Source organism: Nelumbo lutea, chromosome 3 (genome assembly GCF_056320005.1).
Source record: "Nelumbo lutea isolate HS-2025 chromosome 3, American lotus-T2T, whole genome shotgun sequence".
NCBI lineage: Eukaryota > Viridiplantae > Streptophyta > Magnoliopsida > Proteales > Nelumbonaceae > Nelumbo > Nelumbo lutea.
In genome coordinates, this window is record NC_142686.1 from 25,922,939 (window position 1) to 26,067,117 (window position 144,179).

Sequence of the window (144,179 nt, forward strand, 5' to 3'; positions counted from 1 at the left end):
ACTTTAGTAAAAACCTCCCTCCTATTTTTAAAAAAATTGTCAAAAACCTCCCTTCCGTCAATGAACAAGAGGAAAAGTTTTAAACCGATGATTTTTTTTTTCAAAATATCTATTTTACCCCTCTGACTACGACGCATGGCACAACCAAACCATGAGTTCTCTCTTTGCAGCGGCATCCCTTCGTTTCTAATTCCGGTTGGCTCAATCATTTCTCCAGCAAGATCCTGGCATCACTTGCGAGATTGCCCGTGCCAGTGAGTTTTGATCTGAGGCATAATAACTTCAACGGAGAAATCCCTCAAACTGGAACGCGGACAACTGGGATGAGCCACCTAAATAAACAAATCGATCAAAGAAACAGTGGACCTAGAAATTAAAAACGTAAGAATCAAGCTAACCGGATTTGGGCGGCCTAGCAATTGGAGCGGCCGAAGAGTGAAACCCCACCGTCACGGCATCGTATACGCATTGGAAAAATGGTACCTCTGCCTTTTGCATCCGAACACACCTCGCAGACGACTAATACTACACTATCCATCGGGATATGCTCTGTAACGCTTTCGTGCTCTATATACGGACGTGGGTTCATGTACGTGTTCGCCGTAGACATCATGAGCTTCTCTCTCATCCCCTGTAGCTTCCATGTTCTCATAATCCACGCGCCCCAACCCCAGCATCCCTTGTCCCGTGGATAAACACTCCGGCGTTGCAGTTTGACTATAAGAATTGCAATAACATGCCAGAATCCCATCAAATCTGGTAGAGGTATTTTCTCATGCAGGAAATCGATTGGTCGAGGCAATATGTAATTATCCCCTATCCCTCTTCTCTCTCTCCTCGACCGCTTCATCATTGTGACAAGGAAGAAGCAATCTTTGTCTTCAAGAATTGTAGAAAAATCTACCTTGTCGGTAATCGAAATTCCGTGGCAATTTCCCGGTGATGATCTTGATGGTTTCCGACGGATGAGAGAAATGGCGATCTGCTGAGGAGGGATTCCGATTTTCTGACTCAGAAAGGATCGAAAATTCTTGAACTCCAGAGACAAATGCACGTTGACGTTGTCGAGGTCGATTTCGCGCTCCCCATCAAAGAAGATCACCGGGAAAGAAGCGATTGTGAAATTTTCCGTCATATTTACTGGATTCTCAACGAAATTTCATCAATCTGTCGACGGAACTCCAGGGGCGAGGAGGAGTTTGGACGAATAGGAAGATACGAGAGTAGCTTTTAAATTGGAGAAAGGCACAAGGTTTCCTCTTTCGAAACTAAAAACTACATGAAGAAAGTGATGTTGGGGAGAGGCTCATCCCAGCTGTCTACCTTCCAGTCTGAGGGATTTCTTCGGTGAGGTTGTTATGCCTCAGATCGAAGCTCACCATCACTGGCAATCTCCCAAGTGATGTCGGGATCTTGCCGGAGAAATGGTTGAGCCGACTGGAACTAGAAACGAAGAGATCGCCGTCGCATAGAGAGAACTCAGGGTTGTGCCATGCATTGTAGCCGAAGGGGTAAAATAGGTATTTTGAAAAAAAATCATCGGTTTAACATTTTTCGTCTTGGTCGTTGACGGAAGGAAGGTTTTTGTAAATTTTTTTAAAAATAGAAAGGAGGTTTTTGCTAAAGTTAAACTATAGGGGGTTTTTATGAATGTTAGAAACTTGAGGGGAGGTTTTTGTATTTTACTTTATATATATTTTAATATATGCCACATATTTTTTATATATTATATATAAATATATTATAATATAATATTATACATATATTTAAATAATATATATTATAAATATAAAAAACCAAAAATTCGAAACCGACTGACTGGTTAACCGATGGTACTAATTTAATTTCGGTTTGAAGAAATGGAAAAACTAGTACCATCGGTTTGATTTGCAAAATATACACATGGTTTACTTAACCAAACCGTGGATACACCTAATTGTTTTCATCTAATGACTAAAGAGGTTCTATATCAACCTTTAGTACATTCATGGGTCTCTTGTGATATACAAACAGATACAATAAACCACTATTTAATTTTCATATTAAAGATAAGAAGGGTTATCCATGCATTACTTAAAGTTATTTATCAAAAAAATACTTAAAACTATTTGTGGTCCTGAAGAGGAATCCATTGAATTGAACATCTTTGTATTCATTGCAAATTCACCTGGACTATCTGGTCTCATCTCATTGATGCTGGTGGTGTTTGTTGGGTACTGTCGGGTACCGTGAAGGATCTGCTTAAGAGCTGGTACCTTCCAGGCCTCTCAATAAAGGTAAATACATTTGGAGAGCCATACCAACAGCAGTAATCTGCACTATATTGTCTGAGAGGAACGATAGTGTTTTCAGAAAAGAGAAGAAAGAACCTGAGGTGTTAATCCCTGAGTTTTGTAATCAGACCTTGTTTATGATGCTTAGATCATATACTATCATCATATCTTTTCCTTCATAAATAAAACTAGCGGAAGGGGGCCCGTGGTAAGCATAGGCCAAAAGACTTATCAATGGGTAGGTTATTTATATATAACTAATCAAAATGTGATTTTTATCTCTTAGACTATCCTTACCTTTCGCGTAATGACGCGCGATACTCCTACTGTTTAATTATTTGTACCTTTTAAATTTTGTGACAATTGTTGACAATTGTCTAATTCTTTCCCCGCCGTTAATGTTCCGTCGAAATTCATATACAGGTGTGATGTATAAATTTTCTTCAAAATCCAATTTTACCCTCCGTCCTTCTCCCTTACCGGTACCCGTAAGTTGCAGCGGCGGCGGTGATTTTGGTATCGTCGTTGGCGACTACACAGTTGCCGGTGCTAGAGTCGACCCTCTTTCCTTCTCGCCAACCCAGAACTCACCTCTCTCTACAACGGACATTCTCAGAAGACGATGATGCCGGCGGTAGTTCTCTATTCACCAAAGATGGAGGAAGAAGGAGAAAGAGAAGAAAACTTGGCCGCCTGTATCCGAGTGCATGGAGGGGTCCGCCGCTGCTGCAACTTGCAGCGGCCCAGCTCCTTAATCTTCGAGGAGAACCAACAAGACGGTGATACCAACAGAAAGGTCGAAAAACCAACGGGCGAAGCAGATACCGCCGCACAGAGAGCGGCGGAGTGGGGGCTAGTACTGAAGACCAATTCGGAGACAGGGAAGCCGCAAGGGGTCACAGTGAGGACATCCGGAGGCGACGACGCTAATAACAGGGGAAGTGGGACGTACTGGAGGGACTCAGGCACCTCGGTGCGAACCTCGGACGAGCTATCCGACGACGGGCCGAGCAAAGAGAGAGCGTTCCCGAGAGTATCCGAGGACCTGAAAGATGCTCTGTCCACCTTTCAGCAAACGTCTATCGTGTCCGACGCGACCAAGCCCAATCATCCCATCATGTATGCAAGTGCTGGTTTCTTTAAGATGACCGGTTACACCTCCAAAGAAGTCATAGGCCGGAACTGGTACCACATCATCTACTTTCTCACCTTGTTTTCATTAACTCGTTTTTTTACTGTTTTCAACTGCGTTTATTAATTTATTGTGAAATGTTAAACTGGTCCATAGTTCACTGTCGATCGTTTTCTCTAAACTTCAACTAATCAAAAGCTTGGTTTTGTCTGGGTTGGATGGGAGTGCAGCCGGTTTCTTCAAGGAGTGGATACTGATCCTGAAGAGATATCGAAGATCAGAGAAGCATTGGAGGGGACGAATTACTGTGGACGGTTACTGAATTACAAGAAGGATGGAACCCCCTTCTGGAACTTCCTCACCATTGCTCCCATCATGGGTTTCACCCTTACCTATTCCCCATCCCCATCTCCTTCACCTGCAGATGCGGAGGAACGAAGACCTCCAGCTTTTGCGATGGCAGAGAAGGCGGCGACTTTCTTTGATTTTTGCAAGTGAATAAGAATGGATTCCGAGCAACAGAGAAAAGAGGTAAAGTCCGACCTCGATTTATTCCTTAAATCAAAGCTACACAGATCGAAGCAGAAGCTTGCTTAACTTCTCCTATTGTCTTATTTCATGAAAGATAAGAGCATTAAGATTCATAGACCCAAGGTAACTCTTCTTGTTACCGGGACCGTTGCAACTTCCAATAAAAAACCGGGACCTCATTAGATAGCCCCGATGACAGTTGGTATCAAGTAAAGCTTTGAAAAAACTTGGAAACCAGAAGTATCCCTCTCGTTAGACTGCATTTGTTGCCTGGCAGCGCTGGCCTTCATTCTTTTTTCAATTTCCAGATTATACCACCTTAGCTTGCTCATGTTCAACTCTGCCCATGTTTGCATGGCATATATAAAATTGGAAGACTGCTGAGTTTTCTTCCTGTTCTTCAAAGATGAGTCACTCTTTCTGGTTTGACCAACACTGGATGGTGAAGTATCATGGTATGACTGGGAAGCATTGGCAGTGGATTCAGTTGGTGAGTTATGTGAAGAACAAGCATCCGATGGAACTTGTGGCTCTGAAGCATGTTCTGGCTCCTTATTGTTCCCAAATTTCCATCTCTCCAGCCGGACTCATCTCTGAGAAAATAAAGTCTAACTCCTCTAAATGTGGCATCCCTTTTTCCTCATTAGTTCAACCCACTTGTACTGCATTAAAAAAAAAATCAAGTTAGCATTTCAATTGATGTAGAATGAAGCATATCACATCTAAGAAACTTTTAGAATCCACACCGAATAGAGGTGATCCCAGACACTCTCGTTTGCTGTTAAAGAGGATCTACTGTGACTCCTGTACGATTAGTAAGGGTGTAGTAGTTGTTGTGCATATTCTTTAACTGATGATACTTATTTTCAAACTGCTCCTTTTTGTAGGCTTTGTTGTTGATCTTGTTAAAGTTCTCCATGATAAGATTCGACTCTTTAGTGTCAAAAGTAGAAGTGGGCTTGTTATTTGCCTTTACTTGTTGGACCATCAAATCTAAACACTTATCTTGAGAATCTGTCCATGTGGTCATTTCATATTGCCTACTGTCATCATCAATTTGTATAGGTTGGGATTCCATCCTGTGTATAAGAGAGAGCTTCATGTATGATATTTTTAGACGTGCACCTACGCCCCCAAGACAACCACACAAACAAAACATAACCTAAGAGAAGATAAAACACATCAGACCAAAAATACAAAAATGACCAAAGAACAATTGCTGACATTCCAGTAATCTAATTCATAACTGCCACACCATCTGGCTTTACTGCCCAATCACTCAATAAATGACATTCGTCCAAGTAATAAAAAGAGGAGATAGTAAACAAGCATCCACAATCCAATAATATGGTCTACCATGCATATCACATTATAGCTCATGGTTATCTATCAAACTCAAAACCAAGGGGCACCAATTTATATGCAATAAAGACAATTAAGGGTCTGTTTGGTTTATAGTCAAAATCGGAATTGAAATAGTCTATTTCCATAGTTTGTTTGGTTCAGACAGGAATAAAAATGGAAATTGAAATTAGTAGGAATGAGATTTTATTCCCAGAGGAGGGGCAAGGAATGGCCATCCCTCAAATGGGGGAATGCCATTCCGGCAGAAATAGGAATGGAATTCTGATTCTATCCAACCAAACAGTTGAAATTTCCGATTCCAGACCCTTATACCCATTGACGAAACGGGCCCAAGTATCTATATCTAACAGTACCCATTCTAACACTGTATCTAGCGTGGATATTATGCCAGATGAGTTAAAGCAAATAGAATATTATTATTAAAAAACAGCCTATGCCAAGAAAAGACAAAGGCTGAAAGTTACCATAGAAAGGTTTTCCAAAACCGTTAAGAAGATGAATTGAAAATAAGGTTTTTTTCTTTTTTCTTTTTACTTGAACTGTACTTGGGGTTTCTCATAACTCTTACGATTTAGAAATTTCCAACTCAAATTAAAATTCGTTATTCTCGCCTCCCTTGGTTAAAAGAATTTATAAATTGCATTTCAGGTTGACGTTTATACATATAAGCCGACCCTACACAGTTTGGTGTGGATCTTATATCTGTTGAGTTGAGTTGAGTTACTTGAGTAGATGTCTGTAGTCTATACGCATAAAAACAACAAGGGATGTCATGTCAAGGCTTTATCAGTGGTCTTTGCAATTTAAATCCCTATGATCAAACAGCAAAGGATTCAACACCCACAGTTCCATCGGGCAGAGTAATGGTGGACATTATCTAGCAAGTAATCGAATAAAAGAAAATGATATTTGAAACTTGCAGGAAAGGTAATGCAAACAGAACAATGAAGAACGTAGAAAAAAATTGTGAGACAAACAGAAGAGTCGATCGCGACAGAACAATAATAAAGAACATAGGAAGAAAGAAACCAAGTCCAGCGGTATACGATTATTGCTGTAAAAACAGGCAAAACCAACAATAAGATTGATCAATACAGGCAAAACAGTCAATAAATGTTTTTACATTAGATCCAACAAGGGTGATCGATGCATACTGCGAGAGGAGGTGCCAGGTGGGACTTCTGGTTCCGGCGGCCGGAGCAAGGGGCAAGTACAAAGTTTGTCACTGCAAGGCAGCACGAATTTTGTCACAACAAGGGGCTATCTCGAGGGTTTTGTGAAGTCCCAAGTCTGAATTCTGAAATAACGGTCTGGTTCCAGAACCATGAACAGATGTTTCCGAACACAAAGATCGTTTTGCGTTTCAGAAATCAGAACCAGACGCAGACGAAACACGTTCCGACTTCCAAGTTTTCTCTTACCATACTCCCCAGACTCAAATTACTTAAATATCCCTACTTGAGTAAATTTGGGACTTAATCTAAGTACCTAACCATTGGAGCCACGTGGGAAGGTCTTATGGTCGACTCACTACGAGGCTCTCGATAAGATCCATTATCCATCGCTCTCTTCGGGGCTTGCAATTCCATTAATGTAACAAGTCTGTTAAGGGTTGTCAATCCGATTTGGTAAAAATAAAAAATAAAAGGGAAGAAAGGATTAATAGCATATAAGGGAATTTTTGGGGTTTAATATGAATAAAAATAAAATATGTTAACTTTTTTAAAATAATATCAATAAAGAGTAAAAATACTGTTTTTCTTCTTCTTGTCATTTGTTCATCAAAGTTGCTGCCCGACACCGTCGTCCGCTGCTGCCTCCGCCTCTGGTAATATTGCAGGAGGTGGCCGGAGGCAGAAGTGGCAGCGGCGGCACTAGTGGTTTCTCTATCCAACGCCGCCACTTTCGCCCACCTCCGCCTCTGCCTCCAATAACGTTGCCGGAGGTGGAGGCAGCGACGGGCAGCAACGGATGGCGGTAGCGGGCATCAGCAATAAAGGGCAAGAAGAAAAAGATGAACAATATTTTTACCCTTTATTGATATTATTTAAAAAAATAATAATCTGTTTTTAAAATTTTTTAATTATATTACTTTTATTGATATTAAACCCTAAAAATTGCCGTTATATGATAGAAACCCACCTCAAAACAAATCCCAAGCCCCGTGGAGTCAATCGGCAACAAGAATCAATCGGCGGTAATCATCCATTCTCCTCATTTCTCTTTCATTATTCCTCTCATATATGATATTCTTCGTTTCTACAGACCACCGACGACGATTTCTCTGTTGCATCGAACTTCGACAGCATGGAATCACCAGCGACAAGTGTAAACCGGCAGTTGAGTTGGGGGAATTAATTGTTCTAAGTTCTAACATTGAAAATCTCACAATTTTTGTCTAACTATATTTACTTAACACCAATATAAAAGGTTTGATAAAAAAAACCGAAAATAACAAGCTGTTATTGGATGGGAATACTTGTTTTGCTAGACAGACCGAACATTTCAAGCTTTTGATCAATCTACAACAATGTGAAGATCCATGAACCAGACCTTATTCTTCCCAAGATGTGGGTCATTTGATTCTGGCATCTCCACAACTCACAAGACTTCCACTCCTCCCCCAGTGCAATCTGTATGCTTGAACTTTGAACTAGAATTGCAAGAACATCTTAACAAATAGTTGGAAACGTTGACATGGTCATAGACTTCAAAATTTTAACTTACACATGAAAGGCACCAGAACTATATTGTTGTTTCCTGATTCAGAGAGAGAACCCATCTAAATTACTTACTCCATGGGCAATGAAAGTAAACATTTTATTTAATCATAATAGAAAATCTCACACAAGGCCAGGGGATCCAATGAATACAAAAATAAGAACTCCATTAATTAATGTATCAGGGTCGCATTATACCCGACCGATTACTGCATCAAATCCCGCCATGGAGTGCGTCTTTGCCAAGCAATACCGACGTGCAAGCCAGAAAACTCCTGTGCCTCTGACGATTGGCCTCTCTCTTACTTCATTCATGAACGGGTTCCGATTCACCACGCTCAAGGAACTATCGTTGTATGGTCAGCTAGCAAACGCATAGCAGGGAGTCATTAGAAGGTTGAACTCATTATGCTGCGAAGACATGGCATAGATCCCTTGACCACACCCCATGAGGGTTGAATTTATATTGGTTATGGCTGTGAGTGGGTTGTCCATCACGTAAGAGCTCGTGGTGTTGGATAGCCGGCGGTAAACCGACGTGGAGGCCCCAACCCAACTGTCGGTTTAGACTTGTCGCCTGTTGATTTCACGTTGTCGGAGCTCGGTGAAACAGAGAAATTGCTGCCGGTGTTCTGTAGAAAGGAAGAATATCAGATTGGAAAGGAATAACAGGTTTGGAAGGGAAATGAGGAGAATGGATGCTTACAGTCGGTTGACTCCATGTCGTCGAACTCGCTAAAATTTCCACCAGTGAGGGTGGTCTCTTGCTCTTGAGCTAAGATTCGGGTGAAAATGAAACTGGGAAAGAGAATTCAGATGAATGAAGGGGAAAGATAAGACTCAGGTTTTGTTTCTACTTAACCGGTTGAACCAGGTTGACAACCTTAACAGACTTCTTACATTAATGGAATACAAGCCCCAATAAGGACGACATGCACGCCTTCTATTGGGGGGTTTACGCACCCCATGAACCGAAGGGCCCACTGAATCTGGACTCCTTTTCGCTATCATCTCAGATTCTCAGCCCTCAGAAAATTATCATTTACCAACACACAATCAGGCCTAAGAAAATGAGAAGAATGGTACCGTTCAGGGGCGAGCATGGGTTGGTTCGGCTCAACTCACGACAGAACCTATTATGTGAAGGTTGGTTTCAGGGCCAATTCTGGCCTTGGCAGTTACCGAGGTCAGTTCCAAGGTCTAGTTGCAAAATCAGTTCCTTTTTTACCCTTTCCCTTGAAAAAAATAGTGTTTTTTAAAAATTTATTTTTAATAAATATAATATATATTTTAAAACTTATATTATCTTTATTGATTAAATTAAATAACTTAATATGTATATTATCATAATATAAATATATGCTTCAAAACTTATCATTATAATTTAGATTTTATAAATAATACCTTTTACATTACTTATCATAATGCATGTATTAAAATATAAAATAAATGATCAAATCATTTAAATAACTAACAGCCAAATGAGACCATGACCTTTGTAATCATGAGCATTCAAGTTCAAATCTTCACATCCTCAAAGTATTTCAAGATTTATTTTATGACAAGTTCAATTCCACCAAAGTCAACCAAGACAGATTCATCACGACATTCGGGTAAGATAAAATCCTAAACCCTAAAACCAGCCTAAATGGGAATCAATTCCGAGAATTTGGAAGTATTCAATTCCAGGGTCGGTCCAAGGTCAGTTCCATTCACTTCCGGGTATAACCTACCCGCATTTGCTCACCCTTAGTGCCATTATCATCTCTCATGATCCCTATGGCCAATTCTCTTCGATTTCCAATATTACACCCATCAAATTTCAGTTTAAATTACCAACCAGGGCTATCCAAAATTGGATTTTTTTTTTTATTATACCCTAGATTTTTTATCATCGGATCAGATAGGGTCAAGTCCATATACGATCCGATTATTAAACGGATACAGATTTTAACACCCAAATCCCATTAATTGATCGGGATTCGGGTATTGGATTTTCGGAATCCATTTACAGCCCTACTAATCTTACTAATCTGTATCAACTCTATAACATCATCGACTTTTAATTTTAGCATAAAAAAATTCGCATTATGTCTCCTCCAAATCCCCATAATACTGCAGCCTTGTGCAATGAAAAAGGGTTTTTCATTTAGTATAAGCTTGAATCAAAACAGGGGAAATAGATCTTCCACAGAGTGGAATACTTCCAATATTATCAAAGAGGTTGAAGAAATTCCATACCTCTTATCAAAGAGGTGGAATAGATCTTCCCAGGTTTTTAATGCTTTTGAACATCTAACTGGGCTAACTGCATGGTAGCCACCAAACCCACCACCCAGCCAGATTTCAATGTCAATGCCTGGTTTAATGTTAAAATACTGTTTTTAATGTAAAAGTGGTGAAAAAACAAAGCTTTCACTGTAAAAAGAGCAAATCTATAATTGTTTTCAGTATACCAAAAAAAAAAAAAAAAAACTGCCCCTTCTAAGGTGAAAGAAACAGAACCTTAGCTGCTAAAAACTGCTTAAATAACAGATACAACCCTCATATTGTGGGGTGACTGGGTGAGTGTTTAAAATCAAGTTAATTAAACACTGGCCACACAAAATATTCCTTGCACGTGGTGTTTGAGTCATTCATAACATGTTTTCCTATCTGTTTTTCTGAAACAGGTACTTATCTCCCTAGATGTTTAACCATGTTAAATGATGATGAAGATGGCAGAGGATATGACAGAAAAAGCCCTGATAGCTGATTAACTAGTAAAGGCAATGTAGAAAAAGAATATCAAGCCAACTGTCCAGACTGTATCTTGAAATGCAAATCAGTACTCAAATATAGACTCTGCCCAGAATTGTCTGTTTGACTGAGGACACTAAAGCACACCTTAAATGAAAGGTGAGACGTCACTTTTTGGGGCATTTCTTTTCTATTAAAAAAATGCACAGCATTTTAACAAGAAATCTTGTTTTTAAAGTGTTTGGAGAATATGGCCTTAAATAAAATCAGTTTAGAAAAGAGAAAGGCCATTTAGGAAAGAAAGAATCTCTCGTAAAAATTTTACTGGTGGGTATTGTGCAAGCTGTTAAGTTCCAGACCTCTGCTGTTGTCTCCAGAGTCTTAATTGTTGACATCAGCCGGAACACACTGGATGAATAGAAGACTATTTTCTTCAAGCTTTTATAATGAAATTTGAAATTGTTTTTGGTTTTGCATCCAGAATTGTATATATGCCTGAGTAATGTTGACAACAAGGCACTAGGCTGCCGTGCTACATGCATATCACCTGAAAGCTTGAACTGTGCAAATCACTTAAGATTCCTGTTTTACATTTTCCCTCATTAAATGGGTATCCAGGTCTCATACTCTTATTCAGTAACAATCATTTTGTTTAGCATTTGTTTTAGTCTTGGACCACATCACCTATTGCACTGATAGCCCTTGCTTAATTCTAACTAACTGTAATTTGTTCCAGCTAATTATCGAACTTTATCTTTGCTGCAGACTAGCTTATTTCCTTCCTCTGTAAATCTACACCCAATCTGCAATATTTTAGTCAGTTGGCATTCTGCCTGAGTGCTTTATAACCATTTTGGTACACATGAAGTTCCCAATTTTCAGCAGGTTAAGGAAAAAACCAATGTATAATCTTGGTAGATTTGTAAAACAAGAAATATAGCAAACAATTATCAAATTTTATATTCCATAAGAAAATCTGAAGCTGGTAAGCTATTCTTTTAAAGAATATTGAGGATTGTATCTGAATATACATAACCAAATGCAGCAATGTCCATCTTCTTGCACTTTCAGTTCTCTGGGGAAAAACACGCTTCCCGCATATTGGTATGAATAGGGAGGGAGATTTTGGAAGTATTCATTGTGATCTGTGACCATTAAGTCAGGTTGGAGTAGTGTCGGCTGTTGATTTCAGCAACTAATTCTATTACACAGAGCAAATGTTTCAGTGTAGGCTACAACAAACTCATAAGGTGGCAAGGGAGATGAGATTTTAAATGTGCTATAGACTGCAACTATTATGTCAAGTTTGAATTTATACCTTCAGGGATAGATGTATCACTCTAGGGTACAACAAGCTCTTGCTGATGATTTTTTTTGCTAGGTTAAATTTTATTTCCAGCTTAATGGACTAAGGTATCTCTATGGGATTTTGGATGATTTCTTCAGTGATGTTTGCTATATTTTTCCTTCAGTTACTAGGTCAATATGTTGCCTCTAGTTGCTCAAGAGGTTTAGTAAATCCAGGTCCTCAGTAGGTCAAACGAGCACAGTATATCAAGCCTTTTGACTAAGGTCTAAGTCTTTCCTTCGTGCATATCTAAAGCCCTTTGTATATAGTACTTCGTTCTTTCCTTTTCTGTGCAGGCGAATGCATTTAGTTCTGACAAACAGATAGGACATGGCACTAGGACAGTTATAGTGGGATCATGAGCCTAATTACTGCAATTTACTTCATGTTTCATGCTATTCCATATATAAGCTGGAAGATCACAGGATGCAGCTACATCCTAAAGGTGAGGTGTCTTTAATAAGAAATTAAGGATGCGGAGTCCATTGCTTGCTAGAGGGAGATTGTGATATCAGAATCTAGTCAGACTCTGTAATTCATCCTGCTTAGTTTCCTACAGCCTTTCTTTTCACCCTTTGACTTGAAGTGCAGGGTAATCATGAAAAGAAGGGAGTTTTAAAAAAAATGCATAGCTAGTAATATGTAATGTTGTTGATTTGGGAAGTAAATATATAAAGGGCCAATACCCTATGTTGGTCCCAGCTATCTAAAGTATTGAGATGGATGGACTGGTTAGGAAGGTAATGTAACACTCTTTTCTGGTAATTATTTCTCTTTTTAGGTATAAAGAAAGCTAAGATACATTGACCCTAACATGTTGCAGAAACTTGGGGATGGCTCTGAAGGGGAGAAAAGAAAGCAATTAATGCAGAACCCAACTAATAAAAGGCAAAAAGCTAAGGACCGAGCGATGATGTATCTCATTACCTTAACTGTGCTTGGAAATGTAATAGAAAGAGGGAGAATTAGCCAACTAATGAAAGGCATAAAGATAAAAACTGAATGATCTGAGAATACAGTTTTTCTTCCTCTTTTTGCAATTAGGGGTTACACACTGCCTACGTTACCAAGAAGCATTATAAGCCTTCTCGCACCCACACTTTGCCCAAAAAAAAGAGCTTTCTGGTGCCTGAGTCCAAGATTTTGATTCTTCAAATGCCAGACAGAGAGAGAGAAAGAAATGGATTTTCTACACCCTAATTCTAAATATGTAGAAGAATTGATATGAATACATGTTTTGAATACAAGGTATAACAATTTCCTGATTTTACCTTTAAATGAAAGCAACAATGAATTATGTGACACGTCGACAGCGGCACCAGAATGCAGTTCCACCACCTCTTCCTTGGGCAACAGCTATCTCCTCATCAACATAGAACCAGATGAAGAAGGGGTCCTTAGTGTTAGGTTCCCTATCCTCTTTCTGGCCCAGACTAATCTGTAGAGGACCAAATGACCCGACCTTTATCCGGATGCACTCAAAAATGAAAGCCAATATCCTCTTCTTCCATGAAAACCTGCCTTCGAAAGTTAAGCACCCGATTGGCCCAAGATATGCTCCATTCTCGATCCTCTTTGCCTGATAATACAAGGAACTGTTAGTGTCTAAGGTATACACAGGAAGCGCGAAATGCTACTTCTAGCATCTAGTCTTGTTTAATGAACAGATTAAGGTTTCTCTAACATTAGTACTGAAATCTTTTTCCCATGAAAATATGTTTTAGTTTATGTCATCTCTGATCCAGCAGGGGGAACAGAACACTTTTCATCTCCAAGACAAGATATCAAGAGAAATCCTATTTCAAACTAGTCTGGTTTTGACCCACCAGAAATTTAAAGAATTAGTTTAAAAAAAAGGCAAGATGCTTACAGCAGCATCAAATCGTTGAACAGCAGTAATGGGGAAATAGCTACCACGCTCCAAGCGACCCTACAGAAACCAGTCCACAAGATCGATCAGTGCCCAAATAATAGAAACACCAGATGATATCAGCAAATAATCAATTAACATAGTTTAGTTGCTCAAATAAAGAGATTCCCAGAGAAAGAAATTAAGGAAAGTGAGGATAGGTAACCTGAGCAGTGAAGATAAGCATCCAAGTTCTTCCTGGCGATTCTGTCCCCCCAAGTGTATTGAGAAACGCGGAGGTATCGAGTTTAGCCTTCTTAATCACAGCTAGTGCAGCAAGGACCTCGTTCAGGGGAACCCGTCTCGTCTTTGCTGCATTCTTAAGCACCTTCACACTCTCCTCAACTTCCTGAAGAAAAAAGGCTTAAATGATCAAAACTAGGGTTGCCGAATCCACTACACCACCCAGAATTCAGAACTATTCAAAACAAACATGGTATGTTTGATCCAACTGACTGTGAACCAGTGAATCAGGCAACTCTAACCCTCTAAGGAGGACATAAAATTATAAAAAGAGGAAGACTAGGATGAACCAAGAAATCTTACCTTATTGCGTTGTTCTTTTGGCTGCTCTTCTTGGAGAACAACAGACGCAGTTTGTTGGTCCTGTTCCTCTAGAGCTGCTCTGGGCTGCAGTCGAGAGAACCTGGGAAAGTGAGTTGTAATTCTGAGATGAGAGATGTTTTTGGTGTTGGGATAAAGTGGGGCTTGAAGAGGGAGTCGGGAGGGAATGAAGGAGGTTTGAGATTTGTGGGAAACGATCCAACTGAAGGAGTTTATCGTTAGTGTAGCCATTTCTGCTCTTCCTCTACAACCAGGTAAAGGTCGTTGCATCGTGGACTGAATTTCTATTTTTGAATTCTTCGTTTGTTTATCTTTATATTATGAGGCCACTTTTGGTGTTCAGATCATCAAATAAATATGTCTGCGATACTACTTGGACAATTGTTACACGTGGCAACTGATGTGGCAACTCAAAGTGGGTCCAATCTCCACATAATCCTGTCTATGTGGCAAGTTTTAATCAAGTAGTCCAAATTGACAAAGTTGAACTGTCATTGGAACACATAACACGGAAGTGACGTGCCACGCATCTCTATAGAAGACCATAAACATGGAGTCAGGAACATGGACCAGTCAATTTGTAAAACATTTGGGAATTTATGGAAAACCGAAAACATACAGAAATAGTAGCAAAAATACAGAAAAAAATATACAAATTTGCCAAAAACATGAATGCATATAATCAAAAAGAGTTCAGACGTTCAACGTTTTAATTTCTCCCGGAATTTTGTGATAAATACTTATACCTCCCTCTCTTTTTTTATATGATTTGCTTATACCTCATGATGAAGGAAGATTTGGCCCAACCTCGTAATCATTCAATACGTGGAAAATGTAACAGCTCGATACAACAGTACGCCCGAGGCGCAAGCTCTGAAAGGAGGAACTAGCGGTCCGAACTCCCTACAAGGAGTCCGAACTCCCTCGCAAGGAGCCCGAGCTCTCCCTTAGGCCCCGAGCCTTACAAACACAAAGGGCAATAACACGAACTGGCCTATACCATGGCAGTTTGGGACACACCTCTATCTGAACTCAAGACTTCACCTTGCTCACCACTCCAGCACTTCACCTCCAGGACGCCGAACTGAACAACCGTACCATGCCTGACACCAAGGAAGTCCGTATCCAGGGGCGGCGCACCTGATTGACTTGGGATCTGACGCTTGACAGCCGCACTTCAACGACCACCTGCCACTGCCATCTCTAGTTACAGAGACGGCTCCGACAAAGAGAGCAGTGGCAGTTCAGCCCCAGCAGAGGCGATGACACCCGAACTAGCAGGAGCGCAAAGATAATCATGCCCGACCTGACAGAAGCTTAGGAGTGAGTGCGCGAAGTGGTTATAAAAGGCTCCCTACCCCCCAAGAACAAGGTATGTGAACTTTGCGCCATCTGGTTTTATCTTGCCTTTGAGAGAATACTAACTTGAGCTTCAAAGTAATCTCGTCGGGTTCCTCCCCGATGATTCTTCATCTTCTCCGTTTCAGGCTCCCTGTTGCCCCAGTCAGAGGCAAGGTCGTTGACAGCTACGACCGGTCGGATTGCACACCATCAATTGGCACCGTCTGTGGGAATCGCTTCTAAAAGCCTCCCTCTAAAACTCCCATAACCACCTTTTTCCAGAAAACCCCAACACCCATGGCTTCTTCCAGCAATGTCGGACGTAGCACGGAGATGAACGCCCCCGGGGAGCAACTTCAAGTCCCCGTGGTGTGCATCAGACAGTTCACCATCCCCCTTCCGGTGGATGGGATCCCCAGCATAAATGCGCCACGAGAAGTGACGCCAGGGAACATTCTCGCCAAGAACGTCCCCCTTCCTCTCCATGTCAAGACAACTTTTACCAAACCAACTGATATCCCCCTGGCGACTAGCCAGAGCCAGTTTGACGACATGATGTAGTGCATGTGGGCAATGCAAGCCCAAATGCAACAGTTCCAGCAGCACCAAGTACTGCACCACCTCTCTCAATATCACTATCAGCAACAGTTCCCCCAACTGCCTATGAACCAACTGCAGCTTCCACCTCGGCACCCTGCTCCAAAGCCGGTTAAGGCTTCCCCCCAGGGTGGACGCCATCAACGAGGAGAAGCCTCCCAACTTCAGAACCCCCCTAACAGCCAGGCCTCATCCCCAGGCCGAAGGGAAAGAAAAATCACCCCCGCCTCGCGGCTCGCAGGCGGGTTGGGAACCTCGCCCACAAAGTCAGCACCACGGCGCTCCAAGCCTGAGCTCCCGCTCACAGAGAACCGATTCAGTGCCCTAGCAGCGGACTACCAACATTCCGGGCCCATCGAGCTCGGCAACACAGAGGCTAGCAACGCCAGTACCAGGCCCACTTAGCAACGAAGGCGCCGACGAAGGCGAAGTCGCCGAACTGCCACCCGTGTCCTGCCCGAGCTCAGAGGTAAAGAAGAGTCAAGCTCGGACGAGGTAAAAGCTGCCCTTATTCTCTCAGTTCCTTCCCCCCTCTCATCAGAACTCCTTGCACTCCCCATGCCCAGAGACTTCAAACTCCCCCCTTTAGACAAGTATGATGGGTCCTTCGACCCCAGCGACCACGTCGATGCCATCCAATCCCAAATGCACCTGGCAAGGGTCAGTGAGTCGTGCATGTGCGTGGCCTTCCCCACCACTTTCAGGGGGGTGGCCCGCACCTGGTACTGGAATCTGGCCCTCGGGTCAATAAGAAGCTGGACCCAGTTCATGCAGGTCTTCATCGCACACTTCGTTACCAACAAGCGGTGCCCCAAAACCGAGGAAAGCATTTTTGGAGTGGTTCAGAGGGAAGGAGAGTCCATCCGGGGCTACATCAAGCGGTTCAATGACGCGTGTTTGCAGATACCGCGACTGGACCCTGCGATACAGCTCGCGGCGGCCAAAAGAGGAGTAACACACAAGGAGTTCAAATGGCACAAGGTAGCCAGCCAGCCCGCGACCGTGGCCGAATTCCTCAAGCTCGCAGATAAGTTCATGAGAACAGAGGAAAGATCAACCAAAGGACCGAAGGCGGGGTCGAGAAAAGGAAAAGAGAAGGCGAGCCCTCCAACCCAGATGACAGAAGAAAAAACCCGGCCTGGGAGGCGAAGCCAAGCCAAGCCAACCGTCCTGAGCTCCCTTAGCAGCTCAGACGGACTACATGCCCTTAAACACGAGGCGGACTGAGATATTGATGACAATCAAAGACGCCCCATACATAAAATGGCCACCTCGCCTAAAGGGAAACCCAAACGAGAGAAATAAAAATTTGTACTGTAATTTCCATAGAGATCATAGTCATAGTACCAAACAGTGTAATAATATCCGGGACGAGATAGAGGGACTCATCCGTCGTGGGTACTTGAGAAATTTTGTACAGCATAATAATAATAAGACAGGCCGACTAGAGGAGCACAGTAAGGATGCTCCCGAATCCAGCAGTAGGCCAACCGAACCATCGCAAAGACAGCCTCCGGAAGAGAGGCCAGTTCAGGGAACCATACACGTAATAGTGGGAGGTTCGGTGGTAGCAGGTTGTACTTCGGCGATGACCCGGACGTCAGTTCGCAAAGCAGCCCGAGAAGAACAGAACCCTCCAAAGAGGCCAAAGATAGAAGAACCAATCTTCTTCGCCGAAGACGATGCGCGAGGTGCCCACTACACCCATGATGACGCGCTCGTCATAAAACTAAGGATCAGCGGCTTCGAAGTCAGGCGCGTACTTGTGGATTCAGGTAGCTCGACAGACATCCTCTTCAAGTCGGCATTTGACAAGCTTCAGTTGCAGAGAAGCGAGTTGAAGCCTGCAAACACTCCTCTGGTGGGCTTCAGCGGAAAGAAAGTCAGGCCCCTTGGGAAAGTAACAGTACCTGTGGAAGTCGGCACATGGCCTTGTGCGGTGAGACTCAACCATGATTTCCTGGTGGTCGCGACCCCCTCCCCATACAATGCCATAATAGGGCGGCCAATTACGCATGTCCTACGGGCAGTGTTCTCCACCTACGAATGCCATAATGGGGGTCGCGACCCCCTCCTCATATAATGCCATAATGGGGGTAGCGTGGGGCGACCAGCTTGAGTCCCACAAATGTTATGTTGCCGCTCTGAAGGGAAAAACCAAGGCGGCTGACGACCTCGAGCTGGAGCGGCCTACGAAGTAGGGCGAGGAACGAGTTTCGCCCATAGAGGAAACAGTCGCAATCCCGACTTCGGCTACGGACCCGGCTCGAATGCTACAGATTGGTGCTTCCGTCAAGGAGCCTCTACGAACCGAACTGGTGAGTTTCTTACTTCAAAATTTAAATATTTTACATGGTCCATGACCGATATGCTCGGTATTGACCCCAGCCTTATAACTCACAAACTTAATACTAACCCTGTAGTCAGACCCATTAGACAGAAGAAACACAACTTAAGCCCAGAGTGCTGGAAGGCGGTCAACGAGGAGGTCAAAAAGCTCCTCGCAGCAGACTTCATAAGGGAAGTTCATTACCCGAGCTGGGTAGCCAACCCAATGTTGGTGAAAAAGGCAAATGGCAAGTGGCGCACATGCGTCGACTACACCAACCTGAACCGAGCTTGCCCAAAAGACTGCTTCCCCCTCCCCAGAATTGATCGCCTAGTGGACGCAACCGCAAGACATGAGTTGCTAAGCTTCTTGGACGCCTACTCGAGCTACAACCAAATCAGCATGGACCAGTCCGATGGGAAAAAAACCAGCTTTATAACCGAGTTCGGCCTGTAGTGCTACAAGGTCATGCCCTTCGGGCTGAAAAATGCTGGGGCAACCTTCCAAAGACTTGTGAATAAGATTTTTCGGCCCTTTATTGGCACGAAAATAGAATGTTATGTAGACGACATGGTCATCAAGACGCAGTTTTCATAGGAGTTAATACAAGACTTAGATTTTGTCTTCCAAATTCTGCGTCAATTTAACATGAAACTGAACCCAAACAAATGTGTCTTCGGTGTCACCTCGGGTAAATTCCTAGGGTACATTGTCAACTGGCGCAGTATTGAGGCCAATCCAGACAAGATAAAGGCCATCCTATATATGAGACCACCCCGAAAAGTAAAAGAGGTTCAGAGGTTAAACGGCCGCATAGCCGCTCTGAACAGATTCATGTCCAAATCGACAGATTGTTGTCTGTCTTTATTTAAGGCAATCAAAGGCAAAGGGTTCGAGTGGACCCGAGACTGCCAGCTCGCGTTCGATTAGCTAAAAAGCTACCTCGCTAGTGTGCCAGTCTTAGCCAGGCCCGAGGATGGCGAGGTCTTAGAACTATACCTCCCGGCAAGCGACAAGGTGGTCAGTTCGGTACTAATAAAAGAAGTAGATCGGGTCCAACGACCCATCTATTATGTTAGTAAAATTCTGTAGGGAGCAGAGACGAGATACCCGCAGATAGAAAAGCTAGCATATGCACTGGTAATTGCGGCTCGGAAACTCCACCCATATTTCCAGGCCCACACTGTCATCGTCTCGACTGATAAACCTTTGAGGCAAGTCTTACTTAAGCCCAAGGTTTCCGGTCGACTGACGAAGTGGGCCATCGAGCTTAACGAGTACGACCTCCAATATAAGCCACGAACTGCTATTAAGGCCCAAGCCTTAGCAGATTTTATCGCCGAGTGCACGTTCAGCCACGAAGTCCCCAGGTTGGTTGAGCCCGAGATCCCCATTGCGGATGAGACCAAAGCTCCCAAGCCAATAGAGTCTGAACCCCGTGAAGTATCAGCTAGTGTGGCATCTCTTCTGGTTAGGCCAAACGTGAACTGGGATGAGGAGCCCTGGATCCTTCACGTACATGGCTCCTCGAACCAGCAGGGCAGCGGGGCTGGAATAGTGTTGTGCGGCCCGGGTGGCACGAAATTGGAATACGCACTATGCTTTGAGTTCGTGGCATCCAACAACAAGGTGGAGTATGAGACACTGATAGTCGAGTTGAACCTAGCGCAAATGGTAAAAGCAAAACACATAGTCATCTGCAGCGATTCCCAGCTCGAGGTCAACCAGGTTATGGGCAAATACGAAGCACGCGAACTCACTATGATCGCATACTTGGCAAAAGTAAAGGAGGCTCTGTTCAACTTCCAGTCACACTTCATCAGGCAAATCCCGAGGTCAGAGAACACTGAGGCCGACGCCCTGTCCCGGTTAGCCAGCACGAGTCACAACACCATGAGAACCATGTACATAGAGGACTTACCTCGGCCTAGCATTCTCGGTGGGGCCGAGCTGGATCGACCCACTCGCGAGCTTCTTTGCTAGATGGAACCCTCCCTACGGACCGCAATGCAGCCAGGAGGGTGCAGCGTTAGGCAACCAAATACGTCATAATAGACGATCGGCTGTACCGACGGTCCTACACTCTCCCCTACCTGCGTTGTTTGCGACCTGCCGAAACCGAGCTTGTACTCCGCGACACTCATGAAGGTCTGTGTGGCGGACACTTGGGGGGCAGAACCCTCACCCAAAAGGCACTTCGACAAGGATACTACTGGCCAACGGTGAAGGCAGAGGCCGTCGAGCTCATCAGAAAATGCGACAAGTGTCAGAAGCATGCCAATATCCACCATCATCCTCCCGTCGACCTCAATCACCTCACCAGTCCATGGCCCTTTGCGCAATGGGGCATCGACCTCCTGGGACCATTCCCGCCAACAACAGGTGGGAGGAAGTTCCTAGTGGTGGCGGTAGATTATTTCACAAAGTGGATAGAAGTTGAACCGCTGGCAACAATTACAGCCCGAAACGTACAGAACTTCTTTTGGAAGAACATAGTATGTCGCTTTGGGTTACCTCGGGTATTGATCTCCGACAATGGCAAGCAGTTCGAGGATATCAAGTTTCAGGAATGGTGCCAAGATATGGGAATTCAACAGAACTTCACATCGGTCGCACACCCGCAGGCAAACGGTCAGATAGAAGTAATGAACAGATCTATCCTCCGCGGACTGAAAGCACGACTAGATCGAGCTAAAGGGTTGTGGGCGGACGAGCTACCAAGTGTTCTATGGGCTCACCGAACCACGGAAAAAACCACCACAGGAGAAACCCCCTTTAACCTCACCGACGGCACTGAAGCGGTAATCCCGGCCGAGATCGAAATACCTACACTACGACTAGAAGCATATGACGATCAAACAAATGAAGATGAGTTGCATACCAACCTTGACCTACTGGACGAGGTAAGAGACCTCGCATACATCCGGACCACAGCTTACCAGCAAAAGGTATCTTGGTACTACAACGCCAGAATAAAAAAGTGGAACTTCCGCGTTGGCGGCCAGGTTCTCCGTAAGATCATGGCACCTGAGCCTGGCGTGGGCAAACTTGGACCGAATTGGGAAGGGCCCTACCGAGTAAAGAGAGCACTCGGGGGGGCATACAAGCTCAAAACTTTAGAGGGCAAACAAGTACCCCGAGCTTGGAACGTTGTTAACTTGATACGATACTACCTATAGCTCACCAAGAGAAGTGGACTAAGTCACTACCAGAGCCAAAGGGCTAGGATGTCGAACTAACAACGACCTCGGTGTGGACAAGCAAAGGCAAAAGATGCAAACTAAAAGCTCAGGCAAAGTGCCAACAATGAACTAATAGGGGCATCGGCATATGGTCAGTTCGGCAGTACGGCCAGTTCGGAGGAAAGAGCGACCAACACTTTGTGTACTAGGGGCATCGGCAATACGGTCAGTTCGGTAGTAGTTTGTGTACATTTCAATATATATATATATATATTTCACAAGCCCGGAGGTACTTCTTCATCATCAGAAGGCACTTCAACGATACCCAAAGGTCCTGCCTCGCCCTCAGAATTTGGCTCACCGTCAGCGGTGTCGGCTATCTCCTAAGTAATGCGCGAAGTGGATATGGCATTAATATCGAGCTTGGAGTACATATTCCGGATCATCCACCCGCTTAGTTTAAAGCCCCTTCTGTACGAGTCCACCATCAGGTCATCAAGGAGCGATGAGGTGATGTATTCATCGACGGCCTTCTTCTTGGCATCCTCAATGCCTTGAGAAAATATATGTGTCATCTCCCTAATATCCTCTTGAAGGTATTCAACCTGATGCTGCAAATCCAGCCTCAGGTCCGCCATGTGCTTCACTACAACTCCCATGGCCTCGGCATCTCTCCGAGACCTCGCCTGCCTAGCCTGTGCAGCGCGAGAAACCGCCTCAGCAGCTCGGGAAGTCGCCTCAGCAACACGGAAAGCCCCTTTGGCAGCTCGTGCCTACCTCGAGCTCCTTTCCACTTGGGTTGCCAAGGCATGGATAGAAGAATTCACCTACCAAAAGGAAAGAACAAATGATCAAATGAACGACAGCAAGAAAGATAAAAGCAAAGGGGCCGACAAGAAATCTGACTTACCACCATGGCATGAGTGGCAGCACGACAAGCTACCTGGTTCAAAGGAAGCTCGGTCCATGCCGCGACCTCCTCAGGATAGATGGCCTCCCTACTCTTCTGAAGAGTGTGGTTCGGCGACAACACGCTCCTAAACTTGCCTTGGGCTCTCGAGCATGAAGGCCCAGCTCGCGTATAAGCAGACTCAAAGTAAGCGGGAGCCCCCGTGTAAGTAGCCTCGACATAAGGGGCCCCTGCTGCTTCATGTACTAGAGGGGCCATCTCGGGCTCCCTGGGCGGATCCACTGACGGGTAGTCCAGTACCTTGGGCTCTGCATCTCGGGGCAGCTCGGCACAAGTTCGTTTGGCGACTCGCTTCCTCCTTTTCGTGCCGTGAAAGAGGTGCCCACCACGAGTCTTCTCTGAGTCTATCACACTTGCAAAAAGAGCTCGGCATAAAAAAAACGAAAAAACAGAGCAAAACAGAAGACAAACCTCTAAGTAAGGAACCTACCCGAACTCAGACCAGCCTCAATGAGTTTGGCCTCCATCAGATAATGGTGGCATTTTATCCCAAGCCGTGCCCATTGTCGGAGGCCCTTCGCTGTCTCCTTATCAAGCATAACACCGGCGTCAGGGGCAGCCATCCCCCATCCAATTTGGAACCGCCACCCTAATGCACTTTGCACCCCGAAGTAGTCTCGTTTCCACGTCGGGACCTTGTTGGGAAGTTCGTGTAGAAGCTTAAAACCTAGGCGAGGAGACAGGTAATACGCCCGCCTACGCCCAGGAAGGGACCTGCTTGCTTCTTAAGCATTAAAATGAAGGAGAAGATCTCTAGGTCTAAAGGCAAGACCTGTTCACAAAATAGGGAGATTTTCCCCACCAAGTTACAAATAGGGTTCGGGTGAAACTGGCCAACTGTAACACCGAAGTGGTTCATTACCTCGACAATAAGGGGGTGGAAAGGAAGGCACAACCCAGCAATGAGCTGTTCCCGGAATATCACGATCACATCAGGACCGTGTTCCCAAGGGAAACTGCCCGAAGGTATGAAGTAGGTGTACTCCCTAGGCAAGTTGAACTGGGTAATAAGGGAGTGAAGCCCCTCAAGCGTCATGGTCGAAGGCCCAAACTTGTCCAACGTCCGACCTCGACGAGAGGAGGACGCCAAAGTACCCGAGGCGACTCGGCCTACGGGTTCGAACTCTTCCTCAAGTTCTACCTCATGTTCACTAGGACTGTCGGGGGATGCAACTGGGTTCGTAGAACCTGCATCTGACTCCCTTGAAGAACTGCTTGAGCTATCCAAGCTAGACATTGGAAGGAGAATAAGGATTATAGCAAAGTACTCACTCGGAAAAAAACAAACGGACTACGGGAAAGTGAACGCGAGCTAGAAGCTTGGACGCGAGCTGAAACTGGGACGCAAGCTCAAGAAAAAAAGCGCAGGATAGTGATAGCGACTGGGGTCCCCCACTATTTATACCCATAGTAATCGAGAATCAACGGCTCATATCAAAGACAATCCAACGACCCGCAGTCGCGCTGCCCGCACGTCTCCTGAGACCAATACGTAACTGGTCGCACGTCTCCTGAGACCGAGACGTGACTGGCCGCATGTCTCCTGAGATCGAGACGTGATTGGCCGCACGTCTTTCTGAAAATGAAAGAGCGCCAGCACACATCTCCTCGCATTAAAAGCGGCAACGGCACGTTTTTTCAAATTTGAAAAGACACCCGCTGTCACATTTCCCAGCGATGCGCTTTTTGAATTTTGAAATAAACACACGTCGTCACGTCTATCAGCATTCAAAGACAGATTGGTGCGTTTTTCGTCTTTTTGGTGCTCGAGAAACCCAAAAAAATCCTGACGAACGTGCATTTCGCACCATCAGTCAATCAGTTCGAAGTACGAGACAAATCCACCCGCCACCTCACAAACTCCCCGCGCCAGGGAAAGTCCCTTAGCGCGAGGAGTGGGGGGCAATTGATGAAGGAAGATTTGGCCCGACCTCGTAATCACTCAACACGTTGCAAAGGCAACAGCTCGGCACAACAACACGCCCAAGGCACGAGCTCCGAAAGGAGGAACCAGCGGTCCAAACTCCCTACAAGGAGCTCGAACTCCCCGCAAGGAGCCCGAACTCTCCCTTAGGCCTCGAGCCTTACAAACACAAAGGGCAATAACCTGAACTGGCCTGCCCCATGGCAATTCAGGACACACCTCTATCCGAACTCAAGACTTCACCTCGCTCACCACTCCAACACTTCGCCTCCAGGGCGCCGAACTGAACAACTGTACAACGCCTGACACGGAGGAAGTTCGTATCCAGGAGCGGCGCACCTGACTGACTTGGGATCTGACGCTTGACAGCCGCACTTCAACGGCCACCTGCCACCGCTATCTCCAATTACAAAGACGGCTCCGACAAAGAGAGCAGTGGCGGTTCTGCCCCAGCAGAGGCGATTACACCCGAACTGGCAGGAGCGCAGAGATAATCATGCCCAACCTGACAGAAGCTTAGGAGTGAGTGCGCAAAGTTGTTATAAAAGACTCCCTACCCCCCAAAAAACAAGGTATGTGAAATTTGCGCCATCTGGTTTTGTCTTGCCTTTGAGAGAATACTAACTTGAGCTTCGGAGCAATCTCGTCGGGTTTCTCTCCAGAGATTCCTCATCTTCTCCGTTTCTTACTCCCTGTTGCCCCAGTCAGACACATGGTCGTTGACAGGTAAGACCGGCCGGATTGCGCACCATCACCTCCCTTGCCAAAATATTAGGTCCTTATGTTTAACAGAATTGGTGAAAAGAGTTTTTTTTTGCCCTTTACTATTCTTTAATTTTTTAAATAAAACCTGTAATATTAGATTGATATCATCAATTATTTCTGGTTACTATCGATTCAAGTCTTTTTCAAAAGTTTGGCATTAATCCAATCTCAAGAGAAAAAAAAAATCCCAAAAAATATATCTGTGAGAAAGGATAGAAAGGTTGCGATGTTTCCGATCATTGGCATTAAAAATAAAGGGGTAAATTATAAATCTATATTACCCTTATAATGATGAATGATACATTTTCAATTTGCCACCACTAAGGACATCACATTCTCCGGCGATTCCTCACTCCATTGATAACCTTCAAGACTCGTAGAATCAACCTTTGTCGGAACTGGCCCTTCTGTATCCATGTCGATAACCAAGTTTCCAAGATGGCTGACATTCTGCAGAACACGACAAGAGCACTGGTCTCTAGATTCTTTAGTAGGCTCTGCTTTCATTTTTTTTTTTATACCCAAGCCGAAGAACCAAGAATAGGGATTCTTTCTCTCAATCTGCAACTCCTCAGCTGTGTAACTATGGACGAAGCAAGGAGATTGTTGGGTTCCCGCAGCAACTGGATCGGCGGTTTTGTTGGGGGGCAGCATCTGGACAAACCACCGGCCTCTCTCCCTCTCTCTCCATGTTTTATTATTCGCTTTCTTTTTCTATTTCTGCTCCTTCCCACAATTGCCACGCCCCCTCTCTCCACCGAACCAGTTGCTGCCCCCCCCCCCCCCCTCCCGCCCAGTTCGTCTCCATCATCTTCGCCCATTCTTCCCATCAGTCCAACGGACAATAGAACAGGACTCTGTAGAATCTGCTGGGTTTTGGAGCATTCCTTATGGAGGAAAAGAAGAGATTGAGAGAGAGAGAAATGTGGGTCTGTTGTTCTGTATGGTGAATTGGAGAAGATGTGTCTACAAGAATAATATGGGAATTGCAACGGTAGGTTTTAATAAAAAGCTAACAGAAGGCGTTTTTATCTCACGGTCAAGGGGTCTTTATTACAGACCCCATATAAAAGGGTGTCTTTGTATTTTACCCAAAAAACACCGACAAAACAGAAACAATAGAGCATAAAAACAGGCATATAACACCACAAAAACAACGAAGAAAACCCCACATTAACCGACACTACAGAACATAAAAACCGAAAAAAACAACAAATAATAACATTTTCTTCCCACTGGATCAAATTTTCAGCCCGGGAGGCAAAAGTATGAAGGAAGAATCTTAGTTGTATTGCTTTGTTACAGGTCCTATGGAAGGAAAATCAAGGCCCTCACTGACTTGCCTAAAAAAATGAAACACTCCAAGTGCCCAACAGTGCAAATGGAACAGAGTAAAAACGAGAGGTAAAGCTCCAAGTCACGTGTTTGTCCTTCAAAGTCTCCTATGTGATTCAACTTAAGTAATGTCATTCATTTGAAACATAGAGGCAGAAGAAATTTTGAGAAAAAACTACTATATTAGGACAAAACTGGGATTTTAGAAAAATTTCAACTATCGTTACCGGTGAGGAGGCTTTTGTCCGATGATATCACCCCAGGGAAGGTATTAGAATTTAGGAGAAATTTGAAGTGGGGTTTAAGCCTTTTACCCTTTAATTTATAACTGCTTATGCCCTAAATTTTTTGAACTTTTCATTTATTTGTTTATTTTTATGTGAAGAATATTTTGGGCTTTAAATTGAGTATATGTTTGGTAGCACAGGTGTTTTTTGACCATCTGTTAACAGGGGAGATTAAGGGAAGGATTAGATCTGCAAAAAAAAAACAAACAAACAAACAACAAAAGGTTTATATGAGATACCTTAAAGAAATAAAATGGAAAGAATAACAGATGGTCTCAGGGTCGATGGTGGTTATCAGCGTCAACAACAGGAGAACAGGTACGTCGACAGCGGGAAGAAATTTCTGCAAATGGTTTCGAACATGGGAGATTTGCGGGAAGAAGGCAATGAATCTGCCAAATAAATAAATAAATAATAAAAAATGTCAACACCATAAGTAAAAAAAGGAAATAGTAGAGATTATTGGCCGGCCGACGGCGGTCTTACCGGCGTCAAAGGGTAGTTCTATTCGTACAAGATGGTGGTACTTCTCAGACCAAATGGTGCCCGGTTCCCTTCATCCACATTAGGGTAAAAAGGCACACAGTTCATTGAGGATTTACAGCTCCGCAAAGCACCGGATCAAACACTGTGAGCTGACACATTGGCATGCATATCGATGCCACATCGAACACACGTTTTGTGAAACACCAACCCGCTAAGGGAAGCGTGAATTTGCTACTTCCCCCAATTGGTGTTTTTTCAATAAACAGGTAAACCAAACAGTGGTTTCATGCTCAATAAATGCCCACGTCTAGCTGGCGCAGATATGGCAGCATTTTCTCTATAAATGCCTACATTTCCAAGCTCCAAACACCGCCTGAGAAATTATCAATTTGAAAATTTTACATTAAAATAAAAGGCAAAATAATATACATAGATATGTAACCTTACAAAATTCAGCTAATTAATGGCAAATCCGTCACTTCAATATTTAAGGTAGCCTTTAAAAGGGAGAAAGGACAGTCATACAGCCAATATGTAAAAACATAGGGTAATCATTCAATACTCGAGAAGATAATGGGGATTGGGGAATATATAAAATCGCTCGAAGATGGAAGACATACGAGAAAAGCCCTGAAATATTTTCAAAGAAATGAGGCCTGTGCATTTCATCTTTCTTTAAGCTTAGAAAGTGATACCCTGATTTTTTTTAAATTATGAACTCATCTCTCTTTATTTTCTATAAAACCAAACAGACTTGATTCCTGCATCCAATACCACCTCCACCTGTTCATGTTGCCAACTTTAGGCTATAGCACCTCCTATAAAGCGATTGCATCATAATATTTACAAATACAACTAAATGCTAAAATTCCTAGTTCTAAAATTGGAACTAGTACCTGTAGGCACTAGGAAGTAGAAAGATCCATTTTAGTAAAATCCTACTAGCTGAATAAATAATAAACAATTTCACCACTGAATTGCCTTCAAAAGAATAAAGCAAACACAAAGGTTTCACAAGATTATCATTGCCATGGACTGTTATAGCTAAATAAGAACCCCGGAACCAGACTCTGATGAAAAGAAATGGCTTCAACTAGGTACATCAGTGTTCAGGACCTGGTAGAACCGAAGAAAACAAGTACTTTACATCTCCATCCAAGTAACACAATATTGATTGACATTGTTGTCTACAGAACAATTCTGAGTATGCTTCTGAAACCCAGCAAGTTGGTAACTGCTACCTTCCAAGAAAAAAAATGAAGGCCAGAATTTAATTTGTTGTAATTTTGTTTGGGAGATTGATTCCAGCTTTGTCAGACGTGCTTTGGTGAAAGAGGTGGCTGTTCAACATTCTCATTTGTTTCTGTAGGATGATCAGGTGAAGGAGGTGCCTGCCCTCCATTCTCATTAGTCTCTGGGTGGAAATTGATGGGAAACTTGGTGACTCTGGGCTTGTCAGCCAAAATATTTCTTTGTACCCTATCTATCAAAACCTTTTGAGGAGGCTCCTCTCTTAGCTGCTCATCATCATAATCATTGTTCACATAGTAACCCACTCTGATGAACTCCTGCCCCAGATAAGAGCAGGTCAACAACAGCACTGTGACACCAATAATATCCTCCTCACGGATCTTTGATGGATCTGGAGGGTCTGCCTGGAAAAGAATACAGATTAGTCTCAATAAATATGCAAATGGAAAATACAAAGACAACTGATGCACTTCTTCCAAGGAGTTACTAGGGATTGCCTGGAAAACAAAACGATAGTTGCCAACATTGACTGGCCCAACAAGTACACTCTCTAAAAGTTGGTCGTAAGTCTCATCCTCTGCAGATCCTACATAGATAAGTTTCCATTCCAAATCTGCGTAGATAAAAAGACAATTTCCCAAATCAGACTGGCAGAGAATGTTACGCAGAAAATTGAAAAGATAAAACGCAATGCGAATCAGACAGGCACTTATGATTGAACAAAAGGATCCACAATACAAATTTCCCAAAACATAGAATTCTTTTTTCTACTTTTTCCAGTAGACCAAAACATACAATTCATTACAATTTACAATTTAGAGAGGCTGATAAAAAAATTACAACGTAGGAAAGAACTAGTCATTAGCATTTTGAATTTTGCCTAAACAAGCACATGTTCATAAATACTCTCCTTTTCAATCTCTGTAGTATTGCATGGATTACACGGGATTCAATATCCAAAGCCATTTCAGGAGTCTGGTTCGGCAAGAAGAAAAAATAAGGATTCACTGACACATCTATAAAATAATCCATTTTCAAATTCTAACATTACATACCTATAAAAATGGTCAAAACTTTATTTTTGTGTTAATTATGGTTTCTAGAAAAAATAGAATTCATTTTGTATGTTAACAATTCATTTATCTATATTTTATAATGCTGATACTTGCCTTGGTTTTGGTGCAGGTCATAAAAAGTTAAATCAGAGAATCATATCATATAAGGTTAATACGCTGAAGTGTCTATCAAGAATCCATGGAGCGTCAAAGTCCAACACAGATGGTCTATTATGAATCCCATGCCTCAAGTTGCCAGCTTTGCAGCATCAAATTATGCATTAAAAACTTTTCTAAATATAAATGAACTAAAAACAAAATATATTCAACTAAACTACATTAAACACATCAATTGACAGATAGAATGGAGGATCATGAGCTGAACCCGACCAACTTACAATTAGGTTAAGCAGTATTTGTTTATACTTTATAAAACAGCAAATCTGTTCATAATATTATTATCTATCTATACACACACACCCACATTCATGCACATGTAATTTCAACATATACTTGTCACTAAATTTGAAGGTGCCAACTAGCTTATCTGATAAAGTTGGTGCTTGTAGTTCTCACTGACTCAGGGTATCAAATCCCACCCTTGCATGACTACATGAGAAGTATTAACCACTATAGTCCCCAATACAAATCATACATGTGTGTGTGAAAGCCTATTGCATATATACAGCATTTGGGTATAGGTGCACCGCAATACAAATCTGCGCTAACAACTCCTATAGCTTGACTATCTGCAAGAGAACTTACCAACCCCTGCACCCATTAAAGTAAAGAGTTCACTCTAGATGCCAGGGATTTATCATCTACAACATTCTGTCTAAATAACCATGGATCCTCACTTCTATCCTGAACCATCTATTAACTACTTGTGAGCCCACACTATCTCAACCTGTTGGTAAGTCATGCAAATCATAATCCATATGCCTTGCAAAAGGGCTTTGGATTCTTTCTACTCTAAGAGGATCTCACCTCCAGATACTGTAGCACACAAGGAAAAAAGAATTATCTCTTGATACGAGCCTCTAAACACTCCACCTACCCCAGAGGGTCCTGCGTTCTCTAAGGAACAGCCAAAGTTGAACTGCTAGACAAGCTGGCAATTTGCCTTAGTGTGATGAGCCCAACCTCTAACAATGGCATAACCAAAAACTCAGTACATTCATCTTTGCTTTCAACCAATGAACAACTCTAATAGTGATGGGATCTACTAACATCTTCAGTCGTTTTGCCACATTATAAAGGATCCTTTTGTTTATTTCCTCCCATATGAACAATTGAATTGCTGCTTGTCAACACCTCTGTATAATTTCCCCCTTTTTCTTGTGAAAAAAGGTTAAATAAGTAACAATGGAATTTCCATGGGAGGTCTTGTGAAAGTAGTTAGATAGAATGTAAGGCTTTTCAGTTGATTTTTACTAACGATATACAATATACAGTTGTGTAGCCATGAAAAGGCAGTTCTAAATTATTTCATTTATATGGCATACAATATTTTTATTCAATTCAAGTTCTATTCAAATCCACACTTTAATGTGGTATATCTATTCTGAATCCAACTTTTCTGACAGCCCTAGCTAGAATTGGAATTGATCTACCAAAAAGTAAAACATAAATCTTTCTTTTGTCAATAATTAAACAGAAAAGTAAATGCATATAAAATCTCAAGGGGCCATTTTTAGGTGCAATGGTAAAATCTGTCTCAAGCATGAGATTCCAGGTTCTAGTCCAAAAATGGTCAGTTTGTGCAGGAAGATCTGTAAGACTAGGTTTGCATCCAATCTAACCCTCCCAAGACATTGGAGGGCTGAGGGCCATGAGGCCCATGACCAACATTAGGTGATGGCCATTTGTATATAGAAGATCATGCAAATATGTTAGGGCTGTAAATTTTACATTGCAGAAGCGATTTTTCTCACAATAAAAGGGCCATGAATTTCACACTGCAGGAGCCATTTCTGCCCCTTGCCCCCTTCTATGGCAGAAACTTTGTTCTCCACCCTTCTTACAATGGAAACAAATGCCAACTCAAGCAATTGTTAATTAAGCCAAAAAATTCCTTTACCAAACAAGAGTTGTTTTGTTTAAAATCCAAAAAGAGTTCTTGAACCAATAGAAAGAGGCAAGTTGTCTTAAAGCAAATGATTATCAGTTAATCACAAACCACAGAACTATCTTAGGATCAAGGTTCAAAGTATCGACACGTATCGGCCAATATGTATCGTTCCGGGACCCCTCCGATACGCCCCTATAGTGGGTGTATCGGGGTCTGACCGGTTCAGGGGGGTGGAGCCTTAACCAACCCCCCTGAACCGGTTTCAGAAAAACAAAAGTAAAAAAAACAGTACTGATTCGCCCGATACACCGGTAGGGGCGTATCGATATTTTGAACCTTGCTTAGGATCACTTTATAGGATTGCCTATTAAAATGCAAGTAACCGGAAGCTTTTTATATGCATTCAGATTGAATAAAAGCATATTAGCAACAGAGAACAGAGATGAAAAATGTCATGAACCCAAGCCCAATTTTTTTTTCTAGTTCTTTAACTTCAAAATAAGAGTTCAAAGAAAGAAATCCCCCTCCAAAAATCACACAAGTGAAAAAGAAGAATAAAGAACCGTAAGTAACTTAACTTATAAATTCAACTTCTAACTCCAAGTTTCAGCATTTTTAAAATCAATGAAATCATAAGTGATATTGCAGCATCACATATCATGCTCATTAAATTGTGAAAGCAAAAGCTGCCAACAGATGACTGAATCGTGTCCAATTATTCATACTTGGTGTCTTCAAGTTTCTGCCTTTCAAACCAAATAAAGTATGCAGCGTGGTGATTGATGAGATTAAAGTATGCTCTACATATCAAAAGGATGGCAAACCCTTTTTTTGTAAATAAGGATGGCGAACCCTTAAAAGAGCATCCCAGTGCACGAGGCTCCCGCCTGTACATCCCTGGATGATCGCATACATATATCCAATTTTTGTTCGGAAATCTCCCGTTGATCAATATGATTAAAATGGAATTAAGTAACTCAAAAATTTAGCTAAAGCGGGATTACATCATGCCCTGCTGCATACTTGATATTTCGTTTCCCAGTTCCTCCTAGTTTCAACTAGCATTGGTCATTAATTCATTAAAAAAATAAAAAAACTAACACTGGTCACTGCTTAAAAAAGCTACTTTTTTCAAAAGAGAAAAAAGATTCACGTTAAAAGAACGCCCAAGTCCAACCTTTCATCGGTTTATCTATTGAACCAACTCATGGCTTTAAACATATCCAACTGTAAACAAATAAAATTTCCAACTCCAAAACCCTGGTGGCGATATCAGATCTCCTATCTAGACGTTTCTATCATTTCCATGTCCAGCTCAAGAATCTAACTAGTGTCCTCTATAAGATAGGCATGTGTCACTAAACCCAAGCAGACAATTCTAAACATTTCAAGAACCCTAGATAAAGCCCGCCAAGGCGCCAATACATAAAAAAGAACCCACATCAAATGGCCGAAAAAAAAAATCGGTTTAAGCTCAAAACAACAAGAAATGAGTAGAAAATATACAAAAAATACCATCCTTGAGAGGAATCAAGCACTCGTAAGAGATCTCGAACTGAAAGGGGTTGAGAAAGGCCGCTGGATTGTCCAAAACCGCAACGTTGGTGATATTCACAGCACTCATTGTCCTGAATTGAAAGTGAACTCTGAAATTCGTTCCGTCAATAGATCAGTCCAAACCCTAGATCCTAGAACATTCATTTAACCGATGAACCCTAGCGGATTTCTTGCAACGAATAAAAAAAAAGAGGGAAAATAGATGAAAAAAAAAAAAAAAAAAGCAGAACTGGTGGGAAGAAGATGGAGGATAAATACGAGTTGCAACCATAAATGTATATACTTCTCGCGCGTCACGCCGTTGGAGTTTCTCTACAAGGTTTTATATTGACCACGGGTTTACCGGTAGTAGCCGGTTTGCACGAGGGAGGGAATGGCCTTCCCGTTTGGCGGGAGATTTTGAACATTTGTTTGCTGTAGGGATTGGAGCAGTGTTAACACCTTGTTTAGGCCGACCTTCAGCTCGGTGCAGCTGAGTTAGCAGACTTGTAAGATAACGGCGACTTATCGTAAGAATCGTCCGAGCTAAGAGGACCTAAGGCGATCTGCGAAAAAGAACTCGCTAACCACCCCAGCAGTTCGCTATTGAATGACTCATCGTGTCGTTCGCCTCAACCTCACTTAGATGAACCATAACACCTATGAGGATCTCTCAATTAACACATTAACACGTTAGGAAAATAGGAAACGGCTCAAGACGGTCACACTTGAACCCCCCCGAGTCCAAGGACCTATACAAGGTGCCCAAATTCACTTAGAAAGGAACGCACATTAAACTTCTAGAGCTCTCCCACTCCTTTAAAGAATTTCTCAAACATCTATTAACTTAACCATTAGAGTGTCTTCTTGAGTAAAAGACACCTGGGCACTTTCATCTCCCATTCCTTGCAGCATTCATCAGGTTGGGCACTCTCATCTCCCATTCCTTGCAGCACACATCAGCTTGGACACTTAGACATCGCCTTTGATTCCAATCCAATGGTTTATAGGAGAATGGTTGCATAGTGGATCCCTTTAAAATTGATTTGTTCATAGTTTTTTCTTTTTTTCTTTTTTGCCTATGTTGAAAAAATAAATAATATTATTTTATATTTTTCATCCTTAAGATTGTTTTGCTAAAAAAGTACAAATTCAAATTTCGAAGGTTTCATGGTGAATAAAATAAAATACCTAAGGCTACGTATAATGATGATTGGCTCATGAGAGTGCTAACGGCATACATAGCATCCACGAACTATCGGGTGGCAAGGCGGAACAGTAAGGTTTGTTGGAGCGTTACCAGGCGGCAAGGTCTATTTATTGCCTCGAAGTCTGAGTTAAAATCCATCTCTTATCTGTCACAATGGAGGCATCAATCTTCCTTTCAAAGTCCCCGAAAACAAAATTTACCGTTAGAGTGATGGGAAGGAGATTAGAATACATTACGAGCAGGAGAGTGATGGGAGGAGTTTTACATAAAAAATGACGGAATAAGTTAAATTATCAAAATATCCCACTAAATTTTTTTATTTTCATTTTTTATCCTTTTTTCTCTAAAAACTTATTTTAACCTATTACTGATTCGATTCAAGCGATGAACATTAGATACAGATTTTATATATATTGTTAATTTTTATTCTGATCATTTATCTCTATCCTATTTTGAGGAGTGTCTTTGATCTCATTTGGTACGCCTCTTTTAGTTGCAGTCCTAAAATGGTTAATTTCAAAAATAGAAGAGATGAATAGAACTTAAAAAAATTGAATTTCTTTTATATTATTTTTCTCTCTTTCTTTTATTCATCGTCATTATATCTGTGGGATCTCGCCCACACTCTATTCTAATCATTTATTTTTTGTGTTGGTATCAGAGTGGAGTAATGGAAATTTTCCACAAAGCCAAGGCTGTTCGTCTCGAAAGCGACCACGAGAAGTACCTCTTCGTCGGACTTCGAGTTCACCATCTCTCTATCCCCTATAATGGCCTCCTCCAATCTCTGTCCAGCCGACGAGCTCTTCTACAAGGGCCAGCTTCTCCCTCTCCATGGTTCGAACTCTCCTGCTAGCCTCGTCCAGCTCTTCTTGCTCCAACTCCACTACCACCGCTTATCGAGACTCGACCTACGGCTCCAATGGCTCCAGCTCCTCTTTTTCCGGTGATCTCGTCTTGTTCACTGAGTGTGACTCGTCGCGGCCGAGCTCAGTGACCGAGGAAGACGAGTTTAAGCGTCTCAACCACAATCATCACCATCAGAGCCCATAGATCAAGAAATCCAGGTACTTCTCTTCTGTGTTTCGCAAAGACAACAACAAGCATAGAGACCAAGAGAATGTATAGGGTCCTTCTTCTGTGAAGCGGATGAGCGCGTCGGCCAAGGACGTGATAAGGAAGTATTTGAAAAAGGTGAAACCTTTATACGAGAAGTTATCACAAAAGCAGCAGCAACAGAAGACGGCGACGATGGTAACAGTGGCTTCGTTGGCGATGAGGACAGAGAAGTCCGGAAAAAACAAAGAAACCTCTGCTTCAAATACGAGGAAAGAGAACAACAGTATATTCTCTCATTCATTCTCTGGAAACCTGAAATACCCACGAAGGAAAAATGTGTTTCCAGTTGCCCATCTTCGACGCGGTCGTCGCCCAGTCATTCCGGTGTGCTTTGTCGAAGCGGTGTTTTTGGTGGTAACATCGTTGGAAGCATGCAGTATGCAGATTCATCGTCAATGGAGGAGTTGCAGAGTGCGATTCAAGGAGCCATTATTCACTGCAAGAACTTCTTGCTTCAGAAATCAGAACAAAACGCTGGTAAGTAATAATTAGATCTGAAAGTTGGTGTTAATTTTGCTCAAAAAGAATGTATCTAAATCTCTGTTTAATTTTCGTTCCTTTCTAATCTCAATAACTTAAAACCAGATGTCTCTTAGAAAAGAATGTATCTAAATCTCTTCTCTTATTAGATGGATGATGATTACTACGGGAAACCCATCTCGATTTTCTCTTGGTTTGGCTTGACAATTTACGTTTATGGATCTGGGCTCTTGGGCTCTGAATTTATTTGGCTTAATGGGTGTTCGACTTTTCTGACAGTTTACGTTTACGGATGTACTTCCATGTTATGGATGAGAATGAAAATGTTGACGACGCCATTGAAGGTTCTTGTTCATTTTCAAGAGGACTGGAGTGCATGAAATGAAGTAAAAATTGGAGGAAGAAACAGGGATTGAGGATCATGAAGTCGGGGAAGATGAACAGTATTTTCTCCCTTGTCTTGTCTGAATAGTTATTACAAGTGTAATATATTATAACGGCCTTTTTGAATGAAAGGGGCTCTTTTGTCTCATAGTCATAGTACAGGGGTCTTTGTCACATATCCCATAATACAGAAGGGGTCTTTGTAATTTACCCTAAAAAATGTATTTTATATATCGATTATGGATGTAAAAAATCTTTCAAAATAGTATTTTGCACGGGTCTTCAATATTTTTTTACACCCCGTCCAAACAGGCGCAAAATAAGACCAGAGTATAATATTACAGTGGTCCAGCATTTACACGGCAAACAAACGTGGCCTAAAAGATTTTGATTTTTCATTCTTTCCTGATAAAAAATACAAGATTTTGTACTCTAAGTATTTTTATTTGTACTCCTTGAAAATAGATTGCAAGGTGCCCTCCATGTATTTTGCAAATTGAGAATTCAATTAACAGGCTTAAAATGCAGACTATAGTAACTAAATCCATGAATTATAAGACAGAAAAATAAACTAAGGTTCAAACTAAATATCGGCATGAAAAGAGTATTAAAAAAATGCATTTTAAGGTATGTTGTATTAGATACACTTTGGAAAAATCAAAGATATGGTTGAATAATAAACATATACATATATATTATGTAAAAAAAAAAGGAGTATAACGAACCCGTTAAGATGAATGAGTTTGAAAAATAGAAAAATATGGGCGAAAAAATAGTCAAGAAGATGGTTTTGTTATGTGTAAACCAGTAATAAATTATTCAAACACTCATAATTTGATAATAAATATGACACTAATAAAATGGAATGACAAAACATGATTCATGGAGACAATCTATGGCTAAGATAAGACTTAGAATGAATAATGATGACTCTAGGAAAACTCATATGCCAATTTGTACAGATGTTGCTAAGGCTAGTTTAGAAAGAGGGCAAATACAAATATATAGAGTGAAAAGCTTTGTACTTTGTATTTCTAAACATGTTCTTGCAATGTACAAATTTAAATAGAGCTTTGCTTTATCTTTTTTTATGTGCCAATAGAGATTCTTTCTGGACTATAAAGCCTAATAACAGTTCGCCTTCAATCATTATAAAGTGCCACATGTATATCTCGACGTGCATTGGGAACAATTTCCTATACCGGTTATGAGAGATGTTTCCAATACATGGTTGGGATGTACAGTGGGCGCGCTTTGTGGGTACCATGTGAATTCCTGTTGGATAGTGGGCTCTGGGTGGTATATAGATATTAGTTCAGTCGTTCACTGATGGTTGGATCCCAGGCCACACTAGTCTAAGAGATTGGACCGGTGTTGGGGGAAGTCGGCATATCAAACAGTGGCAGAGCTTATAGAACAACTCTTCTTCAGTCTTCAATTCCAGGGCCTCCTCTCTCTACCCTGGATCTGGAAGCTGGTTCAGTCCTCTCCATTACTGCTGCAAAGTGAACGTGATGGAGTGACGAGCCCTTTGGCTTAAATGGTAGATTGCATCATTAGAGATCATCATATGGAATTTGTGTATACCACTATACCAGAGCCATTAGGGGTCTTCATCAATCAGCAATGGTTATTGAAGCATGTGTCACCTCTGAAGCTTTAAAGTTCATGGCCGAGGTTTACCTTGATTGATAGTGATAGAAGGGAATACACTAGGGGCCTTGGTTTTTTGAATTTTGAGAGGGGTTCTCATTAACCAAAATACCCATATTCATTTTTTTAGATTTATGTGGGGTCTGAAAATTTTATTTTCCCGGGTGGATAACTTTCTCACTTAGTGGGAAGTTTGTCAACACTTGGATGAGACAAAATTACCCCTTTTAGCAATATATTTTTTATGACTAAAATGGTCTTGTTTTATTTACTAGGAAATAAAAGAACATGGATACCTGGGTAAGTAATACCCCAAAAAGCGAAGGGAGCCTAGAAATAATCAATGTTGGTGGCTAGAGAATGCTTCTCCTCCATGGTGAACTAAGCATTTACTCATTGATTGGAGAAAGGAGAATGTACATTTCAAGGATCCCTAACTGCTCATTGTCTTTTGCACATAGGACAACCAAAGCACCTCATTCTATTGCTAAGGTGGCATTTGATAACTATTTCCAGAGGTTTGGCCCATGAAATATCTGCTTTTTATACGCCAGGCTCATTTGGTATTACATCTGAAATATGATTTGTAATGCTTTTTCACATGTGAAATTGTAAGATTCATGTTTGTCACTTAATGCGCTCAGACGCATTTCAGACATGGCCTAAAGTTGAAAATACCCCTGTTTTAACCCGATAAAAGTCTCTCTCTCTCTCTCTCTCTCTCGCTCGCTCTCTTCCAACCACCGCCGCTACAACTCTCAACAGTAGCGGCAGTTCTTTCCAATTTTATTATTATTTTTATAAATTATTTGTTTATGAAATAATGCAAATTAAACTCAAAATTACCAAATAATCTGTTTTAGGAATAAAATAGTAAAACCAATGAATTTTAGATGCTCAAAGTTTGATCCAACCATTGTACAAAAATTAGTTTAGCTCTTCCCTTTTGCTCCCTCCCTAACCATTGTACAAAAATTCTCGGGCCCAAACCAATTGCTCATATTTTTATTATACCGGTATTTTAATTTATCGTAAATTATTAAAGAAAAATCAGAACTATATTATTTTTTTAATTGGTGGATCCCACTGTCATGTGTGAAGATGTGAATTGAGATGATTCTCAGATGTGGCACTTTGAGAAATGAAGTGTTGATGCTATTCTAAGTTTCTAACTACATTTAGTAAGAGATAATCAAATATGTTTTTGATTTAAAAGGGATATTATGAGAAATTTTTAAGTTTAAATTGTTTTGTTTTATTTATAGTCCAACGAAAATAAAATTTTCTTGAATTCTGAAAATTATTATACCTAATTTATAGAACATTTCCTTTTATTTTTCAATTTCAATGCTTTTTTGATAAGATATATGCCTCACCAATTTGGGGAATTGGTGACCAATTATGGTTACAACTGGTATCATTACAAATTATGTGTTATCCACCAATTTGATTGGTCAATTACCTTCCTATTTCTTACCTTTTTCCCGCCTGGTAGATTTATGCAATCTCTCTCTCTCACACACACACAATAGTGGGGATCTGTGTGTTGTACTTGTTAAAAGAATTTGAAGCAAAATGAGTTAGGGTTTTACTTGGGTGGGCCCAGCCCAGTTCAACCAAAGCCTTTGCACAGGTTGGACTTGATTTTTAGAACTCCAAGCTAGGCTTAAGCCAAAAAACTCAGACTTAACCTAAACCCAAATTAGACTTGGACTGAGGCCTCAAATAGCCGAAGCCCGACCCGACCCAACCTAATCTTTGTCTGCCCTAACATTTTATAATATATAGATATATATATTATAAAATATTGGGTGGGCTAGGTCGGGTCTCGGATTACACAGATATCAACCCACACTCAATCCGCATTTGAGTTACGCCTTAGTTTTTTTATTCAAACTTAACTATAAGTTATAAAACTCAAACCCAACTTATGCAAAAGTATTAATTGAGCCGAGTAGACTCAGGTTGAGCCAACCCTAATTGCATCCCTAACACCTTTTTTGCTTTTGCCTCAAATTCTTTTAATAAAACCCGCGGTGTCATGGGTGTACGAGGTTTTGTGGAGGTCGAGGCCGAAGGCAACTGGCAAGTGGCAACCCCCTTGTTAGGCTGTTGGGATAATTTTGAGGTGTTTTTATAGCTCAGTGCCAACTGCCAAGTGCGGAGGGACTATTTCTATTTCAGACACAGCCAGAGCTGAAACCGGAGATGATTTGTGTCACTGTCATCACAATTCACACACTAGGTAACAGGGAGAAATTTGGGATTTTGTTTGTTTGTTGATTCCTGATACGTAAGAGGTGGGCGGTTTATCAAATTCACGAGGATTGGGTAGCATAACAGGGGGCATGGCTATACTTAGTAAGCTGTATATTGCAGCAGATGTACTCATGTACCATAACATTTGCCTCGTTTCTCTCTGGACTATAAATGCATCAAAGGATTAAATATCACGCCTATTGTACTGTATGGTGCACCCAAATAAGCATTGATACAATGATACAAAAGTTTTTTTTTCTTTTTTTTAGTTTAAAATTCTAAATTAGCGTGTTGGACCCTCTGATACCTGCGTGTATAATTAAAAAACAAAAAACATAGGGGTCTCAGTCACTTGACCCGGCAAGTACCTACCCCAACAAGGCAGGTTGTTGATTGATTGGACGAATGACGATAACGGGTTTTGGCCAAAATCGGTCCTCCCCTAAACATATATTGAATTTACCAAAATGACAATAATTGAAATTTATTTTAATCTTTGAAAATTTTGATATCAGTTCATGAAATTTTTATTAAACTTAATAACTTTAGCAATTTTTACTAACTTGAGTGATTTTTAATTATTTCACTAAATTTTTATTAATTCAACTTAATTTTAATTACTTTACTAAGATGGCAGGTTCAAAACCCAACTTGTCCCACGCTCAGATGTGTGGACTGGAGAATAAGGTCGGAGGGTTTCAATTTTAAAAATCCAACCCTCCCTGAACGGAGATCGGCTTCAATCAGAGCAAGGTTACAACCTTTCATCGGGAATATATCCGTACTTCTTTGATGGGAAGATATTCCCAATGCAAGGCAGTGATGGCTGTTTGAATGGACTTTGCTCTGACCGAATCCGGTCTCCCTTGAACGGCTGAACCTTAAACAATGAAAAAAAGAACCAGCCTGGCAGGAGGGCAGGAGGCCCTTTGCTCGTTTCTCCGCCTACCACAATCCTCAAGAGTAAATTCAAAGAACTAAAACAACTAGACAATTGATCTCAAAAATGTAACTCCTGGTGCAGGCATTGTCAACACCAACTAAATTATTGACAATTGTAATGTCTACCGTCCACGCAAGCGGGAAAAAAAACAAGGACAAGGAGAAATTAAGTGTTATCAAGCAGCAGACTCCTTGGCAATCTTCTCAGCCTTGGCATTTACCTCCTCAATTCCTCCAACCATGTAAAATGATTGCTCAGGAAGATCATCATATTTACCATCCAAGACTCCCTGCAATATTGCAGCAGCCAAGATGCATCAGATATCACAAATTACAGAAAAATTAAAAAAAATTGTAGTTATTTTGACAGCACATTCAAACAATCCAAGCAAGCAAAAATCTGGGTAACACAAGGAACCCCCACTTCATAGCAAGCAAAATGGACCAAACATTTCTCTAGGAGCATGCATTTGAATAATAGAAAAGGGGGAAACGAAGAAAGCCCAAGAGGAGACGACTGAAACACCAATAAACCACCAGAACAAGAAATAACTATTTGCTAGTCAGTGTAAGCAAACTATTATTACCTGGAAGCTGGTAATGCTTTCTTTCAATTCCACATACTTTCCAGGAGCACCCGTGAAAACTTCAGCCACATGGAATGGCTGGCTCAAGAACCTCTGAATTTTACGGGCCCGGGCAACTGTCAACTTATCATCTTCACTAAGCTCATCCATTCCCAAAATGGCAATGATATCCTGAAGATTCTTGTAGTTCTGAAGAACCTTCTGAACACCACGAGCAGTATTATAGTGTTCTTCTCCTAAAATATGAGGAGAGAGCATACGAGATGTAGAATCAAGGGGATCCACAGCAGGATAGATACCGAGCTCAGAGATCTGGCCACGATTAGATTTCAACAGCATTATCAAATGACTACTTCCCATATTATTAGCAATTATTTAATTATTACATAAGAACAGATTCATCAAAAAAATATTTCATATGAATAGCATGGCCAATTTACCTGTCGGGACAACACAGTGGTGGCATCCAGATGGGCAAAGGTGGTTGCAGGAGCAGGATCCGTCAAGTCATCAGCTGGCACATAAATAGCTTGTACAGATGTAATTGAACCTTTCTTAGTTGTAGTAATTCGTTCTTGCAGACCTCCAAGATCAGTTGCCAGGGTTGGTTGGTAACCGACAGCAGATGGGATACGGCCAAGCAAAGCAGACACCTCGGAGTTTGCCTGGAGTGACAGGATATGAAATTTAAAAGATAAACAAAAACTGACCCATATAAAGCAAAAGAAATTCAAAGTGATTATTCAAGCAGATTCTTCAGAAAGAACCTTACTTGTGTGAAACGGAATATGTTATCGATGAAAAGAAGCACATCTTGCCCTTCAGCATCTCGAAAGTGCTCAGCCACAGTAAGGCCAGTAAGGCCAACACGGGCACGGGCACCAGGGGGCTCATTCATTTGACCATACACAAGTGCACACTTGCTTTCACTCTGAAATATAAAGAACAACATTGTTTTAAGTAAATGCAAGTCCAAGAGAATAGAAAACAAAAATACAAGAATGGAAGTAACATAACAAATCAACCACAAGATGTACCTGCTTATCCCCTAGCTTAATGACACCACTCTCAATCATTTCCCTGTAGAGATCATTACCCTCCCTAGTACGTTCTCCAACACCAGCAAAGACGGAGAAACCACCTAAAGAAGAAAATCAAATATAATAAGCAGAATGTTGATAAAAAAGCATCTTGCACAAAGTATTATAAACTAACCATGAGCTTTGGCAACATTGTTAATCAGCTCCATAATAAGCACTGTTTTTCCTACACCAGCGCCACCAAACAGCCCAATCTTCCCACCTCTCTGGTATGGTGCAAGGAGATCCACAACCTGTTGAAAGATGCAAAATACATCACATCAGGATCATACATATAAAGGTAACTAGAAACAATGCCTGGAAATTTGAAAAGAAGAAAGAAAAAAACAGAGAAAACATATAAATCATGCCACATTACCTTGATTCCAGTGACAAGGATTTGTTGCTCAGTGGCCTGCTCAACGAAGGCTGGGGCTTCCCGGTGGATAGGTAAGTAGTGGTCGGTTCCTGTTGGAAGAGAAGACAAAAACTGTGAAAATTTTATAATAAAAATAATAATAGTAAGTTCAAGATAATTAAACCATAAATCAATGAAGTGAATACATTCTTACTTATTTCACCCCTCTCATCTATGGGCTCTCCAATAACATTCATAATTCGACCAAGAGTGGCCCTACCAACAGGCACCTAACCAGTCATCCAAAAACCAAAATAAGAACGTTGACAAAAACACTGCCAGCAAAGGAGTTATTTATGCAAATATAAACAGAACATGGAGGTGGAAAACCTTGTAGGTAATCGCATAGATGTAAAACCATGGAGGCAGATAAAACATTAGATATTATGTTTCAATCTCTAATTACCTAAAGAATATCTTCCACCAAAACTGATAGTTTCCCATAAGTGCAAAAGCGAGATAAATATAACACACCTTTGCAGAATTATAACCAAGTAAAGTTACTGGAGGAAACAATTAACCACACAGTTCAATTTTTTGGCAGATGTTTTAGCTAAAAGTGGGTTGGGAAGGAATATGCTGTATAGTGCAAATACTTTTCCAATTTCTTGAGTGGGCTCTGGGTGTTTTTTGTTAGGAAGCCATATTTTCTACATCCTCCCCTTTTCATTTTGAATGAAAGTTATCCTTTTCAAAAAATAAAAATAAAAAATAAATAACTTTCAGGATTTTTCCGATGTGAAGAAAAGATGAAATGAATCACACTACGTTCAGTGCTCACCCACATATAGGGGAAAACATAGTTACAAATCTTAAACCAAAACCCAGACCATTCTGTGTAGTCAGACAAAGCACAGACATGATGCAATAACCAAGAAAACGAATCTTATAAAAAATGAGCACAATCAGTGAAGGAATTCTATGAATTGTCATAAATTCAATGCTACGCATTATCTATTAAAAATAGCGTTTGCATTGTGTCATTTAAAAGTTAAAACCGGTGGAATCAAGATTGAAGGTGCACCAAAAAACCCTAAACTCAAATCTACATAATAATTAATTAAAAGCCTTAGCAACGAAAATAATGACTAACAATATGCAATGTTTCTCATCTATTCACGGGAAAAAAAAACGATAACTTGAGAAGAAAGACAAATTCTTACAGTGATCGGGGAACCAGTGTTAAGGACCCTCTGTCCTCGTACAAGCCCTTCAGTACCGTCCATGGCAATGGTCCTGACCATATTCTCTCCCAAATGCTGAGCGACTTCAAGCACCAAACGGATCGAATTGTCCAAAACCTCGAGTGCGGTCAAAATTGGGGGCAATCCCTCGTCGAATCTAACGTCGACGACGGCACCGATCACCTGACAAACACGGCCGATCGCGCCAGCCCCAGTAAACTCATCGGTGATCTTGCCACTAGGGCCAGCTCCCTTGGTCGGCGGCGGCGATGGAGCCGACGGTGCCGGAGCAGCAGCGGAAGTCGCATAGTCTACAACGCGGTTGAGGAGGAAACCCTTGGGGGAAGGACGATATACGGGGGATGGGGATGGAGTTCTAGGGTTGACGATCGAGGATCTCGACCCGGAGCGGCGTAAGGATGATCGGAGAAGGGACGACAAGACCTTGCGAGAAGCCATGGCTAGAATTCGAAAACCAAGTCTCTAAGACAACTAGGGTTAGGGTTTTTATTCTATCAGTGGCTGCCGGTGCTGCGACAGAGACGAAACCTCATTGGGGTTTGTTTGGTGTAAGGAGCAGAAAAGAAGCCACTTCTGCCTCTCTTGTTAAAGAGCGAGAGATAACAAGAGATCAGTGGAATTGCGGACGTCAATGCCCTTTATAAGTTGGATTTTGCCGAAAGTTTGGCGTCCAGGTTACACTAGATCCGCACTCTCAGAGTCTCAGGCTCTCAGCTCACTTATGACTATACTGTTCATGAGACTGGCCGGGCCGGGCTCGAACCGGGCTTTCACTCTGTATTAACAGATTTTTCTTAAGGCCTGAGCTCGAGCCCGGCCCTCATAAAAAGCCCGAAACCCGGGCCTGGGCCCAAGCCCGAAATTTAGCCCATACTGTTACTATTACTACTGCTGAAGCGGTTGAATAGAAAGAAAGAAAGAGAAATTACAAAGAAAATAATAAAATATATATATATATTAAATTATAATTATTATTTCATTTTATATATTATATATTTTATAAAATACATAATGATGAGTCGGGCTGGACCAGGCTCGGGCTAGCTTTTCTTGACAAATCCCGAGCCAGGCTCGAAACACAATCGGGCTTACTATGTTAGGCCCGAGGTCAGGCCCGCGAGCCTAATTACATGACCAAGCCCGACCGAGGTGCAGGCGTGGCCATCGGGCTACCTGGCCCATGAACAGGTCTAATGACTACAAAACTTTGGTCTCATGGTCCATGGGCCTTATGAAAGACAAATAAGTCACACGGTGCTACTGATGTGCAATCCGGATGAGCTGGAGACAAGACCTTACACACCCGGCTGAATTACCTATCATGGTTGAACACGCCAATGCTTACTATGGCCCCATCTAGGACTCAGTTATACTGAACATTGGCGTGTTCAACCATGATAGATAGTTCAGCTGGGTGTGTATGTTTTTGTCTCCAACTAATCCTCTCTTACTAATGTGTGGGTTGGAACGGTATCTTTTTTTATTTGGAAATGTTGCTGCCAAGTAAGACATTTCCTGGAGCATTGGTACCAAGCAAAAAGCATTGCTATTGCTCCAGGAAAATGTTTCCTGGAGCATTGGTACCAAATAGAAAACATTGTTGTTGCTACAGGAAACATCATACCTGGCAGCAACATTTCCAAACAAAAAAAGACACGGTTTTTTCTCATAAAACAGTACTTCCAACCCACGAATTAGCAACACCGTTGTATCTGTAGCATTGATGCCAAACATATACCAAATTCGGTGTTGCTCCAAACCACGCCTTCTCGATTTCCAATGTGTGGCTTGAGGCACCGTTTTTTATGGAAAAATGATTTCAAACAAACATGTATTTTCTGAAGCACTTTTTTTTTCCCAACATGTTGCTGATATGTCACCATTTTTTGGAGCAACGACAACGAAGCCAAATAGACGATTTGTTTATCAAAACAAAACCACATCAGGAAAAAAAAACAATGTGCTTTTGATGAATTGGCAACATAACCATAGATGTTGTTGAATATGCCCTTTATATTATCCTACCTTTTTCTTTCCAACCAAACACATCCTAATTAAATTTTCGATAGATGACATTCTTAGATTATAGTCTCATGTTACTTAGGCTATGTTTGGGAGTGTTTAAGTTAAAAATAAGTGCTTATTGAAAAAATGATTAAAACACGTGCTTATTTGAATAAACACATATTTAAAATAAGCACTTATTTTATATTAAGTGTTTGATAGTATTTTTCTCTAATAAGCACTTAAATGAGCATTTGTGATATTTTGTCCTTCATTTTCTTTCAAATTTTCAGGATATACCATTTGAAAGCACTTTTATTAAATTAATTTTATAAAAAGCATTTTTATGAAAGCACATTTATAAAAGTACTTTTATTAAATCACTTTTATAAAAGTACTTTTATGAAAGTATTTTTAAGAAAGTACCCTTATGAAAGCACTTTTATAAAAGTTCTTTCATAAAAGTGCTTTCGTATAAGTACTTTTGCATAAGTGCTTTTGTAAAAGTACTTTCATAAAGGTGCTTCCATAAAAGTATTTTTTATAAATGTGATTTAATAAAAGTACTTTTATAAAAATGCTTTTGTAAAAGTGCTATCATAAAAGTACTTTTATAAAATTCAACTATGGATGATTTTATAAGTGGTATTTTAAAATTCAACTAGAGATAATTTTGGAAGAAAAAAATTGAATAAGTGCTTATTGTATAAGCACTTAAAAAAATATAGAAATTTGAACTTAAAATATAAGCCCTTATTTTTAAAATATGCACTTACTTCGGGCTTATTTCCCAAATACCAATAAATGCTTAATGGCCAAAATAAACACTTATTTTTAAGCATTCCCAAACATGGCCTTATTTACATTAAGGCAAATTAAAAATTAGAATCGATCTTTCCAACCTCCCTCTCAAATTCTCACAGAACTCCAAAACCCTCTTGTATAGGATGGAGTGTTTGTCGTTCACACTAGCGTGATGTTTGGAATGGATGATGATATATTGAAAAACACTGCCATGTCGTGGCCATATCAATATTATAGGAATCGGCATTGAAATTTCTATTTGGTTAGCCGATTTTGATTATTTTCAGGAAATCAACCCTTTGCAAGGATCACCCTTTTTGGTGATTTCCTGGTTTATAACTGATTTCGATTCTTTGAAGATGGCATGACATCTAGCATGGCAACGGATAATAACTCTAATACAAAATTTACCATTTTGTATGAAAAAATTGTACCATAAACAAAATTTACCATTTTTTTTTAACACCGAATTTAAAAAAAGAAAATCGATAGGGAAGAATCATCACTGATGTCAAACATCACCTATATTATTCTAGCTTTCTCACTACTTGGGTGATGTACAAACTTTGTTAAGTAAAACTAAAATATATAGAGCCCTCTAATGTTTCTTAGCTTTTCATATTCAAGAATATTAACTTATTTTGAAAATAGCCCATAATTGATGGTTTATGTCCTCAACAACAATTAAAATTAAAAACATGAAGATGTTAGACATGAATAACCATACCCCACAGTCAGCCCTATTGAATTTTCTATGAATATCTACATAAAGAATGATTAAATAAACTAATTTACAATAATTATTAATAATTAATTTTACTTCAATTGAATTTAAAGTCAAGTTGGTGTAAATACTAAAGCTTAATTTAAATTTAATGTAATTGTTTTTTCTATTTTAATTTTAACTTCATATATTTGGATTAAGTAATTGTACTTTTAATTTTCCTAAAATACAAGTTAATTAAGTACTAATATTTTTTAATAATAGAAATTGTCATATATTAATTATAACTTGGTTAATATTAATATTGTTTATTCAGGCGATGGTGATCTTCCAATGACCGGAACTACGCATATTATACTTCTTTCGTCATTTTTAACAACTATAAGAACCACAAGACCTTCAACAACCCTAAGATCATAATTATCTACTATTGTATTGGCTGATATGTATCGTGCCGGCGGCTTTCCGATATGCTCCTACACTGATTCAGGGAGTAGAAGAGCCTTAAACCGATCCCCTGAACCGGTTTCAAAAAACAAAAAACTACAGAACACTATCAATGTCACCCGATACGCCCCTATAGGCATATCGATATTTTGAACCTTGGGTTTGACATTGAAGTTGAGAACCAAAACCTCAATGAAGAAACTATTTGCATCCTCGTTGAAAATTGATTTGCTTGCGACCTTGATGATTCTATTCAGATTGAGACATCTTAATTATTTAGTTGGTGTATCAGTCATTAATATTTTTATTTATACAATCAAATTTTAATGGTTTAGTCATTTTCCATTCCTGTTGTGACGATAAGTTATAGCTAATTATGTTAATTATATAGTTATTCTAGTAACATGTTTTAATTGTTTAACCAATTTATATTCCTACCATTCATCTGTATATCATTTAACCATTTTACTATTTATTCAATTACTTATTATTTATTTAATCATTTTTATTGTATAACTGTTTTTATTTGAGTTAATTAAGTAGTGTGCATGAATGGGAGATGTTTGTGAAGGGATTTTATGTGTTATTTGTTAGATAAAAAAGGAAAAAAAAACAATAAAGGATAAATTTAAAATAGTGTTGAGAGAAAAGAAGGCCAGTTACATGGAGTTGAAGAGAGAGAGAGGAGGGAGGTAATAGAAAAATCTATAAAATAGAAAAATACATTAGGAGAAAGGATAGAGCCTCTGTAGCAAATATTGTTTTAGTAATATAGTATAGATGCCATGTGCGATCTAGATATCAGATACCGTCTTAGAGAAAAAAATCAGATCCCCTTCACAATTCACATGCCCCACGGATTGGCTCACTAAGAAAATTGGGATAGAGGGGGCAGTTTTGTTCAGGTCACAAGGCCATTGAAGGTTTGGTGAATAAGTGGTTTGAGAAATATAGTTTTGCATGTGACAATTATAAATGATGATAATGATAATAATAATATTTTAAAATTTTATATATTTTTGTTTATTTGTTTGTTTGTTTTTATTAATTGGATGCATATAGTAAATTCAAATCTTATTATATAAATACTTCATCCAAATATGTGATAATTGGATCGAGTTGTGAAGTTTCAAGCAATTGTTTGAAAACCGACCCATAAACAGAACCGATCAAGACACCATTTTCTGATTCGATGATTCAACCGTTTGGGTCAAACATTTGACATGTGATGTCATAAACAAAATAAAAACTACTTATAGATAATAAACAATACCATCAAAATTAAATAACATACAAAAAAAAAACGCCACCGATAATGGAGGTTTGACGGTGTTGGGTTCATAGAGATAGGGGAAAAATTGCCACTAGTGGATTATAGTATGGTTGTCAGTGATTAAAATTGGTGTTGCAACTATAGACTCGCCAGTGGAAGAGAAGAAATTGCCACGGCAAAACTGTCATAGATCGTTGATGAAACTGATGGTCGCTATTGGTTGTCGGTAGTTTGTAAATGGTGGTTTCGATTGATTAAATTGCGGTTGCCACTGCAAAACCATGCACTTGATGACAACGCAAACTCAAAGTGAGGATTGAGAAATGCAAACCTTGCATTTGTCATAGGTCACCGTATATGGAGCCTTAACAGTCGATCGGTGGTCATTGTGGTTCACCATAGGTTGTTATCACTATAAGTCGTTAGAGATTAAGCTAAGTGAGCGATTGAGAAGGGAAGAATGAAAATGATTTACGTTCGAACCCTAACCCCAATTATCAATTTGATGAGGACACTAGTGGAATTTATTTATTTATTTTTTTAATATAAAAAAAATAAAACATATAACCGTGAACCGTTGTTTGGGCTGCTCAGGTCAACAAATTTCTGAACCTTCCAACATTTTTCTAAGATAAAGCGGTTTATAGTATAACCAGAACTGGAGACCTGAATGGTTTTTGATTTTTTAGTTCGACTGTCCAGTTCGGTCAGATTTTGAAAATATTGGTTTCAAGTATCATTGACAGGCTTATGCATGGCTAGACTCTTATTTTTGTAGTGTTTTATATTTTTGTTGTATCTTTTTTCTTTTGTTCATTTATAAAAAAAATGTAAGATTTAAATAGAGGGAATTGAATGAGATGAAAAGCAACTGTTCAATTTACAATTTAAATCTTACAATTAAACAAGGACTAAATTCAAAACTAAGTATTATAGTTAAAAGAAAGTTTCTCAATCTTATTCACATTTTTAATAGTAGTTTAAATATAGAACAATAGATGTGTTAAATTTGTTCTACAATTTTTGTATTTTTTGTGTGTAAAAATAATTATAATATATCATACTTACCTTTTATTTAATATGATAAATATATGGTATTATACATGTGCCTACATGCTTTTTTTTCTTTGCAAAGTTTATGTATTTTTATATTTTATATTTTATTTATGGCATTAAAGGTTAACACATTTAACCCAAAATTGAACTATTTATTATTAGTTTTATATTTCATTTTTTGTTAATTCTAACTTATGTATTTTATTTTCATTATCAATAAAAATAAGTATTGTTTATTACACTTATTTTTTTAGTTTGATTAATAAAAATCTCTTAAACGTGTCTATTTTTCTTTTTTCTAAATTTGTGCTATAATCTTCTATATTTCATTTTTATTTTAAAAACTTTATTACTTACCTATGACTTAGTAGGTTAATCAATTTGACTCGGAAGGTTGAATTGCTTAGCCACCATTTGGACAAAAATGGTTTTGTTTTTGAGTCAAATTTAAAATATAAATTTATATTACTAAAAATATTGACATAGATCTAATTAGCAACATTTATTAATGAAAAACAACTTAAAAACATAGTATTTAATAAGAGAATCGGACCAGACGGTTTTAAAATATGGGATTTAATACCATAAGTATAAGACAGGGGCTGTTTGGCAAGTCTTTTTTGTAAGATCTTCTTGAAGCTCTGATGAGTTTTGACATGGTTTTCAAAATCGAATCGGACCAGACGGTCGGACTAGAAAAATCGGGTTCCGTTTTCCCCCAAAATCGTTGATTTTGGCCAGAAAACCATTGAACCGACTGGTTAACCGTTTGAACGATTTTGACCATTTTCCAAATTTTTAATTATTTTTAATTTTTTCGTCATAACGGTCAGACCGTTCGAATCGGTAATTGGACCCCTGATCGGTTCACTTTTAAAAACTACGAGCTTTGAAGCTCTAACAACCAAAAGATGATGTGAGCTTTTGCATCAAGATCTTAACAATTTGAAGACCGTTTGGTTAAGGAGTGTTTGTTCGCACGAAGATGAATTGAAAAGAAAAAAAGTGAAAAGCTCCACTTGGAGCTTCTCAAAAATAGCCCGAAAATGGGCTTCCCTTGTTTTTGGGGAGTTGCGGCTAGATCTTTTCCCAACCAAACGGGAAAAGACCAAAATGCGAGCTGATGGGTTTCTAAAAAGCCGACAACCTGACGAAAAGACACATCAAATGTGACCTAATGAGAGGGGATTAGATGAGATGGAAAGTAATAATTAAAGTGACATTTTTAACCTTTAACTAAATACATAAATATAGTAATTTTAGTAGCCATTAAAATCATAATAAAATAACTTTTATACCCTTTGTCAAATAATAAAATGAAGAATAATTTTAATAAAAAAATTTTACATTACATTTACACTTTTATATAAATATAGATTTTATTAAATAAATATTTATTGGTGTTTGGGAGATTCCTTCACAAACCACCTGCACTTAGTTGAAATACTTATTTGGTTACGGTGCTTGCTCAGCTACTTAACCAATAATTATGAAATGACTACAGCCCTAACTTGACAAATGCATACACACTACCATTAACCACAAAAAATTATGATATGAAAACAAAAATATTTCAAGCACCAAAGCGAATTTGGATTAATAATTCGGTAACAATAAATGATGTCTTTATTTCTAATTAATAACAAAAAAAAATCAATATGATAAGCAAATGTTATTAACTACATTTTTCCATATAAAAGGTTTGAATAATAGCATTTCCAATCGCGATGAAAATAGGAAACATCACAAAAACGATCAATACATGTGTAAATAGCTAGAAAACTTAAAAAATGGATTAAGACTTAAGAGCTCACCAAAACCAAAGAGTATCGTCAGATAAGTGGCGGATCTACAAACCTATCGTAGTTACCATGGAGAGATGCCCAAAACGGAGTAGAAAATGGAGAAAATAAATGGGGGGGGGGGGTGTCATGTACCTGGAACAGTTTCAGCTTGAAGATCACCATCGCTGCTTCTTTGGACGCTTCTCGCCATTTCATTGGATATTCATTCGGCATTTAGCAACAGCTAATTGGCTGAATTAATATTCGGTTGGATTTATTTTTAATTTTTTTTTCTCTCGGGGCCGTTTCTTCACAGCTGAATTGGCTGAACTAAAGTGCTTAGTGCTTACACGGGCTTATCTTTTAGTGGATAAAAAAAAAGGTTATACCGTTATATGGTAAAATATTTATGGGTAAAATAGTCACTCCGGCCCTATAATTGCTTACTCAACCGATAACAAACGGTCGCTCTCAGTTGGGATGGAGACTTTTGAGTACTGAACATTTGCTTAGGTTTCAACCGGCCGGTAGAACAGAAGAAGAAGAAACCACGAAGTTCCCTTGTTTCCGTATTAACGAAGAAATAAATAAAGTAAACAATTACAAAGGAGAATTTTCGTTTCCATCGATCTATCGAATTCCCATTCTTTGCGTTCTTCCTCAAAGAAGTTTTCAGCCCTCACCACTCGTCTGTTCGAGGCTTGTCTCGTCAATTTAATACTGGTGGACATCTCCTTCAAAGCCAACCATGGCTGCTCCGGCGACGTCGGCGGCGGCCGCTAATGTTATGCTGGCGATCCACGAGAAGAAAACGGTGGCCGTCGAGATCTACCGCCCTCTTAGACAGTACATCGCTTACACCTACTCCGAGCGCGAAGCGCAGAACTTGGAAGATGACTTTGAATCGGTGAAACAAATGAGGGCCAATCTCGAACGCCCCTCAGACACCCCCGATGTCCGCCGGGACCTTCTCCAGAGTTACTACAAAGCCCTCTGTGTCATGGAGTCTAGGTTCCCAATCTCTCCTGACAAGGACCATATCAACACCATCACCTTCATTTGGTACGATGCGTTCAAGCCGAAACATAAGGCGTCGCAGCAGAACATTCACTTAGAGAAGGCTGCAGTGCTTTTCAATCTCGGCGCTGTCCATAGTCAGGTTGCCCTCTCAGCTGATCGATCCTCCGGTTCCGGTCGTGTGCAGGCTTCTCACTCCTTTATGGCTTCGGCTGGGGCGTTTGCCTTTCTCAGGGATAACGCATCGATGAAGGCTTCAATTGGCCAATCGACTACGCTGGATATCTCTGTTGAGTGTGCTGGGATGCTCGAGAGGTTGATGCTTGCACAAGCGCAGGAGTGCGTCTTCGAGAAAGTCATCGCCGAAGGCAAATCAGCTGGGCTTTGCGCCAAGATTGCAAGGCAGGTCAGGCGATAATAGCCCTTATATTCTTCAATATGATGATAACATATCCCTGTTTCTGTTGATAATTCTTGTAGTCTTGATGAAATTTATATCTAATTGATCATAAATAGGTTGTTTTTTTTTTTTTTTTCTGAATTTTGATTTTTGATCACCTAATTTGCATCCAAAGCCCGTCATTTGTGGTGATTAATTATGAAATGCAATGCATTGGTTTATGTGCCGAATACAGGTTGCCTTGTACTACGAGGAAGCTTTTGCAGCATTAAATGCTGCTCCTCTCAACCAGCATTTCGACCGGACCTGGATATCTCATGTGCAAGTGAAGGCAGCCCAGTTATATGCTGAAGCTTGCTATAGATATGGTCTGGAAATGCATGAGAAAGAAGAAATTGCAGAGGAAATTGCACGGTTGAAGAATGGGATTAGCACTTTGGCTGATGCAAAGAAATCAATGAAAGGTGTTGCACCACAACTTGTAGATGCAGTTACTAGACTAGAAACTAATTTAAACCGCAATTTGGAGATAGCTGCAAAGGAGAATGATAGAGTTTATCTTATGAGAGTTCCTGCAGCAAATGCCTTACCACCTCTTCAAGCAGCTTCACTAGTCAAGTCCACACCAATGAATGATATTCTGGATGCAAGCAAAGAGAAGATGTTTTCAAGTATTGTTCCTGATAACAGTGCAAAGGCTCTTTCTAGATATACCGAAATGGTTGATGACGTCATCAGGACACAAGCTGAGAAATTGCAGCAAGGAAGTGAGATAACCCGTGTGAAGCTGAAGGAAATGGACTTACCTGATTCGATTCTTGCACTGGAAGGGAATTTTACACTACCAAGGGATCTTAAAGAAGATGTAGAAGCAGTGCAGATCAGTGGAGGCCCATCTGGTTTGGAAGTTGAGTTGCAGCAGCTTAGGGATTTGAGAAGGGTGAACCAAGAATTACTGGTCCAAACAGAAGAACTTTTGCAGCAAGAAGCAAGAGAGGATGCTCAGTTTCGAAGTCAATTTGGGACTCGATGGACTAGGCCTCAGTCCAGTACTCTAACCAAGAACCTTCAAGATAGGTTGAGCAGGTTTGCTGGAAACCTGAAGCAAGCTGCTGACAGTGATGCACGAATAGAGCGTTCTGTGAAAGATCATTCAGCTCTTATGTCCATCCTTGACAGACGACCGGTAGTTTCTCTCTCTCTCTCTCTCTCTCTCTCTTTCAACCTTACATGCATATGCATAACAGTAGATCTCATTTTTTCTCCCAACTAGGAGCAAAATAAAATTCCTGGACATGGATTTGGGTATGAGTGTCCCATATAATATACTTATACCATCACCTAGGTGCCATTTTTCACTACTTATATGCCTTGTAAAATTTAATTTAGTTTCTAACATATATATATATATTTACACGATGATTTCTTAAGACACACCATTATGGAGATTATAGAACACACCCATTTTACATAATTAAAAGTGTTAATGCTATAAAGCATACTTAGAAATGCCTGTGCAGTTCATAATGTTGTCTTGGGTTCATATCATGTCTGGCATCAGTAAACCATGCATGTAGAGGTATTTGTATTTGTAGCATCTAATGGGTGCTATTAGACACCTATTAGAATTTTTTAATCAATAACTGACAATGTGATTTTATTAATTAAAAGAGCAGAAGTACTATGGTTACACCCACTGGGAGAGCTAGCCTCATCTAGTCTTTTTGTAAATGCAAGTATAATCCCTTAATATTGGTTTGCAACTCCCCAAAACAATTCAATACATTTTTAGCAGTCTTTGCTGAGTTTTTCTTTCTTTATTAACTAGGAGAAATGAAACTCTGTCCTGACTATGTCAAGTTACATGCAAAACTTATGGAACATCTACTCTTATCACTGATGTAGCCTATTCTATTTCATACCGCCCACTTTTCATCTATAATTATTTGTTTCTCTCCCCTCCTATATAGAATATCTCTTCAGGGACGTGATTACTTACCATTTTTGTAATAACATTCATTATCCATTGGAACAAAAAGGTAAACTGTATACTACTCATTTCCGTTGCTAAAATTTTGGAACTTCTCTTTTTCTCTTCTATCCTTTATCTCTTCCCTTCTAATTTTCTCATCTTGATCTGAATTTTTATCTTATTTTCAGTAAATTTGTTAATTTTCTTGGCTTTATATTTTGTTTAGAAACCCCTCTTGTCTGTCTTTCATTCCTTTTTTGTTTTCTTATCTGTTTTTTGCCTGGACGGCTGGACCTAGCCAAGTTAACTGCTTTGTAATACTAGAAGATTGTTTTGAACAATAAAAAGTACACTATACTTAAATCTATTGGAAGTGGCCATGAGTTAAAACTACCTGAGAAAGTATGAACTATGCAGTTATTTCTTGTATGATTCATTGGGAGCTTTTGGCATTTTAACAATCTTTTTTTATGTGATCTACTGTATCAGATAGAATCTGCACTTCCAACTCTTGCCAGGCCAATTATGTCTTTGGATGCAAATGAAGATGCAATTGTGGGAGCATTGAAGCAGAGCTTGGTAATAAATACTTGCATTGTGGTGTTACTGTAAATAATTCATTTATAGTCAATTGCATTTACTTTTTAAAGCCCTTCATAATTATCTATTATTAAATGTAATAAGCATCTTTCTTACCCACAACAAATTTTCAGGTTGTGTGATGGTCAGTGTGTCTAATCACTACATGTCTTTCTTTTCTTTTCTGTTACATTTAATATTCTACAATAAAGGTTATATCATGGTTCTCTTGACTATATGAAGACTTCAGGTTTAGAGTTTTTCCCCCATTTTTTTTTAATGTGGCTCCCTCTATGAATATCTTGTTCTCTTGGGGTCTTCAAATGACATACTCTAACTGTTCATGTTTGTCTCCCCTGTGGGGGCAAGACTTTTCTTGTTTATCTTTCTCATTCTTCTCATAAGATTTTCCCTTATCTCATATCTATTAGAAAAAGAACAAAAGCTTGCTGGCAGTGGAGTAACCAAAGTCTTCTAGTGAAGGACTTGTAGTGAAGGATTTCTAGTAGCCCATGTTTCGCCTAGCCTTATAGCCTATTACATGGCACTTTTAGTGATGATGGTTGGGGTAGCAAAAATACATACTTTTTGTTTGACTCTACGAGTAGAAAGCACCTATTTAGTCCTTGGCCCCAGCCGAGTGAAAAATGTTTTTTTTTTATCAATAACATCAATTTTATTAATCTGAGAAGAAAGTGGTAAGTACAGACTATTTAAAAACAGTTAAAGTTCATGAGAGATAAAAATTCTTATCTCTCCCCAAGAAACTCCAAATCCCTTACAATTGTGCCCAAAACAATGAATCTCTCTCCACCCATTGCTTAGCTAATGAATCAGCTATGGCATATGCACTTCGCTTGACCCACCCTGTCCTTACTTCCATTATCTCTAGTTAACCATCTGAATTTCTTCCTTTCATTATTGTACATCTACATTTTCATTCCCTCATCCTGTAGCCAGTTGATCACCAGTTTTGGATCTCCCTCAACACTTAGTTTGTTGATGTGCAAAGTTTTCGCCCGTCCTTGATTCCCTATGCTACTACCATCAAAATTTAATTTAATAAATCTCCTGTCCAGTGGGCTCCAATGATGAATTGTGACAGCCTTAACAGTAGAAGAATCTGCCACTGCCCTCCAGTTCCTCAATATATCAGTTGCTGAAACACTAGAGAAGTCTTTCAAGCCAATGCACCACTTTAATTTCAATTGCTTCAAAAACTTATTCTTTACTTCTTGCTTTATCCAAGAAGATTCTTGAATTCCGCTCCTCCCAAATCACCCACAAGGTAGCAGCTCTTATACACCTCCTCATAGTTCTCCCTTTCTTTTTTGGCCATGAAAACGCAGTTGCATCAAACATGCTTCGTACATTCACAGGAGGGATCCATCTGCACCCAAACAAAGAGAAGCACCATTCCCAAACTGAAGTAGTAAAAGAACAAGAGACAAATAAGTGATATAAACTCTCACTATCAGCCTTACATAAGACACACCAGTGAGAGGATAAACACCAACTGGGCCACTTTCTTTGAAGAAGATCATGTGTGTTAATATTTTCATGTACAACTTCTCAACAAAAAGCCGCAATCCTTGGCGGAACAGGTCTGCACCATACCTCTTTCACAGGAAAAGAAGGCAGAATACCAGGGGAGGGCTGTAACAAAATTTTGAGGAAAGAAGCAAAAGAAAAGGAACCAGAGGTAGTACAGGTCCAGATTTGGCTATCAGGTACAGATGGCTCAAGAAAAACTCCCTCCAACAGCTGTAATAGATTAATTACACTCTGAAATTCTGAATCTCTGATACCCCTTCGGAAGCCCAAATCCCAATTAACCCCATTATTTGAAGAAGATTGAACACAGAATTTGGAAATTGGCTCATTTTTAAGGCTTGAAAAGGCATACAGTGAAGGAAATTGATCCTTTAAGGGGGAGGTGCCTATCCAGATATGTTCCCAAAAATTTATACCATTACCATTACAAAGATTGTACCTGATGTAGGGAATGAGTGTAGGTAAAATTGCACTGATAGCCTTCCAAGGTGTCTTCCAGGTTTCCCTAGGCAGTAGACTAGCATCCCATTCATTGTCCAAGAGCCCATGAATGTTCACTATCACCTTAGTCCACAATTTGTCCCTATCCCGAGGCAATCTCCATAGCCAGTACCCAAGTAATGCTAAGTTCCTTTTCTGTATGTTGCCTAAACCCATCCTTCTTTTTTTGTTCCTACACACACTCTCAACTTATCCTATGGTCTTTCTTTTCCTCCCCTCGCTCCCACAAAAAATCCTTCATCATCTTCTCTAGGCTTTTGCAAACACTAACTGGAGCCTTGAAAACTGACAAATAGTAGACAGGTAAATTGGCTAGTGTTGAGCTATCATTATAATCCTGCCCACTAACGGCAAATACCTTTTCTTCCAGCCAGCTAACTTTTTGGACAACTTTTCTAAAACTGGATTCTAGAAACCAACCTCTTTTTGGTTAGCTCCAAGGGGCAAACCTAGATAGGTCAGAGGCCACAACCCAACACTACAACCTATAATCTCTGCACATTCTGCCAATTCCCCTTCCCCCATATTGATCCCCATTATGCAACTTTTCTCAAAATTGATCCTAAGGTTTGACATCCTTTCAAAAAGCTGCATTGAAAGCTTCATGTTCCTTATGCAGTCCAACTTAGTTCCTTCACAAAAAAGAATGGTGTCATCTGCAAACTGTAAATGGGTAATAGGCACACCATCTCTTCCTACTCTCCACCCTTTCAACAACTCTTGCTGATCAGCCCTTGGAATAATTCTGCTTAGAACATAAGCTAAAAGTGTGAAAAGAAAGGGGGAGAGAGGATCTCCTTGTCTTAACCCACGTTTAGTTGGAAAGAAATCCACTATTGTGCCATTGACTAGGATAGAGTAGTGACGAGATCTTACGCACCCTCAAATCCATTTGCACTATCTCTCACCAAACCCACATTGCCTTAAAACCTCGATTAAGAAAGTCCAATAAACCAAGTCATAGGCTTTTTCCAAGTCCAACTTGCAAATTATTCCTTTTTTCTTTGATCTCTTCATTTCCTCAACACATTCATTAGCAATTAAGATTTTTTTTTATCGATAACCCCAGCTTCATTAAATTAAAAGAAAAGAGGGAATATGGATACAAGAGGGGAGATAAAATATCTTAGCTCCCCAAAAACAGAAAACAGAAAACAAAGGGAGTGCAAAGAGAAAAGATTAAAAACTAGCCCAAAAGACAAACTCCCTATTCACTCCTTGCTTGGCCAACCCATCCGCAAATGAGTTGGCACTCCTCTTCACCCAGCTTCATTAAATTAAAAGAAAAGAGGGAATATGGATACAAGAGGGGAGATAAAATATCTTAGCTCCCCAAAAACAGAAAACAAAGGGAGTGCAAAGAGAAAATATTAAAAACTAGCCCAAAAGATAGACTCTCTATTCACTCCTTGCTTGGCCAACCCATCCGCAAATGAGTTGGCACTCCTCTTCACCCAGCTGTACTAAATCTCAATGTCCCTACCCAGCCATAAGAACTGTTTTTTTCATTGTTAAAGTTCCACAAACCACCGCCCTCTGTCTTCAACCAACTAACCACCACCTTTGAATCACCTTCCAGGATCAAACGACTGATATTTAATTCCTTTGCCCTTCGAATTCCTTCAAGCGTTGCAAGGATCTCAGCCCTAAGAGAGTCACCTTCTCTAATAGGGCCGGAGAATAAAGCAATAACAATCCCTTCCTCATTGCTGAAGACTCCTCCAATCCTAGAGGGCCCTGGATTCCTTACATTGCTGCCATCAAAATCCAGCTTTATAAAGCCCGAGGGGGGAGGGGACCAAAACGGACAAAGAGTTCTCTTGCATCTAGCATTGGAAGCAATCTCTTTCCAGTTTCTTAGCAAGTCATCCACAGGAAAATTTGAAAACAACTCCAAAGATTTTAGCTAGTGGACAACCCTTAAAAGGATTCGATCTAACAATTCTTCCAATGTTCTTTCCTTATTGGAAAAAATGCATGAGTTTCTTTCTTCCCACAATGACCAGCATACCGCTGCCCTAATACACCTCCACATAGTCTTCCCTCGCTTCCTAGGCCAACTGAAAAAAGGAGAAAACAAACCTTGGGCAGTCTCCTGAGGATACCAAGAACACCCAAAGCGGGAGAAAACCCACTCCCAAACAATTTTAGCAGCCTTACAAGAGATCATGAGGTGGTAGCTAGATTCCCCATCAGCTTTACAAAGAGCACATCTATTAGGAAGTAGACAATAGTTGAGTATTTTTCTTTGAAGTAAGTCTAAAGTGTTGATTCTTTCCAGGAAAATTTCCCAACAAAAAAAAAACAACCCGGGGAGGAATAGGCCTGCTCCAAATTTCCTTAGCCGGAAAGGACAACCCAAAGGGGATAGGAGGCTGAGTTAAGGTTTCAAAGAATGAAGCACAAGAAAAGGTACTAGAGCTAGAAGGGGTCCAAAATCTGGTGTCTTCCTTAGTAGGGTTTAGGAAGACAATCTCAAGGGAGGCTAGCAAAGTTACCAAGCTATCCATGTCTGCATCCCTAATTGCCCTACACAGGCCTAGGTTCCATCCAAAGCTAGAAGTGGAGGCTGAAGGGACCAAGAAAGAAGATATGGGTTCATTTTTCAAGTCTGATAGAGCATACAAGGAAGGAAACTGGTCATTCAGAGGAGAATCTCCGACCCAAAGTTGTTCCCAGAATTTTATTCGGTTACCAGAGTTTAGACCATACCTGATCCAAGGGGAGAAAACTGGAAGCAGATTGTGAATGGATTTCCAAGGAGAAGTGGCTGAGGCCCTTGTCAAGATTCTAGGATCCCAGCCATTGTCTTCCAGCCCATGAATGCTAGCCACAATCAATCTTAGTCCACAATTTATCCCTTTCCAATGAAAACCCCCACAACCATTTCCCCAGTAGAGCCATATTCCTTTTCTTGAAATTACCAATCCCATTTTTACACCTAGTGACCACCTCCCAACTCACCCTATGATCTCTCTTCTCCTCTCCAGGCTTCCACAGAAAGTTCCTTATTAATTTTTCCAAAAGATTGGAAACCTTTGAGGCGATCTTAAACACTGACAGATAGTAGACAGGTAAGTTAGCTAGGGTAGACCTAATGAGAGTGACTCTCCCACCTAAAGAAAGATAATTTCTCTTCCAGGCCGCCAGCCTCTTCTCAAACCTCTCCACTACTGGAGTCCAAAAGCTAACACTCTTAGGATTATCTCCTAAAGGGAGGCCCAAGTATGTCAGGGGCCAGTCTGAAATTGCACAACCTAGCTCACCCGCAAATTCCCTTAGGTCCCTTTCATTCACATTCACTCCCACCACACAACTCTTATCAAAGTTCACATTGAGGTTAGATATCTGCTCAAAGAGTTGCATTGTCACCTTTAGATTCCGGATCCAATTAAAGTTCCCTCCTTCATAGAATAGGATAGTATCATCTGCAAACTGTAGAAGTGTTAAGGGAATCTCCTCCCTTCCTACTCTCCACCCTCTTATCAAATTCCTCGAGTATGCTTTATGGATCAATCTCCCAAGCACATCAACAATCAGGGTGAAAAGAAAAGGGGAAAGAGGATCTCCTTGTCTTAGACCTCTCAACATAGGAAAGAAGTCAACCACAGTCCCGTTTACCAGGATAGAATAATGACAAGTCCTAACACAGCTCCAAATCCACTTACACCACTTGTCTCCAAAACCAAAACTCCTCAACACCTCCATCAAGAAAGACCAATCAACCAAGTCATAAGCCTTCTCCAAATCCAATTTGCAAACCACTCCCTTCTTCTTTGACTTCCTAAAGCTCTCCAAGCTCTCATTTGCAATGAGAATCTAATCGGTGATCTGTCTTCCCTCCACAAAAGCACCTTGGTTGGGTGCAATAATAGAGGGAAGGACCTTCTTTTTCCTGAGAGACAGCACCTTTGCAATGATTTTGTACAAGCTAGTCACCAGATTGATAGGTCTAAAATCCTTTGGTTGGATGCATCTTTCTTCTTCGGGACCAAAGCAATGAAAGTTGAGTTCAAGCCCGGATTTATTACACCCCTCTTGTGGAACTCATCAAAAACTGATCTAAGATCATTCGCCAAAATATCCCAACAATCCTGGTAGAAGGCCATTATGAACCCATATGGACCCTGAGCTTTTGTCCTATCCATTGAGAATACTGCTTCCTTTACCTCCTCCATATCAAAACTTTTTTCTAACCACTCTCTCTTCTCTGCACTTAGAGTTGGCCAATCCAATCCCTCCAATTACACTCTCCCATTCATAGGCCTTCTAAAAATAGATTTGAAGTGGTTTACTAGAGCCTCTGCAATTTTTGTCGGGTGGACAACACTGCTCCATCAACTTCCAAATTAGAGATGAAATTCTTCTTTCTCCTCCCATTTGCCACTGAATGGAAAAACCTTGTGTTTCTTTCTCCCTCTTTTAGCCACTTACACTTGGATTTTTGCCTCCAACTAATTTCCTCCTTAATCAAGATGTCCTCCCTCCATCTGCCTCCTCTAAACCCATCTCAACTTCCTTTCTTCCTCTCCAAAGGAACCTCGCTCTTCCTTTAGGTCCAAATCCTCTGTTTGCTCCACCAAAACTTGTTTTCTCTCTTCCAGTCTTCCAAATTCTAGCCTATTCCACTTCTTTAATTGTGATTTTAAGTATTGGAGTTTCTTGTGGAACCTCATTCCCTCCCAATCAACTACCGGATTAGCTTGCTCCCACCACTCTCTGATCTTCTCAATGAAACCCGCATGAGTCAACCACATGTTTTCAAACCTAAAAGGGGTAGGCCCAACTCCTCTTATTTCCTCCTTGATCAACACTATAGGCCAGTGGTCTGAAGTAAGTCTTGGGAGAGCTCTAAAAGTAATATTGCCCCAATGTTCCTTCCAATCTGTTGAGAACAAAAATCTGTCCAACTTAGAGCAAATTGGCTTAGATTGAAGGTTGGACCAAGTGAAGTTCTTTAAGTTCAAAAGAGTCCACAAATTGGTTGAACTTCCTCATACTTGTTGTCACTCTCTGTCTGGGGTTGTTGGTTTCTCTGTAAATCTCATTACATTAAAATCCCCTCCCACACACCAAGATCCATCTTAGAGGCCTCTAATGTCACTCAATTCTTCCCATAATTTCTCCCTCTGCCTATAGTTATTGGGGCCATACACATTTGTTAGTACCCACCCATTCATACCCATCGTCCACCTGTCTGAACTTTAGGAGACAGAATGATCTCCAATTAGCTCCTCCACACCTATGAGTAAATCTTCTTTCCACAGGGTCACAATCCCTCCTGAGGAACCCCACGAGGGAGCAACCACCCACTTTATACCCCTAGAACTCCACACACTCCTTGCCCATTTGCAATCAAATTCCATTCTTTTGGACTCCTGAAGCATTACCACATCCAGATTAAACTTCTTAATTACCTCTTTAATTGTCGCTCTCTTCTTAATGCTGCCCAACCCCCTCACATTCCAACTTAGGATTCTCATTGAAAACTCTTAGCCTTAACCCTAACTCCTCCAAGATCTATTTAGACCATTTTCTTCTATCCCCTTTCACTTCAAACTTCTTGTCCCCCTCAATATCTCTTTTTAATCTCTCCACTTCACTCAACTTTCTATTCTTCATCTTGCTGTCCTCTTTTTTTTGTATGTATGCTTTTAGATCAGTCGGAGATTTGATCAATGATTTACCTATCTTGGACAAAAGCCCCTTGATCGGAAGTTATGAGGTAGGGGAGGACTTCCCGGATTCTTAGAGCCATGACCTTAGCTAGAATTTTGTACAAACTATTCACTAAGCTTATGGGTCTAAAGTCTTTTGGGTGACTAGCTCCACTTCTTTCAGGAATCAAGGCAATAAATGTGGAGTTCACACCTGGATTTATTATTCCCCTTTCAAAGAACTCATTGAAGGCCCCTATTAGATCCTCTTTTAGCACTTCCCAACAATCTTGATAGAAAGCCATAGTGAAACTATCTGGTCCTGGAGCCTTGGCTCTATCCAAAGAAAACACCGCCTTCTTGATCTCTTCCTCCTCAAAAGGTCTTTGCAACCAAAATTTTTGGTTTCCCGAAAGGCTAAGCCAATCCAAACCATCAGCCCACAAATTTTCATCTAACGGCCTTCTATAAATTGATTTAAAATGTTCCATAAAGGCCCTTGCAATTGCTCCCTGCTGAGATATGACCTCACCATCTATCTCCAGCTTAGTGATAAAATTCTTTCTTCTTCTTGCACTAGCCACAGCATGAAAATACTTTGTATTCCTACCTCCCTCTTGAATCCATTGAACCCTCAGTTTTGTCTCCAACTAATCTCCTCTTTTAGCAAAATGTCCTCCAATTGTCTCTTAAGCGACCCCCTTAACACCCTATCTCCCTCTTCCAATAGACCCTGAGACACTCTGACATCCACCTTTTCAATTCCAACCACAATCTCTTTGACATCCTCCAATTGTCTCTTAAGTGAAAAATGAATTTTTGGCATTCAGTAATATTTTGTTAAATGACTTGTATAGGAAAACAGGTCCAGAGAAAGCCATAAACCTGCCAAAAGCAGAATAACATTGAAAAGAGCCTGTTTCATATCACTTTCTCTAAAAACTAAAAGCTAATTAGGTGCTTTATGCAAATGCCTAATAAATGTAGGAGAGGGTTCCAGGATAATTCTTATGGAACAAAATAAGCATTGAAACAAATTTCCATGATGTGAAGCAGAATATAACCTGTAACTTGCTCTGTTGACAAAATGACATGTTCTACCACAAACGTGAACCTCTACCTCATAGTGTCTGCTCCAGCCCATCAAAATATAGGAGAAATAACAGATGGAGATAAGAAAAATAAAGAAGATGTATCTTGTGCTAAGGAGGCTAAGGATTAAAACTCCTTCAGTTAATTAGTAAGATATTTTTAGGCAAATGGTTGTGGACTATGATGTGGACAGAAAAGTGATTGATGTGGTTGGAAGCTTCTGTATTGGGCTGTGGCACAGTATTCATTTTTCTTATGTGAAAGTGAGGAATTACGGTTTAATGGGGGAAGGCTGGTACTGTGGTAGTATAAGTAGGTGAAATTAATAAAAAGGTGACACATTTTGTGTCATATGCAATCATTTTCCTTGAGGTTGAATTAGTAGTTGTTGATACCCTCAGCCAGGCCTATGATTTCACTTTAGTGTTTTGATAGAAGCCCTAATGTGAAATATACACACTACTGTTAGTTGTTTTTTAGCAAGATAAATAGATAATTTTACTGATTATGAAAATGTGTAACAACACACGGATTTACATGGTCCTTCTTCCTTTCCATAAGATTGGAAGGATCCCCAAATGGGTTTCACTGACATGTTCAACAACACATTTTCCTGTTAAATTGCTCATTTGTACTGAATTCAATGGAATATATTTTCATGAATCATGCTGTTGTAGTTGGTTTAGTTAGATTACAATATGTTATTTTAGATATTAAATGCATCTTTGATATAATATTCTGAATCTGTGTAGAGGCAATTGGAGAGCCTTGGTGCACATCGAGCAGGACTTGAGGACATGCTTAAGGAGATGAAAAGGAAGGTGGGCATGATATATTATTGTATTCTTATTCCATTTTTGCTCATTCAAGGTCCTCAACTGAGCCTTAGTGTTATAGATCCCTGCTTTAAATACATTAAGATGCCTTGCCTTTTACTCATATGACTATTGATTTTGTCATGTTTCTATTCATACAGCTCCATGCATCCAAATATTTTCTTGCTTTCCAACTGTAATTATGACTTGTGGATATGTCACAAGTTAGGCTGTCAATCAGTAATATTACATTGGCTTCATCTGAAGCTTGGTTTGTTATGAGCTGCCCCTGAGCTCATCTCACAACAGCTTGCCAGATGAGCCCAATTTCAAATTAAGGTTCATTTACATAATGAAAACTTGAAACTCTTTGATAACATTAGTTAAAGGTGCAACTTGGGCCAAGTTAACCTGAACCCTACCTAGAAAGATTGGGTTCGATTGGGTTGGGTTGAAGGTTAGGTTAGGGTTGAAAAATATGCACATGATAACTTCGGGTTGGGTTAGGGTTGAGACATTTGGCAACCCGACCCAACTTGAACCAAAATAATTTCAGGTTTGAAGGCTAAGATATTTTGATGCAAGTTAGGTATAGTATTCCTAAAGCACCATAGCATTCTCTCCATATTGTTAAGGTTAACTCTAATAGGATAACTGTAAGTCTAAGAAATGAAGAAACCAGGCCATCCAAACCCAACCCAAGCTCAGCCAAACCCAATGTTACTTTTGGGTTGGGTTGAGCTGGTTAGGATTGAAGAATACAAGATTGGGTTGGGTTAGGGTTGACTACATTGGTTTGAAGGTTGAACTTGGGATTTCAACTCCTTGGGTTGGGCAACAGTTGACCTCAATCCAACCTAACCTGGCCTGATATGCACCCCTAATCATTCAGATGCCTTTGTACTTTTTTAAATTACTGGTAAATGTGCACGTGTTGCATGTGGCAATTTCAGAAAACAATAATAATTTTAATATCCTTATTAGAATTCATTAAAAAAGATAAGCAATTAAAGCATAGTGTGTTGGTGGAATTAAATTTTTTATTTTATTTCTGTTGTTAATAAAAATGCTTCTTATTTATCATATTTTTTTTTTGTTTAACATGATAAACATATAATGATAGAGATGTGCACAATTTTTTTTGACAAATTTCTGTATTTTTTTATAAATTTTCTATATATTTTTGAGTTTTTATTATATAATTATGACATCATGTGTTGACCTATTTGATCTGGAAGAGAAAACAATCTCATTTTTGGGAAATTTTAAAATTTCTATTCCATTACTTGTTTATCACACTTATATTTTTATTTTTGTAATTCTATGTATTCTTTACTTTTATTATTTAATTATGACATCATTGGTTGGTCCATTTTACCCAAATGATTGGACCATTAGGGTGCAAGTTGTGTAGGTTGAGCCAAGTTTGTGCTTAACCTAGGCCCAACCCTATGCATTGGGCCTAACGCTTGAGCCCAAAGTCAAGTTTGATCTATCCAACCTGGGCCTAGCTCGCATTGAAATTTGATGCACTTGGGCTCAGGTTTGGATTAGTTAGGCCAAGCTCGAGCTACTTAAGGTTAGGCGTGCATGGTCACAGCTCAAAAAATAGAAGAGCCCAAACTTTTGGGCCTAGGCTTAGGCCTAGCCCGAGGACAGAAAATCCAAGCCAGTTCATCCAAGATTGCAAGGTGGGTTTGTTTAGGCTCAGATTGAGCCTGCCCAATTTGTACCTATATGGGTTACTAACCACCAATTAGATGAAAAATGGTTTGTTTTTTAGTTAGTTTAAAATTTTGTTATATTTCCATCAAATAATAAAAATAAATCTTATTTATCACACTTATTTTTGTTTAGTATGATGAAATACATAATATTAGAGATGTACCCAAATGTTTTCTACAATTTTTTGTATATTTTTTTAATAATATGTCTCTGCATTTTTAATTTTTTTTATTTAATTATGACAATGTGGGTTGACCAATTTGACCTAAAAGGTTGAACCATTGACTTGCCACTTGAATAGGAAAATGGTTTCATTTCTAGGTCAGTTTTAAATTTTGTATTTCATTTCCATCATTAATAAAAACACTTCTCATTTTCCATACTTATTTTTGTTTAACATGATAAATATATAATTTTATAGGTGTGCTTAATTTCTTTTTTTATAATTCTTAATTTTTATTTATTTTTAAACCTTTATTATTTACCTATGAGACCATTGGTTGCTAGATAGCTGAACTACGTACCTGCTACACCAACAAAAGGATAGTTCAGTTTTCATGTTGGGTTTGAACACATAGGTTTTGTATTGTTAAAATTATTGGGTATAAATTTAATTAGTAGAATTCTAGCCAAAAAAAGTAGAATTTATTGGTGAGAAACAAAAATACTTCAAATAAAGGATCTAAGGAGGGAGATTGGGAGTTAACACCTTAATGAGAGGGAATTGAATGAAATGAAAAGTAATAGTTTAAATTACATTCTCTGCCCCCACAGTTAGAAAATGACCAAATTCAAAAGTAGGGGTGTTTTAGTCAAGAAAAAGCCCACAAAGCTCATAACAAGAGAAAATGGAATAGATTTATTATAAGTAGTAGTTCAAATTAAGTTTTTTGCCCTTATAATAAAGAGTGACCAAATTCAGTAATAGGGGTATTTTAGACCAGAAAAAAATCCAGAATCTAGACCTCATTCCCACTTTTAATAGTAGTATAGATAGATGCGTTTTTTGTCTATAATTTTGACATATGAGAATAGAAGGAAACCTAGGAAAGAAAAAGACATTTTTAGGTATTCTCACTCTGGTTAGGGCATTTTTCTTGTTGAGGTTTTTTCTTTTTCTTTTTTTTTTTTTTTATCAGATAGCTTGAAAACTGCAGACATTGACATCCAGATCTACAAGCCCAAACTGTTGTGAGTAAAGCTAGGCTTGGCTAGGTTTGCCATCACTCATAACTTATATGTGGATTCTGGCTGTTGGGTGAAATATAGAGCTCTATGTGATTATAAATCAAGTTCTGCTTATTTCTCTCTCTCTCTCTCTCTCTCTCTCTCATTTATTTTCCAAAAAGGCGATGTGACATCTGCAGAATTTTGGGCAGCTGTTTTTGGAGTTGAGAAAGCCAAAGAATTGGGAATTGAACATTTAATTATTGAAGGCGACTCCTAATTAGTGGTTGAGTGGCTAAAGAAGGGAGAAGGAGTATCTTGGCATCTAAGGAATGTTCTTAGGCATTTCAAATGGCACTCTAGGGGCATGTCTATTCAGGTTAATTGGGTTAGAAGATCTGCCAACAGATTGGCAGATGGTCTAGCTAAGCAAGGGGTTCAGAGACAGAGTATGTTTTGGGCTCAACTGTAATATGTTTCGGGTGTATAGACACTTGGTGTCTGTTGTAATTTCCACAATGTCTTGCTTCTCTGCGCTTTTTTTTTTTTAAATTAATAAATTCTTCTTATGAGTTATTGGTAAAAAAATGGTGATAATTTATTGGCTTCCAGTATCAGTTGACAACAAAGATAATGACTTTAACCTCTGTGTTATTTTCTTTTTGGACTAAAATTTTAACCCTTTTCTCCATCCTGCTCACCCACTTTCTTTATTAAATGAAATGTTTGACAACATGCATCTGGAAATGGTATTCCATATAATTTTGCTCTATGCTTTGCTTTTGGACAACATAATGAAATATAATATTAAGTCATACTCTTAGGTTTTAATTGATTGGATTCTATTGAGCCTTCTTACCAACCTTGTTTTAAGTAATCTGAAGTTTCCTTTTTTGTTGTTGATGCTTATGGTGTTTTATTTGCAGGATGACATACTGCCCAAACTGATGACATCTACAGGTTCATATGAGGATCTTTTCAAGAAGGAGATATCAAAATATGATAGTATCTGTGAAGAAATTGCCCAAAATATTGAAGCACAAGAACAATTATTGCTTCAGATCCAGGTCATATTATTTCTTTTCCATGAACTAGGGATTTACTTGACATTCTTTTGTTGTTACTGAGACAAATGACTGGGTGATTAATACATGTTATAGCCATTATAAAGAATGCTTTTGTTACCAATTCTCTCTAGTTCTATTTATATTTCCGTTCTCCTGTTTACAGTCCATCCATATTTTCGGTATTGACACTTAATAGTCTGAAACTTCGAATTTCATGTTTATTTTGTGATGATGAATTAAGATAAGAGTGGTTCAAACCAGAATTTTCCTTTTGCATGCATAGGAGCGCAACATGTCACTTCTGCTTTCTGTTGTATTGCTTGTTTCTGTTATCATAATCTTGGAAATATCATTCTGAGATAAAATGGATAAAGGGTGTATGGGTGTGTGTGTCCATGTGTTTATGTGGACCATCATAATGCTAATATATTTAAAATTGTCTTTGTCTCCAGGCCCAAAATGATGAATTTTCTGCTGTCTTTAATCTTGAAGACTACAAAGGTGGGCATCATGCATTGTTGCATCAGATCTTTGTGGAATTATTTTGGTTGAGTTAAATAGAATTCACTGCTTATTAGTTATGAATATTCCTCTTATAATCTCTTTCAGAAGTGAAATAATTCATGCATTTGTTCTGATCATGTGTGTATGTTAGGTGCTTAAATATGTATCTGTTCAGTTTGCTTATATCATTTGTCATGTAATCCTTTTAATGCAAGCAGGGAAAGAAGCCTACACACCCTCCTTGGTTACATGCTCCCAAGGTGTTTATTTTGGTGCATTTAGTGAAAAGACACAGAAATCTTGGTCCACCTGTTGAGCTTTTAAAGTTTGACACTTTTCCTGATTGGCATTGAAAATGGATGCTTGTCTGGAAAGCATGAGAAAGCATGATTCTAATGCTGCAGCTTCTCATCTTTGTTATGATGCCTGTCAAACATCCTAATTTTGATTTTTTTTATACATTTACTGCTATAGTTGATAAAGTGATGGTTGTGGTATCTAGCTTTGTTTTTTGTCACCTAAGTTTTCCAGTAAGTTGTGTAATTGACATTCAGAGAGGCTACCCAGATGACAAAGCTATTGACGAGCCTCTCATTTGTGGAAAATTGGATGTTCGAAGCTGCTGGCCTTGTCAATATGTAGGCTATTTTTGGTTACAATTCTGTTCCAAAGAATCAAACCACCATTTGAAGAACGAGTTCTGAGAAAAAAATGATTATTTTTTAAAGCTAAATTTTTAGCTTCAAAGAATCAATTCTTATAATGAGATTTGATCCCCCCCTCCAACTCAAAAAAAAAAAAAAAAAGAAAAAGAAAAAGAAAAAAGAAATAGTTTCAACGCTTGTTTTTAATCCAAACTTTGAAGTGATCGTTGTTATCACAAAATTCATCATCAGAATTAATTGTTTGAAAGCAAACCAAAGTGGCTGAATTGCTTCCTCTTTTAGTGGATAAATTAGTCACAGTAAAATATTTAGGGGTATGGTAAATTGGTAATTAACCCAACATTACCATTTGGCTATTAAGGAGGTCATAACCTACTTAATAACATATACTAAAAAGATGAGGAATAAGTCATTCAGTTCAGCCACTTCAACTTGTGATTGCCCAGAGTAAGGCCTCCTTTCAGTTGTATTCAATTGTTATTAGTAGTGCAAGATTACTGAGAAGCTTTTTGCTATGACCCTGGGTGATATGTGGATGCAGCATCTCGTGAGAAGACATATAAGCAGATTGCAGCTGCCATAACAAAGTACCGGGAAATCAAGGATAACATTAACGAAGGACTGAAGTTTTATGTTACCCTTCAGGTAACAATTTTCTTTCAGTGTCATTTCTTAACATCCATACAACATCCTATAATAATAGAAACTAGATGCCTAATTATGTTATCTGGCACTTTATACCAGTGCATGGTCACCAGCTTAAACCTGAATTCAGGTTAAGGTCATGTAGGCTTTGTTTTAGCTATGTTCTGTCTACGTTGCATGCAGTATATAACTATATACTTATGAACAAAGACCATGCTATAACGAAAGGGATATTTATTTTATTTTAGTTTTCACCTATAAACATGATTATTTTCTTTTAAATCATGAAGACAGGCTACCCATGAAAAAGGATGGATGAGTAAATAATGTTTTTTGATTTATTTATCAGGATGCAATCACAAACATAAAGCAGCAGTGCAGTGATTTTGTGATGACTAGAAATATCCAGTGCCGAGAAATGATCGAAGATGTACAGAGGCAATTGGCTGGTCTTAGCTTCCAGGATGGCAAGAGTGGCAGTGGCTATAACAGCAACTACCCTTCAGTTGGGCAACAATACTCAACTCAGAGAAATCAGCAGCAGCCAGATCCTCAGGTTCCCTCATATCCTTCACGTCCCCAGACCCCTTATTACCAGACAATGGAGCAGCCACCGGTGGCCGCTGGATATGCTCACAATCGCCCCCCATATACCTCCGCACAGCAGCCTGTACAACAACCTTATCACATCCCAGCAGCTGCCAATCCTTACCCACCTCAACAGCCTCAGCAGCAGCAGCAGCCAGTTGAGTATGGGCAACCTGCATATCCGGGGTGGCGGGGCCCATACTACAATGCCCATCCACAACAACCTGGAGCACATCCTCCACCACCATACACCATTCCAGGTCCTTACCCTCCCCCTCATCAAAGTGGCTACTACAAGCCCCAGTGATACAGCGTCTTTCCTTTTGGTTTGATTTGGTTGTTTGCTGTATGTTACAATTGTCGCATCTTTGGTACTGATTCAGCTGGTGGCTCCCAAATTTACAGTATTGGAAGCTCCTTTCATGTATTGCTGCAGGTCGGCCTAGACGCCCGAGCATTTTTTTTATGTACATGTTGCCGCAACTCATCTTTAATGACACATACATATGCGTGTATAGATTTAGCAGGATATGTTGGTTTATTACAATTATATTATTAAACGAGGTGGTTGTACCAGTTGTACCAGTGGTGATTTTCTTCTTCCCTCTCTCTCTCTCTCTCTCTCTCTCTCTCTCTTCGTTTCTATATTTCTTATTCGCCACTGCCGCTGCAACTATTAGCAGCGGCGATCCTCTCCTAGTCGGTTTCGTCTGTCTTCACTTTCGTACTCCTCCCATTTTCTCCCTCCTCAACCCGTTTATCCTGTTTCACCACTCAACCACCGCCTTACGCCCACCATTGCAACAAATCCCGGTTGAACCCGATCCAGTTTGGCAAACTCACTCTGATTTGCATTTTCGTTCAAACCCTAGAATTTCTCTATCAATGCTTCCTTCACGCCGTGTCGCTTTTTTTTTAACTCTTTAGAATGAGTAGAACGAATCCTATTTTACACCTCCAAAGTCTCTCTCATCAAAATCAAAGTACTCTTTTCCTTTATTTCCCTTTGGACAGGTAACATTGAGGCCCTCTTTGGTGATTAATTACTTGTTAAAAGTACTTGTTTTAACAACCCTTTGGGCTGTTTGGTAACTAATTTTTTCAAATCACTTATTATGTTTTTAAGTACTTATTGGGGTGGGAATGTTTGGTAAGCTACTTTTTCTATAAGTGCTTATATTAATTTAAATGATAAATTTAGCTTTCACTTCTCTCATACATATATACAATACTTTTCAATAAAAAAAATAATAATAAGACGATGAATAAGGGGAAAGGTGTCGTCGCTGTAACTCCCCTATTCTCCCTTCGAGCGATAGAGAGCGTCAACAACCTCTACTTAGTCTTTCTCTCCCCCCTCTCTCTCTCTCTCTCTCTCTCATTTTCTTCTTTTTTGTTTTTGTTTCCGAACCACGAACAAGACACTGTTCATCTTCCTCTCCAAAAGAGAACCAATGGCGGTTGAATGTCTTTCTTTCAGTTCTTCGACACTCGAGCGGCGATGGCAACTAAATTGAGCTCTGTTTCAGAGATCTGAGGTTGAACTACGAGCTATGTTTTAGAGATCTGACTTCAAAGCATAGAGGAAAGAGGCCAAACGACAAGTCCACCAGCCATGGTTCCTCATCACCGATCATTGCCGGTGGACCTGCAACTGGTGTGCCACTACTGCTAGGGTTTGAGGATCGAATGAGTGGAGAAGGGGGAGGTATATCCTTGCAGGGGTATTTTAGTCATTATACAAATTTGTCAGGGATTGGTTCGTCCTAATATTTTGGAGTACTTAAAGAAAAGCCAATTTGAAGTCACTTTTTCAAAGTACTTCAAAAAAAGTAAATTTCCCACTTTTTTACCAAACACCCATAAGTACTTAAAAACCCTTAATGTGTGGTCCCATGTCTTAAAAGAAGTGCTTCTTAAAAGAAGTATTTATTGAAAGTGTTCTCAAATAGGGCCTCATCATAGAACTCTGGCCAATCTTCTTTGTTATATTTCTTGATAAAAATTTAGTTTGTTTTAAGGGGAAATTTCCGATTAGTACTATGTACTGTTGGGCATAGTGTCACTTTGGTCCCCAAATTTTAAAATGCAACAATTCAATACCCAAACTTTCAAAACATGACAATCCAGTACCTGTTGTTAAGCAATTGTTGAGTGATATTTGAAAAAGACATAAGTGCCATTCGAGTGTCATATAGTTTTCTTTAGGGAGAGTGACCGATAACCCCAGGGTCAGAATTTATAGGCTCAAAGTACATTTGGGGTAGGTGCCAGCTCGGAATTGATGCCAATTCATGAGCAGGTATGGGTGCATAGAGTGTGGTTTTTGGACCTTCTAAATGTTTATAGCTTTGTAATGGGAATCATAAATCTACATTCAGCCTGTCCATACTTTTCCATTTTCTTTATCAACTATCCAAACATTGACAAGAAATTAACAGCCCCAAATCCTTCTCACTTCTATTAAAGAAAGTTGGAGTCACCAGAATGTCCACTCAAACGTAACTCTAACTTTTTTGAATGGAAAAGGCAAGGATTTGGGGCTGTTAATTTTTTGTCAATGTTTGGATGGTTGATAAAGAAAATTAGATGACACTCGTAGGGTGCTTATGTGTTTTTCAAATGCCACTTAACAGCAGGTACTGGATTGACACATTTTGAAAGCTTAGGTACTGAATCGTTACATTTTAAAGTTTGGGAACCAAAGTGGCAATAGGCCCAAAGTACAGGGTACTAATCGGAAATTTTCCCATATTTTAATTCTCCTTATTGACTATCATTATCTTTTTTATTCTTATTAGATCTGCTTATGCTTTCCAGCTTAATCTTTTCTATTTTTTTTGGCGCTTGCTGAATTGGGGTTTATGAGTGGTTGTTCATTTTTAGAATTTTATTGAATGCCGCTATGATTTTCTTAACAATTATACTGATTGACTGTTCGAACTTCGTATAATGCTTTGCAAAATCAAGCTCATGTCAGGAGTTTCTGTTGCTTTTGTTGTTAGTTTATGAAACCAAATGTGCAATGCACAGACCCAGGACTTTTGGTGTTCATAAATCATTCGTAATTCTAGTGATAATCAGAAGTCTATAGCCGTCCCTGTTCCTGAAAAATCTGAAAAGAAAAAAGAAAAAGAATTTGAAAGAGTGTTGCTTAATTGGAGGTGCAGATTGGAGTGTTGTCAATCCTGTAGCTCGGGTCGTTCGAGGGGTGGACTAGGGGCTGAATCGGAGGGTGGATGAAGGTGGTGGTGGTTGTCTTCTGGACGAAGTGGATGGAGAGAGAAAAGGAGGGAGAATATGAGAGACGAGAGATGGGTTGGTCCTTGTTGCAGCCGGGCAGCGGCACAACTGCTGAAACCATGGCCGATATCTCTCTTGAACGACTGGAACTTGAGCAAAATGGATGCCACGGATACATCTACGAGTTGCCACTGTGGGTAGTCGCCCCTTTTCAACCTACATTACTCCACCTTTATCTTCAGATTTTTAAAATGGAAGGGTATTTTAGGAATTTTTGGAAAATATACGTCACGTGACATTACATGCAACTGAGTGCAAGGGAAAATTAATGATAGAGGAGGATTAGTCAATTGTCAGAAAAGTTAGGAATAGTTTAAGATAATATGTAAACAGTAAGGCTAGAGTTAGTCGTCAATTAATTAAATAGTAAGGATAATTTAAGAAATTTGCCCTTATCAAAATCATTGAGGGGTTTGATTGATTAAAGCACTTCCGGTATCATACTATTCCGGGAGCAGAGATTCCCCTCATCAGTTGGGACCCTTTCTTTTCTCTCTTTTATTCAGTCGGTCACTAAAATCAATTATATTCAATACATTGCAATTTTTTATTAAAAAAAAAAACACATTGCAAAATTTTGAACCTTGTTGATACCTAATGAGAAGATTGTCATAATTGAGTGCTTAAAGAATAATCAAAATTTTATTAGGCAGCAAATTAGAGAGGGAAAAAAAAATCATTCTGGACTGTGGAAAAGTTTGATGCAGCTGCTTCCAATGGTCTTTTCTCTCCTCAATTTAACCGTCAGACTTATAGCAAAACAAATTCATATAAATCATGATTGACAGCTGGTCTTTGGTCCAATATTTTAGGGATAGAAGCTCTGCGGTATTGTCTAATATTTGGTTCTTACCTGATGATATTTTGCAGGAAATTTCTCATTTTGAGAAGGTATAAAATATTGGATCTTCGTTAGAAGGAACCTTAATGGTGCTAGTTGATCGTTACCAAATGGGTGCTGGCCGCATAGGCCTCCAGAGTGGTTATTTGCTTTGTTGAGGGACCATTATAATGCTATGTACTTGAACAGTAATCCTTTTGGCTTTAAAAAACAAATTCTTGGTGTCACTCGATCTGATGCTCGGACCCGACCAGCTCTGCTCGGGTCTATTCCTGATTTTAAAGCTTTTGGCTTGGTCCTAGTCCCCAGGACTTGGGCTCGTTTGAGCGGGTAAAAGGACTTCGGTTCCTACTCTTAGGAGCCAATAGAAACAAGAACTCGAGCTACTTACAGCTACTTGACCAAGCACACAGAGAGAGAGAGGCTTCTCAGCAGCACCAAATGATGGTAAAGCAACAATATGTTCTCAATCAAACAAACAACTTGATGCTTCCTGTTTTACAACCTTGGTTGCTTTTCAAGACGATTTACTTTTCCTATTGTGTTTATAATTACATACTATAAAATCTGCAAATCAAGATAAAATATTAAAAAATCAATCTAGATAACTCACAAAACTTCCCTTCAAATGATTTAAGGTTTATGTTGTGCATATATGGATGTGCAAACTGCCTGCTGAGGAGACGGAGCTTTCCCATTCACTAAAAGTTGTTTCAAGAAATCGACACGGATTGATTTGAAATTGTAGTGCTGCTTTGGAGTACCCAAGAAAAAATAGACAGAAGACCAGAAATAAAGATTAGGTAATTACATTGCATCATTTACTCATTGACAGAAATCTACATATCATGAACCCAGTCAATGTTGAAATAACTTGTTCAGGACATGTATTACCTTTCTTCATGGTAAATCACCTTGTACTTTCTTTAATTTACGTTCCAATTTGCTTCAACTTAAATTATCCTATCAAGTATAAGGAAGAACAAACTTAAGTATGAGATTGAAATATGTACCTTTCCCTTCCAAGTAAAATCTATACCACGATAACAAGGTTCCAATAATGTCAGCCGATCTCCCTCTTTAATCTGTATGACAAATACGATCAGTTTTCACAATTGCAATTCTCTGGACGAGGGACACATTTGTGAAAGGTGTTTGTTTGCATTTTATTAGCACAGAACACAAGACAATTCTAATGCACATTCCTAATTTCATTGTCTTCAAAGAATTCTGATGCTCATTCTAGAATATACTATCCCTTACTCTGATAAAGCTGGCATGCAAGTTTAGACAAGAAATGAAGAACTTGTGAAACTGAAGTAGAAAAGCAGATAGCCTCAGGCCTCGATACTAAGAAACTTTGAAGCAGGAATCATGAAACCAGTTGACCATTGACAGTTGGACTTTTTTTTACTTCTTTTTTTTATCGTTACTAGTTGGGAAATCTTTCGTTCACTTGTTTTTTTATTGTTACCAGTTGGAGAATCCTTCAGGTGGCCAATTTGAATAATGACCAATTCAAGACCCCGTTGTCAGAACATATTCAGTACAAATATAAGACCTATAGGAATTTGGTAGGAAGATGACAAAGAATCATAGGGACAGGGAAAGGAGCCTCACTGCTAATTAGTCTCCAATAAATAGTCTCTCCTCAGCATAGGAGTCTCTTCTTAATTTTCTTGATGCTTTTCCTTTTACATTAGAAATCCATAACTAACCTATTTGACTTTTGTTTTACCAAGGTTTAAAATGTCAGAAATTTCGGAAATATTGCATGGAAATATTGTAAAAATTAGAGACATGATGGAAACATTGTAAAATATGCAAAATATGAATGATATTTTATGAAATGATAAAAGAAGCATAGACGCCTTTTTAAATTATTATCTTGTTCCAAAATCACTAAACAAAGCTAAGAAACTAAGGTTATAGTCAAAAGGATACTTTCAGAAGTTGCCATGTAAACCTTAAGATTCAGAGCTTCATGATAGAATGGGTTAAAATCAAAATTTAAACTCATAGGAAATGTAAATGGTCGTAGTAGACCAACTAAATAATCTATTACACAAACAAAAACTAATATCTAACTTCATGCTTGAAATGAATACTGAGCTATCTCAAAGTGGTAATCATGTAAGTTAGGCAGGCAATAACATTATTACTCCACATATCTACAAATCTACAATATTGTCACCAACATATGTCATAATACTATCTCTTGTACTCCACATAGTGCTTGTAGTGTTCACTGAAGAATATGTAAGTTGTGGAAGCTCTCTTATACTCCACATAGTGCTAATAGTATTCACTAGGGAACGTGTTGATTTCGGTAAAATTTCATGTGACCCATGGAAATGGAAATATGTTAATGGAAATGTTAGGGAAATTAGAGATATCTTAACCATGTGTGTACATCAGAGCCAACATGTTTAAAATTATAATGAAAATAAAAAAGAGCAAATGAAAGCAAGATACACATATTTATGGTGGGTGAGGAAACTTCAAACAGATGTGGGGCCATAAATTCCAAATGAAAAATTGACAATTGTTTTATCCTAGAAAAGGTAAGGTTTGTTAAAATCCATATTCATTTTTGAAAGAAAAAAAAAATACATAGGGATTCAAATTAAAATAGGTCACATTCTGTAATATGAACTATAATATTATAATTTTGAGTCCCCCCCCCCCCCCCGACTATAATTTCCACATTCAACCCAGTAAACAATTATCTCAGATATGGGAAACACGAACCAACCTGACAAAATAGGAAAGAGACCAGGTAGCCAATGCTAGTTCTCTGGTTGGAGCTGGCATTGCCAATGCAATTAATTATTGGATACGATAAGTAGTTTCTACCAAATACAGTCCATACTTGCGGAAGTGAGAATAAGCATTTCTAACTTGTCTTACTACTTGCCAGAGATAAGTTATTGATTAAACTTTGGACAGTCTGTTAAAAGGTGAGACTCATTTTGCAGGGTTCACCTCAAATGACTAGCTGATAAATTAACATCAAGCTATGATATTTAGAGATCAAACAGTTTAACCTATGTAACACTTGAGCCTACAATGCTACAATCTTCATGTTTAACACAAAGCTCTAACTTAACATGATTTTATTTCTTTGACATTTTAGGTTTGTATAGTGTCAAATATAAGTTTTATTTTAATCTTTTTTCAATAGGTAACATATCACTTTTGTTCAGGCACTCCTGGCCCTTGCACTTTGCCCCTCAAGCTCTAAGAACCCCTTGTGCATTAGTTGAACTTCAATTTAAAAATACAAACTGTAGGGCATTAGTAGCATATGGGCAGTTTGAACCAGTCACTTTATTCAAACTAGCTAGTCAAATGCACACAGACCTGTCAACTAGAAGCAATGAGCTTCTCAGCTTGTGGCCATTAAATCTTCAGTCAGTCACACCAAAATCAATATCTCGAGTAAGAACAAGGTTGATTTAATGTTGTTTGTAGGAAAACATTGCAGCACCAAAGGAAATATGGTTGCAATAGTGATTATCATTGTTGGTTAAATTACTAAAGAATCTCAGTTTAATCCTGGGCTCATCAAATTTCTGGAGGACCTCAGTAACGTTCACTGCCCAGATGGGGACACGGCTCATGTTGTGCCTGGCTTCACAAGGGCACTGCTTGATGTACATGTACCATAATGAAAACATGAGACTGCTTATCTTTTTCCAGCTTTCTTAACCATCAACTTTCAAGTAAAAACATACATAATACATGCACACACAGAAAAATGTTGCAGCATTGATAACAAGTAACAAGGACAAACTAAAACAGCAGATCAATTACGTGGATAGAACATGAAAGTCAAATATTTTCAGTGAGGAGTTGTTGCTGCAATGGATTTTAAGTTAGTTGAGAAAGTAGCGGCCAATTTCATCTTTATTTCAGAATGGAGCTTTTAACCCTATAGTGGTACTTTGCTAAAAGGGGAGAGCTGATATTGTACTCCCTGGAGTTAAAATCTTCGCTTTTCTCTATTAAAGAGACATTGACATCAACGCGGGTGACAAATAACTTCATCGACATTTTTTTTTACGCATATTGATTATAATGTCATTTCTTTCTCTGACAATTATTTCCAGAGTTTTTGATAATGTGGGTGAAGATTTTGAGTTGTCTCAGGTGGAGAAAACTTGTGTCCTTTAATATCTGAATACATTTATTATAATAGAAAAATAGATTTGTTAATGGAATACCGTTATTAAAATTATAAAACAAACATTTTGCCTACATTATCACTTTAAAGTCCCACAAGAATACCATTATAGCATCAAACAAGATATCACATAAAGATCCTTGGAAACACCAATTTGTATGTTTGCGAACAGATTGCATAAACTACTGGTACAGAAGCCAATTCTTACCACATCATTCCTTAGGCCATAGACTGAGAGAACAAAACAAGTCTGATCTGAATCACATACCAAATAGTATCTGTAACACCAAATACAATCCAAAATGTTTCCACCTCAGTAATAAAGCTATATTCCCAAGAAATTTTGAAAAAGAAAATAAAACGAATGTTTTGAGCATTGTCATTACAAGCAATTTGCAACTTCCAAAATCATCTAATGTAAGGCAATGTCCAATGCAAACATGATTACCTCGAGCATGTATAAATTAGTAGGGAATTTACAATAATAAGGACTTACAAGGGAGCCAAATTCTCATGATTAATGAAGAGTAGCACCCTGCCCACGACTGCAACTCTTTTGTTCAGACCCTCCAACAGAAGACTTGTGGTGCCTCTTTTATACGAAGAGTTTACTAAATGATGAATAGTGCAAACAAAACAATACAATATGATCAGTTTACTACATGATCACACTCATCTATTTATTTATTTATTTCTGAAAAGATGAAGTACAAGCAATGTTTTACAGTTAATTTTGGCAGCTAAGCTTACATTTAACATCAGCCAGTGATGAAGCCAACGATGCAAGGCGTTTTGCTTTGGTCTGCCCCTGTAAAATTTATCCAGATAAGAAACAGCTGTTTGTGGCAGCAATACTTTGGAATATAAAAACAAGCTAAAGACTAAATATGAATGCAGAAAACCTAAAAACTTGTTGAAAGTGAACCCTTTCAAATGAAATGCAGTATGGAAAGGATATGGAATGGAAAGAAAAGCTGCAACAATGCATAAAATCAGACGGCAATGCAACAAATACATAACAATAGCATGATGCAAAAGAAGCCAATTATGACTGGAGCTTCAAAATAAAAATATACTTATGTGAACAATGTACATAGGCCAAGAAAAGATCAAAATAAAATCTCTCTTGAATATGGATGAGATTTATACAAGTACCTATAATCAAAACTTCAAAAGAGAAGCTCTGATAAGATCTTGCAGACAGGATATAGGATTAAAGTACATTGATAAAAAAAAAAAAAAAGATAGGATTAAAGTACCCTAAACCACTTGTCTAGGGGTACATTTCTCATAAGATCAACAATTTGGATGATTTAGGAGCAGAATCATTTGTGAACTGCATACACGAATCATAATTCATGAACAATTGAACTTTTTTTTTTTTATCAATAACACTTTCATTTACTCATCAATAGAAGATTTACAATAGGAAGACAAACACACTTATCTTCCAAGAGCAACAAAGAACCTCAAGAAAAGGAAAAAAAGAAAGAAAACACACTATAGTTACAGCTTAGCCCAAAAAAGTGAATCCCTTGTTTTGCTAAACCGTCAGCTAGGGAATTAGCCGATCTTTTGACCCAACGTATCTTAACTTCCATCTCCTGCACCAGCCACTCGAATTTCCTCCTCTCATTATTGTACTTCCATAAGCCATTGTTATCTTTAATCAGCCACCCTATCACCACCTTTGAGTCCCCTTCAATTAAGAGTTTCCTGATGTTCAACTCCTTCGCTTTCTGGACTCCTTCCATAACTGCAAAGATCTCAGCTCTAAGGGAGTCACCCACTCCAATTGGGCCTGAGAACATGGCAGAAATGACCCCATTTTCATCCCTAAAAACACCCCCAATCCCCGATTGTCCCGGATTTCCCCTGCTACACCCATCAAAGTTTAGTTTCACGAATCCACTAGGTGGAGGGGTCCAAGCCGCACTCATTACTGACTTAGTCTGTGTGCAACTTGCAATTTCACCCCACTTCCTCAATATGTCATCCACAGTGTAATCTGTGAAAAGCTCCAAAAATTTCAGCCACTGTACCGCTCTAATATGAATGATAGCCCTCAGATCTGCTGCTCCTCTCTGAGCTTCTGAGAAAATCTTGGAGTTTCTTTCTTCCCAAAGTGTCCAACATACTGCAGCCCTTAGTCCTCTCCACATTGTCCTTCCCCTTTTTATCCGCCACCTGAAAAGAGAAGGGGAAAAAAGGCCTTGCAAGTCTGAAGGGGTATTCCAACTACATCAAAATAGGGACAGAGGCCATTTCCAAATTGACCTCGCAAAATGGCAAGACACCAGTAGGTGAAAACCAGTCTCCCCATCCGCTTTACAAATAACACACCACTGAGGTGACAAACAAGTATTGGGTCTCTTCTTTTGGAGTAGATCACCAGCGTTGATTCTTTCTAGATAGGCTTCCCAACAAAAACTACCAACCCTAGGAGGTATTGCTCTGCACCAAACCTCATCAACAAGAAAAGGAGGGAAGGTAGGACTGGTGGACTGACTTAAGACTTCGAAGAAAGAAGCACAAGAAAAAATGTTAGTTGGGAGAAAGTGTCCAAATTCGAGAATCCGCCCTAGTGGGGTCTAAGACAACGTTATCAAGAATTGCAATAAGGCTCAAAATATTGTCAAAGTTTGAGTCCCTCAAATCCCTTCTTAGACCCAAGTTCCACCCAATCCCAGAAGTGGAAGAGGACGGGGTGGTAAAAGACGAGATTGGCTCATTTTTCAGATCAGAAAGAGCATACAAAGAAGGAAACTGATCCTTTAGAGGGGCACTCCCCACCCAGGTTTGTTCCCAGAAGTTTATTGAGTTACCGGAATTCAAATCGTACCTGATATTAGGGGAGAAAACTGGTAGCAGGTCATGAATGGCTTTCCAAGGAGAATTGCTTGTGGTCCTAGCTCTGATTCTAGCGTCCCATCCATTATGCTCCAGCCCATGAATACTTGTCACTATTCTAGCCCATAGCTTCTCCTTCTCCAAAGGGAATCTCCACAACCACTTTCCCAACAGAGTCATATTCCTTCTCCTAATATTCTCAAGCCCCAAACCACCACATGTCTTACTCCTACAAATTATCTCCCAGCTAATTCTATGATCCCTCTTTTCCTCTCCCGGTTCCCACAGGAAATCTCTCATTAACTTCTCCAATCTATTAGCAACTTTCACTGGGATTTTAAACACCGACAGGAAAATGATAGGTAAATTAGCAAGCGTGGCCTTAATAAGAGTAATTCTCCCACCAAGAGAGAGGTAGTTCTTTTTACATGACACCAGTCTTTTTTCAAACCTTTCCACCACCGGGTTCCAAAAGCTCTCTCTCATAGGATTATCACCTAAAGGCAACCCTAAGTAGTTCAAAGGCCACCTTGAGACTTCACACCCCAGCACTTCAGCACTCTCCCTCCTCCAAATTCACCCCCACAACACAATTTTTCCCAAGGTTAACCTTCAAGTTGGATATTTGCTCAAACAGTTGTATCACCGACTTCAAATTCCTGAAAAAGCTCACATTACCACCTTCAAAAAACGGAATCGTGTCGTCAGCAAACTGCAAGTGAGTAAGGGGTGTTTCCACCCTCCCAACTCTCTAGCCTCTAATGAGCCCCCTAGAATCTGCTTTGTGAATCAGTTTCCTCAAAACCTCCGCAATTAGAATGAACAAGAAAGGAGAAAGGGGGGGTCTCCTTGTCTTATACCCCTACTGGCTGGAAAGAAATCTACCACTGTCCCATTCACTAGCACTGAGTAATGACAATTCCGAACACAACCCATGATCCACTTACACCATCTAGCCCCGAACCCAAATTTAGTCAAAACTTTCCTAAAAAATTCCCAGTCCACCAAGTCATAAGCATTTTCCAAGTCCAACTTACAGACCACTCCCTTCTTCTTATCCCTCTTAAAGTTCTCCACACTCTCATTAGCAATTAAAATCTTATCAGTAATTTGTCTTCCATTCACAAAAGCTCCTTGGTAGTGTGCAATGATATCTGGCAAAACCTTCTTCAGCCTCAAAGACAACACTTTTGCAATGATCTTATACAAGCTATTAACCAAGCTAATTGGCCTAAAATCCTTCGGGTGGGAAGAATCTTTCTTTTTTGGAATTAAGGCTATAAATGTAGAGTTCACACCCGGATTGACAATTCCTCTCCTAAAAAACTCCTCAAACACCTGCAAAAGATCATCTTTCAAAATATCCCAACAGTCCTAATAAAAAGTCATTGTGAACCCATCCGGCCCTGGGGCTTTTGTTCTATTCATAGAAAATACAACCTCATTGATCTCTTCTAAACTAAAGCTTCTCTCCAACCTTCTCCAATTCTCCACCCCTACATCTGGCCAATCCAATCATTCTACCCACACCCTTCTACACACAGGCCTTCTTAGAATAGATTTGAAGTGCTTCACACAAGCCCCGACAATCTCCTCTTGATGTACTAGCTCAACTCCATCTACTACCAATTTGGAGATCAGGTTCTTCCTTCTCCTACCATTTGCTAGAGAGTGGAAAAACCTAGTGTTTTTGTCCCCCTCTTGCACCCATTTACACCGAGATTTTTGCCTCCAGCTAATTTCCTCCTTGTGCAGGCAGTCCTCTAATTGTCTTCTTAAATCTCTCATGAGCTCATTGTCTTCCTCTCCAAGTTCTCCCCTTTCTTCTTTAGAGTCAAGGCTTTCAATCTTATCCAACAGATCTCCCTTTCTTTTTTCTATCCTCCCAAACTCCACCAAATTCCACTCCTTGACTTTTGCTTTCAAAAATTGAAGTTTCTTATGGAATTTCATCCCCTCCCATTCCACCAATGGGTTACACTTCTTTCCTCCTTACATAACACTATGGGCCAATGATTGGAGGTCACCTTTGAAAGAGCTCTAGAAGCCAAGGTTCCCCAATGATCTTCTCAATCCAGAGAGACAGGAATCTATCCAGTTTAGAGCAAATGGGTCTAGATTGGAGATTTGATCAAGTAAATGTCTTATGGGCTAGGGGGATCTCTTTAAGCACAAAGCCATCCACAAATCTATTAAACTTCCTCATGCTTTTTGTCACCCTCTGGTTAACCTTATTGGATTCCTCCGAGAATCTAATCACATTGAAGTCCCCACCCATGCACCAGGGCCCATCCCACAACCCTCTAACATCCGCCAATTCCTCCCACAACTCCTTTCTCTTTCTGTAGACATTCGGTCCATAAACATTTGTAAGAACCCACGTAAAATCACCCTCATGCTGCTTAAACTTCACAGAAACCGAGTACTTTCCGATCAACTCCTCCAGGCCTTCAACCACATCCCTCTTCCACATTGTTACAATCCCCCCGAATGCACTCCAAGAGGGGGCAGCCACCCAACTAATCCCCCTGGCTTTCCAAACACTCCGTGCCCAATTGTTATTAAACTCCATTCTCTTAGACTCTTGCAACAACACAATGTCTGGGTCAAACTGTTTTATTACCTCTTTTATTGTCGCTCTCTTCCTTGCACTCCCAATTCCCCTCACATTCCAACTAAGAATCTTCATTCCACTTCTTATTTAAACCCCTTGCAACCTTCCACTACTTTTCCCCTTTCCTCCTATCTCCTTTTACCCTGAGAATCTTGTCTCCTACATCTCTCTTCAATCTTTCTACTTCACTCAATCTCCTCTTCTTTGTTCTGATCTCCTTCTTCCTCTTCTGTAATCTTTCTTTCAACACATTCAAATCTTCCAACCTACAACCCAACTTCTCTACAAATTCTGCTATCATGTCTTCTCTCACCGAGTCCTCCACCCCTACCCATCCTACAGAAACCCCTCCAACTCTGCCCATCTGCCCGTTCTTCCTCTCCCCTGGTCCCACCTCTATTCTTTCCTCTCCATCCAACCTCCCTTTCCTATTACCTCCCTCCTTCCCTTTTCCTTTCCCTCCATCTCTACCCTCAATCCTTTCCCTCCTCTCCACTAACCCCTCCCCTCTTCCTTCCTCCCCTTCCCTCCTCCAAATCAACTTTCTTTCCACTACCTTAAACACTTTTTCAATGATTTCCCACACTTTTTCACTCCTATACCTTCCTTCCCTCACCTTCCCACTTTCATTCATCCCCCTCTCCCCCTCCTCGGAGAGCCCGCCTTTTAACACGGCTGCATGTTCATGGGCTACAAGACATGGAACAGAAACGAAATCTGGAACCAAAGACACATGAGACACATTAGTAGCACAAACCGAATTCACTTGGTTACCTGGGATTGATGGACAAACTAGAAAAGGACTGCTCCCGGCCTCCCTCTCTTGTTCCAAAGGTTGGTAAACATCTGTCTCCCTTAGTTGGTTGGGAAGTACTTCTGTCCTTTGGTCAACCTGGTGATCTTTCCCCTCTACCCTGGTCCACCCCTAGATGGTGTGTTCCTGCTCAGCTTCCTGTTCTCCCGGTTTACCCCTTCTGATAATCCTTACACACTCTGTAATCTTGGAAATGAGTTGACCCGATTGCAATCTACACCCTGAAATAAGCTTGCAATATTCCATCCATCCAAGTCACCACCAGCACAACTCCCTTCGTCGTTTACACTGCCCACGTTGGTACCATCAGCAGAACGGACCTCCGCTTCTTCATCTCCTTCACTGCACTGCGCCCAGCCTTCATCCTTCTCTTCCCTCTCTTTAGTTCTTCCCCTAGCGAATCTTGGATTTGGCCTTTCTGAGGAGCATCACAGTTGGCTATGCTCCTCCATACTTCGCCGGGAAACCCACTGCAACACTGGTTTCTTCTCTAACTTTCGCCGCTGCGCACAAGCCCCCTCCCCTTCTCACGACTTGGGACGATGATAGACCAATACCGTTGTCTATCAACGCCCCAAGAGAAGCCCCTTTGCCCCGACCCACATGACAATTTAAGTTATCACGTGGGTCCTTCAAAAGGATCCCCCTTTCGGTGTTACGCCCAACCGACCTGCCAGCGTGACCTTTTAAGTTGTCACGTGGGGCCTTCCAAAACTGTCTCGGCTCAACCTTCAGCTCGCCCGACCCACCCGCCACTTTCAACGGCTTAGACCAGACTTTTCGGCTCCCCAACCCATCCTGCCTTTTCGCCACATCAGCAAAGGAAGAGAATCCCGCCATTAAGTTGTTTAATTCAAACCTATTCGAAATATTTTCCTTAAAAAGGTTTCTTGTCATTTGGTTTTCCCCAACCGGCTCAGTAACCCCAAAAAAACCTTTCATCTGCTCCACCTTTTCAACTCCCAACATAAGCCCTCCATGTGTCCACCACCCCACTAGCTCATCATCTTCTACCTTAGGAACACCTCCCCACTACGACCATTCAACTTCAGAGGCCACCCACACCTTGTACTAAGCTTCATCCGAGCATATTTCAATGACCCTCGGTAGGTTCTCGTGCCTTACACCAGCAACCTATAACTCCACGACACCCAGAAATCATTTATCATCTTTCATCAAGATGCCTCCCAGACAATGCACGATGTGTTCAAGAACAGAGTTCTGCTAGAGGTGAAAAGGAAGGCCTACAAGCTTCAGCCGGACACAACCATCTTGGACTTCGACTTCATCACATAATGGACTCCAGTTCTGAACCTATATTAGAACTCCATCCACCACTACTGCTTTAAAACTTAGCTCCCGGTCGCCTACATCAAGCACGGCTTTCGTCTCTGCAAAAGGGAACAACATAGCTTCACTCCCAGATCCTAACTCCCCTGCCACTGTACACAGAACCCTTCTCCAATCTGTCACTCCTCTATTGGCCACTAACACCCATCTTTTCTTCCACTCATCCTCATAAGAGCGGTCCACTGGCTAAAATCTTTGGAGTTGTTTTCAGATTGTCCTATGGATGACTTACTAAGAAGCTGGAAAGAGATTGCTTTCACTGCTAGATGCAAGAGGACTCTTTGTCCGTCCTAGTCTCCTCCCCCCTCGGGCTTTATAAAGCTGAATTTTGATGGCAGCACTGTAAGGAATCCAGGGCCCTCTAGGATTGGAGGAGTCTTCAGGAATGAGGAAGGGATTGTTATTACTTTACTCTCTGGCCCTATTGGAGAAGGTGACTCTCTTAGGGCTGAGATCCTTGCAACGCTTGAAGGAATTCGAATAGCAAAAGATCTAAATATTAGCCGTTTGATTCTAAAAGGTGACTCGAAGGTGGTGGTTAATTGGTTGAAGACAGAGGACAGTGGTTTGTGTAACTTTAACAATGAGAAAAAACAGTTCTTATGGCTGGGTAGGGACATTGAGATTCGGTACAGCTGGGTGAAGAGGAGTGCCAACTCATTTGCGGATGGGTTGGCCAAGCAAGGAGTGAATAAGGAGGCTGTTTTTTGGGCTAGTTTTTAATTTTCTTTGCATTCCCTGTGTTTTCTGTTTTGGGGGAGCTAAGTTAGTTTATCTCCCTTTGTATTATTTTCCCTCTATTCTCTTAATTTAATGAAGTTGATGTTATTGATCAAAAAAACAAATATATATATATATATATGCTGAAAAAGCAAGGGCAATAATGAAGAAATGGCTTTCCAAGGAGAGGCATGTGTTTCTCTATTAGTCAAATTAGCATCCCAACCATTGATAGCCCGATTAATGCTGCCAATGATCTTGTGCCACAGATTTTTCAGTTCTAGAGGATTCTTCATAACCTTATGCACAAGATCTTCAAAACATTAAGAAAGAAATAAGGTCGAGGCAAATGTAAGTGTGCAAGTAAGAAGATACAATATAGTGCTTCAGAGGCACTCCAAATTTCTGGAGCTTTTCAAATTTGGTCTTTTACCCTTCCACCACCTGTTCCAGCTCTTTCTCTGGTTTCATTAACGAGTCACCTAGGCTGTGTTTGGATCACATAAGCAGAATAGAATTTGAATCCAACTCCCATCTTAATTCAACAAAATTGACTAGCCTCTCCCTGTAAGAATAACCCACCAGAAACATAGAATTGAAGGCTTAAAATCTTCAAGCTGCTGAGTTTACTAAAAAAATAAAGCCAAAGAGCTGAATCCCAGAACTTGTGGAATTGACTTCTATTGCACCCAGATCTAGACACAAGCTTAAGGTTGAACCAATCAAACTATAGCATTGTTTTCCCTATACATGTGGGAGAAGGAACTTGGGAGAATGGTGCCAAATTTTTCTGATTTCTTGAATTACAACACCAAAGGTATTTCTAAGATAGTTTTATATATTCATTAGACATTGATTTTGACAACGGCAAACCAAATCAAAATTTTGTACATGTTCAGTTGATTGAAGTCTGTTATGGTGAAACCACCACATGCTTATAGTGCAGGGGATGCAGGGTGTTTGAAAGGGGATTGTCACAACCATTATTAATTCAAGAACAAGAAAGTGGAAGGGATTAAGGGATATGGGAGAATAAATTGTAGAAGAGGTGTCATAAGTGGCTTTTATCAAGATCAACATAGGACTAGATTGGGATGAGGAGAGAAGAAAGAATATAAAGACACAAGTTCCATAGATGACTTATATGAGAAGAAGATAGCTACAGAGAGGCCGTGGACTACTCATCATTCAAGTAATTCAAATATATTGGACAATAGAAGATGCGAGGCAAATTAGTGGAATAGTCAACCTTAGGTAAAAAATATGGAATATTCTTTATGAGGAAAAGAAAAAATCACAACATTTCCATACACTTGATAAAACAGAGTAGGGATTATCGATGGCAGTGATGATGGAAATAAAGGTTGCATTGATAGAGGAGAATATGGAGGGCATGCTTCTTGATAAAGTTTAGATCTGCACTAGTAATCAATTAAAAATAGTAGTAGAAGAAGGTTAGAGGAGATAGAAGAGAGAAGAAGAGAAGAGAAGAGAGAAGAAGAAGAAACTGGTTCAAACAAGAGAGAAAAATCAGTTCTCTCTAGTCGGCCCGGTTATATTCATAGTTTTCTATAATAAAAAACAAAATGTCTGTTATGCCCCTACTTAAGTATGGGACACATCACTTAACTTAAACATTACACCTCACACCATACATAAATAAAAAGACCAAACTACCCCTATACAGTTGATACTAACACTCCCCCTCAAGTTGGTCTATCACTCCACTAAGCACCTTCTCTCTCACAAAGTGACTATCAACTTCTATATGTTTTGTTCTCTCATGAAAAACTGGATTAGAAGAGATGTGGATTGTAGCTTGGTTGTCATAGTAAAGCTCCATAAGAGTATCAATCGAGTATCCAATCTCTTGTAGAAGATTTCTCAACCACACTAGTTCACAAGTTGTATGTACCATAGCTCTGCATTCAGCTTCTACACTGCTTCTTGCCACCACTTTCTTGCTTCTTACTCTTCCATGTCACCAAATTACCCCCAAGAAAGGTACAATAACCTGTAGTGGACCTTCTGTTAGATACAAAGCCAACCCAATCAGCATCGATGTATCATTGTACTTCAAGATTTCCTCAACTCTTGTATAACAAGCCACAATCAGGGGCTCCCTTCAAATACCGTAAAATCCTTAGAACTACACCCCAATGTGGAACCCGATGATTCTGCATAAACTGACTCACCATACTAACTACAAATGAAATATCTAGACGAGTAATGGTTATGTAGTTTAGCTTACCCATCAACCTCTTGTACCTTCCAAGGCCCTTGAAATCCTCACCCACATCACTACTCAGCTTGGTATTTGGTTCCATAAGTGTTTCAGCCAGTTTGGCACCTAACAATTCTGTCTCCTCCAACAAATCAAGAACATACTTCCTCTGACACAAGTTAATACCTTGCTTAGACCATGTTACTTCTATCCCCAAGAGATATTTTAATTTACCAAGGTCCTTTGTTTGGAAGTGCTCCTATAGAAAGGTCTTGAACCTATCGATCCGCAACCTGCCATTGTCAATAATAACAATGTCATCTACATATACCACCTGTAAAATCTTCCCAGCATGTGAATCATAGCTAAATACTGAGTGATTAACCTGCCACTGTTTCATGCCAAACTTCTTTATCACTTCATTGAATCTACCAAACCACGCACTGGGGGATGTTTAAGTCCCCCTGAGAAACAAACCCCAATGGTTGCTCCATATAGACCTCCTCAAGGAGATCACCATGTAAAAAGGCATTCTTGATGTTAAGTTGAAACAAAGGGCAATCATACATAGCAGCTAGAGATATCAAAACACAAACTAAACCAATTTTAGCCCCACTTACAACCTACAACATGCTTACTAAGAGGGGTGTGGTGAGATCCCACGTATGATTATGAGCCAAAGCTGAGAATTCTTCTCCCATTGCATGGTGCCAACCTCTGTAGGAACAGAAATAGAAGACAACATAGAAACAAACTGGCGATGGGAAGCAAAAAGGTGAGATACAGAAGCATAATTTGAAAATATGATTAAGTGTGCAACTATGTTTACCTTTTTTGCAATGCAATAGGAAGATCAAAGTTAGAAATAGGGGGTAGGGCTGGTGTAGGAACAATTGTTGGATCTATCGACGATGAAGAAGCTGGAAGAGGAGTTGCTACATGTCGTCGATGCATATACACTTGTCGGATGGGTGGTCATTCAACAGGAAGCTGCACTAGAGGCGAAGACCTAGTAACAACTGGAACAAGTGGAATGGGGTCCTCAATGGGAACTAGAAGAGGACGTGGAGAAGAAGAAGAAGAGACATCTCCTGACCCCCCCCCCCCCGAAAAAAAAATGGAACAAAGTCAAAGAAAGTAACATCAAGACACACAAAGGAACGTCAATAACTAGGGTTGTAGCAATTATACCCTTTCTGGGTCCAAGAATAACTAGGAAGATACACTTAGTGGATCGTGCATCTACTTTGTCCATTCCAGGTCCAAGATTATGGACAAAACATACACACCCAAAAACCTTGGGAGTAAGAGGAAACGGAGACGAGGTAGGAAACAAAGTTGTGAAAGGAGAATGACCTTCAAGGATGGGCGTGGGCATCCGGTTAATGAGGATACAAGATGTAAGCACAGGATCACTCCAAAAACGTTTGGATGCATTCGTATGGTGCAAAAGAGACTGAGCATTTTCCAAAATATGGTGGTTCTTTCTCTCAACCACCCCATTTTGTTGTGGGGTGTAGATACATGAGGTCTGATGGATAATTCTATATTGTTCTAAATACTCCTAAAACGGTGTATAAAAGTATCCTCCATCATTATCTAAACAAACAATCTTAATGTGTACACTAAATTGGTTGCGGATTTCAGCATAAAATTTTTGAAAAATGGAAAACAATTCACTCCTTTCTTTCATAAGATAAAGTCATGTCATCCTTGAATAAACATCAACAAAAATAACAAAGTATTTGTATCCATTGTATGACACTATTTTATTTGAATCTCAAATATCTGAATGAACTAAAGAAAAAGAAATCGACATACGATTATACCCTAGGACTAAAGGGAACACGATGATGTTTCCCCAACCTAACACAACTCACAATCCAAAAAAAAAAGACAACTCAACGACGGAACAAGTGACTTTAAGTGCTTTAAGCATGGATGACCAAGTCTAAAGTTCACCAGTTTCATGTCCTCCACCAATCTTCATCCCCGTCTTGTGATCCTAAAAAAACACAAGAAGAAGGGTGAAAGGTGATAGAGCAATTAAGAGATTTGGTCATCTTACTAATAGACATGAGATTAAAAGGAAACTTGGAAACATACAAAACTAAGGACAGGGATAAAGGATCTATGTCAATATTACTATTAATAACCCTAGCAGATTCTAGGTTGAAGTAGAGAAGAAGAAAGAAAAGAGAAAGAAGAAGAAGAAGAAGAAGAAGAAAGAAAGGTTCGGCCAGACTAGAAGAGAGTCAAAATCTACTCCCCTAGCTGACCCACTTGTATTTATTCAAAAACATAGAGTTACAGGAAAGACCATTTTGTCCCTCATAGAAGATGGGACACATAACTTAAACTCAGATACAATAGACCTTTCACTCTAAAGCAGATAATCCAGAATGACCAAAATACCCCTGACTCAAGCATTCTAACACTCCCCCTAAAGCTGGAGAGTATATATCATATAGTCCCAGCTTGTTACAAATGTAATCTATTATTCCCCGAGAAAATCCCTTTGTGAGGAGATCTGCCCACTGATTTCCTGAGCTCACATGAGATGTGGTTATCACCCCACTTATCACCTTCTCTCTTACAAAGTGACAATCAACCTCAATATGCTTAGTTCTCTCATGAAAGAAGGGATAGGAAGAGATGTGAACAACAGCTTGGTTATCACAGTATAGTTTCATGGGTTTGTCAATTGAGAATCCCATCTCTTGAAGCAAGTTCTTCAGCCATACTAGCTCACATGTGGTATGGGCCATAGCCCTATACTCTGCTTCTGCACTACTTCTTGCCACCACTGTTTGTTTCTTGCTCCATCAACACTCAGCTTGGCATTGAGTTCCATAGGAGTCTCTGTTGGTTTAGCACCTAACAACCCTGTTTCTTCAAGTAGATCAAGAACATATTTTCTCTGACATAGGTTGATCCCATATTTTGACCTCGCAACCTCTATTCCTAGGAAATATTTCAGCTTCCCCAGATCTTTCGTATTGAAGTGATCCTGTAAGAAATTCTTCAACTTGTTGATTCCATTGCTATCACTCCCAGTTATGACAATATCATCCACGTACACGACTAGCAAGATTTTCCCATCCTTTGAGTTATAGTTGAACACAGAATGATCAACCTGACATTGTTTCATCTCAAAGGCTTTCATCACTTCACTGAACCTGCCAAACCAAGCACGTGGAGATTGTTTCAGTCCATAAATTGCCTTTTTGAGCCTACACACTTTGCCAGACTCCCCCTGAGCAACAAACCCCGGTGGTTGCTCCATATACACCTCCTCACCTAGATCACCATGCAGGAAGGCATTTTTGATGTCGAGTTGTACAAGAAGTCAATCATACATAGCAGCTAATGAAATCAGCACCCGAACTGAACCAATCTTAGCCACAGGAGAAAATGTCTCCATATAGTCCACACCATACATCTGAGAATAACCCTTGGCCACCAACCTCGCTTTTAATCGCTCCACACTGCCATCAGGAAGATACTTCACTGTGTAGACCCATTTACACCCAACTATGTGCTTACTGGAAGGAAGAGCGGTGAGTTCCCATGTGTGATTATGTTGTAGAGTAGAGAGTTCTTCTTCCATGGCTTGCCGCCACCCTGGGGAGGCAAGAGCTTCCTGGACAGTCTTGGGAATGGGAACAGATGAGAGTAATGATATAAATTTGCAATGAGAAGCAGAAAGGTGAGCAGTAGAAACATAGTGTGAAATGGGGTGAGAAGTACAAGTACGTTTACCTTTTCGCAGAGCAATAGGAAGATCAAGATCTGAAGGAGAAGGAGCAGTAGCAGGACCTATCGACAGGGGCTGACGTGGAGGAGGGCCCGATGCATTTCTGCAGGTATACACTTGAGTGATTGGCGGCTTCACAGTAGTAACAGACATAAGATGTGCATCTGCAGTAAAAACAGGAGCTACTAGAAGGATGTCCACAATAGGTACAGGAAGGGGAACCACAGAGGGAGAGGAAGAGACCCCAGCATCTGAGAAGAACGGAACTGACTCAAAGAAGGTGACATCAGAGCACACAAACGATTTATGAGATTTTGGGTTATAACACTTATATCCTTTCTGAGTCCTTGAGTAGCCAAGAAAGATACACTTAGTAGCTCGAGCATCTAGTTTGTCTAACCCAGGCCCCAAGTGTTGAACAAAACAAACACAGCCAAAGATTCTTGGGGTAAGAGGAAATGGAGATAAAGTGGGAAACAACACGGAGAAAGGGGATTGACTTCCAAGGATTGACATGGGCATCCGATTGATCAGAAAACAGGACGTGAGAACAGCATCACTCCAAAAATGTTTTGGGACATTCATATTAATCATCAAGGATCGAGCAGTTTCAAGAAGATGTCGATTTTTTCGTTCAGCTACACCGTTTTGTTGTGGGGTGTAGGCACAAGAAGTTTGATGAATGATCCCATGATGTTCTAGATATTGCTGAAATGGTGAGGAGTTGTATTCTTTGGCATTATCAGAGCGAAGAATTTTAATATGAACACCAAATTGAGTGCGTATTTCAGCATAAAATTTTTGAAAAATAGGGAACAACTCACTACAATCTTTCATAAGATAAATCCGTGTCATCCTTGAAAAGTCATCAACAAAGATTACAAAATACTTACACCCATTGTATGACACCACTTTAATTGGACCCCATACATCGGAATGAACTAAAGAAAAAGGACTTGAGACACGACTATCAACTCTTGGACTAAATGAGACTCTATGATGTTTACCCAATTGACATGACTCACAATCTAATGATGAAAGATGACTCAATGAAGGAACCAGTAACTTCAAGGCCTTGAGAGAAGGATGACCAAGTCAGCAGTGCCATTGAAGAGGAGTAAGAGATGACTGAAAAGCTACTGGAAGACCACCACCATCAAGGTAATATAATCCACCTGCTTCATGCCCTCCACCAATCTTCCTCCCCGTCTTGAGATCCTGAAACACACAAGAAGAAGGGTAGAAGGTTACAGAACAATTAAGAGACTTGGTTAATCTGCTGACAGACATAAGGTTAAAAGGAAACTTAGGAACATATAAAACAGATGATAAAGGCAAGGAGGAGAGATTAACATCACCAACACCACAGATAGGAGATGTAGAACCATTAGCAAGTGTAACTGTTTGAGGTGTAGAGGAGTGGGAAAGGGAAAAAAATACATCATGAGTCCCAGACATATGGTCTGAGGCCCCGGAGTCAATGATCCGATGTGAGTCTTTGGAAACTAAGCAAGCCATACCTGAATGGGCAAGTGTAGCGGTGTTTTGCTGAGATGTTTAAATGAATTGCTCATATATTGCACGTGGTACACTCACCATTTCCTTCTCAGAAGCACAAGGAGATGTGGAGGGGATTGGGTCAATTTGCTGACTTTTAGTACTTGTGTCACTACCCTTAGTCCTAGCATGGTTAGCCCAAGTGTTGGGTGCACCACGCAAATCATAGCAGAAATTAACTGTGTGCCCCTCTAAACCACAATGTGTACACTTTCTCTGAGTATTACTCCTTCCTCTTCCCCGACCTCCCCCTGAGTCTCGACCTCCAGTCCGACCACTAGCCCTGCTAAACATGTGACCACCACGGTTGCTTGGGAGTCCACTCCTGACACCACCACTTCTATTTCCACGACCACCCCCTTTAGTCACTACCAAACCAGATCTATCAGAGAGAGAAGAATGTTCTACCGACTCAATGGATGTCCTCTTAAGACGAGCAAAAACTTCTTTAAGTGAGGGAAGAACAGATCCTCCCAATATTTGTGCTCTGACAGGCTCATACTCAGCCTTCAACCCCACAAGAAACCTTGTCACATCAAGTTGCTCACGTTGTTGTTGTTGGATCTGAACATCTGATGTTAGAGGATGATACACATTGAGCTCATTACAAATGTTCCTCAAACTTGCATAGTACTCTTCTAAGCTTTGGCTCCCTTGCTTTAAATTGAAATACTCTTGGTACAACTAATACACCCTAGTTGTATTGTCTTGTCCAGAATACAACTTCTTAGCATGATCCCAGATTTCCTTAGTTGTATCTAGGAACATGAAGTTCACACTAATCTTTGGTTCCATGCTGTTCCAGAGCCATGTCATTATATGTGCATCTACTTGTTCCCAGTCACTGAAACCAGGGGAATCAGAGGGAGGTTTCTCCTCTCTTACATGTTTTACCTTCCTCTTGGCCTTCAAGAACACCTCCACAGATTTTGCCCATGGTACATAATTCTCACCATTCAACTTGATGGATGTCATTTGAACACTTAGATAGTCTGGAGAAAGCATGACACTTGTTTTGTTATCATTCCCATTTTCAAATGAAGCCATCTTAATTATTTCACCTTCAAATATACGACACAACCTCACACTCTTTCACAAGACTTATCTCACTTATAACACCACCAATTCCAGCTTCTTTAAATACACATTACACACCACACACTAAGGCTGAAATCACTCAATCTTCACATCAAACACCTGGGCTGCACACTGCAGAACCATTCACCATCAACACACTAAGACTAAAATCACTTAGTCCTCACATCAAACACTTGGGCTGCACACTGCAGAACTGATTACACACAAGGTATAGGAGATCACTTTTAAATATTTTGAAACATAGATACACCAATCACCACAACACAACCACCACCAATCTACTGCTGTTGTGAACTTCAGCAATTGACAATTCTTCTTTCAACATACATACGAAGAGAAATGCAGAGGAACATGACTAAGATGCATATCAGTCACACTGAGCACCACCACAACCAACTTTTGAAACAAAAAGAAACATTCATAGTCCCTTACTTGGACAAACAACAGTAGTGTTCATACCTGTCCACATTCAACCCTCTTCGGTACTGAATAGAGGGTTTAGTATACCCCTCCAACGACCACCACAGCAACGACCGGAGGCATCCTCACCTCCGGGTCCACAAAACGACAGCTCCTTTTCAGCCCCTTATCGAACCTCCACTCAGGTCAGTCGAAAAGGAAGATGACTGTGAAAGTTGGCAGCAAACCCAGAAAGAGAACAGCGGCAAGAAAGAAATGAGGATACGACCTTACAGCTCTGATACCATGTTAGTAAACCCTAGCAGATTCTAGGTTGAAGTAGAGAAGAAGAAAGAAAAGAGAAAGAAGAAGAGGAAGAAGAAGAAGAAGAAGAAGAAAGAAAGGTTCGGCCAGACTAGAAGAGAGTCAAAATCTACTCCCCTAGCTGACCCACTTGTATTTGTTCAAAAACATAGAGTTACAGGAAAGACCATTTTGTCCCTCATAGAAGATGAGACACATAACTTAAACTCAGACACAATAGACCTTTCACTCAAGCAAATAATCCAAAATGACCAAAATACCCCTGGCTCGAGCATTCTAACAATTACCAACACCACAAATAGGAGATGTGGAACCATTATCAAGAGTCAATAATCCAATGGAGTCCCATTCATATGATCGGAAGCTCCAAAGTCAATAATCCAATGGGAGGGTTTGGATGCCAGACAAGCCATAAATGAATGTGCGAGGGTAGTTGTACTATGTTGAGACATGACTTGGATAAACCACTCATACTCATCACATGGGACACTCTTCATCTCCTTCCCGAAGACCTCCGTAAATGTAGAAGGCATCTGATCAGCTTGTTAAATATCCTATCTTGAACTAATATCACTGGCCACTACATGATTTATCCAAGTTGAAGGTGGGCCATGCAAATCATAACAAAAGTTGATGGTGTGCCCTTCCATACTACATCCTCTACCACAAGCTTCCCTGAATCTCAACCTCCAATACGTCCACCACCACCACTACAACCGGGCTGAACTCCCCGAGCTCCACCTCTTAATCCACGATCCCCCCTCTTGTCACTACAAAGGCAGACCTATCAGGGATATTAGAGTTCTCTGTAGGTCCAACAAAAATCCTCCGAAGTCAAACAAATACATCTTCTAGAGAAAGAAGAGTTGACCCACCTAGTATTTGTGCTCTCACTGGTTCATATTAAAATTTCAGCCCTACTAAAAATCTAGTTACATCGAGTTGCTCTCTCTGTTATTGCTGAATCTTAACATCAAAAGTGAGGGGTTGGTACACATTCAGCTCATTATGAAGATTCCTCATGCTAGCATAGTATTTCCTCAAGACTTTGATTACCCTGTTGTAGATTACAGTACTCCTGATAAAGCTAATACACTCTAGTAGTATTGTCTTGTCCAGAGTACAACTTCTTGGCATGGTCCCAAATCTCCTTGGTTGTATCTAAGAACATAAAATTCACATTGATCTTGAGTTCCATGCTATTCCATAACCAGGTCATAATATGTGCATCTTCTTGTTCCCAATACTATATTCCTAAGAATCAGCAAAAGGTTTTTTCTTCTCTTACATGCTTCACTTTCTTCTTAGGCCTAAGAAAGACCTCTACAGATTTGCCTAAGGCACATATATCTCCCCATTCAATTTGATAGAAATCTCTGAACATTCAGGTAATCGGGGGCGACCATAACACTAGCCTTGTGTTCACTACTGTCTCCCATATCTGAATTTTTTTTCTTTCTCCATTCTTTTCTTTTTCTCACCTGTATATCACACGCCTAATTTACTTTTCACCACACTACACACTGGTGACAAATTATTGCTGAAGACACCTATTGTCACAGTTTCTGATATTCTTCACTCTCAGCACCACAAAACTACCCGAATACACACCATATACATAGGAATTCACCAACTACTGGATTCACACTGAAACACCCATACAGCCCACCTATGCCAGAAAGTCCTGGATTACCTTGACTACTCCTCCTATGCCAGACAGTCCTGGATTACCTTGACTACTTTCGTCATCAGGGAATCTGAATTTTTGACTACAGGAGTCAAAATCATATTGGCATTAGTTCCAAATCAGCTTATTCTATGGCCCATACATAGATGAGAGTGTATAGACATTGTGGAACCTCCTAGGATAGATTCTATTTGGCTATTGCTTTGCAGGTTTTCTATGCATAAATTAGTTGCATTTATCTATTTGTTAGATTTTTGGGTCCTGTCACTTCAAGTATTGAGGAAACCAATGATTCTTCTTTTCCATCCTATAATGGATATCCATTGACCCAATAAGAGCTGGAATTTGGATCCAGAATAATCCAACAATATTCTCCATGCATAAAAACATTTTCAAATAAACAATCAAATAAACTTATTTTTATAGAAAACAAATAAATAGGTAATAATTTAAAATGAATGATTGTGTGTAAGAGTGTTGCATGGAGATAACCATAAAATAATCATCTTCCATCAACATGTGGCTTGTCACATGGCCAATTGATATTCCAACATGTTGAGGATTAAACGAGGGCCTACACCCACTCTACCAACATCTCCCACTTGGCCAGTTAGGCCCGAGATGAATACTCAACCAAGGTCTTTCAGTCATCAATCAGGGAAAAAAAAGGTAGAATACATCAGTATATGACTGAAATAGTAACAAGAATATGGAAATGAATATTTGATTTAGCCTATTTGGATACAGGTGGGACCCTCCACAAGACATTCCTACTCTGTTTAGCCCAAGTTTCTTCAGACAACCAAAAAAGGGGGAGATTATTATAGAAGGCAGTCAACACTATTTGGACAATCTGGGAAGAAAGAAATGAATGAATTTTCAAGGAAAGGTGCAGAATCTTAAGATGATATTGTAGAGGGTATAAAGGTAAATGCTCCTCATTCCCTAATAACATTGGAAGCATTCCAGGTGGTTTCATTGGATGATATCCTGAGTTTGGAATGAGGGAACAAGCTCCTCCACTGAAAGACAAAATAAAAATGGAACGGAATCCCCCTCTAAATAATAAATAGAATCAAGATGAATTTTGATGGAAGCTCCATGGTTAACCCTGGAATGTCAGGATTTGGAGGTGTATTCAGGGATGCAAGAGGAAAGGTGGTGGCACTATTCTCTGAACTGATTGGAGTGGGGGACTCCTCAAGAGATGAAGTGCTAGCTTTACTACAAGGAATCAAGATAGAAAAATAATGGGGTTTTCAGCGTGCGGAGGCTGAGGAGGACTCAAAACTGGTAATTTCTTGGATGGATGACAGCATGCCAGGTATGTGGATCCACCAGCACAGTGTAAGAGAGATCACGAAAAAGAAAAGGAGTTAAGAGGCAACTTTTAGATGGGTAGAAAGAACAGCAAATAGGATAGCTGACACTTTGGCAAAACAAGGGGTGCATAGGGAACAACTTTTTTGGGAAGACTTGTAATTGGGGTTTCTCCCAAATTCTGAAGGGGTTGAGTTCTACGCAACAGAAACATTTTGTAGTATGTTCTAATTGAAATTAATGAAATGAACTATTCTAATGATTAAAAAAATGAATATTTGATTTAGAAATTATGAGAATGTCCTATAAAATAGAGAAAGAAATGCACTACCTTCAGAGAACTCTCCACCTTATCAAGAAGGTTGATCATCTTTTGAACCTCCTCAGTAGCATTGAGGCCAGGATCCTTCAAAGCAGCAGCTTCAAATCCAGTAAGGGCCCTTTCATAGTTCTCTAAATATTTGTTTACCTAAAATTAAGAATTCCATCAAATAACTTTATGGCCTAGTGTATGTAAATATAAAGTTGGTCAAGTAATATGTACCCGAAGCAGAATCAAGAATAGAAAGTAAGCCAGGAAAAGAACAAAACTAAGGATAATTAGATATCCAAGTATTATTGGTAATATAAACAAGAGGGGAAACAAAAATAAGGGAAGTTATAAACTAAGCTCAAAAGTATAACTCCTACCAACAACAGATTTCTGTATCAATGAGGTTGATATTACAAGAATCTAGCATTTAGATTGTTCAATAATTATTGCACAAATGCCAATGGAAACTAGTTTGGCATTTAATTATTTTGTATTTTTTTCCAATGGTAAATAGATCAACTAGAAACCTATATACCTGTACAAAGGTGATAGGTGATGTATTGTGTTGGATACTTTGCAATTTTGAGTGTAGACTCTGTATCCAACAATTTATCCAGCTATGCCCTTGCCCTATCTGGGTAACATAGATGGAAACAAATCAAAAAGATGAATTGGTTTTTTAAGCTCTTGCTATTCATTTTTAACTCCTTATCATACACTTGCTGGAAAATTCTTGGAATAAGATAGGACAGTGAGGAGATCAGTGGCACTAGGTAAGGGGTAATGGAGGGAGTGTCAGTAGAAGATGATAAATTAGGTGCAAAGAGTTCTCTTTGTTGAAAAACCCCAAGGTCTCCTAAATGAAGTAAAGAACCCTCATTTTAGACATGGAAGAAGAGTAAAAGCATAATGTGAAGTTGGATACTGACATAAAATTTTTAAGCTTCTCTGGAGGAATCTCTTCCTCCATTTAATGCAATACATCTTTACTTATTAAAAAAAAAATCTAGAACCTAATGGAAGATCAATTGCACAACTTGTGGATTGAATGAACACAACTTGTGAAAACCTTTTATCTTATTTTATGTTTTTGATCATTAACAAAGTAATCAGATAGCAGGGAACAAGTGGCATATACATGACCAGAAACAATAGGAAAAAATACAAATACATCCCAATACAACAAGCTCACAATCCATAAAAGAACATAACTCCACAACTTTTTTTTGATAATTGAACGAATTTTATAAATCACCAAAAATAAGAAAGTACAAGCTTCCCAAGGAGGGGCACAAGATGCAACCTCTCCATAATAGTTAATTACAGCTTTCCAAACTCACTAGAACAAGTTAAAAGTAGCACAAAAAAGACCTTCTCAACCATAGTATTTGCCGACCTGCTTGCCCATTTAAAATCAACTCTCATATTACTAGTTTGCCGCTTCACTTGTTTGAGGAGGTTTCTGTAGCCCCAACTGGCAGCATCCGGGTTTGAAAGTCCACCACATTCTCAAATAGGGAAATATTTGTATTACCAGGAAGAAGAAGCATACCCCATAAGCAAAAGATTCAAATTGTTATTGATATATTTTTATTTTTCACTTTTTTTCAAAAACAATGATGAAGATAATCTAAAGAACAATAAGGGACTTGTATGCTTGTAATCCCTCACTAAGAGTGTAATGAATAAGAAAGAAATCCACCAAATCCAACACATCCTCCTCTCACCCTCTGCCCACCTGTCCTATTCTTGTTCAATTTTGCTAAGGAAGACACAATACTATTGACCAAAGGAAATCATGATTCGGTGAAAAGACCAATGTTCTTGATTGAAATAATTCCGAGGCCTATTAACTGAAGAATCAAACCATTTGAAGAGATCAATTCCATGCAGCAATGACCCAGGAAGTTTGAAATCCAAGCAATTCTTTAATAGTCATAAAGGAAAAGAAAACAGTAAAAGCAACAAATCTACTTCAGGAGATTCTGTTCTAGAACTTCCACGCACCAATTCCCTGGAAAAATCAGATTTCAATGATGGGGGAAAAGAGAAGGAATTTTGTTTACACTTACAGTGGCACAGTTGAAGTAAAGATCTGGATTGGACTTCACGCTTTCATCTTTTTCCTGATGCAAATTATCAAGATTTAGAAAAATAACCCAACTTCTGATATCAATTTAAAAGAAAAGTTTTTGATTATCATTTAAAATAGTCAAATGATTTATAATTCGGCAGTCGTTAAGAATTTAGATGAAGTAAATAGATATAATGTGCAAGGAGGATTTTGTCCATATTATACAATTGTAGACAGAAAATGAGTCATTTAGGTAAGATTCTATTGGGGAGTATTTGCAAAATTCTTTCAAAAGTTTTAGCCAAGAGAATGAAACCAGTCATGGGGTATGTTATTTCAGAATTCCAAGGTGCATTTGTTGAGGGGAAACAAATGGTGGATGGTGTTTTAATTGCAAATGAGATGATTGATTCCCGGATTAAAAGTGGGAGAGCTGGTTTGCTATGCAAGATGGATTTTGAAAAAAAGCATACATGTGAATTGGGATTTTTTGGATTACATTTTAAGGAGAATGAACTTCAGTTCAAGGTGGAGGAATTGGTTGAAGGTGTGTGTAACAATTACCTCTTTCTTAGTTTTGGTGAATGGGAGGACTTGTGGTCATTTTAGGAGCTCGAGGGGCTTAAGGGAGGGGGACCCCTTATCTCCTTCGCTATTTTTATGCGTGATGGAAATTTTAGGGAAGCTGACATGGAAAGCACTGACGGGGTTTCTTGGAAGGGGTTCAAGGTGGGAGAAAACAGGTTGGAGATCCCCCTATTACAATTTGCAGACGACTCAGTTTTTTTCTGCAATGCATCTAGGGAGCAAATTGACAATTTAATGGCCATTCTCTGGTGGTTTGAAGTGGTTTCAGGTAGGGGTGTAAGCGGACCAAATTCGAATCGGACCATGCAATATCCGAATTCGAATCCCATTAGAAAATCTGATATCCGAATTCGATTCAATATCCGACGGATATTAAAAATTAATATCCGAATTCGAATCCGATTAAATATTCGAATATCCGATTCGATGCGAATTTGATTAATTAATAATTAATAAATATTTTATTGATATAAAGTACATAAATATATAAATTATTTATATAACTTAATTATTATATATAAATTATAACCTATTTTATATATTATATATAATAATTAAATAATAGATCGAATTCGGATATTTATCGAATCGAATCAAGACATATCCGAATTCGACTGATTAGATATTCGAATTATCTGAATTCGATTCGATTATGTCGAATATCGAATTCGAAATCGAATTTTCGAATACCGCTGACACCCCTAGTTTCAGGGCTTCACTTGAATGTTCACAAAAGTGAACTAGTGGCAATGGGAGGAGAGGTTCAAGAGCTGCAATCTTGGCTGATTCTTGGGGATTTAAAGTTGATAAGTTTCCATTAAAGTATTTGGGAATGCCCTTAGGGGCTAAGTGCAATTCCAAGTCTATTAGGGATCCAATTTTGGAGAGGATTGAGAAGAGGTTGGCTGGATGGAAATCGAGGTACCTATCAAAGGGAGGTAAGGTCACTCTAATCAAGAATGTCCTCTCATCCTTACCTGTTTTCTTGTTTTCCTTATATCCAATTCCAGCTGGAGTTGCAAACCAGATTGAGAGGAAAATGAGTTTTTTGGATGGGGTGGAAGGAGAGCAAGAAAATTCATTTAGTTAACTGGGGAAAGGTGTGTAAACAAAAAAAAAATGGAGGGCTGGGAATTAGAAGAATTCAGGAAATGAATTTAGCCTTACTTGGCAAGTGGTTTTGGAGGTTTGGTAACCAAGGAAACTGCTTGTGGAGGAGAGTAATTGAAGCAAAATATGGTACAAGAAGTGAAGGTTAGGTCCCTAGTGATGCAAATCAGTCGTATGGTTGTTCAGTTTGGAAGGGAATTGAAAAAAGCTATAATGCTTTCAGCAAGGAAATCAAATTTGTAGTGGGAAGGGGTACTGAATTAATTTCTGGTTGGATCGTCAGAGTGATAACAATATGCTAAAGGATGATTTCCCAGAATTATTTGCAATTGTAACAAACAAGGAGGCAAAAGTAGCTAAATATGTCCAGTCTCAAAATGGGATGCTTGTCCGGAATCCTCTTTTCAGAAGGGCTTTGAATTTGGGAGATCGAACCATTTAGTAGGCTTCTTCAAAGGTTGTACAACACTCAAATCGACACTAATGCAGCAGGTAAAAGGTTTTGGGTTGCAGATAGCAAAGGCCAGTTCTCAGTGAAATCTTTCTATGGTAAACTGGCCCGAGACAAGAGGAAGAAGATCTGGAATTTCCTGTGCATATAATATGGTGCAAACATATTCCATCGAAGGTATCTTTTTTTATTTGGGCTGCTTACCTGAATAAGATTCCTACTAGAGATAACCTGGTTAGGAGGGGTATGGTGATTGATTCTAAAAGATGTCTTGTGCAACAGTGATAATGAGACTGTTGACCACCTGTTACTGCATTGCAGCTTCACTCAAAATATGGGTGAGGATTCTCTGAATTTTTGCAAACAGAAGTTGTTGCCCAGAATGAATGGCTGATTTTGTCAACAACTGGAGGGTACAAGGCCTAAGCAAGAAAGGGAAAGTTCTATGGTATCTGATTCCAGGTGCTGTGTTATGGTCAATATGGCAAGAAAGAAACTCAAGAATATTTCAAAACAACAGCTGTCAAGAAGAGGAAGTTTGGCAGAAGATTGTGGGGAAGCTGTTTTCCTGGTCTTCGATTCAGCTAAAAGTTGACAGTTCTTTTTTACAGTTCTCTTTTTGACTTTAAAAGCCTGCTAACTTACAGCATTTTGATAAGCTTTCAAAGAATGCAAAAGTTTGTTGTGATCCCATGCTCCAGTCACAAAAAAACTTGTGAGGCATGCATTTCCTAAGTTGTCTGTCATGAACATGTAACAATGTTAACAAAGATATAAAACGAAGAATATATACACCTCAAGAGAAAGAAACCTAACTATTATAAGAGAGGTAATCTTGAGAGCTCACATCTTACTAATACACATGGATTTGGGGGGGGGGGGGGGGGGGGGGGGGGAAGAAAGATGATTAATAGTTACGCTGATGGTGGGATCCAGGCCCAGGGTTCAACTCCACATCCATCCCATACCAAAAAGGCACTATCAACTCTAGAACCTTCCAAAGCTCATGTTTTGAATTTTCGCACCTTGCATGTTCATCATAGTTGTCAAGGCATCTCTCAAGGTGACCAGGCACCTGACTAGGCAATATCACTATATATATATAAAGCTCACACCTTGCTTTTTTCAGCACCTAACTAGGCATCGCACCTCTCACTCTCTCTCCTCCTTACATTAAAAATAAGAGTGCAGTGGTTCTGCACCTTGTTCTTTTCTCTTTTCCTTACTCTCTGTCTTAAAATTTTGTTAGCATAACATGATCCAAAAGAAACTTCTGTTAGTATAAAACTATAACCTTCTTTAGTTGCATATTTTGAGAAAAAAAAAACAACAACTTACATGCATGCTGACTAGTACTAGAGAAATAACCTAGAATTTAGTTATTCTGTCACCTAGGTACCTGCCGAAGAAACTAGGCACTCCACTATCACACTATCACGTATAGCCTGTGTGCCTTAACAACTATGATGTTCATCATCTTTCCAGACTAAGAAAAACACAGCTTGTATTTTATGGTGTAATAGAAGGATATGGATTGTTACACCAAGAATTTCCATCCTTGACATCCAATGCAATAGCTTCCTTTGCATGTTGAATGCTTTCTTCAACAATTTGTGCCTGATTCTCAGTGCCTACAATGAAAAAGAGCCAAAAAGAAACATTAGCTTGAAGAAAGAAATTGCATCTATACATGCAACTGATACACTGTGGTACATCAGAAAGATCCCCTTGAAAATCAGCCTGTGAAGAAGCTGAGGATGATGCGAAGCACCAACTTTGCAATACAAATTATTGGAAAAGGTTTGGGTATTCAAGTATTGGAGGATTCTAAATCACTTTTTAGGCAATTGTTTGAAACTTATGGAGGATAACCCCATTTTCTATCTTCTAGGGGCTATTAAAGGAATGCAATAACAATAAGTTCTGAAGGTGTTTCAAAGCCACTTAATGAATTTTCAAGGGCATTAGTTCTTCCATAATGGATCAGCCCTCAACCCATGAATTAATATAGTCATGGTCCTCAATCCCTTTTGAGGCAAAGGGTCAAATCTTACAGACAATAACCCCATATTCTGTCCTATGGGAGCTATTGAAAGAATTTTTCAGAATTCATTTTCCAATTAATAGATTCAGGTAGGGGGAAGAAAGAATTCAGAGATATGATCCAGAATTACTTCAAATTGGATTTTGAAGAGCTATGAGACATTAAGGAAATATTTATCTTCTTATTTTTTGTATTTTTGTATAGAGCTCAGAACAATTGTTGGAGGCCACCTCATCCTCCACTTCTTGTACATCTTTTTAGTATATCTAATGAAATATTATGTTATTAGTTAAGGGGAAAATTGCTTTTTAACCGTTACTTCATGAAATTAGAGAAACAATTTGCAGAAGCGGTCAATATTCCTGCCAGAATGGATATTGATTTTCAAATGAATTCAACATTGCTAGCAATTTTAGGGATGCAAGCCAGGCCAGGTTGTCTGATTTGAAGAATTTTAATTATCGGATTCTGGTTAGGGTTCAGGTCCATCAAAAATTTGACAAATTCCCAATCCAACCCAACCCGAGTTGCACCCTAACCAATTTGGGTAAGTCTTTTGACTTGAGGATTCCCACAAGCCAAAGTCCAAATAACCAAACAAAAAACTTCTCCATATGCACCAAGAGGACAAAGTTAATTACTAAAGTAAAATATGCACTGGAAAATCTCCTTGCCTTGAGCCATTTTTCGTTCAAGCATTGATAACTGGCAAAGTATCTTCTTGTTTGGACCCTGCATGACAAAAATAATAAGAATCCACATGCAGTTTGACAGGGTCAAATTACTTAAATATGGGCCCACAGCATACCATGATTAAAATCCTAAAAGCTAGATGCATCAATAACAATTAAAGAAAAACCTTAGTTAATGCTAAAGAAAAGCAGTTCTTTGCTGCAGGCAGATCACCCTTCTTCCAAATGCAATTACCCAAGCAGAGCCAAGCATCTGAAAGAGATGGGTTCAACTTAACCTGCAAAATGAATAATGAATTTAAAAAAGACCCAAATCAAGCAATACAATATACTAAAACTACTAGCACAAAGTTTGTGGAATAACATACAACTCTTCACAGATGATTTTTTTATCAATAACTGCAGAATCGTTATATTAAGAAAAAGGTAAAGTGTGAAGGGATCAATAATATACAGCTTTTGACAGATGATCTTCTGCTTCTTTCTTGTAATCAGGAAATACATCCAATATTTTTCCTCTCAAAAATTCATAAGTTGCACGCTGTGAAGGTGATTTCCTTTCTTCTGTGCAAGAACATGGAGTTACCACATTTAGTGAAAAATTTTTTTTTTTTTTGATTAATAACAAAGGCCATCTAGTGATAAATGTGATATGCAAATTCATAATATTAGCATAAATTCTGGAATCTATAAAAGCAGCATACAAGCACCAGAGGGACAAGTTATTTGGCAAGGAGAATTGAGACAAAGTCATAGTCCAGGCACCAAATGGTTGGTTACTGACTTACTGCAACTACAACTATGGTTTATACATCAATACATCATTACCGTTTTTAAAATGTATTTGCGCAATACCAAAAAGTAGCAGGAGGTACGTGGTTGCAGTCAAGAGTTGTCCACTTGGGTAGGATAAGGCACTAAGGCAGGTGATATGAAGAAACTCCAAAAACTATGTGGAAAAATAATTCAACAGGAAAAGTGACCAAGTGGTTAAGCATTAAGGCCCTTAAGAAACTCCAATGCTATGCACAAAAAAAGTTAACCAAAAACCGGCTCTTAGAATCTTCAATCCACCCTAGGTCTGTCAACAGATATACAGAGTCCGAAAGTCCAGCATGCCCAATCCAATTTGATTATTTCAGATTCGGATGATCCATTTACATAACCGGATTGGATTCAAATTTGACCCTATCCGCATTTATTAAAAAATAAATTGACCCTATCCGATCTAATTAAGAACCAAGTCTGATTAAATACCATGTTATATTATATAATATTAACTTGGAAACAGCCTCTCTATATGTACAGTAGACCTGTTCATGGGCCGAGTCGGGCTTTGTATATGTATCAACAGAATACATTCAGGCCCAAGCCCGAGGCCGGCCCGACCGTCGGGCCTAGGTCTTCAGCCCAAGCCCGGCCCTCATATAAAGCCTGAAGCCTGAGCCTGAGCCTAAGCCCGGCCAGCAATTTGAAAACAGAATTTTTTTTCTTTTTTTATTCAATAAAAAAGTGTTATTTATATTAAAAACCTTCAAAACTCAAAAATAATAAACATCTCACTATTACTTGTTCAAAGAAAAAAATATTGTATATATTTTTTTATTAAATAAAACATATTTTTTATTATTTAATATATAGTATCAAGTCGGGCTCAAGCTCAGGCTCAGGCTCAGGTCAGGCTTTTTTGAGAAAGCCCGAGCCCGGCACCCGGCCCATGAACAGGTCTAATGTACAGGGGCAAGGCTGCGTACATCTGTCCCTCCCCAGACCCTGCATTGGCAAGAGCCTCGTGGACTGGGTTGCCCCTATATTATATAATATTAATCAAATATGTATGTAGACATACACATACATGGATATAATTATAAAAAGTTTATAATTAATCAATTCAGTATTTTACATTAAAAGTTATTTTATTTTTTATTTTTTCCTTTATTTCAAATATAATGAAGCAGACTTGGATTAAATCCAAATTCCAATAGGATATGAATCTGACCCAGGACCCCTAGATCCAATCAAACATTGGATTGAATAAGGTTTTAAATTTTTAATAACCAGATTTGGATGTCACTGGGTTCAATATGGATCCGATCAGATTACTGCCCTACCCACACCTTCCTGTTTTCACTTTGATATTGACATTCAAAAGCCTAAGAAGTATAAGGCACCCATAGACCTTCATATCCAAAACAAAAGGAAATCTAGAAACTAGGTACCAGATGACCTTATTTTTTCAAAGCTTTCATGGTCCAGCACACCCTTAAAATACATAATCTATAGATGTTTAGGCTTTTTTATTGGTCACATATCAAGAAAATTTACTAATAGACAGAAATTCAGATATCACATAGGCATATTCAGATAAGAAAAAGGATCATTGCCCTTGGCTGGATAGAACCATCCCCCAAGGCCCCAACCCCAATAACACAGAAAAAACCACAAAAGAAAACTAGAAACTAGGTATTGGAAGACCTTTTTTTTCAAAGTTTTCATGGTACTGAACACCCTTAAAAAAATACATAGTCTATAGATGCTTAGGCTTTTGTGATCAGTCATGTATCAAGAAAATTTACTAATAGACAGAAATTAAGATATCATATAGGCATACTCAGATAAGAAAAAGGTATTATTACCCTTGGCTGCCTAAAACCATCCCCCCAATACACCTGGAAAAAACTATAAAGGCAAGGCCATGACCAAATACAAATGAGTCCTGTCTATACTTCCTCTGGCTAATAAATCCACAACCTTATTTGGTCATTACCCTTGGCTGGCTAGAACCATCCCCCAATACACCCCGAAAAACTGCAAAGGCAAGGCCATGACCAGATACAGATAAGTTCTGTCTACACTTCCTCTGGCTAATAAATCCATAACCTTATTTGCTCATCTTCTTAGATTTACGTCATGGACTTTCCGGTCCAAGCATCCTCCTAAAACTTAATCTAATTCTAATTTCCCACTTTTTTTTGGAAAAGGTAATGTAAATTTATTCAACACAAACAAACTGCAATTCAGACCCAAAAAGGCAGTCTAAAAAGCAGCCAAGAATACAACTTCCACCAGGAACAAGATTGAAATAATACAGAAAAGCTAATATTCGTGAACTCCCCAGAAATGGAAATCCAAGAAGTCAGCTTACCCACAGCTTTCTGAATTACATCATCCAAATCCTTTGACCTATTACAAAAAATTCTACCATTCCTTTCAGTCCAAATGGACCACAACACAGCAGCTGGGATTGTTCCACATAAGTCTTCCCTTCTTATTCAGACCCTTCAGCTTCCAACAACAGAGGAGGTCCTTAACTAATCTCGGCATGACCCACTTAGCGCCCAAAGCTTGGAAAAAATGCATCCAGATTTGAAGAGAGAACGGACAATGAAGACATAAGTGATCTGTAGTTTCTGCATCCTTCCCACAAAGAACACAATTTGGATCCATAATTGGAATGCATCTTCTCAGCAGATTTGATCTTGAAAGACAATTGTCCAGAGTCATTGTCCACACTAGAAAGTTAGCTTTAGAAGGGCTCATCGGATTCCAAATCAGAGCAGCTGGGAAATCAGCATGCCCTTCACTACATAATTTATCAGCCATGGACCTCACAGTAAAGATCCCATCCAGCTTCCACTTCCAGTACCACTCATCCTCCCCCAATCCATCAATCTTCTGGTTAAAGAGGGTCTTCATCAGTTCCAAGTATTCTTCCAACTCCCAATCAAACAAGTTCCTCCTTAAAAGAGGGAACCAAGAAACTGAACTTCCTCCAGATAGAAGTAGTCAGCCACAGTAGCCTCATGATTCACTGCACAACTCAATATGTGAGGGAATGAAACAGCAAGAAGGCCTTCTGAACACCACTCGTCACTCCAAAATTTTGTTCTATCACCTTTACTAACATTCACAGAAATCCCTTCTCCAAAAATAGGAAAAAATTAGAGAGAGTGCTCTTGATCAAGGTTACCCTCCCTCCAAAAGAGAGATACTTCGCCTTCCAAGAAAATAATTTCCTCTCCATTCTCTCAATGACTGGATCCCAAATCAAGGGAGAGAGCCAATTTGCCCCCAAAGGGAGACCCAAGTACTTTACAGGAAGAAAATCAGTCTTACAGGCCAAGACATCAGCACACTCCTCTTAATTATAAACCTGTCCCACCGGAATGATAGAACTTTTGTTCAAGTTCACCTTAAGCCCAAACACCACTTCAAACCAAATTAAAACACCAAGCATGAGGTCGAACTGGGATGGGGAAGCATCCATAAAACACAATGTGTCATCAGCAAACTGAAGAAGATTAACCTTTTCTCCCCCCTGACAAATTGCAAAGCCTTCCCAACTGCCATCTTCAGCAACCCTTTTACAGAAAAGGGTAAGGATTTCCATTACACAGATAAACAGCAGAGGGGACAGAGGATCTCCCTGCCTCAGCCCCCTAGAACTTTCAAAGAAGCCAGCTGACCGGCCATTAATCAAAACTGAGAATTTAGGAGTGTTGTACAAACCTTAATCCAATTCCTCCGTTTCTTCCCAAAGTTCATATGATGTAGAACGGAATCCAAACACCTCCAATTAACATGATCATAAGCTTTCTCTATATCTAATTTCCAAATTAAACCTGGAACACCCTCTCTTCTTCTTGAGTGAATTAATTCATTAGCAATGAGAACCAAATCAAGCATCTGCTTACCAGGCATTTCAATAAAGTGATGACCCTCATGGTGCCCTTCCATTCATTCACCCCAAAAAGTATGAACTCATTACAGAATATAATGACTCAGCTGACAATTGCCCCCAAAGTGACGCACAACTCAAAGTATTCAAGAGTGAAAGTGGAAACCAAATAAAGAATAAAGAAAATAGATAATAATGATTACAAATAAAATAAAACTAGAAGTGCAAAGCGTCCTCCATTTTTTAATTCCCAAGAACAATCTACCAGAAAAATGAAAGTGAAGGAATTTAAACACATAAGAAGCTGAATGCGCAACTCACCGTGAAAGGGATGAAATTCCTGGGATGATACCTTGGTCATAATGATCTATCTATGGTCCCTAAAGTACATAAATTTCATGCCAATACTCAGAAAACTAACCTCAATTTTCTTGACTTCAATGACAAAATTTCAGTGTGTTGGTGCAAACACTGAAAATAAGACCTAAAGTGACACGATGGGAACACAAATATAACAGGGAAAAAAAACAAAGCAATGGGGTGGGTGACATTTGCTCACCCAAACTAAAATAGGAGCAAACCCATAAACCTTAAGGTGGTTCTTTAACCGTTACATTAACAGCACTTGCTTGCACTGCCCACAAACCCAAAGTGGGTTCTGTAATCGGTAAAGTTACAATAAGTTGTTTGTAAGGCGCAACAACAACAGCCTCAATCATCTGAACAAGCAACGAACTCGTATTTCTAATTAATGTTTCTATCATTCTATGGCTAAATACTCAAAAACTAATGAGAAATGGCTAAGCGGGAGTAAAACTGAACAATGATCCGAAATGGTTACTTTAGACTTGAAGGTTACCTAATGGAATCGAGTCAAGAAGTTTGAGAGCGAGATCTGCTTCGCTTTGTAATCTCGACATTTTCTCTACTAGGTCAGCAGGAAAATATGTATCTCTCAAGTAGTAGAGATCTTCAGTAGCCTTGGCAGCTTTCGCCATTAAATCTCGATCTTCAGCTTCGGTTTGGCTGCTCATTTCTGCAAGAAGTATCAGAAGAAAGCACGCTGACGATAGAAAATTGAGTTTTGTTTCACGAAGCGCTACTTTTTCAGGAACATCTCTCCTGAATCCTGGTGGGGTTGGGACGTTGGGTATACAAACAGTGAGCTTCAGTTTCACGAGTCGACCATAACAATGGTTTTACCTTACGATTTGCGGATCTCAAGTGACTTTTCTGCAAATTCATACAGGGAAGTGAAGACCCCCCTGTACTATGGGGTCTGTGACAAAAGCCCCCTTCCGTTACGTTGTGTCTAAAATACCGTTATAATATTTTTTAATCCCCATATTACCCTTGTAATAACTACATGAGAAAAACATTGTTCATCTTTTCTAGCCTTCCAATACTACTTTCTTTAGATCATGATCTCTCTCTCCATTTGTCTGCTTCCTTAACTAGTTCAAAACTTTCAACCCGTCCTCAAATATAATCGGATAGGTAACTTCCGCCACCATCAAATTGCAACACGATAAATTTTGGACGTTCCCAGAGTGCCCTACTACTGGAGGAGAACCTCCATGAAATTCCACCACCCGGAAATTTCACCATTTGGAAGCTCTCCGCGAGATTGATAATGCAAAGTGGTTAGGGGCAACTTGGTGCAAAAGGTCTCAACTCGGAAACCCCAGTTAATGTACATTAACTGTAACAAAGAGACTATGAAATTATTTATAGAGTAATGAAACTATTTCAAGACAAAACCACAGATGATGTCAAGCTATTTCTAGACTATGAAATCATTTCTAGAGTAACTGTACGAAAGATAATCATAACCACAAAATAATGAAACTATTTCAAAATTTCTCTCTCATGATAACGTCAACTTCTAGAAATCTAAAGACAATATGAAATCATTTCGTGGAGAACTTCTGGGCGTTATAGGTTCTAGGCCAAGGTAGAGGAGCTCTGCCTTGCTGATGCTGGAGGAGAACCTCCTCAAGAAGTAAAACCCATGGTGGTAAAAGGGAGAAAGAATGAGAGAGGACGGTGAGGGAGGGGAAAAAAAGAGAATAAAGGGAAAAAGAATAGGTGAATTAGGTTATAAGAGAAAAAAGGGCAAAAAAAAGAAAATAAAAAGGTTTAATGGGGCATTTTTGGTAATTTAACGCATTCTGTCATCTAGTTTGACGGTCAAGGGGGTCTTTTTCTCATGGTCATAGTACAAGGGGGTCTTTGTCGCAAAACAAAGTATAGAGGGGTCTTTTTAATTTACCCAAAAAATGTTAATTAAACATCTCCTGTTTATTGCTGAAACATTTCTTAAGTTTGGTAATTGTAATTGCCTCCTTTTAACTTTCAGATATAATTGTAAGTAGACCCCTCTCGTAGAATTTTCTTAAAAAAATGCATGAAAATATCCAAAATATTCATGCAATTACTTAAAAAAAAAATGTTTGTTTTTCAAATTTTCTCTTCATATAAATCAATATTCCAAATCCTTCCAATCTCTTTTTTTAAATTGATTTTATATTTTGAATTTGCCCTTCAATATCAATCACTCAAAGGTTAAATTGCAATAGTAATTGCATAGATATTTTAGACATTTCCATGCATTTTTTAGAAGATTCTACCAGAGGGGGTCTATTTGCAACTGTGTTAGAAAGTTTAGGGGAGATGATTGCAATTGCTAAACTTAAGGGGAGGTTTCAACCATTTACCCAAAAAAGGGTAATTTGAGTTCAGTACACCTCATAATTCATAATGCAATCATACAGTTCAAGCAATGTTAAGGGGGGGAAGATTCCCAATTCACAGAGATGCTAATTAGGATTCCCAGCCCTATTGAGGTTCGGGGCAAGGACGGTGCGGGACATTTGAGTTCAGGATCAAGGGCAGGGCATTTTAGTTAAAGATTAGGGACAGGGTAGGCAAAACCTAACCTCACCCTGCCTCGTTACCATTCTTAAAAATAATACGAGGTTTACATAGATTACTCAACCTCATAAATTCTTATCATTTGTACATCTATAAACGTGGGGGGGAATCTATTGCAATCCCAGGTGATGAGATTTAGTACAATATATTAAAAAAACTAACAAAAATGAGTGAAGGGGAGCAAATCATAGATTTTCCAAATGTCCAAAAAATCTTAAATTATTTTTTTATAGAAAACATCCTGAATCCAAATGTTTTGGTTTTAATTAGGGATGCTTATAAAAATAAAAAAATAAAAAAAAAACAATCTATACTAAGAAAATTGAACAAAATAATCCAGTCAATTGAACTAATTGATTCAATATGGTATTTTTGAAAATACAAAGGACCAAATTGGTTTTCATCTAGATATTATGTATAATTGTTCATTTATAATATATAATATATTATATGATATGTTATACAATATACATTATAAATATGACAAACCAATAAATTGAAGAATATAATTAACCAAAATAGAAACTAGCCAATTGGTTAGTCGGTTGATTTGGTTCAAATATTTTCAAAGCCTAATAGTACCTATCTAGTTTCAAAAATTGCCCATGGTTTAGTTAACTTAATCATGGACACCCCTGGTTATAACATATTTTTAAAGTATAACTTATTTGAATAAAACAAATGGTAAATTACAAAGATCCCCTGTATTAATGTATTATGGAGTAAGTGACAATTATCCCTTGAACTTTCATTTGTGATAAAAGCGCCCTATACTATGGGGTTAGTGACAATTACCCCCTAAACTTTCATTTATGACAAATACCCCCCGAAACTTTCACTTTATGACAAATACCCCTCGAACTTGCATACTTCTACGCAGAGTCAATATTCAAATGAAATGGAAGAGGTTTCTTTATGATATATATAAATTTAAGGTTGTGTTTGATTGTTCTTAATTTATCGTGGAAATGAGTGGATTCTTACAAAAAAAGGAACGGGAGGATAATTTTTATATTTTAAGATCAAGAGAAACATTTACATCAATGACACGAAACAAATTTTTAAAGAAACTTGTTTTTCTATGTCATTAAATGATTATTGTTATTTTTGCAACTTTCTTTTGGAGACATGGAGATATTTTTGGTAATGATGGCAACAAAAAATGTATGGGAGGGTTTTGTAAATTCTAGACCATACCGTCCCCAAAACCCATAGTGGGTTGGATTTTCAAAATCCAAGGCCTCCTTACACACGGAAATACAAAACCTTCCTCAACTCTACCATCCATGCATTTGAGGGTGGGGTGGATCAAGTTGGTAGGTTGGGTCTAAAACGTGCATCTAATTTCTTATTATTTCCCATTATTTATAAGCAATAAACAAGTAAAGTAACATGAACAATCATCAAATTTTATGATTATTTGATTAAAACACAAAGAAAACAATAAACTATCAATTATCCTAACATAAATTTTAAAATATTATTAAATTCAACGCCTAATACATAAGTTCACATGCCTCCCAACAATATATGGGGAATTTGTCAAGCAAAAGACCTGCCTCAACATATGTTTTTCAAGCAAAAGACCTACTCCATTGAGGTGGGTACCCATTGGGTAGGATAGAAATGTTCATCCATAATTTTTGGGTCATTTAGGGTTTAAGAGAAAAGTATGATGAAACAAAAATAAGGAAAACTCATGTGGATACTTTGATGATTAAATGCATTATGTCATCTAACCAAATGACCATGGGGAATTTGTTGCAAAGTGAAAGTTTAGGGTTTGTCTCAAAAGGCAGTCATGGGGCAATTATCATTGACCCCATAGTAGGGGGTCTTTGTAATTTACCCTAAAACAAAACAAATTTACCAAAAAGATAAAAACAAAAAACAATTTACCACAAAAATAAATAAAGAAATATAACAAAACATGAAATAACAAATCAATATAGAGAAAGTTAACCGGTGAAACAAAACAAAACAAACAACAAGGTTGTTTCCTACCTTCAATGAGAAGCTTATAAGTAACATTTTGTATGGCTATGTTTGGTTGATGACAGAAAATGAGAAAGATGATGAAATATAACTTGTTCTTAAATGAATATATTTATCACTATGTTTGGTTTATAAAAAAAATTATGTGAGAACAGGAGGTAGAAAATAAAATATTGTGCTTAAAAAGGTTGAATAATTATATATCAAAATGTCTAAAGGGATTCTAGTTATGCATATATAAAGTCTTAAGTGTGAGTTTATCTTATACCAATGGTCCTAACACCGTATAAGAGGAGGGTTGCATGAGGTTAGTCTGATATTAAAACTTTTGTCAAACTCTTATGGTCATGGATTCTAAATATTCTCTATGAACCAAATAGTGAAAGAATTCAAATAATTTGCCCTAGGACCGGCAATCTTGACCCCAACCGATTTGACCCACCCAATTTATTAGTGGGTCAATATGGGTTAAGTAATCCATTAGGGTCAATGGTAAAGGGCCAGGGTGGGTTGGGTTGAGGGTACCCATTAGGGTCAAGATGGGTTGGGTCTGAGCCAGTTTTATCTATACTCACCTAATAATAGTTGAATTGACTTGAACTTAGACATCCTAACACGTCTATATCTCATTAGAATTCCAAACCACATGCCACATTTCATTTTGAATTTAAAAGTGAAATAAAACATATTTTATTAACTTTCATGCTCACATGCAATTTCACACAAGAACACTTGTACAAAAATAAATTTATAAAGTAATTTTATGAAAAGGACTTTTACGAAAGCACTTTTATAAAAGTACTTTTACATGAAAGCACAATTGTGAAAGAATTTTATAAAAGTACTTTTAAAAAATTACTCATAAAAAAGCACTTTTACACGAAAATACTTTATTGAAGTAGTTTTATGAAAGCATAAAAGCACTTTTATAAAAGTACTTCTATGAATGCACCTTTATAAAAATACTTCTATGAAAGCACTTTTATAAAAGTACTTCTATGAAAGCACTTTTACAAAAGTACTTCTACACAAAAGAACTTTTATGAAAGCATAAAAGTACTTTTATACGAAAGCGCTTTTATGAAATCATAAAAGCACTTTTACACGAAAGTGCTTTTATGAAATCATAAAAGCACTTTTACAAAAGTACTTTTACATGAAAGCACTTTTATAAAAGTACTTTTATGAAAGCATAAAACACTTTTATAAAAGTGCTTTTATAAAAGCATAAAGGTACTTTTACATAAAAGCAAGTGCTTTTATGAAAGCACTTTTATAAAAATTATGCATTTTTTATTTTTTGCAAATTTCTACATTTGATATTTTCTACATTTTTCTACAATTTTGGGGTGCCTTAATGCATAATGTCTGCATTTTTCTAGTGTTTTTCATGCATTTCTGCAATTTACTGGTAATTTTTGCATATTTTCTACAAAAGTTTTGTATTTTCTACTTTTTTTTTGCATTTTTTGTTTTTTTTTCTGATTTTTTTGCATTCTCTACAATTTTTTACTATTTTCTACATTTTCGGGTATACAGGTTGACCTAACTCGTTTTTGTCACGTGGTTGTATTGAGAAAGATGATTATCTCAAAGTTATTATTTCGAGTATATGGGCTATCCTGACCCATTTTTTGTATTTATAGGTGAGGGTAGGCGGATTAATATGGGTGAGGGTGGTTAAGGGTCAATATGGATGGGTAAAGTGGGTCAGGGTTAAGGTGTGTTATGACCCTTTAACAATGATTGATGACGGGTCATGGTGAGTTGGTGGGTCAATGGGTTAGTATTCAACCCTTACCCAACCCAACCATTTGCCACACCTAATATACCCCATATACTTGAGATAAGGCTTAGATGGTGACAATGAGAATTAGACCTGGCAAAAAGTCAACTCAAACCGACCCAAAAAACAGGGTTAAGGTCTCATATTTAGCTACCTTGATGTGAGAATGACACAACATGACCCAACCTGAAAAAATAGGGCGGGGTTGGATCATGGGTTAACCCATTGACCCGATTGTCAAGTCTATTTGGGAGTTTGGGACTATTTATACATTGTTAGAAGTTTCCACTCTTTAATTTTTTCTATTTAGTCTTTACTCTTTATTGTTTACTCTTTAAATTGTTAAATGTTCAAGTTTTTTATTTTATATTTGGAATTTTAAGGTTAATTCATTTAATTTTGGCATATTTCATGTAGTTTTTCTTTATTTTTTAAAATTTTATATCCAAATTGATCCATGGGTCAACCCTAACCCAAACATTTAGGGTTAGGGTCTAGCATGTGATAACCCAACCCGAAATCACCCCGAAGCATCATGGCCCAACCCGAGCCTGACCCACCCAACCCAATTGCGAGGTCGAGAATCATTGCACTATCAATGCTTTTTAATGCTTTGCTCAAATTAATCAACTATTGTTGGATATCTCACGTCTCAACATACTATTAACCTAGAAAATGCCCACAGAAAAGGGGGATTTTGAAAATGGGGGAGTCACCTAGGGATTCTCGAGGTGCTCCTTCCTTTGCTTCGGTGGTTGTTGCCGCCACGAATCATTTTCCTGTCGTTCTTGATCCACCGGCGATGGATATTCTTTTAAAGGTTCCTTCAATCAATTGGGGAGAATTTGTGGTGCTTTTCTCAGAAGAAGATATTGAGAAATCTCTCTCCCCTCTCCAATTTCAACTGGTTGGAAAATGCTCATACGGTCACCCTTCCCTAGAGAAGATCAGGGAATTTATGGTAGGTACTTTGAGACTCCAAAAGGCTATTGTGGTCACTGCAATAGATCCGAGGCATGTGCTTCTTAGATTTGAAAGTGAGGAGGAATACCTTAGGGTTTGGCTGCGAAAGGCTATTTTTATCAAGGACTTTCTTTTAAGATTTCTGAAATGGACGCCTGGTTTGGAGTTAGGATGGGAACCTTCAATGGTTCATCTTTGGATTTCTCTGCCAATGTTGTCGATTAACCTATACGATGATAGGTACCCGTGATCAATTGCATAGGTAGCAGGAAGAGTGCTAAAAGCTGATCTGACAACTGCTCGTTTAACCAGAACAACTGCGGCTAGGGTTTGCATGGAGGTTGATATGTTGAAAGAAAACCCTAATCGTGTTTGGGTTAGGCTCGACAAGGAGGGTTTCTAGCATAAAATAGTTTATGAGAACCTCCCCATATACTGCACATTCTGCTTCAAACATGGTCACGGTGAGGGGGAATGCAAACTGAAAATGAAGAGAAATTCGAAATCTGAGGGAGAAGTCGCCAAGTCTAAATCCACTTCAACTCCAAAATCTGTTGAACCTGAACAAGCACCTAGGAAAAAACAAACTATGAAGTAGGTTTACCAAGAAGTTTGAAGAACCCCAACAACTGCCCTAGAAATTGAAGTGATAGAAAATACAAATAGAGAAGAGGTCCAGCCTCCACGACCTGAAATCCTAGAACAAATGATATTATCTATGGTGGGGGTGCGAAAATCCTTTGCTTCCAAAGATGATATTAGTTTGAAGCCTATTCGACCAATCAGTATAGAGATGATCTCCTTTTCATCTAGGAAACCTGATAGGATTTGGAGTCTTGCGGATCTGCAAAAATCCAAGCTGGAATTGGATGAGAGGCTTTCTCATAGGGGGTACAACACTGTCATCAATTCTGATGCTGAGTTGCTTAATAAAATTACTGAAAGACCTCAAGGTTCCTCTTGCTCCTTATCTAAGGACGAAACCGGGTTAGAGGTGGAAGCGAACTGGACACATGTGGTTCGCAAGAAAAGGCCTCACAAAAAATATGTACAGAGTGATAATAGACTACCTCTAGATGTTTACAATGAATGGTGTATTTTGGAATATTAGAGGGATTTCAAATGATCTCACTTTCACTTATTTGAAAAAACTTTGCAAACTGCATAAGTTAGGTGTAGTAGCAGTATTTGAACCCATGATTGGGGATGACAGACTTTCCTAGATTTTTAGGAGACTCGACATGACTGGTTTTATGGTTAATATTAGTAGTAAAATTGTTCTGTTTTGGAATAACTTTTTCTCTATACAATTGATTGAGGACTGTGATCAAATCCTAATTGTGAAAGTCACCACTAACGCCATTGAGATTTTTTTTTTGTTTCTATGTTTTATGCCAAATGTGATCAGACAGAAAGAATGTCTCTTTGGGATAGAATTCAAAACTTAGCCTCTGGTATCTCTGAACCCTGGTTGTTAGTTAGAGATTTTAACGTGATCACTTGTAGAGAGGAAAAAGTGGGGGGAAGAAATCCTGATGTATCTACAATGGAGGATTTTGTTGTTAAATGTTGCAGGCTTGGTTGATTTGGGTTTATTTGGAAGCAGATTCACATGGTGTAATAACTGAGAAGGCTTGAACTATGTTTGGGCCGGTCTAGATCGCGTTCTGGTCAATTCCAGCTCAGGCGCAATCTTTCCCTTTGAAGCTTGTGACACATCTTAATCGCACCTATTCAGACCATTGTCCTTTGGCTTTTTCTGTTGAGGAGGAAAGACAGACAGGTCCCAAGCCTTTAAGGTTTCAGTTGATGTGGCTCTCTCTCATCACTCTTTTCACACGGTTGTTAGGGATTGCTGGACCGAGGAGGTTCATGCCAATCCATTGGTGAGTTTATTTCTCAAACTACATAAATTAAGGAGTAATCTCAAGCAATGGAATTGTAAGGTTTTTGGGAATATTCATCAGGCTATCAAGGAGGCAGAAGACATGGTTCAATGTGCTGAAATGAATCATTTACAGATGAACTCTGCTACGAGCTTCACGAATTTAAGAGAGGAGAGGAAGAAACATCATGAAGTTCACAAAACAGGAGGAAATTTTCTAGAGGCAAGAATCTAGAATTAAATGGTTGAAAGAGGGGGATAGAAACTCAAATTTTTTTTCATCTCTTTGTTAAGTTGAATCGAATGCAAAGCAAAATCAAAAAATCAAAAAATTATACAGGTGATTGGATTTTTTATCCTGAGGAGTTAAAACAAGGCACAATAAGCTACTTTTGTAGTGTTCTTTCAAAGGAAGGGGCTGTTGGTGATGAGGATCTGCTGGAAGTCATTCCGTGTGTGATTAATCAGGAAGACAATGACTATCTTTTGGCCATTCTTTCTGAGATAGAAATTCAATAGGTGGTTCTTGCCATGGATAGAGACAGTGCACCAGGGTTGTATGGTTTCAAAGGACATTTTTTTGTCTCGTGTTGGGATATTGTTGGAACGGATGTGATAGATGTTGTCCAATTATTCTTTAATGGTGGCCTTCTTCTGGTGAATTACACTTCCTCCTTTATTTCTTTGATTCCAAAATGCAAGATTTATGAAAGTTTCACAGATTTCTGTCCCATCAGCTTAGGTAATCTTTGCTACAAAATTATTGCTAAAATCTTTACTAAGAGATTGGCCAACATTTTACCTAAGGTAATTTCACAAGAGCTTGGAGCTTTCATTAAAGGGTGAAATATCATGGATAATGTAGCTTTGGTGCAAGAAATGGTTACAGATATTGACAAGAAGTTTTGTGGGGGGAAATGAAGTGCTTAAACTGGATATGGCTAAAGTTTACGATCAGCTGAATTGGGACATTCTCTTCAATGTCCTGAGGTGATTCAGTTTTAGTGAAGCCTGGATTGAGCTGATTAGAAAAATGGTTGCGTATTGTTGGTTCTCAGTTCTTTGGAATGGAGGAGTCACATGGTATTTTCAGTCCACTCGAGGCTTGCAGCAAGGGGATCCACTCTTGCCTATTTTTATTTATCATTGCAGAAGAGCTACTTAGTAGAAACTTATCCAAGCTAGGCGAAAAGTATCCTACATATATTTATGTGACCCACAGGGGATGCCCCCATATTACCCACAGTCTCTATACTAATGACACTATCATCTTCACAATAGGGTCCAAGCAAGTGTTAGAGAAAGTAATGTCAATAATCTGAAGGTACGAGCAATGTTTGGTTCAACTGGTGAACAAGGCGAAGAGCTACTTTTTCGCTTCAACAAAAGCCTCTCACAGTACAATCCAAATTATAACTTCAACCATGGGCTACTTGCACAAGCCTCTTCCCTTCACCTACCTTAGTATTCCAATTGGTAAGGGTCGTGTGAAAGCAGAAGCCTTTGATGGGGTTGTGCAAAAAGTGGTAGCAAAAATTTTGGGTTGGAAAGGAAAGTGATTTCAGTTGGAGGTAAGTTGGTCCTAATTAAACATGTTTTGAGTAGTATTCCTATATACTTGATGCTGGTAGTTGCAACTCCCAAGAAGGTTATCAGGCACCTGGAATAGTTGATGAAAGGATTCCTTTAGTCTAATTCGGATATAGGTAATCATCACTAGTGGATCGCTTGGGGAAAATTGTAAGACATTTTTTCTGAAGGTGGGCTGCAAATTAAAAGTTTACTTAATGTTCAGAAAGCCATCAGGTTGAAAGCTTTGTAGTGAGTGCTTTTTCAAAACTCTTTGTGGGCTGAATTTTTCAGAGCCAACGTGCTAAAGCATGATCATTTCTATACAGGCATCCCTCCTTGCTATACTTCTCGTACCTGGAAAGTGAACATGGAACTAAAAGGTAACTTAGTCCTTATCTTGAGGTGGTTAGTGGGAAGGGGAGAAATCAGTTTTTGGTTTGACAATTGGACCATGGATGGTCCTTTAATTGAGAAAGCCATTCAACTAGATGGTCTTAATTTGTAGTTGAGAGTTTGTAATGTTGTTGATGAGGCAGGAATATGGCACCTGGATCAGGTTAGGGGTTTTCTTAAGGATGAGACTCTCAATAGTATTCAGCGGTTTGGAGTGAAGCTCTCTAACAACTAAGACAAGATAGTATGGCTTCCTGAGGCAAAAGGGAATTTTTTTGTAAAAATAGCTTGGTCCTTCTATAGGATTGTTCACCCTACGATGGGATGGTACAAGGTAGTTTGGAATGCTTTAGTTCCCACCAAGATAAGCTTCTTTGTCTAGAAACTTATGGTGGGGAAGGTAGAGGTGGATTCTGATATAAAAGGAGTTGGGGGTTTCCTTTTGTATTCAGATGTGTCTGGTGTCGTGATCACTCAGAGGAAAATATCAACCATTTTTTATGCATAGCTGCCTAGCTTGGAAAGTTTGGCTTTTCTTTAACAGATTATTTAGGCTCCCTTTCAGGGGTAATGAGAGTATTCAGGAACTTCTCTCTATTTGGTTTTCAGCAGCCAAAAAAAAAAAACCAATGGACTGTTACAGTAGAGATGATTGCTTGTTTTGCAGTCTGGGAAATCTGGAAGGAAAGAAATAGGCGTAGAATGAAAATAAATTCAAATGCTCTAATACGATGATTTGGGTGATAGTGCGATGGATTCATGAGGTCTCCTTTCCTCAAAATCTCACCCATAAGGTGAGTTTTACTCAACAACTCTCCTTATAGGGTTTGGGGTTGTGGATTCACCAAATTAAGGGTAGGAACATCAAGGTGGTGCATTTATTGGCGATTTCAGAGGGTTACTTTAAATTGAATGTTGATGGTGCTTTTAGAGAAAATCCTGGCTCATGTGGTGGAGGGGGGTGTTATTAGAGATGGAAGAAATTGTTTTATTAGTGCTTTCTCTAACACTTATGGTATGGACTCCAATTTAGTTGCATAGGCTATGGCTTTGCTAAATGGTTACACTTGGCGGTTGCACTTAACTTAGATAAGATTATGGTGGAGTCGGACTCCAAACTTCTTATTGATGTTCTCAATGAGACTTGTACAACCCCTTTGAAGCTTTGGTTTTGGTTATCTCAGGTACAAGAACTTAGAAATATATTGGTTTTCTTTTGTGTTCATATTTACAAAGAAGCTAACCAATTGGTGAATGCTCTTGCAAAGCTTGGTTGCTTAGCGTCTCAGAAAATTATTATGATTGTACAGATAATCCTCCTTCACACGTACAAAACTTGATTATAGTAGATGGTCTAGGTCTTCATTTTTTGAGAATTCGTTGAGTCTAGGTTGCTTGGACCCTTTATGTTAATATAAGACAAGCTTCCTTTGTATAGAAAAAGGGGTAAGGGTAAATAAAGTTTCGGTGGCCACCCCTCCATCGGGAGTAAATTTTGGGGCTTAAAAAAAAACCTAGAAATGCCCCATTAAAAACGGGACAAAGTAAAAAGAAGGCAACTAAAGATTATGAAAGAGAGAGAGAGAGAGGAACAAGAAAAATAAAACTAAAACAAAATGCTTTACCTATATGACAATCATATTTTACAACAAGTGAAGTCAGAATTTTTGTTCTTCACACGTCTCATCTATTTTACAAGTAGTGTCAGAATTTTAGTTCCTCTTCCCATTGTTTTTCCATTCTATTGTTTATCTTCTTTTTGGTGGAGGGAGGGGTCTTATTCTTGCTATCTATTTTACAACCAGTACTTTACACATACTGAAACCATATTCTTGCTATCTCAAAGACCACAACCCTTTATTATGTTATTATAATCATCCTATTGGGTTGGCTTCATTTTTTATCACTTTTTCTTAAATTGAGATCCCATTTTCCTTTTATGGCAATACTCCACACATAACAAATTATACTATTATTAAAAGTGTGAAAGATAGTGTGGAACTTTTGTTTCATTAAATACCCCAATTTTTTAAGTTGACCCCTTTTTAATTGCAAGGACAATAATGTAATTTGAACAATCACTTTTCTCCTTATTCAAATCCCTCACTTTTGTGAGGGCACAAATGTAATTCGAATTACTACATTTTTCCTCATTTAACTCTCTCATGGAGTCTTATATTTAGAGTATTAACTCCCATTTGTCATTGAATATTACATTAATTAGTGATATTAAAGAAAAATAAGTGTGACAAAGAATAATTGATATTATTGATGATAGAAATAAAATACAATTTAAAAAAACAACCAAAAAATGAAGTTGTTTTTTGTTGGCGACAAGTCCAAAATTCAACCTTTTAGGTCAAATATGCCAACAATCGATGCCATAATTAAGTAGTAATAATAATTAAAAAATACAAAAATTTGTAAAAAGCATTTAGACACACATCTCTAATATCATATATTCATCATATTAAACAAAAATGTATGACAAATAAAAATAAATTTTATAAACAAAGAGATATAAAAAACCATAAAAGAACTTTAGGAACACATTATTTGCTATTATCATTGTCATAAAAAAAAAAATACCACGTGCACACTTACTAGTGTTTTCAAATACAGAAATTGGATGATACCATGGTTAGAAGTATCAATTCAAAGAGACAACAATCATGGATGGAAATTGTTTCATCCGTCAAACTTTGAACCATGCCATCTTTGGAAAGGTTATTAACCATTGAATATGACCAATTAGGGGTGTCAACATTATTTGAAAATCCTATTATTAACCATAATCGAATTGAATTCAGATAATTTGAATATATAATCGATCGGATTCGGATACGACCCGATTCAATTCGATAAACATCTAAATTCGACCAATTATTTAATCCTTATATATAATATATAAAATATTTTATATAATTTATATATAGTTAAGCTATATAAATAATTTATATATTTATATACTTTATATCAATACAAATTTTAATTTATTTATTTATTATTATCTAAAATAATTAATTAACCAATTTTGAATCGAATCAGATATTCAAATATTTAATCAGATTCGAATTCATATATTAATTTTCAACATCCATCGGATATCGAATTGAATTCGGATACCAAATTTTCTAATCAGATTTGAATTTTGATATTGCCTTATCCTATTCGAATCCGATCTACTTACACCCCTATGACCAATTGTCATAACTCCTTTATTTAGCATATCAATGATCTTTAGAACCTATACATATTAATTGTACATGTAGGAAAATATTTATTGATACTTTAAACATTACGTTTAGTTTTGAAGGAATACAAATACAAATATGTATGTAGAGTGCAAATTCCACTGAGCCCTAGATGAAACCATTTTCTAGTTCCACTTTGGCAGTTCGCAAGGTGCCAACCTATGACTCATGTGAAGGATATTTTAGTATAAATACCTAATCAAAAGACAAGTAAAAGATGGTGAACCAATCTCTAATTCATTAAAAATAATAAAAAAAAAAACTTAACTTTTCAGAGATGGTCTCCCATCTGAATACATCCAAAAAGAGTTCATTCAGGCAAGATTTTCTGTATGGAATGAGGACGATATGGTGAAGCAAGTGAATCACTTTCAGCTGTCTATGTCCCAAAATAATGCAGAATCACAATTTCAAGGCTATCTCTATCTATACACATTCTAAAATGAAGTTGATGTCTACGTCAGATTCTTCCTATTGATTCCCACTTTAATCCACAACTATCCACAGGACACTACAGCTGTCTATTGGGAACATCTATCCACAGGACACTACAGCTGTATATTGGGAACATCTTCTATATTTACACTTATCCAAAGGTGACAGGACACTACAGCTGCACATCTATTCTAGTGCACTGTTTTCAGTTTCATAGTATATTTAATTCAAACTCCATTCACAGTATGCCATCTTTGAATGGCCAATGAATCCCATTCGTTATTTAATTTTGTCAATTCATGCTACAAGTTGGTTTGATATGGGAGGGGAGGCCTATGAATTTACGATCCATTTAATATATCATTGTAAATAACTTTGTTTTTTTTTTCTTTTTTCTTGCAGAGAAATGGATATGATTGTTATACAGCTCTCTAAAGCTTTCGTTTATGTTCAAAATCAAGTATCATATCTTGCCACTTCAAGAGTTCATACAAACTAATTTGTGTGGTTCTTTAGGGGACACAAGGAATTGGGCAAAATTGCTTTAGTGTCCCTGGTACCACTTATAAAATTAAACTTCTACAAAATAGAAAACCCATAAATAAAAGTGCTCTCTAATTAAAGGGAAAAGAGCTTCCACGGTGAAGAGAATAAATTGTGGGGTTGCAACTAGATTTTTTCATGGGCCGGGCCGGACTGGGTTCGAGTCGGGCTTTTACTCTTCATTAATGGAAATATGTTAGGCCAAAGCCTGAGCCCGACTTGACCAACGGGCCTATAACTTGGGCCCGAGTCCAGCACTAATAAAAAGCCCGAAGCCCGACCTAATAAAAAAATTAGAATTTTTCCCTATTCAATAATCAATATAAATCAGAATTTATTTACATTAAAAAAGAATATAAAATCTCAATTCAATAATCAATATTAATCAGAATTTATTTACATTAAAACAAATAATATAAATTCTGAATTCAATAATCAATATAAATCAGAATTTATTTACATTAGAAAAGAATATAAATTCTGAATTCAATAATCAATATAAATCATAATTTATTTACATTAAAAAAAAGAATATAAAGAAGGGAAAGAGGCAAAGAGGTGAAAAAAAGAGAGGTATTTGATAAGGGTTTTTAGGTTTAATTATAGGTCGGGCTGGACCGGGCTTTTTGCCCGAGGTTAAGCCCGCGGGCCCATATACCTGTTCAAGCCCATTCGGGGGCCGGGCCGATCCGTTGGGCCACCCGGCCCATGAACAAGTCTAGTTGCAACTTTCGTCGTTTTAGGTTGAGCATTTTTCAAAATTTCAATGGGCCCATGCCCAAACCTGAGCCCAATATAATTAAAATTCTTTTAAATCAGGCAACCCAACTTGCGCTCCAAATCAATAGCCAAAACCAAAATTTGACTGTCGATGTTTCAATTGTACACTTTCTATTGGATTTAAATTTTCTTTTATGGTGTGTTTGGTTTGAATGAAAAAATAGGAAAATCTTTACAAATCTTGTAGCCGTAATCCTACATTTCCCTTTCTTTCCCTACTTTTTCCTTCAAACCAAACATAGCTTATATCTTCAATCTATATAAGAATATATTCCAATTCGCCAGTGTTTATATAGGCTTAAAATTTGGGTTGCCGCTTGTTAAGCTGCAACTGGGGTGGGCTCGGGTTGAGCATTTGCTAAATTTTGAATCAGCCCCGCCCGCCGGGCTTAATGCTGTGTAAATGCTCTAATCTGAGCCCTTGCCTATAGTGTCACAAATTACAATCATATGGATTTTTTGTATTTTCTTTTGAGGTGTGTGGCATAAAATCTTTCAACTTTTTAATGGGGTGGGGTAAAAAAGGAGAATTTAGATGCTACATAGAAATACTCCAAATATGCTAGTTACCTATTAGCTGGATTCCCAATAGAAATATGTTAGCTGTCCTTAAAACACAAGAAATTGCGTGCCAAAGGGAAGTTCGGATCTCTTGCCCACAAGAATCCTACTCACGCCTTATTGTAGTTGCACATTGAGAACATCTCTAATATTTGCGTGTTATTATTCATGGGGAGATGTTTCCAATGTCGCGGATAGGAGATCTGAATTCGCCAAAGGGATCTTTATAAAAGTAGAGGTGGCAACAAGTTGAGCTTTTCACGAGCTATTCGAGATCGGTTCAGTTTAGTTTAAATCAAGCTTCGAGTCAAGCTTGTGCCCAATTTACAGGCTTGTTTGATAATCGAGCCCAGTTCGAGCCTAATAAAGCTCAACTCATGAGGCTCACGAGCTTAATCAAGTTTCTACCTGCATACATACATGCATATATACATACACATAGACAAGCTTGAGCTTATGAAATTTTGACTTGAGCCAAACTCAAGCTTAAGTCTCTAGCTCGCCACCTATCTTTGAGACTTAGTTAGGATATTTGTCTCCAATTGGATGGCACATTTAAAGAATTCCCTTCAAAATTAACAATTGCTTGACCTAAGTTGCATGCTAGAATATATTCCCAAGGATGACTTTGTTTGCAATGTAATTTCATTTGTACTAATACAAATACATGAGAGCATGGTTTTCAAAATCAGACCAGACTTGATGGTTAGACAAGAAAATCAAGAATCAGTTAGTTCATTTTCACCCAAAATCGCTTTTTGGCCAAAACTGTTGATTTGGTCAAACCATCAACTCGGACAACGATTTTTTGCCATTTTTTATTTTTATTTATTTTTTATGTCAGAATGGGTTGTCCATTCGAACTAGATGGTTGGACTGTTCGGCCCGATAACTGGTCCCCATAACGGTTCCTTATTTGGTCTAGTTTCAAAAACCTTGCATGAGAGCAACTGATTGGTGGCCTGATTGGTACATTTGTTGCTTCGTTGCAGTAGAGATCCGGTTCCCGTTGCCAACATGATTGGGGGAGGGTCTTAAGGCAAGAGTTCAGCTTCCATCAGTGCAACTCCCATTCGAACATCCTTTACAGCTTTGCATTGGGAATATCTCCATACTTATGTGCTTTATTTCATGGGGATATTTTCCCAATGTAAGGTTGCAAGAGGTTGTTCGAATGGTGTGAGCATGGGCGTGCACCGATTGAAGTCGAATGCTTAAGGCAATGGCGTATGGATTACCCCTTGTGTGTAGCCCACCATAAAAAAGTACAAAAACATAAGAGTGCAAGTGAGAAGAATGCAATTTGGGGTATATTCAAGGTTTAAAATATTGATACGCATTGAGCAGTATCGGTAGTATTTTTTTTTTCAAATCAAGTTCAAGGGGTCCAATTTAAGGTTCGTCCACCCCCTGAACCGGTCAAAACCTTGATACACCCACTATAGGGGCATATCAGGAAGCCCCCAATATGATATGTATGAACCAATACGTGTCAATATGTATCAATATTTTGAACCTTGGGTATACTATTGCTTTTGGCTTTCATTTTACTTTGTTTCAAGTTTCATTCTAGCCCCTATTGGAGCCAAAGGCTATATACTGAATTTGGATAAACTACCAACATAGTCCCAACAATGTTCCAACTAGCTATTTCAATCGTACATTGGGAAAATCTGCCAATGAATGACTAAGGAAATATTCTCAATATGCCATTGAGATGGACCATTAGGATAGTGTTGGGAGCATTTTTGTTGGTAGCTGATCCCTACTTGCTATATGTAGGGATGTCAGTGGGTCGGGTTAAATGGTAAACTCGGCTTAACCCAACCCTATAGGGTCAAGTATATTTGGTTTAAGGTCGGGTTTGGGTTTTGATTCTTTGACCTGAGTCGGGTTTGATTTTTGGCTGACCCACCCCGCCAGGTCATGATGCCCTTCATATATACCAAGTATTCTTGTAATTTTTTGACTTCTAGCTTTATAGGCTTAAAGCTTATAATTTATTTATATGTTGATTCTTTGACCTGAGTCAGGTTACATTTTTTATTCTTTGACCTGAATCGGGTTTGGTTTTTGGCTTTCCCACCCCACCAGGTCATGATGCCCTTCATATATACCAAGTATTCTTGCAATTTTTTGACTTCTAACTTTATAGGCTTAAAGCTTATAATTTATTTATATGTTGATTTTGATTTTCTTTTTCAGGTCTTTAAAATGTGTTAAAAAATACATTTGAAATTATATGGATCAAGTTGGGTTGGAATCGGATTAAATTCTATAAGGTCGGGTCATGTCCGAGAATCATGTGTTTTTTAAGCCAGGTCGGGTCAGTTTTAGGTTTGAGTGCTGGATGATCAAGATAGGATTGAGACAAATCCGTACTGAACCCGATTCGTTGACATCCTAAACGTAGTTAGTGGATTATTGGGTTAGTGAATGATGCACATAACCCACCGGGTCTATTAACATACAATGTGAAGAGACTGCCTTTTCCGTGGTCTGAACCCATGCCGCCTCCTCTATATATAGAATGGGATGCCTCTTACATCAATTCCGCCTACTTTCAAGATACTTCAATGTGTTGGAAATAAGCTCTGAACCATTAAAATTCAAAACCATTAAATTTAAGACTGTATTTGGCATTTTTTTTTATTTTTAAGGAATTATCTCTTTTTTACCGTTAAAATGTATATAGATTTAAATAAAAAAAACGAATACTTAAAATAAAGAATGCCAAATGCAATCTAAATCCTCTTCTGCAAGAAGATGGGTGGTTGTGGATTTGGATTCTAGTAGGGTTGGTGAGTCCATGCCAGCTGATTGGCGAAAAACCCAACTCTAACAATTGACCCTACTTGAAGAATAGTTTTTAGTCAACCTAAGCATAAATTATAATCATATACAAAGATTTGATGGATTGATCTTCGGTGTCCGGATCACCTACCCACAAAATGTTACAGCCGTGTATTAAGAACATCTCCAGATGTGTGGCTGCGATATCATATTGGTAAGGTGGGTAGAGTTCTTGTGCGTAGGAAATCCGAGCTGTGATCTTCCATAGTTCCATATAAATATATAGCAATGTACCAGTGTCCTAAATTGTTGAAACCATAATCAATGGCGTTTGATGCTTTGGAAGCCATATGTCTCAATCCCTAAAGTTGTTATTTCATTGCTTACACAGCATACTCAATCCAACCCTCAAAGACAAAATATTAATATATAATTGGATTGGATTTTGCTAGCAATATTCTTGATAAACAAGTAACTAATATATGGTGTCTTCCCTCTGGCTCTGGGATGTTACAACCACTGGTACTAGAAAACTCCCCATATATTCTCTTCTAATAATATATATAGTGTTTGGAAGGTCGACCGAGTAAAGAATCTTGAGTTGTCCATTTTATCTACATTTTTGTTTGACCATCCCAAAGGGAAGCCCGTACATCGAACGGTTATAAAACAAACCAAGTTGTTGAAATGTGGACACAGATTCTTCTAAAAGTCCAAAGGAACATCCTGCAACTGCAAGCTATTTGGAAAGAAGATGACAGTGCAGTGCCAGTGTTATCATGGAGAAACTCCATCTAGCATATTTGGAAAGAACAGAGAGCAGGGACCCATTTTGATTCTTCCTCTAGTACTTTCTTCTTTTTATACATAGCTTAATCAGTGTTAGGTGAACCGAAAGGAAGAATATTTCTTGTGGGGAAGCCCCTATATATGCTCAATCATTTGTTTTGTCCTCAACTTGAGTTCTCTCTCTGTCTCCTTCTCTCTACCCAAAAGAACCATACCGGTTGAACCGCTATGTTAATTGGGTTGAGATCGGTTTCTTAGTTTTCTTATAATTTTGTTGTATTTTATGTCTAGAACTAATAGGCAAATTTCATAAACAGCATATGAAATAAATTTGGTTAAAAACACTTGTTTTATCAACTTATAAATTATATATTAAGGTTATATTATCAAAAATGCGTTATAAGTTGTTATTCTTGTAAATTAATTATAAATTGTCAAAATCAGATATAATAATTAATAATTGGTTCGGTTGTAGGCTTGTCTTATAAAACCAATTAATAATTGATTTGGGGTCTGGTCCACCGTCCACACTGTCCCGAACCAGACCAGGCTACCAGAGCCATTGACAGCTCGACTCTCTCCGCAGATATTCCCCTCAAACCCAGACCCACAGCGCTACAGATGCCAATATACAAGTTCAGACACTCGTGAATGTAATTCATCAAATCGCATTCATCAGGTTCACACTCCTTAATATGGGTTAATCTCTCTCTCTCTTCATCCAAAATTTGTGCTATGGGGAATAATACATCTTGTGTTCTTAGCAGTGCCACCGGTGGAGCAGTGAAGGTTCTGTTCTGTGATGGGAGAATGAAAATATACACAGGGCCGATCAAAGCAGGTCAGCTCATGCAAGAGAACCCTTGTCAATTCGTCTGTGACTCCACTGATCTCAACGTGGGTCACCGAGTTCCTGGCTTAGCTACCGACGTAGAGCTCGAACAAGGTCGGTTCTATTTTCTTCTTCCCATGGATATGCTATACTCCGTGCTTACAGATGAGGAGATGGAAACACTTTCATACAGGGCATCCAGAGCAACCAAGCGTGGAAGCTCTAACAACATCGGAAAGATATTCCCTGCGTTCAGTGACTTCTGCTTGACTCCATCAGAATTTAAAACAATGGAATCGCCGGATGAAGAAAGACCGCAGCCTACCGAGAGATGCTCAAAGCAGCGAATGTGGAAACCTTCATTGGATACCATAGTTGAAACCCCATGCATGCTTTGATTGATTAACGATTGCCTCTTTTTTTCTTCTGTTCTTAATGATTTTTGGTGTAATTTGTTAGGTAGATTCAATTAGATTGATTATTGTGTTACTGTATTTGTGATAGTGATGGATGCCAATGGTAGTTGTGAACCTGATTACTAGCCTTCCACCCTGTTTCAGTTTTTAAAAATTGGCCCAACTAACCAAAGGTGCTTTTTTTGTTTTATTTCCAGTGATTTAAAATCCAGCCCGGGGGTTGAACCGTTTCTTTTTGGTCAAGAGGTTAATGGTTCAACCGTCCGGATCAACAGGTCAATCCATGTTATCATCAATATAAAAATCGAAAAAATTAATAAAATAATAAAAAACATGGTAACTCACTGAATGGGTCAGTTGAGCCAATGGTTTATATGTTCGGGTTAACGGGTTATCGATTGAACCAATTAATTTAATTTTGTAATATGATGGGTTTTCTCTGGATCAAGTAGTCAACAGATCGCCATCCAGATCAGCGGGTCAATCCATGTTATTATCAATACAAAAAATTCAAAATAGATAAGGTGCATCAATGGCAATGTTTTAAAAAACGATCCGGAACTGGAACCAAAACCGTTTTGGCCACTTATTTTTGGGTTAACGGTTCAACCATTTGATTTAAATGGACAGTCTATTCTGATAAAAAAATAAAAAAATAATTAAAATAAAAACGGCCAAAAACCATTGAATGGATTGACGGGTCAATCACCTAAGTCAATAGGTCAATGACCGATTCAACGGTTTTTTTGCCAAGAACCTGATGGGGTAAAACAGAACCAGTAGCCTGGATGATTCTCAGGTTGAACGGCCTGACCGTCTGGGTCAATAGTGGTTTGAAAACCATGATCAATGAAATATTGTAGGTAGATTTGTGAGTTTGTGGCTAAGTCACCGGCCAAACGGGTGAGGCCAACTTACAGCAGTTCTGCATTCATTCTCATTGAAATATTGTAGGTAGATTTGCCAACCTTCCTGCAGGAAGTTTTTACGACTCCTGATATTCTGCACACAAGAACTCTATCCATGCCTACCCACATACATGTACAAGGATAAGATGTTCTATACATAATAACATGTAAAAGGGTGAGATGTTCTTCACGTGTGAGTGCAATTGGGTAAGTGTGGCCCGTGTGGGTAGGAAATCCAGACTCAATTTCTATCGGTTCCAATTGCAGTGAGCATAGGGAGTCATTGATTGAGCCTCTGCACAAAGTCTGGGTCCCAAAGCAGGGATCAAAATATCGATACACAACCTCTTATGAAAAAAAAAAAGAAAAGAAAAACCAATACACACCAACACGAAATGGATCAATACTCTTTTTTTAACAGCCTAAGAAAATATCTTTCCATCCAAGGTTTAAAATGTCAATATGGTTGGTATGCCGGTAGAGGCGTATCAGGCTGTATCGGTAGTTTTTTTAGGTTTTACCTTTTTTTTTTTTTTTTTCTGAAACAGGTCAGAGGGGTCAGTTTAAGGCCTGGTTACCTTTTGAACCAGTGGCTGACCCAATACAACCCCTGGAGGGGCATATCGGGAAGCCATTGACACGACACATATCGGCTGATACTATTGATACTTTGAACCTTGCTTCCATCATCCCAACCATTTAGAAACACCAAACCCCTAGTAATTTAATTAGGGTATTCATGAGTCATTTTAATTGTACAGTGAATACAAAAAAGTGAATAGAAAACCTGAGTGCATATTTTAATTGTATTTTATTTTTCTAAATGTCTTTAACTCAGGAATAGATTTAATATATATACGTTTGTTAAAATTTGAATGGACTGGGCACGAGGGCATGGGCCCAATTGACTCATGTTGTTATGAGCGAATGGTTGTTTAATTGTTTATGACATTTTCATGTACTAGTAATTAAGCATATACTTTGGATATGAGACTTAATGAGAGAGTAGGAAAATAATTTTATTTTCATTTGGTTTTAAATTTTACGTTCCATTTCCTTTATTAATAAAATATTTCTTATTAATCATACTTATTATTGTTTAATATGATGAATATATGATCTTAAAAACATTCTCAATTTTATTTTAATTTCTCTATATATATATTTATATTTTATCTTTTTTCAATTTTATTATTTAATTGTGGCAACATGGATTGACCCATTTGACCCAAAATATTTTATTTTCTTACAACCACCTAGATGAAAACACCATTTTAGGTAGATTTTAAAAGTATCGTTTTTTATGTTATTAGAATTATTAATTTATTATTTATGGGTTTAACTAATAGAATTTAATAATGAGAAAAAAAACAGAAAAAGCGTTTCCAATTTTTTAATTTCTATATTTTTATGTTTTATCTATTTTTTATTTTATTATTTAATTTTGAGAACATGGATTGACCCATTTGACCCAAAATGATTTAATTTCTTACAATCACCTAGATGAAAATACTATTTTTTAGGTAGATTTTAAAAGTATAATTTTTTATGTTATTAGAATTATTAGTTTATTATGTATGCATTTAATTAATAGAATTTAATAATGAGAAAAAAACCAAAATGCCTTAAATATACGATTGAATGAAGGTGAATGCAAAGTAATATATTAAATATTGAATTTAGTGAGAGGGAATTGAATGCATCGAATATCTAAAATGATCTTTTTTCAATTCATTTAATATCAATAATTAATTACCCTATTTGTCCTCATTTTTTATCAATAAATTTAAATATAGAGGGATAAATATTGTACCCAAAAAATTCCAGAAATATTCTTAAAACTATATTTTTTAAGGTAGTATAAATTTAACACATGGGATAAGCTCAGGTCAGGTCTAGTCCAATAAATGGGCTAATCTCGAGTTAAGTTGACATGACTCAGTAGCCCACATCTAACATCAATTAATCAATACAATCAAATTACCTCATTTACGCATTACCCAACCCATGTCCCGAAATCTAAGAAAGTTGGTTGGTCAAGTAAAAAATTTACACCTGATTAGGGCTGCCAATGGTGGGGTCTACCCAGTGGAACCAAACCGATCAAACGATATCACATCTGGTTCTGTGGTTTTATTCCGATTAATAATTGGGCTGGTATTGCTTCTTATGCTCCGAACAGATTATATAGTTAATAATACATTTTTGTTAATCATTTTTATATATTTCATAATTTATATTTTATATATATTTTATAATTTCTGTTATATTTTATGTTTAAAAGGATAAATTTTATAGATAATATATAAGATGATTTTGATTAATCATTTTATTATGTTGATATTATCAAAAATAAAATTTAAGTTATTATCATAGGTATCAGAGACTTCAAGTATAGTTGGGTCTAATTGGGCCAGACCCAATTGTCTCAATTAATAATTCTTTTTAATTGTCCCGATTAATAATTGAGAGTATAGAAGCGATTAAATATTTTGTTTGGGACTGATATACATACTGTCCTGAATGAGATCCGACCCGTTGAGAATCCTATCCCTCCACTTGTAAGTGTAAAGCTTGTATGCCTGTGCAAGAGGAAAGATTTATCCTTTGATTCTGCAATATATACTATTAATAAGCTAGGAAAGTGAAATCTGGATCTGCTGCTCACACCAATATCACATTAATTAGTTGCAGCCACACATTAAGAACATTTATTTTATTTGTATGTTTCATCCACGGTGTGATGTTCTCAATGTATATCTACAACATTCTGTGAGGTTAGTGTGAGGAGTAAATCTGTAATGTATATCCATAATGGTTGTACATTCATTAAATGGAATCTACGCATGTCATTTTGATACATGCAGCTGAATTGATATCTGCTCCTCACAGACCGTGCCTCATGCAAACCTCACAGCCACATTCCACCCCGGATTGGGAATATCTCCTATTCTCCTCATAAATAATAAATACAAGTATGAGAAATGTTCCCAATGTGCAGGTAGGACATGTTGTGAGGTTGGTGTGAGGCGTGCTTTGTGAGTAATAGATCCAGACTCCATGCAGCCTCTCTCTAATGGATTATGTTGTGTACATGTCATCATTTGGAGGTTTTTGCACCTTTTGAACCTATTTGCTCGAGAGTGTGGTTTTGCCTAGGGAATCCAATTTTTCTACTCACTAGGGGTGCAAATAGATCAGATCATGATATTATTTCATCTGAGTTTCAATCCTATTTGGTCGAATTTGGATCAACATTGTTCGAATCTGATCAGATAATAGGATCCAATAAAAAATTGGATCGGATTCGGATCACACCCTATCCAATCCAATACATATTATATATATATGTTATTTATTTATTTATAAATATATTTTTACAAATTTATTATCTTATAAAAAATATGTATATATATATATATGATGAAGTATTTTCACTTTATCAGATTGGATCAGATCCGAAGATTTGACTTATTGATAAAATTCAAATTCAAATCGAATCTTATCAGATCCGATCAGATGTTTGGATTGAATTAGATCCGACATAAACAATGTCAGGTCGAATCTGAATATACTCTGATTTGAATCCGATCCAATCTGATCCATTTGCATCCCTACTACTCATTATCCATAGTATAGTACAGTCGCACATCTTAAAATACAAAATGGCGAGGTATGATTGCAATTCAAGATGAATAGAAAGTAGTGGGCAGGAAATCCAGTCATATGGTGGATTATCGGAACTTGAAGCAGTATCGATCATTAATCAGATGCAAATTTTCTCATATGAGAACCATACTATGTTATCATTCATTGGCACACTGTATTTTCACTTTATCACAGGCTGTGAGGCCCGGCCATACACCAGTACACCACCATGTATTGCTACAAAGACTTGTTATTCCTATACTATATATAACCTTGTATTTAATTGCATATAATCAAAGTTTAAAGTATTTATACATATAATGGTTTCCTGATACGTTCCTACAGGGTTGTATCGGTTCTGCCACTGGTTCAGAGAATAGCCGGGTCTTAAATTAAATCAGTCCCTCTAAATCGATTTAAAAAAAAAGAAAAAAGTAAAATTAAAAAAAAAATCACCAAAACAGGCCGAGTGTGATACTTTAAACCTCTTACAATTAACCTTGGCGGCAATAAATCAGTCCCGATCACGTAGACACACATGGTGAACACTTTGAAAAATTACTTAGAAAATTATTTAACACTTGTTCCTTAAAATACCTCAATCTATCCTTAAAAAGATATTAAAAGCTAATTTTTGATACAGTTGTCAGAATACCAAACCGTCCACTAATCTACGTTAATTCTCACAACTCTCATTGACAGGCACATAACAGTTAACGGAGCGGTTAGAACTTACAAGCATCTTCAATTCCTCATGAAGCTCGTATGAAAGTTTCTTTTCTACCATCCATTTAGGGGTAAGGATTAAATTATCGGTATCGGATATCGTATTACATTATTTGGATACAAATATACTTTGTAAATATATGAATATGGATGAAAAAATATGGATACGCCAAAAAATGCATATAAATTCTATAAACATATTAATAACATTATTTTAAAGACCAGAATAGCTATAATTAATGTATAGATACATAGAAAATATATATTATAAAAGTATATGTGAAAAATATACAACAATTAATATAGCAAGATGTATAGAAATCATAAAATTTTATTGATATTGTATCAACTAAGAATCCTGGAACATAATATATATATATACATGCACAAAGCTATTATTATTTTATTTTCTATTGAATTTCAAGGCACAAATAATATGCAATTTTTATATGAGAATTATTATGTTTATTTTCTATTTCACTATTTTTAATTTTTAATATTAACTGAAAATCAACAATAAATTAATTCTCAAATGTATAGTTAACAATATTTTTATTTTTTGTAAACAATAAACATGTTATTATAAAGTGTAATTAAAATATAATATACAAATTTATAATAACATATAATATTAACCTAAGATATATCAAATATATTAAAATTTCTAAGAAACACATCATATGCAAATTCACAATTTTTAACTGCTAAAATAATTATTTCGTTATTAATATTTTTATTTCCATAAATTTTGAGATAAAAAATCATTTTTTGATATAAATGTAGATTAATAAATTTGACAAATTCAATTTATATTATATTTTTGAGGTTTTTGTAAATAATATTTTTATTTTTATAAATAATATATATACTTTTATTTAGTTCAAATTAAAATATTAATTAATAATTTATAAGATTTTAAGTTATATGTCATGTTCAAATTTATAAATATTAAGTACTAAAATAATTATTCTATTATTAATATCTTTTTCATATAAATTCCTTGAGATTAAACAAATTTTTGATATAAATGTGGATTTAAGAAATTATTTATTCTGTTAGTTTATAAAATATTAGTTTTGAATATATATATATATATATATATATATATATATATATATATATATTATTTTGATGGAACTATTAAACAAAAATGTAACTTTTTTGCATTACATGTGGACACTAGAATAGAAAGAAATTATTTTATTTTATTAAACTTAATAAGATGAAAAGTGGCTTAATGGTTCAAGCATGCGTTTAAAGCTTTGGCTCGAGACGGTTTGTGTTCGATTCATGCTAGGTGCAACTTTTTGGAAAAACACGTGAGAAAACGCCGATCTGTATCGGCCGTATCGCTCCGATACATCATGATACGGACTGATACGATGGTGTATCGCTCCAATATCCGCAATTCAGGGGATACGGGTTTATTTGTAGTGTATCCCGTATCCCCTCTAGCCAATACCGATACGTGGTGTCAATATTTACATCCTTAGTTAGGGATGGCAATGAGCTCAAACTCGAGCCAGCCCAATTCACTGGCTCAATTATTAAATGTGTCGAACTCAAGCCTACTATAATTATTAATTTTTTAAATATCAAATAAAAAATATTTTTTAATATAATTTTTTATTTTTATAAAATATTTTTTCTTAGAATCGAGCTCGAGCTTATGAATTTTTTACTCGAGTTGAGCTCGAGCTCAAGGTTTTGGCTCGAACCAACCTTGAGCTCGAGCCTTGTAGAACAGTCTCGAGTCGAGCTCGAGCCTGGTAGTATTCGGCTCGGCTCGAATCCACCCCTAATCAAGTATCATGTTCCACTATAATATGGAAAATATATGATATTTGAAAATCTTTTGACCAGTTAATTGGAATTATAAACATGGTAGCCAATAGGTGTTATTTATCAAAATTAATGGGTGGGCTTTTACCATATCTTTTCCGTATCATAGATTAGACCCACTACTTGAAATGGAAATTCCCATGGTTTTAGAAGCGTTGGTGACTTGTACGGTTGGATTGTTTGGCCCAGAACTTGTCCAAGCAATCGGTTCTATTTTACCCTACACTTGGTTTCTGGCAAAAAATTGTTGAATCAGTCAACGATCCATTGACCCGAGTGGTCAAACCATTGATCTATTCAACATTTTTATTTTAATTAATTATTTTATTTTTTTAATTTTATGTCAGAATAGGTCATTCGTTCCAACTAGATGATTAAATTGTTGACCTAAAAATCAATGGCCAAAATAGTTATGATTCCGGGTCATTTTTTAAAACATTGAAATTCCGTAAAGATGATGGTTATAATGTAAACACAATGACATTTGGGTCAGACCAAAGTGGCTTACTGAGGTCAACCCAATTGGGTAAGATTGTCGGAACAGTTCAGTTGAACCAAAAACAATCCAAGGCCAAAGCCCATCAAACATCAGTCATGAAGTAGTAAGCCAATAATATTAATGGCTACTAGAAGTTTCGTTTTTGTCCTTTTCTTTAACATACAATTTATCCGAAAAACATTAGCTATTGGGGGCCAACAACCTAGCTGTTGAGAGAATTTCTAGGAACGCCTTGTTACCCTGAGAATGGATAAATTAGTAATTATATCTTAATTTATTTTTAGGGTAAATTCCCGATAGGTACCATGTACTTTAGGCTGAGTGCCAATTTGGTACTCTGAACGAGACAATCTAGTACTCTGAACCAGTACTCTGAACGGGACAATCTAGTACTCAGAATTTTCAAAATGCGACAATCTAAGTATCTACCATTAATGGAACATTAGTTATGTATATCACGTTACTTCGTGAACGATTTAAAACTTTTGAAAATATCAAAACTACCATTAAAATAAAATGCATTGTTCATCATCTCCTTTCTCAAG

At 38.6% G+C, this 144,179-nt stretch overlaps 6 protein-coding genes, 2 long non-coding RNA genes and 1 pseudogene across 13 annotated transcripts; 4 read left to right on the top strand and 5 right to left on the bottom strand.

The window, feature by feature from the left end:
* Nucleotides 1-250: 250 nt before the first annotated feature.
* On the top strand, nucleotides 251-4,807 carry LOC148863760 (phototropin-1-like). The gene is made up of 3 exons (XM_088975638.1): nucleotides 251-1,520; nucleotides 2,697-3,458; nucleotides 3,636-4,807. The coding sequence occupies exons 2-3, from the start codon at nucleotides 2,896-2,898 to the stop codon at nucleotides 3,901-3,903; spliced, it is 831 nt and encodes a 276-aa protein (XP_088831764.1). The 5' UTR covers nucleotides 251-1,520; nucleotides 2,697-2,895; the 3' UTR covers nucleotides 3,904-4,807.
* On the bottom strand, nucleotides 3,927-6,698 carry LOC148863761 (uncharacterized). Its single transcript, XR_016109379.1, has 2 exons — nucleotides 6,456-6,698; nucleotides 3,927-5,098 (listed from the first exon to the last, which is right to left on the bottom strand). It is a non-coding gene; the product is annotated as an uncharacterized LOC148863761 (long non-coding RNA).
* A 1,402-nt stretch (nucleotides 6,699-8,100) lies between these two features.
* LOC148863762 (microbial collagenase) lies at nucleotides 8,101-14,913 on the bottom strand. 4 transcript variants are annotated; one of them, XR_016109909.1, is made up of 6 exons: nucleotides 14,564-14,891; nucleotides 14,184-14,366; nucleotides 13,979-14,038; nucleotides 13,380-13,687; nucleotides 8,728-8,819; nucleotides 8,101-8,653 (listed from the first exon to the last, which is right to left on the bottom strand). XR_016109909.1 is itself a non-coding variant. In XM_088978113.1 (5 exons), the coding sequence occupies exons 1-4, from the start codon at nucleotides 14,849-14,851 to the stop codon at nucleotides 13,403-13,405; spliced, it is 816 nt and encodes a 271-aa protein (XP_088834239.1). In that variant the 5' UTR covers nucleotides 14,852-14,891; the 3' UTR covers nucleotides 8,101-8,653; nucleotides 13,380-13,402. The 4 variants fall into 4 exon arrangements, 3 of the variants coding, with proteins under 3 accessions (XP_088834239.1, XP_088834238.1, XP_088834240.1); XM_088978113.1 differs by lacking the exon at nucleotides 8,728-8,819; XM_088978112.1 differs by lacking the exons at nucleotides 8,101-8,653; nucleotides 8,728-8,819 and adding an exon at nucleotides 13,074-13,237.
* Nucleotides 14,914-28,751: 13,838 nt separating this feature from the next.
* On the bottom strand, nucleotides 28,752-34,256 carry LOC148863763 (putative histone chaperone ASF1A). Of its 2 annotated transcripts, none has more exons than XM_088980473.1 (3): nucleotides 33,681-34,256; nucleotides 29,546-29,661; nucleotides 28,752-29,452 (listed from the first exon to the last, which is right to left on the bottom strand). In XM_088980473.1, the coding sequence occupies exons 1-3, from the start codon at nucleotides 33,796-33,798 to the stop codon at nucleotides 29,111-29,113; spliced, it is 576 nt and encodes a 191-aa protein (XP_088836599.1). In that variant the 5' UTR covers nucleotides 33,799-34,256; the 3' UTR covers nucleotides 28,752-29,110. The 2 variants fall into 2 exon arrangements, with proteins under 2 accessions (XP_088836599.1, XP_088836600.1); XM_088980474.1 differs by having other exon boundaries at nucleotides 33,690-34,027.
* Nucleotides 34,257-35,690: 1,434 nt separating this feature from the next.
* LOC148863764 (putative membrane-associated kinase regulator 1) lies at nucleotides 35,691-36,524 on the top strand (annotated as a pseudogene).
* Nucleotides 36,525-41,809: 5,285 nt separating this feature from the next.
* LOC148863765 (ATP synthase subunit beta, mitochondrial) lies at nucleotides 41,810-45,744 on the bottom strand. Its single transcript, XM_088978115.1, has 9 exons — nucleotides 45,005-45,744; nucleotides 43,996-44,071; nucleotides 43,803-43,891; nucleotides 43,560-43,677; nucleotides 43,382-43,485; nucleotides 43,117-43,275; nucleotides 42,785-43,009; nucleotides 42,345-42,656; nucleotides 41,810-42,047 (listed from the first exon to the last, which is right to left on the bottom strand). The coding sequence occupies exons 1-9, from the start codon at nucleotides 45,482-45,484 to the stop codon at nucleotides 41,934-41,936; spliced, it is 1,677 nt and encodes a 558-aa protein (XP_088834241.1). The 5' UTR covers nucleotides 45,485-45,744; the 3' UTR covers nucleotides 41,810-41,933.
* Nucleotides 45,745-53,601: 7,857 nt separating this feature from the next.
* LOC148863766 (vacuolar-sorting protein BRO1-like) lies at nucleotides 53,602-73,671 on the top strand. The gene is made up of 8 exons (XM_088978116.1): nucleotides 53,602-54,561; nucleotides 54,791-55,741; nucleotides 57,017-57,106; nucleotides 66,663-66,731; nucleotides 70,544-70,684; nucleotides 71,137-71,185; nucleotides 72,395-72,498; nucleotides 72,848-73,671. Exons 1-8 carry the CDS (start codon nucleotides 53,887-53,889, stop codon nucleotides 73,391-73,393), a joined length of 2,625 nt encoding a protein of 874 aa, XP_088834242.1. The 5' UTR covers nucleotides 53,602-53,886; the 3' UTR covers nucleotides 73,394-73,671.
* A 4,004-nt stretch (nucleotides 73,672-77,675) lies between these two features.
* On the bottom strand, nucleotides 77,676-115,334 carry LOC148863767 (uncharacterized). 2 transcript variants are annotated; one of them, XM_088978117.1, is made up of 13 exons: nucleotides 114,940-115,334; nucleotides 109,857-109,966; nucleotides 109,570-109,680; nucleotides 109,385-109,442; nucleotides 108,208-108,297; nucleotides 107,312-107,406; nucleotides 104,516-104,569; nucleotides 102,462-102,599; nucleotides 82,167-82,224; nucleotides 81,913-82,027; nucleotides 81,625-81,694; nucleotides 78,244-78,315; nucleotides 77,676-77,980 (listed from the first exon to the last, which is right to left on the bottom strand). In XM_088978117.1, exons 1-13 carry the CDS (start codon nucleotides 115,112-115,114, stop codon nucleotides 77,864-77,866), a joined length of 1,263 nt encoding a protein of 420 aa, XP_088834243.1. In that variant the 5' UTR covers nucleotides 115,115-115,334; the 3' UTR covers nucleotides 77,676-77,863. The 2 variants fall into 2 exon arrangements, with proteins under 2 accessions (XP_088834243.1, XP_088834244.1); XM_088978118.1 differs by having other exon boundaries at nucleotides 109,857-109,963; nucleotides 114,940-115,287.
* A 20,076-nt stretch (nucleotides 115,335-135,410) lies between these two features.
* Nucleotides 135,411-136,178, top strand: LOC148863768 (uncharacterized). The gene is made up of 2 exons (XR_016109221.1): nucleotides 135,411-135,709; nucleotides 135,789-136,178. It is a non-coding gene; the product is annotated as an uncharacterized LOC148863768 (long non-coding RNA).
* The last annotated feature ends 8,001 nt before the right edge of the window (nucleotides 136,179-144,179 follow it).

Excerpts from the sequence above, each read along its gene's own strand:
- LOC148863760 (XM_088975638.1), top strand. The coding sequence starts at position 2,896 with ATGATGCCGGCGGTAGTTCTCTATTCACCAAAGATGGAGGAAGAAGGA. Across the intron at positions 3,459-3,635 it reads GAAGTCATAGGCCGGAACTG|CCGGTTTCTTCAAGGAGTGG; the intron begins GTACCACATCAT and ends ATGGGAGTGCAG.
- LOC148863762 (XM_088978113.1), bottom strand. The coding sequence starts at position 14,851 with ATGCAACGACCTTTACCTGGTTGTAGAGGAAGAGCAGAAATGGCTACA. Across the intron at positions 14,367-14,563 it reads CAAAAGAACAACGCAATAAG|GAAGTTGAGGAGAGTGTGAA; the intron begins GTAAGATTTCTT and ends TTTTTTCTTCAG. Across the intron at positions 14,039-14,183 it reads TGCTTATCTTCACTGCTCAG|GGTCGCTTGGAGCGTGGTAG; the intron begins GTTACCTATCCT and ends TGGTTTCTGTAG.
- LOC148863763 (XM_088980473.1), bottom strand. The coding sequence starts at position 33,798 with ATGAGTGCTGTGAATATCACCAACGTTGCGGTTTTGGACAATCCAGCG. Across the intron at positions 29,662-33,680 it reads TCTCAAGGATGGTATTTTTT|ATTTGGAATGGAAACTTATC; the intron begins GTATATTTTCTA and ends TTATCTACGCAG. Across the intron at positions 29,453-29,545 it reads ACTATCGTTTTGTTTTCCAG|GCAGACCCTCCAGATCCATC; the intron begins GCAATCCCTAGT and ends ATTCTTTTCCAG.
- LOC148863765 (XM_088978115.1), bottom strand. The coding sequence starts at position 45,484 with ATGGCTTCTCGCAAGGTCTTGTCGTCCCTTCTCCGATCATCCTTACGC. Across the intron at positions 44,072-45,004 it reads ACACTGGTTCCCCGATCACT|GTGCCTGTTGGTAGGGCCAC; the intron begins GTAAGAATTTGT and ends ATGACTGGTTAG. Across the intron at positions 43,276-43,381 it reads TTAAGCTAGGGGATAAGCAG|AGTGAAAGCAAGTGTGCACT; the intron begins GTACATCTTGTG and ends TTTATATTTCAG.
- LOC148863766 (XM_088978116.1), top strand. The coding sequence starts at position 53,887 with ATGGCTGCTCCGGCGACGTCGGCGGCGGCCGCTAATGTTATGCTGGCG. Across the intron at positions 57,107-66,662 it reads GAGCATTGAAGCAGAGCTTG|AGGCAATTGGAGAGCCTTGG; the intron begins GTAATAAATACT and ends GAATCTGTGTAG. Across the intron at positions 72,499-72,847 it reads AGTTTTATGTTACCCTTCAG|GATGCAATCACAAACATAAA; the intron begins GTAACAATTTTC and ends TTTATTTATCAG.
- LOC148863767 (XM_088978117.1), bottom strand. The coding sequence starts at position 115,114 with ATGAGCAGCCAAACCGAAGCTGAAGATCGAGATTTAATGGCGAAAGCT. Across the intron at positions 109,967-114,939 it reads TCTTGACTCGATTCCATTAG|AAGAAAGGAAATCACCTTCA; the intron begins GTAACCTTCAAG and ends GTTCTTGCACAG. Across the intron at positions 102,600-104,515 it reads TTTACTTCAACTGTGCCACT|GTAAACAAATATTTAGAGAA; the intron begins GTAAGTGTAAAC and ends TCTTAATTTTAG.